Source organism: Mercenaria mercenaria, chromosome 3 (genome assembly GCF_021730395.1).
Source record: "Mercenaria mercenaria strain notata chromosome 3, MADL_Memer_1, whole genome shotgun sequence".
NCBI lineage: Eukaryota > Metazoa > Mollusca > Bivalvia > Venerida > Veneridae > Mercenaria > Mercenaria mercenaria.
The window spans coordinates 26,221,014-26,365,192 of NC_069363.1; the positions used below are offsets into that span (position 1 = coordinate 26,221,014).

The 144,179-nt window shown below is 36.1% G+C and overlaps 1 protein-coding gene across 1 annotated transcript; it reads left to right on the top strand.

Annotated features, from left to right (window-relative positions):
• Positions 1-609: 609 nt before the first annotated feature.
• On the top strand, positions 610-94,294 carry LOC123525229 (voltage-dependent calcium channel subunit alpha-2/delta-3-like). Its single transcript, XM_045304099.2, has 22 exons — positions 610-695; positions 7,571-7,750; positions 8,142-8,291; positions 10,004-10,152; positions 10,747-10,899; positions 17,600-17,764; positions 26,209-26,337; positions 36,703-36,831; positions 44,662-44,783; positions 47,688-47,791; positions 53,187-53,440; positions 54,632-54,776; positions 56,886-57,038; positions 58,726-58,794; positions 63,626-63,966; positions 68,167-68,322; positions 70,680-70,894; positions 72,969-73,170; positions 84,024-84,234; positions 88,614-88,752; positions 89,480-89,642; positions 91,255-94,294. Exons 1-22 carry the CDS (start codon positions 693-695, stop codon positions 91,454-91,456), a joined length of 3,534 nt encoding a protein of 1,177 aa, XP_045160034.1. The 5' UTR covers positions 610-692; the 3' UTR covers positions 91,457-94,294.
• The last annotated feature ends 49,885 nt before the right edge of the window (positions 94,295-144,179 follow it).

Sequence of the window (144,179 nt, forward strand, 5' to 3'; positions counted from 1 at the left end):
AAGAAATCAAAGAGCAGAAGAGAAAGCAGTTTTTGTCTGACATCACGTTGAAAATTCCTTGCATTTTTAGCTTTTGTAAATTGCATGGCGCAAATAACCAATTTGCAATTAGCTCATCGATTGGTAAATAATGGTTTTGATAACATCATAGCTAAGTTTGAAGCCCAGTCATTTCGGATCAACAAATACGTCACAAGACTAAATTGAAGAACAACCTTGTGTACACAATACATGTACATTTCATTCCATATACCAAAACTTAGAATAATTTATCAAGGTCAACTTCGCATATTATAGGTCATGATCAGTCAATAAAAAGTAGGTCACTAATACAACCATAAAAATCCTGCTCACACTACAAAAGCAATGTTTTTTTAGTTTCTCCAAAATTCAAGAACCCCCATCAGACTGTCTACAACCAAGAAACCAGCATCGTTATATCACCAACAATTTTCGTACTTTTATTAAAATGCTTTTAGGATAGCTTTATGGACCCTGCTAACACTCTGCTGATGACACTTTCATACTGTGTATATTGGCTATTGACTGCGCTTTGCTCAAGCGTGACCGTTCCGTAAATACACGGAGATCGACCGGCTTACGGAAACGCTCGATCAATAATGTTGCAGAAGCTGAGAGCAGTCAATAATTCTTTTGAAAATGATGGAACAGCATAGGCATATGGCATTTTTATGGTAGGATTTAATTTTGTGTTGATAGGCGATGGTATGTCCAAAATTTCTCGTTTGCATCTTTCATATACACTCCATTATTTTAATAATATTGCTTAATTTATTGTTTGTGTTGTGATAAAAATCTACTCGGAAAAGTTATCCCACACGAGATTTTTCGATGGAAGCTGTCAATACATGAATTTGTAGTCAAAATAATAGTGTCATTTCAATGTAATGACATTTGGTGTTAACATCTAAGGGTAATCTAAGCTATTGGGGCCAGCATTATTTTACCCATACATTTCCCTAAGTAAATCGCGAGTATAATCTACTGGTACTGATGATAAACCCAAACAGAAAATGAGGTTTTTTACCTGTAACTTTTTTATTTCTGCAAATTGTAATCAACGGTCGGTATCAAAATAAAGCTTAACCTTTGCTGAAAACTTTACATAATTCAAATTTATATTTAGTAAACAAACTCACACGAAGTGAGGCCCTGAAATGGGTATGTAAAAAGGGGGACTGTATGAACGTTGACTGATGATAAATTCGAACACTTTGTCATTTACAAAATTTTCTTGGTATTATTATATTGAAACTTTCCCCAAAAAGCTGCAACAGTCATTCCTGATCAAGTAATGAAAAGTTACCAAATGTCAGGCCTTCATGTTTCGACAGTGAGCAAAAAAACACCCTCTTCCCCAGTAATTTTGGATAAATATTTTTTATACAAATTTATGTAAGTCATTTATTTGTACAGAATACTTACCAATTTTGTTTTTGTTTACACCAGTTGGTGTTGTAAGTGGAAACTTTTAGATGGTGTGTTCAATTTTACAAATAACCGATTGCAGTCGAATATTTCCAAGGTGGTCATCAGTACCAGTACACAGAGTGAGGCGATCACTGAAGATGATGATGATGATAATGAAATGGTCAGAAACTTGGCTTCTGAAATTTAATGAACAAAAATGCAAAACAATACATTTTGGTTTTAACAACCCAAGGAAGTCATACTTTTTAAATAATGTTGAAATATCTACATCTACATCGGTACAACCAACAATCAATTTCCGATTATGACTGGTCGGCGCTGTCAGAGAAACAGTTGTTAGAGAATTTTAGTATATTACAGTATTAAAAGTAAAAGATAAAAGGACAGTATGCTACAGTTAAAATAGGACAGAATGGAAGAATTACATAGTGACCGCCGCCAGCCTCTATGTAAAGATACTGAGGCTCGGGCTAGCTTTGACTGATGTGGGGAGGGTGTTCCAGAGACGGATGGTTCTAGGGAAATAAAAGTTAGCAAAGTATTGAGTGCTGGAATAAGGGATCAAGTAGTTAAGATTTCTAATGGGGGTCAAGTAACCTTGGTCAATAGCAACGGTCTGGGTCCTTACTTTGTAAAACAAAAGTAATGAACAGTTTAATCTACGGTACTGGAGAGTTTTCCATTCTAAGGATTTCAACATTTCAGTTACACTGCTTGTATAGTTGTAATCATTCATAACATACCTAGCTGCTGACCTTTGGACTCGTTCAGGTTTATGGGTGAGGGTTTTCTGCCAGGGATGCCACACAGTTGAACAGTATTCTAGCTGTGGGCGGACATAGGTGGTGTATGCAGCTTCTTTGACCTTTAAGTTATCTGTCTTGACATTTCTCTGAATAAATCGAAGGGAAGAGGTTGCCTTAGAAGTTATATCTTCTTCTGAAAAAGAATCTGATCTTGGGGTTATGATAACTGAAGACGGTTAACCAAGTGAACAATGTGCAAAAGTTGCCAAGCAAGCATTAAGACCATTAGGTTTACTTAGACAGATTTTCAAACATATTGATGTGAACAGTTTTAAGGTCATTTATCCAACATATGTTAGACTATTAATGGAATATGCTGTACAATCATGGAATCCCTACTTTGTGAAAGATATTGAATGTCTTGAGAGAGTACAGAAATATGCAACAAGGTTAGTGCCCGAGTTGGCGGACTTAAATTATGAAGAAGGTTTAGATCTTTTGAATATGTACAGTTTGAAAGAGAGGCGTTTAAGAGGTGACTTGATTGAAACCTATAAGTTTTTGACTGGTATTTTAATACAATTCTTATCCTGACAAGTTTTTCAAGTTATTAGATATTTCATCTACCAGAGGACATTCACTCAAGCTCTATAAACCAACTCTTTAAGAAAGGACTCCTTCCTCGGAAATTTTTTTTCTCCATCAGAATAGTAAATGCATGGAATGGATTGCCCAAAAGGGTTGTAAGTACTCAAACAGTTGAAACATTCAAAAAAAGATTAGACCACCACTGGAATGTAACTAAGAGACATGGGACACAAGAGGCTTTGCCTAAACCTTAAACTCCCATCAAAACTGTAAATGTAACTAGTACTAGTAGGAACACCAGTGACAGTGTCCATGACTAGAATCTACTCAACAGTGCCATAATATAATGGCAGTGGCAAGGGTCTGTTAACTGGACCTCTAGACCCAGAGTCTGTCTAGACTGTAAGGTTGTCTTGAAGTTAGGTAATGAATACGAATACTGAAAATGACAGAGAGGAGACTGTAATTTATCAAACAAAAGATAGAGATGATTTGGAATATTTGCTCGGATTACCGTACCTGGGTGTTTCTCGAGACTGAAGGGTTAAAATAAAAAAGAATTATTCTTTTGTTTAGTAATTTAGACTTGGACTATGCAAATAAACAGTTCAATCCCTTTTTCTTCTTGTGTAAATAGTGGTGACTAATGATTATATCACTGTTAAAGTTTCATATTCAATATGTTTCCAACCTGAATGACATCTACCTATAAAAAAATTACAAAAAAAAAAAAATAGATGTAATAACACAACTTTAAATATATAGAACATAATAGTAGATATATTTATAATATATATATTTAATCTATACAAACAAATCTCCACTACAATTCAACAGACCACTTACAGCAAAGTGCCCACTGCCTAGCAGTATAGACAAGAACAAATCCATCAAGTCATTGATGTTGGTTTCTGTCCTGTTTTATATATTACATGAGTGAGAAAATTAAGTAAAACCATCAACAAAATACCTTTAAAACATTGGATTCCAAATGATACAAGAACTTGAAAAATAGTTTTAGAGTATGACAAAATTTATGTTCAAATAGTATCAAATGTTTAAACATAAACCCCAGCATTTTTGGCTTTTAAAAATAGTCTTTTCCAAGGGTAGTATAAAATCGAAACAATAATGACGTATTTCCTGTCTGTATCCTTCAATACACAGTGCATATAAATACTATATATCTGATAGGTTAACATTTAGATATTAAATTTGCTTGGTGCAAAACAGCTCTATATGACTGTATCTGGCAATTTTTCACAAAATTACTTTTTTTGTGTACCGGTATTTGGATTAAGCGTGATAAGACACACATTTAAAAAAAAAAGAATAATGACTGAAATCTTACTATGTAATTATGTAATTTCTAATTAGTAAATAGGTCTGTCTGAATTTCATCCTTTTTGTGATGCAAAATAACTATGTCCCTTTTTGGTCCGCCTAACCAAAGGTTTGCTACAACAGAGTTCGCTATATGATACATCCGTTGTTTCATAAGGATCGAAAAAGGACATAACCCTTACAGAAGCAAGCCTCTGTGGCTTACATGCTGCGTATTTGCTGTGTATATGCCGCGAACACAGTAGTACGCTAGAGGAGTACATTTTACATACACCGCATGCCGCGTACTATTTCGACGAGTACACAGCATGTACGCAGGAGGTCACTAGTACACTTCAAGTACGCAGCACAGACTCTGAAAATTTAAGGAGTACACTGCATGTACGCAGGAGGGACTTGTACAAGAAAATAGTACACTGCATGTACACCGCAGATACTTTGAAATTTGTGCAGTACACTTCATATACGGGGGAAAGACTTGTACAATTTCTTTTGGCATTTATACTTAGTTTTTTTTTATAAGTTAAAGTCTGAAGTAAACTTCATATACGCGGGAGGGACTTGTTCATTTTCTTTTGGTGTTTATACTTTGAATTTTTTTAGGTAAAAGTCTGAAGTACACTTCATGCAGGAAGGATTTGTACATTTTTTTTTTTTGGAAGCAAGAACTTGATTTCCGAGTAACTTTTATCTTAATAGCATAGAACAGTTCAGATTACCGGTATTCTGAACAATGAAAATTTGCAAAACTATTTGCAATGTTCATTTGTGAAGCTTCCCAGTAGGCATTTGACGTCGGTTAGACGTCATATAGACGTCGGACCCGACGTCGGATTAACATTGGATTTTGGTTGGATTTGCAAACTGTTTAGACGTCGGATCCTGACGTTGGCTAGACGTCGCAATCCGACCATTTTCGAACATAAATCTAACCACTTTTCAACCAAAATCTGACCAAATTTTCAACGTAATTTGCAATCAAACAAGTAATCAACACATGTATTTTATCATCTTTATTTCATATTATGGCGACGTAAGTCTAATACAATAAGTCCAAAAAAGTAATGCAGTAATTAAAACTTTCAAGTTTCGTCATTTTTGTATGATTCTTCAACTCCGCCAACATTTCCACCTGAAATGTATGAAATTTGACAGTTTCATTATTTAACTTAAAAAAATATACTAGTGCTATTACTAAGAGCATAATTAATACGTGCCAAACAAATATGTAATATTTTAAATTCTATGAAAAAAATATTCTGTAATTAACTTCATAAAATGTAATTAAATGAAATTGCTTTTTAAAGAAACAAACAAAAATAAGTCAAATTTAAAAAAAAACAACATGGAATATAAATCAGTATAACTTTTAAAATAAGTATAATTTTAAAAAATCTGTTACTCACGTTGCGGATCCTTCCATTTGTGTAAAGTATTTATAAACTTGCTCTATCTTATCCCAATAAATATCAAATTACAGGAAGACTGTGTAAACCGATGCAGGCTTATCTCGCGAATGTGTGACTAATAGACAACATGTGTAGAAGAGAAGATCTATGTGAATTTAGAATAATTTATACATGTGTATAGAATGCATTTTTTATCTTGAACAGTTTAAAGTTCGTGAAAAAATCCGCCTCCGAAAATAGACAATCTCATGCGATATTGTAACATAATTAATATAATGTTTGTTGTGAGAATGAACTATTATTAATAAGCGCATGTCCAGGCCTTTATGAAAACAAGTAAGTATCTTTAAACTATACTAGCAAAATTATACCAGTTAGTTTTATAACTAAAAACATTTATCAGACTTTCTATCCAACCTAATTCCAACGTCTTCTAGACGTCTAAGTCTGACGTCTATTAGATGTCGTGGATATGACGTTGGTTAGACGTTGGATTCAGGTCGCCAACGTCGCGACCAAAATCCAACGTCTAACCAACGTCTGTACAACGTCAGGTGTTTACTGGGTTACATCTTCGTGATTTCTGAGCTGCACCTTGCATGCAGTGTAAAAATATATTCTTTTTCGTTTTGAATTAATCCTGGAGCTTTCTAACTTGGATAATTCAAAACTTCAAAAGCCTTATTTGAACTTCGTTGCATTACATTTTGTAATACATGAAATAATTACCAAGATAATGCCTCAACAGCGCCCGAATAAGAAGAATTAATAGCTCTCACTGTTATTTGAATACTCTTAAGCAAAACACCATTCTATCATGTTTTATAAAGGCTTTAATGCTCATTATGTTAACTCATTAAGGCCTCACCAAATTATAAAGTTGTTCATCGGATTTGCCGCTCGTATATTTTCAGAACCATTTGGCTAATTGCACTCGCCCCATTGGAAAAAATCAATCCAAAATTTTTTGGTGCACTACTTTTTACGGACGTAAAAGTGTATAAATGCTTATATAAGTCCAGTCCTAGATTGTTCTCAGATGGACTGTAATCAAAATAAATACATACTACGCACACATCGTCTATAATAAATCATAACACTTATATTTAGTTGCATTAAAGTTGTTTCCCCTTGATGCAGTTACGCCATTTTCTTCAAATGTTTACCAAATTACATGCTACAAAAATTGATTTATTTCATTGAAAAGTGGATGAAGAAAAGCATACTAATTTATTTGATAACATCAATCTACATTATTTTGGTAAGGGTATTAATGCTTATTGATGCATGTCACTTATCTTTTTTCTGTTTTTTTCTGTCCAAATGATCAGCATTTGCATACGAAAGTTGGTGGGGTAAGGAATTTACATTATCACAGCAGTTTCGCCACAAGAGTACACAGCATGTATGCAGCAGGAGTACACAGCATGTACGCAGCAGGACTCGGGCCAGGAGTACACGGCATGTACGCCGCAGGAGAACACAGCATGTACGCCGCAGGCTCATTTGCATGTGAAAAGTGTATGTGCAGCGTACTATTTCCCCCATACTAAATTCCTCCAGCGTACATCCTGTGTACTATGTAGTCCACAGCATGTACGCAGCAAGTAGTACGCGGCAGAGCTCATTTGCATGTCAAAAGTGTACTACAAACGTACTATCGGTGTATGTGCGGTGTATATCCTGCGTACTATTTAAAGCCCTTGATTTCAGTACACATCATGTACGCATCATATACGCTGTATGTACACAGCAAGAGTACGCAGCAGGCCTTTTTCTTCTGTAAGGGAATTCAGGGATTTTCACTGTGTTTGCTTTATTCAGGTTTTCATTATAAAGCTGAGTTTGCTGTATTAGGAGTTTAACTGGATGAAAGATGGATTTTATTGTCATGAGTGAAGTCACTGGAAATGCCAGTCCTTTTTGCAGTTTTTTTTTCCTTTTAAGGTTATTTTGATTTGTACAAAGACAGAATTAGTTACCCTTGTACGCCATGAAGAATGTTCATCTCTTTATTACTATTTTTTTTAGTGCATGACCTGGAATGGCACAATGATGGCGATGTTGACAAGACTCAGTATTGTTATGTTAGTTGGTGTATCAGTACATACTGCACAAGGAAAATATCCGGGAGAGGAACACCATGAAGTAGGAACACTAGAAGGGGATGTCCAGAACTGGGCAGTCCTAATAGAAAACTATATACTTCAGGTATTAAACATGTACATATAGAGGCTATTTTTATACCCCCAGTGTCAAAAACATGGCAGGCATATAATGTTTGAACTGCCCATCTGTCTATGACAGTACTGTTTTTTGGATACTGAAGACAAACCACAAAATGTTTTGCCCATGGAATTGCATAATTTTACAATATACCATTGCTTTTTCTCTGTCAGAAGTTTACAGCTTTGTACAGTATCAAAATGCAAGATGTTTTGTCTTTAGTTGAGTTATCACAGAGAACATTTTCCTCCTGAGGTCATTTTCTTGACCTCTACATAGAAAATGCATGTGCTGTTTTTAGAGTTATGTTTTCACAGATTTTGAATTCATTTTTGTCCCAATTATGTCCTAATATATATTTTGTTTTTGTTTACAGCTTGCCTATGATGGTATAAATCAACACTACACACAGGGTTATCTTGATCAGGCCATGTATCTCTCTGATACAAAAAATGGAGAAGATATTGTTAAACTTGTCAAAGATAATCTTGCTGACTACTTTGAACAAAAGAAAAAGGCTGCTGAGGTGAAGAAGTTGTTTTTATAGTTTACTGTCACATTTCTTTTTCAATAGGTGCTGCGATATACCGATACGGGTTTAAGAAACAAAAGTTTGATTAGGTGTTGGTATTGATCTAGTCGTACATACTGATTATTACCGATCAACTGTTGTTGATAAGTGAGGAGTAAGCAAATAAAATGCACCAAAAAGGGACTTCTGCTTATGTTTTGTGTCTCTCAGCAGTATATGTTTCTGAAAATTAATTTAGTTAAAAACTATATCATTATAAAGCTTGATCAGTTTTCTTTCAAAATCTGAATATTAGCTTGACTGCTTGAAGAGCTATGACAGCTTCTAGTGTTCTACTTATCCGGGCATTGTCACTGGCGTCAGACCTTGGTGAAAGTTTTGCATTGAATATATAGGGTTGAAACTTCACACAAAATTTACTTGTCACCACATCATTCTACTGAATTGATCAAATTAGATTGCTCTTGGTTGAATAGAATACAGATTATGGCCCATTGTTATTTAAAAATTTAGCTTTAAAGTTTTGCATGCAGCTATCGAGCTGTATCTCAGTAATGCCTATAAAGAGAACTCTTGCCTGCTTTTGATGCAAAGTATGGCCACTTTTTGACTGTGTAAAATTTTGTGATATTTTGGCATGCTACTAAATATCAAGCTGTTTTTATGCCCCTGAAGGGAGTCATATAGTTTTTGAACCGTCTGTCGGTCTGTCCGCAATTTTTGTGTCCAGTCCATATCTTTGTCATCCATGGATGGATTTTAAATAACTTGGCATGAATGTGTACCACAGTAGGACGACGTGTCGCGCGCAAGACCCAGGTCCGTAGCTCAAAGGTCAAGGTCACACTTAGATGTTAAAGGTCATTTTTCATGATAGTGCATTGATGGGCGTGTCCGGTCCATATCTTTGTCATTCATGGATGGATTTTCAAGTAACTATGCATAAATGTGTGGCACAGTAAGACGACGTATCACGCGCAAGACCCAGGTCTGTAGCTCAAAGGTCAAGGTCACACTTAGACGTTAAAAGTCATATTTCATGATAGTGCATTGATGGGCGTGTCCGGTCCATATCTTTGTCATTCATGCATGGATTTTAAAATTATTGGGCATGAATGTGTACCACAGTAAGACGACGTGTCGCGCACAAGACCCAGGTCCGTAGCTCAAAAGTCAATGTCACACTTAGACGTTAAAGGTCATATTTCATGATAGTGCAATGATGGGCATGTCCGGTCCATATCTTTGTCATTCATGCATGGATTTTAAAATAACTACGCATGAATGTGTGGCACAGTAAGACGACGTGTCGCGAGCAAAGCCCATGTCTGTAGGTCAAAGGTCCTAAACTCTAACATCGGCCATAACTGTTCATTCAAAGTGCCATCGGGGGCATGTGTCATCCTATGGAAACAGCTCTTGTTCATTAATGCATGTATGTATGGAATTGAAACTTTACACAATGTTTTCCAGTTGACAGACATAATGAAATAAGTTGAATAGCTTTTGACTGGGTTTGACGTAAGTTATGGCCCTGTTTCAACTGTTTGAAGTAAAGGTTATTGAGTTAAAACTGTCTCTAAAACTGTATATATTTAATTTAGTGCTTATAACTATATTGAATTGCATGATACAGCTGCTATTTGTTATGGTGATGCATGATTAAACAATAGATCTATAAAATGTATGTTTGCTAACAATTTCAGAGTTTGGTTGAGAACATAACAAAACTGCATGATGAGTTTCTGTTGTCAAATGGTAGTGCCAACGTGAGCAAACTGTCCATGTTACCCCAGGAGGTCTATGCTGACTCTGATATCCCAGAGAGACTGCCGGAACATAGAAATTTTAACCCGTTAGTATTAGTTAGTGCATCAGTACAGACTTATTCTAGCTCTGGTTTGAAGAAGGCTCCTACAGGAGTCCTTGCCCTGGAAATATTAGTACAGGTGTCATATCAGGAGTCACAGGCATGACCCCAGTATTGCTTGAGCCTGTTTATGATGTAGGGATATCTTACTTAACATTTTAGCTGGTTTGTAAGGTCGAAATATGTATTATCTAGTATGCTTCACGTAATCCTCTCCTGCACATATCTGCATCCTGTTCTTTCATCTAATTCTGTTGCCTTAATTATTGAATGCCTAAAACACTATGTTACTTTTAATATATTTCTGTTGTGGTATTGTAAAAATATCCAGAATATACTCTTTAAAAGAAATGCTGTGAAATTAATATTCATTAAGGACAGATTTTCTCAGATTATGGTTGCATCAAACCACAAGAATAAATCTTGACAAATATTGAAATAAACAAAATTTTCATTTATTTTATTTTCAAAATATGAAGTCCACATCCTTGATCCATGAACTAGATTTTTTTTTCCAAAACCAGGAAACTTTATGCCCACAAAATTAAGTGATATCCCAGTATTTGATCTGTCATTTAGGTACTTCAAGCAGCAAGTGAGTTGGGACCAGTCTACTGTTAAGATTGCTGATGAAGTACCACGAGATGATATAAGTACTATCAACACTGTCCACTTCACTGCAAAACTTGACAAACTATTCAAGGAAAATCATGACATTGACCCTACCCTAAGGTAAACATTGCTTTATGTTCTTGAGGTTCTGAGTTCATAATAATCCTTCAGTCTTTGAACTATTCAGCAGCTTATGAACTGTAGATATTTACTTTTGTAGCTCAGCTGAATACAAACTGCTTGGGCTGAGCTATTGTGATCACTGATCATCTGACGTCTGTCCATTAACCATTATTCTAACATGACCAGCAAATAACCTACATACATAAAGAGCAAAATCTATCTTGGGTTATTCTCCAATAAACCACTCGCGTGCATTGACATCATCCGATCCAGACGCGTAGCACTGTCGTAAAAAGTAGTTACCATTTTTTCTATTGATACTAGTTTGTCGTGTTAGAATCGAAATAATAAGTTCCCAAGTGTGATTTATTGTAGAATAACCTGGGTTTTTCGTTCTTGTGCGAAACATTATTTCACCCAGGCCTACGGCCTTCGTGATATATTCTTACGCATAAGAACTCAAAACTCGGGTTATTCTATGATAAACCACGTTTGGGAACTTATTATTTCTTAATTTAACTCACCTTAGCATAAAATGCTCCAGGATGAGCTTTTATGATCTTTGGATGTCTATTGTCTTTCTGTCTGTTGTCAACAATTTCTTTAAAGAATTAGTCAGAGGGGACTGAACAGCACTGTCCTAAACTGTCTTTGTGTGGCCTTCTGTTTGACTGTATAGCATTTTTCCAAAGCAATTCTTTCAGTAACAGCCATACTAGAAGCTTGAGAGAAAATTAATTCAGTCAATAATTGGTATGGAAATGCTGTATTTATTCTAGTCCAGAATAAATTGATTTTATACACTGTATGGAATATTGTTTGTATTTCTTTCCATGACTATACTCCTTTCATTATTTGCTTTCTTAATTGGATAATAAATTATTCATATTAAGTACTTTAATATGATTACTAATACATATTTTATAATGCTGTAATATCATGTTTAGAAGTTTAAACCCTTCTACATAAAGCTGGTGTGGTGGGGAAAAATATTGTCATACAGATTTCCCGTGCACAATCTGTGGAAATGTTTTCATTTATAAATTGGTTTGAAAAATAAAAACAAATTGACCTGAAACCAAGAAACTGGCAATTTTCAAAGCTCTGAAACTGAAACTGATTAATTTGATTAAACGCCTATTTCTATACAATGACATATTCAGTTGCGTTGTACATTTAATTAACAAACCTTAAAAATATAAATGATGAAATGTAAAACTCAATTTAAAAACTAACACCTGCCATTATCGCATATGAAACAATTATTAAAAAATTTAAAACAATGGCATGAAGTCTGTAAAATACAGTGTCTTAAGATTTTTTTTGTATGTATCAAGTGATATACTTTTGCATAATTCTTACTGCAGTTCATTCCACAGTTTTGGACCAATAGTACAGTAAATTCTATCATTAAAATGTTTCGCACTTGTTGTATGGTACAACATAACGACATTCAGAATTTTCTGAAATCTCAAACCTTGTCTGCTTATATGACAGCAGCGGTGAGCTCTATACATGAAAGAAAGTATCTTAAACTCAATCCTTGTTTTAACTGGCAGCCAATGTAAGTTATACAATGCTTGTTTGGAACTGTCAAATTTCCTCCTGTTAAGGACAAGTTTTGCGCACATGTTTTGAATATGTTGCATTTTACGCACCTGACCGTTAGCTACACCATACAGAATGACATTGCAATAATCCAGATTTGAAATAACTAGAGACAAACTAAAATTTCAGTGGCTGCTTTTGTTAATTTTTTTTCGGATGTTCTTAATTCGTATGTAAATCAACATGGCTGTACGACATTTTGCGATTTACATGATCTTTAAAGTTGAAAGTTTCGTCAAGAAATGCACCAAGATATCTAATTGTGCTTTCACATTTGATATCATCACCAGCAGTGTTAATCCAATTTGTAAAACATTTGTTCAATTGAGGTCTGCTACCAAACATAATAAATTCAGTTTTTGAAGTGTTCATTTTCAGTTTGTTTCTATTCATGCAGTCATTGATTATAACTGCACACCGTTCGAGGTCTCCCACAGCTTGTGATTCTGCGGAAGCAGATGTGGGACAAAAGGTTTTATTTGCTATGTGATCATCAGCAAAACCATAGACTGATACGGATTTTAGAATGACATCAAAAAGAGTTCCAGCATAGGTGAGATACAGCCGCGGATCAAGGCAACTGCCCTGGGGCACACTGCATTCAAGATGGCGGTCTGATCAATATGCACAAGTATGAGGCCTTAAGTAGGAGTCTACCCATTGAAGAGCTGTTTCACAGACATCATACTGTGCTTTTACGACAGTTATCAGAATGTCGTGGTTGATAGTGTCAAATGCCGCACTTAAGTCATTTGCAATAAGGGCTGTGACTTCCTGTTTCTCCATACCACTTAGATGATCATTAACCAGCATAAGCAGCACAGATCCACTGGAGTGATATTTCCTATATGCAGACTGGTTCTTAGGCAAAAGACTGTTTTGATTTACATGTTTGTTTAATCTGTAAAGAACAGCTTTCTCAATAAGTTTTGACAGAAATGATAAATTACTCACAGGAGGATAGTTGGAAAGCTCTAATTCAAGACCTGCTTTTTTTAACAATGGTCTAACAACTGCTTGTTTGTATTTCACAGAAAAAATACCTTGTTGTAAGGAGAGATTCCCCAATTTAGTGATAATAGGGAGAAAATATCTAGTTCTGATGACGTAGTATTCAAATCACTGATGAGTTTTTTTCACTTCATCTTGAGTCAGTTCAGTAAATTTGTCTAAATTTTGTACATCCCTTACTTGAGGTTCAAAGTTTTGGTATTCACTTGGGGATTGCCGTACTTTTGAGATTTTTGACATGAAAAAGTCAGCAAATTTTTCGGCCAATGAATTATAAGACTCTCCTTGAGGCAGTTGGTTTTCAGATTTGGTACCAGTTAGTTCAGATACTAATCCATACAGAGTCTTGGAATCACCTTTAGTGTTCTCTATTTTTTCACCAAGTGTGTTTCTCTTATGACGTTTGATTTCAAAATTGTATTTGTTTCTTACTGCTTTATATGACTCAAACTGATCTGTTTTCCCGTACTGCTTCCATGTACAGTCAGACTTTCTAACTTGTTGTTTTAAATGTTGCAAATTTTCATTGAACCATGGTTTGGGTGTACTCTGAATTATAGTTTTCTCTTTTAGAAGAGAGCGCTTATTCAGGACATCCTCTATTTCCGATTCAAACTCATTCACAAACTTGTTGATATTCTGCGAATCAACGTTTATTGCACTTTAACTTGGATCACTGGAAAATTCTGATTCGTTCGAATTTTTGAAGTTTCTGAATGATACACTCCTACAAAGCTCTGCTAATATCTGTTGTAATTAACACATTCTAAACATGTTTTAAAAATATCAGTCCCCCACAGCTTCAGGTACTGTCAGTGTCTTAGACTCATGTTCATGGTACATGTGAAAAGAGAGTGAGATGTCAGACAGATTTCACATTGTATTTGAATTGCCTCACCAAAGTAATTGCTTAGGTATTATGGTCTAAGTTATGAGTGACTTTACAAAGCTAGTCCAGGTAAAGGGAGATAGTTAGAAGTACCCTATCAAACTTTCTGTAGATCAAATATTCAGATTTATTTAAAAAATTAAGAAATAATATACAGAAATATGGCTTTGAATCTTTGACCACTTGTTTACCATCATAGTTTACATGTGTAGGCAAGAGTACATAACTTAAGGACAAGGACTGTAGCTCAGTTATGGCCCTTTTTTGACATAGAAATAAGTTAAGTTCCGCATACCATTCCATATTTAGTCTAAACTGTTTGATATATGGCTTTGAAACTTTGAACACTTGCTTACCATCATGGTCACACATTGCCATGTAGTGCAAGACTTATCCAAATCCACAAAATTTAATACAGGTACATTGTTTGTCTTATCTATTTTTCTTCTTTTGTCCCCATACTTCCATCAATTCTTCGAATAGTCGAGCGCGCTGTCAACAGACAGCTCTTGTAAACTTAAGAAATAATATATAGAAAATTGTTTTTTAACATTATTAATGCACGAAAAAGAGGTTATATATCCATGGAATAAATTCACGAGGGCGAAACAAGACCAGTCTTGGGAGACAGAAAATGGTCCTTGTGAACAAGTGATGTATTTAAACCATTAAAATGGTACTTTATATAAATAAAAAGGTAACCTTTCAAGATATGTTATACAGGCGTAATAATTGATTTAATTGTAACATAAAAGAAACTGAATACAGGTTGTCACCAAGTCTCATATTTTATATCTATGTTATCTGACTCATTGTATACAACTGTATTATGCTTTTTTAAAGATAAAACATTGCATATGGATTAATGAAAAATATGAAATATTAACTAAATTATGTTTGGTACATCAAAAAACCAGGGAAATAAGGTATCTTTTAAGTTCAGTGTGTGACTGCGGTGAACAAGACTGTAGGTCAAACTGATATTTCAAAAAAATGTACTTATACAGTATTTAATAGAAATATTTAAATACTGTATCATAAATGGTACAGTGTTTGCATCACAAATAATATGTGAATGCTTGGTGGATGAAAAAGTATGAATTCAGTTTGTCTAGAGAAGTTACTGTCAAATGATTGACTAACAGGGGTTGACACTAAGTTTAATTTTATTTGCTATTTCTGAAGGGGGGCATATATAACAAAGTTATATATATGGCCATATATTGCCTTAGTAAGTGATTGACCTGTAGGGCATACTCCAGGTGACAGAAATTGGTGTTGGGGAGGGATGGTGGTTAGTGAGTTAGGCAGTTGCAGCAGAAAGACTGAATGCATTGCTAGAATACTGCTTGTTATAAATGTAAACCAGTGAGTCATACAAAGGTACCAGACAGAGTGTTTCATACACAGTTAACCCCTAAAAGGTATATAGCATAACTGTTGTTAAACTCTTTAAAACTTGATTAAATCCAATAATATTTAATCACCACACTAAAATTAATGTGTTTTTTCTCTCCTTGGCATTGTATATACATATGCACATATTTAGTGTGTACAGGATAGCTTTGGCCATTTTTCAACAAATAGTTATAAAAACCACACTGAAGCAAACTTCTTCTCTGGATCTTTTTACTATAAATCAGAATAATAATGTAATCTTTTTTCAAAAACATTCAGCTTTTTAAATTTCTATCAGATACTTTCCATTTACTATGTTTTTTACATACACACTGTTTAGTCTGTACAGGATAGCTTTGATTTTCATATGATGACATGCAAAAAACAACACAAGTAAAAATATTTAGAATGTATGTAGCTAGTAGAAGAATGAGATGAAAATATATTAAATGATAGAAGTCTAAATGCAATATTTATCCACTTATCCTCTGTATGCTAAAATCTGCTATTACCTAAAGCACTGTATTATTGTTAGCTTGACTATTATAAAACTAGGTGATAGCATCAGGTCCCATAACTCTGGCATTTTTTTAAGCCACATTATGCCCCATTTTGGACTTAGAAAAGCATGGTTAAAGTTTTGAATGCAAGTACATACAGCTTTTATTTAAAGGCATATAGCTTTGAAACTTATTTTTTTTTCTAAGGTCAATAACCAACCTTACAAGATCTAGTCCCATAACTCTGAAATGTATTTTGATTTTGTAATGAAGATATCGATTTGAAACTTCACTATAGGGTTATAAAACTAGGTGATAGCATCAAGTCCAATAACTCTGATATGTATTTTGGCCAAATTATGCCCCCTTTTGGACTTAGAAAATCCTTGTTAAAGTTTTGCATGCAAGTTACTATCTCCAAAACTAATACAGATACTGGATTGAAACTCTATAGATATTTTAACATTTAGGGTAATATTCCTGCTTCTGGGACAACTATTCGAATAGTCTAGCATTGGCTGTCTTATGGACAGCTCTTGTTTTTATTATATCCCCATCAGAGATGAGTGAATATATTGTTTTACATATTGTCTTTCCCTCTGTCTATCAGTAGGCAATTTGGTTTCAAATCAGTCCTAGAGAATGCTTGGTCTTACAATGGTCAATTGCCTGTGGTCTATTGTTTTAAGGGTCAGAAAAAAATGGTCAAGCTCACAGTGAGCTTGAGTCTGAAATTTGTTTCTGCTTAATTTGTAAAGAACTATTTGATCTACAGTTGTCAAACTGCATAGGATGCTTGTTTTTCGTCAGTAGATGACCTGTATTGTTTTGGAATTCAGTAGATCAAACATCAAGTCACAGAGGCCACACAACTGAAAATGGTTTCAACTTAATTACTTAAGAACCCTTTGGCATACTGCCTTCAAACATAAGATAATTGCCTGTGGTCAGTAGATGACCTCTATTGTTTGAATGGTCAATAGGTCCAAGGTCAAGGATACTGTGACCTTGAGACTGAAAAAGGTTCTTGCTGAATGATTTAAGAATGCTTGGGTTTACAGTCACAAACTTAATAGAATAATTGCCTGTGGTCAGTAGATGAGCCCTGTTGTGTGGAGGCTCAGTAGGTCAAAGGTCAAGGTCATTGTGATCTTGGGACTGAAAATTGAACAAGTTATCATGGGGGATGAGACAAACTTGTTTTACAAATGGTTATTGTTAAATAAGGCATGCATGTAACTTCAGAATGCCATTTTTGCTGAAATTCACTTTCTTTTTCTAACATTTACAGATGGCAATATTTTGGATCCACAGCAGGTATTGTAAGGATTTTTCCTGGCAGAGAGTGGTCAACAAATTTTGCAGGTTTCTATAATGATTATGATCCGAGAGTGAGACCATGGTACATTGCAGCCACAAGTGGTCCCAAAGATGTCATTATCATTTTGGATTGCAGGTAATGCTTGATAAAGATAAAAAGGATAAAGATAAGCTTATACAACATCATATATGATCAACAGTTAAATTAAGCATCAAAGCTCTTGTGCAACATACAATGTTTCAGTCATTTTACCTTATTTTGCAAATTAGAATAGGTGGATGATACTGTATGAGTTGCAACCTCCACAGTTTAACTCTAAACACGCCAGAGGTTATAACTTTGACCCAATCTTAAAAGCACTTGAGCAGTGTGGTTGTTTCAATAAAGTCTTGAATGATTTTGATACTGATTATGACATTAGGGTCAAAAACTAGATCACTAGATCAAATCATTGAAATAGCTTAACACAGAGGCCACACCCTGTACAGGACCTTTATGAAACTTGGTCAGAATGTCTGTCTTTATGAAATCTAAGTTAATTTTGAGATGAAAGACTAGGTCTCTGATCATATATAAAAAAATTGTGTTAAAACTGCAGAGGCCACATTTTCTACCTCATCTACATGAAACCTAGTCAGAAAATTTGTGTTTATAAAATGTAGGTCAAGTTTTAGATAGGGTCATCGTGGATATAAAACTAGTTCACTGTATCAAAGCCTAGAATAACCTTGTTAATAGTCTCGTGGTTACATTTTGTCTTATCTACCTGAAACCTAGTCAGAATGTTTGTCTTTGTATAGTTTGAGCAGAACCAGAAACTGGGTCATCTAGGATCCAAAATTAGCTCACTAGGTCAAATTATAAAACAACCATGTTATCACTATTAAGTTGCAATATTTTCTACCTGATCAATTTGAAACTTGGTTAGAATTTTTTTCACTGTATAAATCATGATATAAGCCATGTTCAAAAAATTTTCTTGGGTTAAAAACAAGGTCACACAGTCAAATTATATGAATATAACTTATAAATTCTGAGACTAAAGTTTTGATTTTTAGCTCACCTGTCACAAAGTGACAAGGTGAGCTTTTGTGATCACGCGGTGTCCGTCAGCCGTCGTCCGTCCGTGCGTCCGTAAACTTTTGCTTGTGACCACTCTAGAGGTCACATTTTTCATGGGATCTTTATGAAAGTTGGTCAGAATGTTCATCTTGATGATATCTAGGTCAAGTTCGAAACTGGGTCACGTACCATCAAAAACTAGGTCAGTAGGTCTAAAAATAGAAAAACCTTGTGACCTGTCTAGAGGCCATATATTTCTCAAGATCTTCATGAAAATTGGTCAGAATGTTCACCTTGATGATATCTAGGTCAAGTTCGAAACTGGGTCATGTGGGGTCAAAAACTAGGTCAGTAGGTCTAAAAATAGAAAAACCTTTTGACCTCTCTAGTGGCCATATTTCTCAATGGATCTTCACGAAAATTGGTCAGAATGTTCACCTTGATGATATCTAGGTCAAGTTCAAAACTGGGTCATGTGCGGTCAAAAACTAGGTCAGTAGGTCTAAAAATAGGAAAACCTTGTGACCTCTCTAGAGGCGATATTTTTCAATGGATCTTCATGAAAATTGGTCAGAATGTTTACCTTGAAGATATCTAGGTCAAGTTCGAAACTGGGTCACGTGGGGTTAAAAACTAGCTCAGTAGATCTAAAAATAGAAAAACCTTGTGACCTCTCTAGAGGCCATATTTTTCATGAGATCTTCATGAATATTGGTCAGAATGTTCATCTTGATGATATCTAAGTCAGATTCCAAACTGGGTCACGTGGGTTCAAAAACTAGGTCAGTAGGTCTAAAAATAGAAAAAACCTTGTGACCTCTCTTGAGGCCATATTTCTCAATGGATCTTCATGAAAATTGGTGAGAATGTTCAGCTTGATGATATCTAGGTCAGGTTCGTAACTGGGTCATGTGCGGTCAAAAACTAGGTCAGTAGGTCGAAAAATAGAAAAACCTTGTGACCTCTCTAGAGGCCATATTTTTCACGAGATCTTCATGAAAATTGGTGAGAATGTTCACCTTGATGATATCTAGGTCAAGTTTAAAAGTGGGTCACGTGCCTTCAAAAACTAGGTCATTAGGTCAAATAATAGAAAAATCTTGTGACCTCTCTAGAGGCCATATTTTTCAATGGATCTTCATGAAAATTGGTCAGAATTTTTTATCTTGATGATATCTAGGCCACATGTGCTCAAAAACTAGGTCACTATGTCAAATAATAGAAATAACGATGTCATACTCAGTTGAACACTGGGTCATGTGGAGATAGGTGAGCAATTCAGGACCATCATGGTCCTCTTGTTTTTTCAAGGGATGGGCACTTAGATTTGTCCTTGTCCATATGTCTATCTGCCATTCAACAGAATTTAGAAATACAGTACGTGTGTCACAATACTCTAGGTCAAAATGGTCATGATCAGGTGAGCAACTCCGAATGTTTATGGCCCTCTTGTTTAGCTACTAGTACAGCCTTTAAAAGTGTGCCAAATAAGGGAACTTCACGGTTTTCATGCATTTGATATAATCTGTCAGGATTGAACGGTCAATCCTCCCTCACCCAAAGCCAACACTTTACCATTGAGTTGTTGATTGCTTTTTTGATGATTGATTTTTAGCTCACCTGTCACAAAGTGACAAGGTGAGCTTTTGTGATCGCGTGGTGTCCGTCGTCCGTCGTCCGTGCGTCAGTGCGTGCGTGCGTAAACTTTTGCTTGTGACCACTCTAGAGGTCACATTTTTCACGGGAACTTCATGAAAGTTGGTCAGAATGTTCATCTTGATGATATCTAGTTCAAGTTCGAAACTGGGTCACGTGCGATCAAAAACTAGGTCAGTAGATCTAAAAATAGAAAAACCTTGTGACCTCTTTAGAGGCCATATTTTTCATGTGATCTTCATGAAAATTTGTCAGAATGTTCAGCTTGATGATATCTAGGTAAAGTTCGAAACTGGATCACGTGGGGTCAAAAACTAGGTCAGTAGGTTTAAAAATAGAAAAACCTTGTGACCTCTCTAGAGGCCATATTTCTCAATGGATCTTCATGAAAATTGGTGAGAACGTTCACCTTGATGATATCTAGGTAAAGTTCGAAACTGGGTCACGTGGGGTCAAAAACTAGGTCAGAAGATCTAAAAATAGAAAAACCTTGTGACCTCTCTAGGGGCCATATTTTTCATAAGATCTTCATGAAAATTGGTCAGAATGTTCAACTTGATGATATCTAGGTCAAGTTCGAAACTTGGTCACGTGGGGTCAAAAACTAGGTCAGTAGGTCTAAAAATAGAAAAACCTTGTGACCTCTCTAGAGGCCATATTTCTCAATGGATCTTCATGAAAATTGGTCAGAATGTTCACCTTGATGATATCTAGGTCAAGTTCGAAACTGGGTCACGTGGGGTCAAAAACTAGGTCAGTAGATCTAAAAATAGAAAAACCTTGTGACCTCTCTAGAGGCCATATTTTTCATGAGATCTTCATGAAAATTGGTCAGAATGTTTACCTTGATGATATCTAGGTCAAGTTCGAAACTGGGCCACGTGGGGTCATAAACTAGGTCAGTAGGTCTAAAAATAGAAAAACCTTGTGACCTCTCTAGAGGCCATATTTCTCAATGGATCTTCATGAAAATTGGTGAGAATGTTCACCTTGATGATATCTAGGTCAAGTTTGAAACTGGGTCACATGCGGTCAAAAACTAAGTCAGTAGGTCTGAAAATAGAAAAACTTTGTGACCTCTTTAGAGGCCATATTTTTCATAGGATCTTTATGAAAATTGGTCAGAATGTTCACCTTGATGATATCTAGGTCAGGTTCGAAACTTGGTCACGTGCGGTCAATAACTAGGTCAGTAGATCTAAAAATAGAAAAACCTTGTGACCTCTCTAGAGGCCATATTTTTCAAGAGATCTTGATGAAGATTGGTCAGAATGTTCATCTTGATGATATCTAGGTCAAATTCAAAACTGGGTCACGTGCGGTCAGAAACTAGGTCAGTAGGTCAAAAAATAGAAAATTCTTGTGATGTCTCTAGAGGCCATATTTCTCACTGGATCTTCATGAAAGTTGGTGCAAATGTTCAGCTTGATGATATCTAGATCAAGTTCATAACTGGGACATGTGCGGTCAAAAACTAGGTCAGTAGGTCGAAAAATAGAAAAACCTTGTGACCTCTCTAGAGGCCATATTTTTCACGAGATCTTCATGAAAATTAGTGAGAATGTTCACCTTGATGATATCTAGGTCAAGTTTAAAAGTGGGTCACGTGCCTTCAAAAACTAGGTCATTAGGTCAAATAATAGAAAAACCTTGTGACCTCTCTAGAGGTCATATTTTTCAATGGATCTTCATGAAAATTGGTCAGAATTTTTTATCTTGATGATATCTAGGTCACATATGCTCAAAAACTAGGTCACTTTGTCAAATAATAGAAATAACGACGTCATACTCAGTTCAACACTGGGTCATGTGGGGATAGGTGAGCGATTCAGGACCATCATGGTCCTCTTGTTTGGGTTTGATGCCAGTTTACAATAGGATTTCAGTATTTTCTAATCCTAACGTTCGGTGTTAAGTACCTACTTCCTCTCTGTATATAAGTGACAATTTCCTTTCATTGATATGAGGTGGAGGAAAAATCATTTCAGATGTAATGTCATCTATGAAATTGTAGCAAAGATCACTCGCCTTGCTGCAGGATTAAGTATGATTATTTGGCATAACTTAGACCAGTCTGATGGTAGCACTTTGGTTTCTGATCAGTTATTTGGGATTTAGTTGGCCTATGTTGGTCAGACTATATAGGATGATTGCGTATAGTTAGTAGATGAAACTTATTGTTATAGGGTTCACTAGGTCAAGTTTCTGTGACCTTGAGAATGAAATTCTTTCTGATTATAAACTGAAGAATGCTTGAGCCTTAAGGTGTCATACTTCATAGAATGATTGTGTACTGCCACTAGACAACCCCTATTTCAGTAGGTCAAAGATAAAGGTCACAGTGACCTTGAGATTGAAAATGGTTTCCAATCTATGAATGAAGAATGTGTTGGTCAAGGAATACTAAATTCGATAGGATGATTGCATGTGGTCAGCCTTTAAGATTTAATGCTCATAAGGTCACAGTCACATTGAGATTAAAAACTACACAATGTCCAACAGGTCAACATTGGGGGCAAATTTATTTTACAAACAGCTCTTGTTAAAAAGTTTGTTTACTGGCTGCAAATAGAATATGTACATATATGTAATGTAATTTCACATTTTTATGCCCCTTGGTAGAAAAATTGGGTATGTTGTTAATCCCCCGCCGTGGTGGAGGGATTATAGGAATGGTCTGCGTCCGTCCGTCCTTCCGTCCGTCCGTAACAAAACCGTGTCCGGTCCATATCTCCTAAACCCCTTGAAGGATTTTCATAAAACTTGGGTCAAATGATCACCTCATCAAGACGATGTGCAGAACCCATGAGTCAGCCTTGTAAGTTCAAGGTCAAGGTCACAACTCAAGGTCAAAGGTTTGAGCCTGCCATTTTGTGTCCGCTCTGTATCTCCTAAACCCTATGAAGGAATTTTATAAAACTTGGGTCAAATGTTCACCTCATCAAGACGATGTGCAGAACCCATGAGTCAAGCCATGCCGGCTCTAGTCAAGGTAACAACTCAAGGTCAAAGTTTAGCCTTCCATTTTGTGTCCGCTTTATATCTCTTAAACCCCTGAAGGAATTTTATAAAACTTGGGTCAAATGATCACCTCATCAAGACGATGTGCAGAACCCATGAGTCAGTCATGGCCGGCTCAAGGTCAAGGTCACAACTTAGGTCAAGGGTTGAGCCTTCCATTTGTGTCCGCTCTATATCTCTTAAACCCTTGAAGGAATTTTATAAAACTTGGGTCAAATGATAACCTCATCAGAACAATGTGCAGAACTTATGAGTCAACCATGCCAGCTCAAGGTCAAGGTCACAACTAAGGGTCGAAGGTTTGAGCCTTCCATTTGGTGTCCACTCTGTATCTCTTTAACCCCTTGAAGGATTTTCATCAAACTTTGGTCAAATGATCACCTCATCAAGAACTCATGAGTCAGCCATGTCAACTCAAGGTCAAGGTCACAACTGAAGGTCAAAGGTTTCAGCTCTGTATCTCCTAAACCCCTTGAAGGATTTTCATGAAACTTTGGTCAAATGATCACCTCATCAAGACGTTGTGCAGAATTCATGAGTCAGCCATGTCAGTTCAAGGTCAAGGTCACAGCTTAAATCAAAGGTTTACCCTTTCACTATCCATAGCAGTGGCGGGGGATTTAGCTGTCTTTCAGACTGCCTTGTTTTACTGGCATCAGTCTGGCTGTTGGTCTATTTTAATAACTTGAGAATGCTTTGGCCTACAGTGATCAAACTTCATAAGGAGATTTCTTTGGTCATTAAACAAATCCTTTGTTTTGGGGGTCAGTAGGTCAAAGATCAAGGTCACAGTGATCTTGAAAATGAACAGGGTTTCTAATCAGTAACTTGAGAACACTTTGACCCACTATGCTAAAGCAGTATGGCAATGGTCAGTTTCACAGTGACCTCAAAACTGGAAACAGTTTCCAATCAACTACTGAAGAATACTTTGGCCCAGGACTGTCAAACTTCTTAGTATGATTGCCTGTCAGCATGATTTTAAAAGGCCAGTAGTCTATACTGTTTTTGGGGTCAGGAGATCAAAGCTATGTAATGGTATTTATGAGACTGAAAACAGTTACTGATCAATAACTGGAGCAGACTTCATAGGATGATTACCAGTGGAGAGTAGATAATTCCTAATGTTTAAGGGGTCAGAAGGTTAATAGTCATGGTCACAGCATACTTCAGACTAAAAAGCCTTTCTTATCAATGGCTGTAAAATGCTTGGGCATGTGACCATTATAGACTTAAGCAGCTGTAAAATTCCTAAAAAATCCTCCCAAGTTCATAGGTAGGGATGGCAACAATATCAAATATTCAGTCAACCTTTGAACAAATATTTAAATATTTGGACATAAACTGATCTATAAAATTGTTTATCATACTCGAATGAGATTCTGTTTTACTTTTCATTGGTTTTAGTTCAGACACTGACAAAACTAAGATGGACATATCGTTCTTGTAGCTTGTTAAACTAAAGTAATTATCATGTTTGTAATTTGAGGTCAGTAGATGACCCCTATTGTGTTTAGGGTCAATAGGTCAAAGATCTCCATTCATCTTGGACTGGCCATTATGGGAGTATGTCTCGATTTGTGTTTTACAATAATTATTAGCACTTGTTTTACAAATATAAAAGGCACTGGTGAGTCTTAACTCCAGAACTCCTCTAGTGGTCCTTAGTTTTCTGAGTTAAAAAATGCTTTACCTGTGTATTGGGTCAATGTGGTTGAGTCACTGGCACCAGACCAGAAAGAAAATGCCACCGTACATGTTATACCCTACCCCTAGGTATACTATAAGAACCATGGTCATGAACGGGGAAATGCACTATCCCGTTTCAGTCTTTCATTTCTCGCCTAAAACAGAATATCAGGCTGGCTTTTGAAACTAGAATTTAGTTCTACCAAGCAGCCCACTCACTCATGAAAATAATTATGTGGTGTTGGTCGGGAAGTGTTGATTTGGAATGGAAGGAGTCAATCCCAAACAGTAAACAAAATTTTCATACCACTGATTATTTTTATTGTCTGTAAGTATTAACCTGGCACTTATTAATAATCGACAATATATTTGTGCATTTTCGTAATGTTACATGATATTTGTTACCTGAAAATACCTACATCAATATAATTAACCAATGGCAGTGGCATAGTGGTCAGCGCTCCAACTTCTACTTATGTTAATTCGGTGTTATGTAGATCTAATACTTTTATTTGTACAATATTTTATCTCTTTATGACATCATATATTCATGACGTTGTTTATTTCCTATTTATTTACTTCCTGATGAAGACAAAATAAATTGTCGAAACGTTGAAAAAACTTGTAGTTCTCCCATTCTTACAATATTTTATGAAACACATCAGTTTTCTTGTGAACTGACGCCAATTCCTCGAATTGTCTGTTGAATGAATGAACACTTGTCCGGTCCTGAAGATTTTAGTCAACATATAATTGAATGGTTAACTGACACATTAGTAGAAGAATATTGAGTAGTAAGGTTTTGTTTTTTCAATAAATGAACAATAAATCATGGTTAAGTGTGACAATTTTCCTGTCTGTTAAGTTTACAGATGAAATAAGAAATATCACAGAGATTGGTAGCTGAATGCTTTGTCCGCACGGCTTTGTCTGCACATGTAACTTGATGACTTAATCAAAAAATGTATATCATTAGTTTTACAATAGTTACATGTATATTGTTATTTAGGTTCAGACACCGAAAATTTATTAAATTTTACGGAAATATATGGAACATTCATGAGCCCCAGGTTGATACAGACAATATTATGTGTGGGAATAATATGTAAACATTAGCACTAAAGTAAATGCTGTCCTGTATATATTTACAGCTATTCAATGAGAGGGGAAAAATTCAGTATTGCCAAAGGTGTTGCAAAAACAGTGATTAACACATTAACAAAACAGGACTACGTTAATGTGATCTGTGCGCGTGCTAGTTACTGGGATGAAGTTGGCAAGTAAGTGCATTATTAAAACTTCTCAACACCTACTCACTGCCTGATTCTACTTATGTTGCAGCATTTTAACAATATAAACTTATGAAAGAAGTCTGAATTACACAACATTTTAAAGGCTGCCATTAGTGGTAGTATAAGTTCTTGCTTCTTGAAGTTATCTTTATTAATTTTGATGTCTTTAGTTTATAGCTTTAGAATATCCACGTGTAGTTCATACTGTTTTATGTTACCTAACATAATGAATATGAATAAGTCCAACGATATAACATTTCACCTTTTTAAGCAAAATTCGGTCATAGATTTCATATTTTTCTGTGACCATGTAACAAAAAACTACCATAGAATGTCCCAGTGCATTAAGTGTGGCAACATTTTCACTGTGTAATATATGAAATGTTTGTTGAGTCGGCTAAACGCTGTCAAGCGTTTGACGAGTCCTTGCTATCGCCCGATTTCTCATTCTTAAATGGCCTCCCAACACAGCGAAGTGATGTAGTTCCATTAGATTGTCTCTAATTTCAAAGAGTTATTATCTTATTAGACTTATTGATCGAATGAAGTTCATTTATGTCAATCCTATTTGCTATGACCAATATACGATGTAATCTGTCATATTTATGACTTGTAATTGTGCAATACCCTTACAGAAGCAAGCCTCTGTGGCGTACATGCTGCGTATTTGCTGTGTATATGCCGCGAACACAGTAGTACGCCAGAGGAGTACATTTTACATACACGGCATGCCGCGTACATGCCGCGTACTATTTCGACGAGTACACAGCATGTACGCAGGAGGTCACTAGTACACTTCAAGTACGCAGCACAGACTCTGAAAATTTTAGGAGTACACTGCATGTACGCAGGAGGGACTTGTACAAGAAAATAGTACACTGCATGTACACCGCAGATACTTTGAAATTTGTGCAGTACACTTCATATACGCGGGAGGGACTTGTTCATTTTCTTTTGGTGTTTAGTTGCATTAAAGTTGTTTCCCCTTGATGCAGTTACACCATTTTCTTCAAATGTTTACCAAATCACATGCTACAAAAATTGATTTATTTTCATTGAAAAGTGGATGAAGAAAAGCATACTAATTTATTTGATAACATCAATCTACATTATTTTGGTAAGGGTAAATACTTATTGATGCATGTCACTTATCTTTTTCCTGTTTTTTTCTGTCCAAATGATCAGCATTTGCATAGGAAAGTTGTTAAGGGGTAAGGAATTTACATTATCACCGCAGTTTCGCCACAAGAGTACACAGCATGTATGCAGCAGGAGTACACAGCATGTACGCTGCAGGACTCGGGCCAGGAGTACACAGCATGTACGCCACAGGAGTACACAGCATGTACGCCGCAGGAGTACACAGCATGTACGCCGCAGGGGTAGTACACCGCAGGCTCATTTGCATGTGAAAAGTGTATGTGCCGCGTACATGCTGCGTACTATTTCCCGCATACTAAATTCCTCCAGCGTACATCCTGTGTACTATGTAGTCCACAGCATGTACGCAGCAAGTAGTACGCGGCAGAGCTCATTTGCATGTCAAAAGTGTACTACAAACGTACTGTCGGTGTATGTGCGGTGTATATCCTGCGTACTATTTAAAGCCCTTGATTTCAGTACACATCATGTACGCATCATATATGCTGTATGTACACAGCAAGAGTACGCAGCAGGCCTTTTTCTTCTGTAAGGGTACTCGAATAAAGCCACGTATTTTCTTCCGCGGTAACTCATTAAGCATAAACACGCATAACGATTCTGGGGGATTTGGTAATACATTTGCGCATATGATTATGGTGACGAATTTTATGCCCTTTTGTCACAATATAGCAAATATGATGTTCACAAATTCAAATAAAAACTGCATATTAACTTATTAGCCAAATTATCCATTTGTTACCCTGTCCGTTTCAAAAAATAATCTTTAAAATCATTGCGCAAATAACAAATTTATTGCGCTGTGCATTTTATGAATTGCGCAGGCTTACAAAGCTTGCGTAACATCCAGCGAAAGACAAAATATAGTTCCAGAACATACTGCTAGTATTTTATTAGCTCACCTGTCACATAGTGACAAGGTGAGCTTTTGTGATCACCCTTTGTCCGTCGTCCGTCCGTGCGTGCGTCCGTTAACAATTTCTTGTCTGCACAATAGTGGTTTCATTTATGATTTTATTTTAACCAAACTTGCACACAACTTGTATCACCATAAGATCACGGTTCCTTTCTTGAACTGGCCAGATCCCATTATGGGTTCCAGAGTTATGGCTCCTGAAGGGGCCAAAATTAGCTATTTTGACCTTGTCTGCACAATAGCAGCTTTATTTATGATTTGATTTTTACCAAACTTGCACACAACTTGTATCACCATAAGATCTCGGTTCCTTTCTTGAACTGGCCAGATCCCGTTATGGGTTCCAGAGTTATGGCCCCTGATAGAGCCAAAAGTTGCTATTTTGACCTTGTCTGCACAATAGCAGCTTCATTTATGATTTGAATTTAATCAAACTTGCACAAAACTTGTGTCACCATAAGATTTCGGTTCCTTTCTTGAACCGGCCAGATCCCTTAATGGGTTCCAGAGTTATGGCCCCTGAAAGGGCCAAAATTAGCTATTTTGACCTTGTCTGCACAATAGCAGCTTCATTTATGATTTGATTTTAACCAAACTTACACACAACTTGTATCACTACAAGATCTTGGTTCCTTTCTTCCACTGGCCAGATTCCATCATGGGTTCCAGAGTTATGGCCCCTTAAAGGTCCAAAATTGGCTATTTTGGCTTTTGCAGCCATACAGAGACTTTATTTATGGTTTTATTTGATACAAACTTCCAAAATATCTTCAACAACAATAAATCTTGGATTCCATGATAAATCAGATCCAATCATGGTTTCCAGTTATTTTATATCTGATTACCTCCCCTGATTGTAATCAAAATGGATTTTAATTATGATTTATATCAGTAAGTACTTACAGGACTTAGTTGAAATTTCATTATTGTTATTAGTTGGACTGAGACAATCAGGGTAGATAACTATGGACTGATTTTATGTCAAATTACCTCCCTTTATTTCAAATTAAAATTGTTATATCTCCATAACTAATGAAGATACTGATCTGAAATTTCATTTATGTCAACAGATTTATTTGGTAGATCCTTCTTTTGTCCACTTACAATATTTTTTTTTTATTACTTCCCTTTTACGTTACTATAAAAAACTTATTTTTAGTAACTTTTTTATTATTGGCCGTAGGGAAAACACGAGACCAGTTGTCTGTGGTGCAACATGGATGGTACCTCCAATTTTTAGGTGTATTTTTACATATCTATACCTTGTAAGATTTTTCTTTTTTGGTTAAATTTCTTCCCTTTGTTGTTCCTGTCCTTTGGACTTAGATATTTTTTCTGAGGACCTTCTTGTCCTCAAGTGCAATGATAACAGGTGAGCGATATAGGGCAATCATGGCCCTCTTGTTGAGTGGGTACCTCTGAAAGCATTTGAATGTCTCTTATCAAAGAGTTTACCACATCGACGAAATTCAATTATGACAGCTTCATTTTAAATGACCCAAATAAGATATGTACAGTACGTTAATTCTTCCGCGAGACTTCGCGGATGAATCCTAACTACATTCTGGACACTTGTCGGCGAACACGCGTGACCTGTTTATAACAACGCTTCTACGACTTTGCGTGGGTTGAATTTTGCAGTCAGTAAACGGAAAAATTACCGGAAGAAGAAGCTCTTACTCAGGTTTGTTTAGTTACTACTGATATTAAAAATGATTTTATTTCTTATTTTTCGAGAAATAAACAAATCGGCGAAACATTAAATTGTATTTTCTTGTAGTTTTTGAAATCGAAAGTAGATCGTCTATGTTTGGCTGCTTTGACGAAACGAAACAACGTTTTTATGAAAAGATTTAAATAAGAGGTAATTTAACCGTAAACTTCAATGTCAGATACTGCCAATTGCTGCTAAATGTCTTCGTATCATCACAATTTGTAAAATATATTGTTGAAACTGGAGAAAAGTGTAATCGTATCCGTGTTATGAAATTTTAACATTCAAGTAACATACATGAAAGATATTATTGTAACAGAAATGATTCTAGAATTTATTTTTATTACACCTACATATAATCTATATCAGACTCATATTCTAGTCCTGAGGCATGATCTGAAAGTAAAAAGATGAAGTGACAGTCATACTTTGGATATTGTAATACTAGATAGAATCTAAGTAATATTTAGAAATTGAAACAGAAGATTTTCAGTTAAAATCGCACCAAAGGCTGTATCAAGGGTCTACATATTATAAAATTTCTTGTGGTAATACCCCAAACCCTACTTGCAGGAGGGGGTATCCTCCCACACCCTTCCCCCATATTGCCACTTTACAGTTTGATACATTTGCCCTTTTACCACCTGCCGCAATGCCCATTTCAAGATCTGACTGCAATTTAAAGCGGAAAGAAACACCCCTCCCCACACCCACCCTGCTACCGACCACGTAAAAATGGCTCAAACATTTTTCTGCCCAGTCAGGGCCTGTCTGTCTACATGAATCAAAATGGATAATTGAAAGTGGATGGACTTCGGGATAACAGACATGCTTTTTAAGGGGTTAACAAGTCTGAAATAGAACAAATGATAGTTTTAACTAAAAAAGAACTGCATTTATTAATATCGGTTACAATATATATTGACACTCAGCAACATTTACATGCATGTATCTCTAAACGCAAAAGTAAGTATACTTTAAATTGTCATCACTTATAATATGATTGAACAAAACCTAACATATGACAAGGCTATCGCCAGGCCCATTATAATATCTGTAAAATATCAGTTCTTTCATCCATCCGTTACAAATTGTATGTGGCAATCCGCGCTGTAAAATCTTAATATTATAAATTGTCATATTCAAATTTTATCATGTGCGAATATATACCAGCCGATAATTGCCTCTTTTGGCAATGCCGGAGGCAAATGTTTACTGGAAAAATATATAAAGTCATGGGCAGTATCTTAGTGTCAGCCGTCAAATTGTAGTTAGTACTTTCAACATTTTTATTTCTGCGAACCACTCTTCAATTTTAGAGAAATATATTGGGTTTAAATACTTGTATAATGTCAATCAAAGTTTTACTAGGCATCGACCGAATGTTCATTTCATTTATTGTAACAAAATCTCTCTTTAGTTGGGGAAAAAACTAAAAACAAACTGAAACTGGTAGACTATACTGTCAGTACATCAATCATTAGCCGACTCAGGCCCTCCAGGCCTTTGATTTCTTTTTATGCCCCCACTTTTGGGGGTGGGGGTGGGGGGGGGTAGGCATATAGATTTGCCCATGTCCATCCGTTCGTCCTTCCGAGCTCACATTTGCATACTTAGGTGGCTATAGGAACAATAGGTAACTGTACTTTTTCTTTGATGTCATTCATTCCGTAAGGCCTTTATGTGGCTATTTTTCTCTTATGTGGCTAAAAGAACAATAGAGAGAACAAAAAAGTAGCTACATAAGTATCCATATGTAGGAAAGTCCGTCCGTCCTCCGTCCGTTCGTCCTTCTGAGAATGTTATGTCGCGCGTAGCTCCAAAAGTATTTGACGTAGAGTCACATAACTTTACAGGAATGTTGGTCAGCATGTGTAGTTGTGCACCTGGGGTTTTGCATCCGGATACGTTCAGTCGTGTAGGAGTTATGGCCCCTGACTTTGTAAAAATTGGTCATTTTAATGTTGTGTCGCACCTAGCTCCAAAAGTATTTGACCTAGAGTCACAAAACTTTACAGGAATGTTGGTCAGCATGTGTAGTTGTGCACTGAGGTTTTGCATCCGGATTCATTCAGTTATGTAGTTGTTATGGCCCCTGACTTAGTTAAAAATTGGTCATTTTAATGTAGTGTCATGCGTAGCTCCAAAAGTATTTGATCTAGAGTCACCAAAGTTTACAGGAATGTTGGTCAGCATGTGCAGTTGTGCACCTGGGGTTTGCGTCCGGATTCACTCAGTCGTGTAGGAGTTATGGCCCCTGACTTAGTTAAAAATTGATCATTTTAATGTTGTGTCGCGCGTAGCTCCAAAAGTATTTGACCTAGAGTCACCAAAGTTTACAGGAATGTTGGTCAGCATGTGCAGTTGTGCACCTGGTGTTTCGCATCCGGATTCATTCAGTCGTGTAGGAGTTATGGCCCCTGACTTAGTTAAAAATTGGTCATTTTAATGTTGTGTCGCGCATAGCTCCAAAAGTATTTCACCCAGAGTCACCAGAGTTTAAAGGAATGTTGGTCAGCATTTGCGGTTGCCCTTACAGAAGCAAGCCTCTGTGGGGTACATGCTGCGTATTTGCTGTGTATATGCCGCAAACACAGTAGTACGCCAGAGGAGTACATTTTACATACACCGCATGCCACGTACATGCCGTGTACTATTTCGACGAGTACACAGCATGTACGCAGGAGGTCACTAGTACACTTCAAGTACGCAGCACAGACTCTGAAAATTTAAGGAGTACACTGCATGTACGCAGGAGGGACTTGTACAAGAAAATAGTACACTGCATGTACACCGCAGATACTTTGAAATTTGTGCAGTACACTTCATATACGCGGGAAAGACTTGTACAATTTCTTTTGGCATTTATACTTAGTTTTTTTTTTATAAGTTAAAGTCTGAAGTAAACTTCATATACGCGGGAGGGACTTGTTCATTTTCTTTTGGTGTTTATACTTTGAATTTTTTTAGGTAAAAGTCTGAAGTACACTTCATGCAGGAAGGATTTGTACATTTTTTTTTTTTTTTGGAAGCAAGAACTTGATTTCCGAGTAACTTTTATCTTAATAGCATAGAATAGTTCAGATTACCGGTATTCTGAACAATGAAAATTTGCCAAACTATTTGAAATGTTCATTTGTGAATTAAGCTTACATCTTAGTGATTTCTGAGCTGCACCTTGCATGCAGTGTAAAAATATATTCTTATTCATTTTGAATTAAACCTGGAGCTTTCTAACATGGATAATTGAAAAGCCTTATTTGAACTTCGTTGTATTACATTTTGTAATACATGAAATAATTACCAAGATAATGCCTCAACAGCGCCGGAATGAGAAGAATTAATAGCTCTCACTGTTATTTGAATACTCTTAAGCAAAACACCATTCTATCATGTTTTATTAGCCCACCATCATCAGATGGTGGGCCTTTCAAATCACTCTGCGTCCGTGGTCCGTCGTCCTTCCGTCCGTCCGTCCGTCAGTCCTTCCGTTAACAATTTCTCGTTATCGCATTTCCTCAGAAACTACCAGGGGGATTTTGACCAAACTTTTGTCAGAATGATGTATTGGTACCTTAGTTGTGTCCCCCTGAAAATCAGACTGGTTCAACAATTTTTTAGTGAGTTATGGCCCTTTGTTTATTTCTATAATTTACATAGATTTATATAGGGAAAAACTTTGAAAATCTTCTTGTCCAAAACCACAGAGCCTAGGGCTTTGATATTTGGTATGATGCATCATCTAGTGGTCCTCTACCAAGATGATTCAAATTATTTCCCTGGGGTTTAATATGGCCCCGCCCTGGGGGTCACATGGTTTATATAGACTTATATAGGGAAAAACTTTGAAAAACCTCTTGTTCAAAACCACAGGGCTTTGATATTTTGTATGTGACATCATCTAGTGGTCTTCTACTAAGATTGTTCAAATTATCCCCCTAGGGTCAAATATGGCCCCGCCCCGGGGGTCACATGGTTTACATAGACCTATATAGGGAAAATCTTTGAAAATTTTGTCCAAACCACAAAGCCTAGGGCTTTGGCATTTGTAATGTAGCATCATCTAGTGGTTCTCTACCAAGTTTGTCCCTAGGGTCAAATATGGCCCCGCCCTGGGGGTCACATGGTTCATACAGACTTATATAGGGAAAAGCTTTTAAAATCTTTTTGTCAATAACCTACAACATTCAAATTCGGACCACATGTATGGGTTTGAGTGGCAAGATGAACCTTGACATGAGTTGACCTTGATTTTGACCTAGTGACCTACTTTCACATTTCTGTAGCTACAGCCTTCAAATTTGAACCACATGCACAGTTTTGTGCACTGAAAAGAACTTTGATCTTGACATTGACCTAGTGACCTACTTTCACATTTTTGAAGGTACAGGCTTCATATTTGGACCACATGCATAGTTTCATGTTCCGAAATGAAATTTGACCTTGAATTTGACCTAGTGACCTACTTTCACATTTCTCAAGCTACAGCCTTCAAATTTGGACCACATGCATAGTTTTATGTACCGAAACAAACTTTGACCTGTACATTGACCTAGTGACCTACTTTCACATTTTTGAAGGTACAGGCTTCAAATTTGGACCACATGTATAGTTCTGTGTTCCGAAATAAAATTTGACCTCGATTTTGACCTAGTGACCTACTTTCACATTTCTCGAGCTACAGCCTTCAAATTTGGACCACTTGCATAGTTTTGTTTACCGAAATGAACTTTGACCTTAAGATTGACCTAGTGACCTACTTTCACATTTCTGTACTACAGGCTTCAGATTTAGACCACATGCATAGGATTGTTTACCGAAAAAGCTTTGACCTTGACATTGACCTACTTTCACATTTTTGAAGGTACAGGCTTCAAATTTGGACCACATGCATAGATTTGTGTTCTGAAGTGTAATTTGACCTTGATTTTGACCTAGTGACCTACTTTCACATTTCTCAAGCTACAGCCTTCAAATTTGGACCACATGCATAGTTTTGTGTACCGAAATAAACTTTGACCTTAAGATTGACCTAGTGACCTACTTTCAAATTTCTCAAACTACAGCCTTCAAACTTGATGCACATGCATAGTTTTGTGTACAAAGAACTTTGTCCTTGAAATTGATCTAGTGACCTACTTTCACATTTCTCAAGCTACGGCTTTCGAATTTGGACCACATGCACAGTGTTGTGTACGGAAATGAAATTTGACCTTGAGCTAGTCAATAAGTCTTGAAATTTGGAACACTCAAAAATGGCACATTGGTGGGCGCCAGATCACTCTGTGATCTCTTGTAAAGGCTTTAATGCTCATTATGTTAACTCATTATGGCCTCACCAAATTAAAAAGTTGTTCATCGGATTTGCCGCTCGTATATTTTCAGAACGTTTTTGGCTAATTGCGCTCGCCCCATTGGAAAAAATCAATCCAAAATTTTTTGGTGCGCTACTTTTTACGGACGTAAAAGTGTATAAATGCTTATATAATTCCAGTCCTTAGATTGTTCTCAGATGGATTTTAATAAAAATAAATACATACTACGCATACATCGTCTATAATAAATCATAACACTTATATTTAGTTGCATTAAAGTTGTTTCCCCTTGATGCAGTTACGCCATTTTCTTCAAATGTTTACCAAATTACATGCTACAAAAACTGATTTATTTCATTGAAAAGTGGATGAAGAAAAGCATACTAATTTATTTGATAACATCAATCTACATTATTTTGGTGAGGGTAAATACTTATTGAGGCATGTCACTTATCTTTTTTCTGTTTTTTTTTTCTGTCCAAATGATCAGCATTTGCATATGAAAGTTGGTGGGGTAACGAATTTACATTATCACAGCAGTTTCGCCACAAGAGTACACAGCATGTACGCAGCAGGAGTACACAGCATGTACGCCGCAGGTATAGTACACCGCAGGATCATTTGCATGTGAAAAGTGTATGTGCCGCGTACATGCTGCGTACTATTTCCCGCATACTAAATTCCTCCAGCGTACATCCTGTGTACTATGTAGTCCACAGCATGTACGCAGCAAGTAGTGCACATGTCAAAAGTGTACTACAAACGTACTATCGGTGTATGTGCGGTGTATATCCTGCGTACTATTTAAAGCCCTTGATTTCAGTACACATCATGAACGCATCATATATGCTGTATGTACACAGCAAGAGTATGCAGCAGGCGTTTTTCTTCTGTAAGGGTATGCACCTGGGGTTTCGCGTCCGGATTCATTCAGTATTGTAGGAGTTATGGCCCTGACCTAGGAAAAAATTTGTGTTCTTTGTCATGTAGTGGGGGCATCTGTGTCCCATGGACACATTTCTAGTTTGTTTTTCTACTGATAATGTTGCCTTGTTCTCAATCTTTTTGCAATTGATTAGTGCTTTACAGGGGCAGTATAAAATGTTTATCAGGAAGCTAGTACTTTAAATGTCCGTTTGTCAAAATACTGTTTTGACAATCTAAAGTTAGTATCATATTCCAGCCAGAAAATTGTGTACAGGTGTCTTGAAGACGACAACTTCGTTAAAAAATAAGATGCATTTCAGGTGGCATTTTTATGAGACTACAGTATTGAGTTGTCAAGCAGAACGCATGGTACCAGCCACTATTGCACATAGAAAAGACCTTATCAAAAATGTGGAAAATCTTAGACCAGGGGGAACCAGTGAACTGGAGTAAGTGACTTTCTATTCTCAGCTAAAAATTAAATTTTCCATGAAAATACGAATCATCTGCTTTTATATGTAAGATAACTTTGTTCCATGTTTGTAGATATTAATTTTATCTGGTATTGACTTATGTTTTTTATAACTAATGAGTAATAATTCTGTAAGGCCTTACTTGTCTAGATATTTTTTAATCTTAGCTGAGCTATTCTACTCACCCTGGCATTGGTGTCGGCTTCACACCTTAGTTAAAGTTTTGCATGCAAGTACATATAGCCATCATTTAATGGCATATAGCTTTGAAACTTATTTTTTCTTTTTCTAGGTCAATTACCAACCTCACTGGGTCAAGTCCCATAACTCTGACTTGTATTTTGTCCAAGTTATGCCCCCTTTTGGACTGTTGATCCTAGTTTAAGTTTTGCATGCAATTTACTATCTCCAAAACTAATGCTGATACTGGATTGAAACTCTATAGATATTTCAACATTTAGGGTAATATTCTTGCTTTTGGGACAATGATTCAAATAGTTGAGCATTGGTCGTCTTATGTACAGCTCATGTTTATTCCTTAGCTCAACTGGGTTCAAAGTGCTCAAGAGTAGATATTATGATACCCCTGTGCCTGTCATCCATCATGGAACTATCTTAATAACTTGGTCATAATGCTTGTCTTAATAAAGTGTCGCGCAAATTCAAAGCTTGGTCATCTGAGGTAAAATACTATAGTCTGTCCCACCTAATTTTGGACCTCAACTTTGGGCTGATATGAAGAAATGAAACGGGATCAAAGAACATAAAACATATTTTTGTGAATAAAAAAAAAGTCACCCTTGAGACTTTCAAGGATTTTTGAAACAATCGTCTGGTTTTCCCGTGCGACTAAATTTCAGTTTCCCTATGGGAATTCGCTGTTGTTTATTTCTGGTCGCCATTGCCAAATATTCTCTATTTTGGAGATTTTCGGGAAATTTCACGTGTTATTCCGTGGGGACGTTTCACACTTATTTTTTACACTTAGCTATTTTTCCTCCCGTAAGAAACAGATTGGGTTTGACATAGAATTTACAATTTAGTTTTAGATCTAGTATACAAACGAAATTTTGAAAAAATGTAAAAATGAAAAATAGAAAAAGAACTTACTTTGCACGGAAGAATCCGGCCATTAAGTAATGTATTCAGTTATAAATTCCTTTAATCATTATTCCATTTATCCTTAAATCCTTCCAAACGATGTCCAGTTCAATGCACAATTTTCAGTCAGAAGTTTTACACTGAAAATCCATCATCCGAAAATTGATCCAGTCAATCTGCGGCAGTCTTTCGAAGAATTTCAGGCAAATATCTGAACTATGCATTTGAAACAATATCTTTAATCACAGTATTTTCCAAATGCATAATCCAGGAAGAACCTGTACGATACAAAGACGTCAGCTGCTTCAGCCTCCTTAGAATATAACCTACACATTTAACAAGCTCGCCATAACACAATAACTTTTCAAACGCTAAATTCCAATTATGTCATACAATATATGACGTCACTAAATATCTCAAGGGATCAAGTGCATAGGCCGCACATGTCGGCTCTCTTACGCATAGCTACCCCAACAATAATTAATTAAGTAAATATTAAAGCTAACTGAGTCCCGAATTTCAAGAGGATAAAGCAAATTAGCTGTCGACTGTGCCAGTGTGACTACGTGGATAAAATTTAAATCAAAGGCGGGAATGATTCAGTTTGCTTTAAGTTTGAGCCCAGACCTAGATCTAAATCTTAGAAAAATAGTTAATTTGTTTCTTTTATAACATATCGATACAGCTACTTTAAAAGAAAACGTGTAAAAAGGGATTTTTCTATCACCGACAAAAACAAACAACCTTGACGTTACTGGTTACAGAAGGTGCGCAGGCCCGGATCCCGTGACCCTCTCTGTCTCCCCCCCCCCCCCCCCCCCCCCCCCCCGTTGGCTAAGAAGTGACCTATACTCATCAAACAGCCTAGTGACCCTACTACTATTATTTTGGCAAAGGAATAATTATTTCTTTAGATCCAGAGACGTATCAGAGGTCACCATTTCTTACCTGTAGCCCTATATCAAACTAAAATGAGGGGAGTACACCCACTAATAAATGCACCAGAGTACACCATTTCATACCCCCAAAAGAAAACAGAAATAAATATGTTAAGGGGGTATGTGTGCGAACAGGCTCATAATGTATTCAAATTAAAAAACATCCTAGATAATGTAGATTCCTATGAAAAAGTCAACAAAATGAATCTGGCCATTGAATTACTGGATAGGCGTATTAGTAATTGTAACAGAGAATTATTAGCATGTAAATTGTCGAATAATGGTATAGTACACAACTTCACAAATTTATATATTGATAACAACTTAACTAAAATAAAATTCATTTGGCATGTGACTATATCACGGCTTATACATGACCGCAGTGATATTCCGTGTAGATTTATAATGTTGCATTAGTTACAAGTTGTGGCAATTGATACCGTCATGACTGAATATCTATATAAAGTTTGAATTGCTACAAATCATTTTTTAAGGAATAACTGTTTTTTTGGTGTTATTTTTTTTTGTTGTTGTTGTTTTGTGTCAATGTGTTTTGGTTGAATTTTCGATATAGCTATGTACTGCTCCATTTGTAACAGACGTAAATGTTTCGTATACATACTTCTTGGTGAAAAACCACACACAAAAAACAGGTGTTTTATATCATCGAAAATGAAAGTAACTGACGCGCTTGAACATGCTTCTTTTATCTAGCTGAAGAACAAAATACCCCTTCAAAAGGTCATATGAGCCGCGCCATGAGAAAACCAACATAGTGCATTTGCGACCAGCATCCGCGCAATCGTGTCAGGATCCATGCTGTTCGCTAACGGTTTCTCTAATTGCAGTAGGCAGTTGACCAGATAGCGCGGATGCTGGTCACAAATGCACTATGTGGGATTTCTCATGGCGCGGCTCATATTTTTATTTTGTCTATAGGTCTACCATGCCTATCAATAGCACAAAAATATTTTAATGCCACTTTGGATTTCACTGAACGGCCGAGCATGAGAAATAAAGACGCGAGGATGGAATTGAAAAACTGGTATTATGTTATTATAAAGAATAAAGGCAATTATTAATTTGTTTAACGTAGTCCCTTATATAGGCGGTTGTCTCAAATTGAAATATGTATATTTTAAATCATTAATTGCATTGAGGAATAATGTTTTACCTTGATCGAACGGTCACAAACTGAAATAGTGAGCACCAGTCAGTACACAAACATGTATTCATGCTATTTAAAAACAACCTTTTAACAGACGGTTATCATCCAAACCTTTGATACGATTATAAACAACAGTAACCATAATGAAAATGAGTTAAATGGGTTGCGTGCATCTCCGCTGTCCTCACCTCTATTATGATATCTATGGCTGAAACAATGTTACGCACTTGACTTGAGACGTATTTATTTTACGTCAACGCTAACGGGTAAGTACAAACACATTTTCAGAAAAAAAGCTGAAAACCTGAAATGGGAATAACTGTTTAATTTGAAGTAAAATTCAGGGTCTTGCGTACAAGAAAATACTACAAGTTTTGGACAAAGTTTGTTTTAATATTCCATGTATGTTATTCAACAATAAAAATATCTGACGTCGCTAACTGTGAGCAAACCCCCAAATGACATTTGTATGGACGCCGCCATCTTGAAATGGACGTCGCGTCATTTTACAATGCAAGTCTATGGGGAAAAACATAAAATCTTGATTTTTAACTTCATTTTACATTTTTTCAAAAAAAATGAAAAAGGTGCCTAGAGATATTAACCATCTGATATTAACGATGTCATTTTTGACAATTTTGTATACAGTATAAATTAATTATCGGAGGTCCAAAATTAGGTGGGACAGACTATAGGTAAACTCATAGAAATACCATGTTAACAGTGTAGAGGCCATATTTTCGTTCTGATTTGTATATGAAATTTGCTCAAAAAGTTTTATGTAATACTTGAGGCCAGGAATGAAGCTAGGACATCTGGGATCAAAAACTAGGTCATTCTGTCAAACATCAGAATGACCTTGTTAAGACTCTAGAGGCTCCAATTTCTCCATGATCTTCATAAAATGTTATTGGAATGTTTGTCTTTCTGAAATCTAGCTCAAATTCCAAACTGGGTCATCTGAGGTCAAAAGTAAGGTCACATGGTCAATTCATAGAAAAACATAGTTATCACTCTAGGAGCCATACTTTGTCCTCTGTCCCAGATCTATATGAAACCTGCTCAAAAGTTTGCCTTTAGGATAGTATATAAGATTTGGAGCTTTAAGAATTCTTTATTGGCCATAGTGTCTATCTGAGCTATATAAAAACCTGGTCAAAGTGTGTGTCTGTATGAAATCTAGGCCAGGTTTGCAATTGGGTCACCTGGGATCATAACTAGGTCAAATTATAGAAAAACCTTACCAGCTCTTTAAAGGCCATAATTATATTCTTCCTGAACTATATGAAACCTGGTCAGATTGTTTAACTTTTTGAAGTCTAGGTCAGGTTTGAAACTGTCATATTGGGACAAAAACTAGGTCACTAGGTTAAATCATAGAAAAGCCTTGTTAATACTCCAGAGGCCACAATTTCAACCTAATCTTCATGAAACCTTATGAGAATGTTTGTCTTTAGTTGGAAACTCCAAAAGTAGGTCACTAGGTTAAATCATACAAAAACTTGTTAATATTTTATAGGCCACATTTTTTTATCTGATCTTATGAAACTTTTTCATAATACTTGTTGTTGTGCAATCTACATCAAGTTTGAAAGTAGACAGTCTGAGGTAAAACCCCAGGTGACTATGTCAAATGAACCTTGTTAACAGTTCAGTGACCACAATTTCTACCCTACCTTTATGAATAGTTGCCTTTCTGAAAGCTTGATCAAGTCTTAAAAGGCAAGAAATAGGACAGGTGAGAGATACAGGGCCCTCTTGTATATGGACAATGTATATTTATGTCTCCCCACCCTCTGGGGGAGACATATTGTTCTTGCCCTGTCCGTCCGTACGTCACACTTCATTTCCGAGCAATAACTGGAGAACCATTTGACCTAGAACCTTCAAACTTCATAGGTTGGTAGGGCTTATGGAGGAGACGACCCCAATTGTTTTTGGGGTCACTCCGTCAAAGGTCAAGGTCACAGGGGCCTGAATATGGAAAACCATTTCCGATCAATAACTCGAGAACGACTTGACCCAGAATGTTGAAACTTCATAGGATGATTGGTCATGCACAGTAGATGACCCTATTGATTTTGGGGTCACTCCGTCAAAGGTCAAGGTCACAGGGGCCTGAACATGGAAAGCCATTTCCGATCAATAACTCGAGAACGACTTGACCCAGAATGTTGAAACTTCATAGGATGATTGATCATGCACAGTAGATGACCCCTATTGATTTTGGGGTCACTCCGTTGAGGGTCAAGGTCACAGGGGCCTGAATATGGAAAACCATTTCCGATCAATAACTTGAGAACGACTTGACCCAGAATGTTGAAACTTCATAGGATGATTGATCATGCACAGTTGATGACCCCTATTGATTTTGAGGTCACTCTGTTGAAGGGCAAGGTCACAGGGGCCTGAACATTGAAAACCATTTCCGGTCAGTAACTTGAGAACCACTTGACCCAAAATGTTGAAACTTAATAGGATGATTGGTCATGCAGAGTAGATGACCCCTATCGATTTTGGGGTCACTCTGTTAAAGGTCAAGGTCACAGGGGCCTGAACATCGAAAACCGTTTCTGATCAATAACTTGAGAAACTTCATAGGATGATTGTTCCTGCAGAGTAAATGACCCCTATTTGTTTTTGGGGTCACTCCATTAAAGGTCAAGGTCACAGGGGCAGTGTTCATTCCAGGATTTTTTTAAGTGGGGTCAAAGGGCCCCATGATGGCAAAAAATTGGGGACATTTGAAAAAAATAGGGGCCATGAAAGAAAAACTGATTTACATGAAAGGAAAGGCTGTATTTCTAACAATTTTCTTACATGGATTTCAAGGTATTATTTTCGCGGTTTGTAAAACATAATTACAAAGAGAAAAGTGGACACTTCACAGGTCGCTCAACACGACAAAAACGAAACAATTCATAATATTTTGACCGTTACCGAAACTTAACCATGGAAAGTCCGACATCCATGAATGAGGATTTACTACGGAATGAATGTTTGTCGCCTGATTTTGGCTAAGCGGTTACGCTATTGAGCGGTCTAGCGGTCTCGAACATGTCATCTTTCTTTGGAAATTTGTTCTCCGTCGTCTGCTTTTTTCGACGTTTAGAGAAAAACGTAAAATTGGATTTCTTTTTTCTCCGATTCGCGACTGTTTTTTTTTGTCTGCCATTGCATAGCAACATTGAAAACTGTATGTTGTTAGGCGACCGGAGACTGGCTACTATTTTAACATCGACCAATGAAAATGCGCATTACCTCATCGGAAGAGACGTATTCGATTCACAACTTCTGGAAGTTGGCTCATTGTAAACGGACTGCTTTCTGAAAAAGTGTGCGCCCGATGGGCGCTATAGGGCAAACGTTTATGCGCCAATACGGTAAAATACGCGCCTATGGCCCCATGGCGCGGCCTGGAATGAACACTGCAGGGGCCTGAACATTGATAACCATTTCCGATCAATAACTTGAGAACCTCTTGACCCAGAATGTTGAAACTTCATAGGATGATTGAACATGCAGAGTAGATGACCCCTATCGATTTTGGGGTCACTCTGTTAAAGGTCTAGGCCACAGGAGCCTGAACATTGAAAACAATTTCCAATCAATAACTTGAGAACCACTTTACCCAGAATGTTGAAACTTCATAGGATGATTGAACATGCGAGTAGATGACCCCTATTGATTTTTGGGTCAGTCTATTAAAGGTCAAGGTCACAGGGGCCTGGTCATGTAAAATCATTTCCGGAAAATAACTTGAGAACCACTTGACCTAGAATGTTTAAACTTAATAGGATGATTGGACATGCAGAGTAGATGACCCCTATTAATTTTGGGGTCACTTGATCAAAGGTCAAGGTCACAGGAGCCTGAACAGTGAATTGAGAACCACTAGGCCAAGAGTGTTGAAACTTAGCGGGATGACTGGACATGCCAAGTAGATGATCCCTATTGCAGCCAACTATCAGTGTCTCTTTGACTTTCGCTCCTGACCTCTATTAATTTCTTGCCTATAGGACTTTTCATTTGCGGAGACATGCGCTTTTTTACAAAAGCAATTTCTAGGTTCTCTCTTTTATTCATTTTTGTTGAGCCCCTTTGTGTAAGCGAAGACATAGTCGTCCGAAGGGCTGTTAGGTGTATGTGCATGCATGCGTGCACCCATCTGGATTTGTTTGTCTGGACCATAACTTTGACATGCATGGAGCAATCTTCTTTATATTTGGCATGAATGTTAACCTCAGTGAGACAGTGTCATGTGCAAACCCCAGATTCCTATCTCAAAGGTCAAGGTCACAGTTGGAGGTCAAAGGTCATGTCAGATCTTGACAGCTGGCAGGCTTGACATGTTGCCCATGTGCATCTAGTGTTAACAAGGTTATGTATACTTAGAGGGCCAATTATTAGAAGTCCTATTTCATACCATAAATATAATTCTAACATTCATCAAGAGATTTTAAAATGATTTAGCCAAAGATTTACCATAACATGATAACATTTAAGGAATCAAGGTTGGTAGTTATCATTATGATAAAGTTAATAACATTGAGTGATGTTTACTCTTTTTTAAACATTTCATTGTTGTTTATGATACAGGAGTGGCTTTGAGAAGGCATTTAGCTTGTTGAATAGTAATCCACGAACAGGTTGCCAGTCTGTGATTATTTTTGCTACTGATGGAAAAGATACTGATGGAGAAAATGTTAGATGTGGTCCAGGTAATGTGATTGGATTAGGGGTGTGGTTACCTTGTCACCAGGGTAGTTTCAGATTTATTGAAACATAGCAATTCATAGCATTTTGTGTAATCCAATGTTTAAGCAGCTTAAAACTTGTATTTGCTGCAACATTTTGGTCATTATTCAAAAGGGAATAGTTCTGAAAAATATTTCAACAAATAAAGAATATTGAAAGGTACCTCACAGAAAAGTGATTTTGTGCATAGTATATAAAACTCTGAAATTTTGCCTGGCAACTGACCTAACAGCATGATGTTTATGAAGTCATTTATAGACATATTGATTTGTAGTGATTCTGCTGTAATTTATTCATTATTTCAATGTAATTTCATCATTTAGCATCAAAATGGAGACAAGTTAATAAAATTGAGTGAAAGGATGAATATAGAAGGTACTGCTAGCATTGGTCCAGTAGTAAAACTGTCTGACTACAATTTCAGCGGTTTTGAGTTCAAGCCCTTGTTGTTCCAGCTTAAGTTAGAAATTAACTAACATTGGAATAAAAGAGTCCCTAGTATGGGTAGACATTGTTTGCTAAAGAACAAAGGAAACTTCTAGAATTGGAGCATCTTCTATATAATACACTCTCTTCTAACTAAAATAACAACTGGCTTCTGGGTTACTTGCAATGACTATAATTAAGCTTGCATGTACATAAAACCATGCGCACACACACAAATTTTCCATTTTCATTTGAAAAACAGGCCAGAATTAGAAAATTCTAGAAACAGAAATCCTGGCTATATACTGGAAAGGCTTTTGCCCTTTAGTCTGTCCCATTGGGGTTACAACCACATGTCATGGGACAAAAGTACTTTTTTGTATTTTTAGCTCACCTGTCACAAAGTGACAAGGTGAGCTTTTGTGATTGCGCAGCGTCCGTCGTCCGTCCGTGCGTGTGTAAACTTTTCCTTGTGACATCTCTAGAGGTCACAGTTTTCATAGGATCTTTACGAAAATGGGTCAGAATTTTCTTCTTGGTAAATTCTAGGTCATGTTCGAAACTGGGTCACGTGCCATTGAAAATAGGTCAGTAGGTCTAAAAATAGAAAAACCTTGTGACCTCTCTAGAGGCCATAATTTTCAATGGATCTTCATGAAAATTGGTCAGATTGTTCACCTTGATGATATCTAGGTCAAGTTTGAAACTTGGTTACGTGCCTTCAAAAACTAGGTCAGTAGGTCTAAAAATAGAAAAACCTTGTGACCTCTCTAGAGGCCATATATTTCACAAGATCTTCATGAAAGTTGGTCAGAACGTCCACCTTGATGATATCTAGGTAAAGTTCGAAACTGTGTCACGTGCCATCAAAAACTAGGTCAGTAGGTCAAATAATAGAAAAACCTGTTGACCTCTCTAAAGGCCATATTTTTCATGGGATCTGTATGAAAGCTGGTCTGAATGTTCATCTAGGTCAAGTTCCAAACTGGGTCACGTGAGGTCAAAAACTAGGTCAGTAGGTCTAAAAATAGAAAAACGTTGTGACCTTTCTAGAGGCCATATATTTCATGAAATCTTCATGAAAATTGGTCAGAATGTTCACCTTGATATCTAAATCAAGTTTGAAAGTGGGTCACGTGCCGTCAAAAACTAGGTCAGTAGGTCAGATAATAGAAAAACCTTGTGACCTCTCTAGAGGCCATATTTTCCATGGGATCTGTATAAAAGTTGGTCTGATCTTGATGATATCTAGGTCAAGTTCGAAAGTTGGTCACGTGCCATCAAAAACTAGGTCAGTAGGTCTAAAAATAAAAAAATCTTGTGACCTCTCTAGAGGCCGTACTTTTCAATGGATCTTCATGGAAATTGGTCAGAATGTTCAACTTGATGATATCTAGGTCAAGTTCGAAACTGGGTCACGTGCGGTCAAAAACTAGGACAGTAGGTATAAAAATAGAAAAACCTTGTGACCTCTCTAGATGCCATATTTTTCATGAGATCTTCATGAAAATTAGCGAGAATGTTCACCTTGATGATATCTAGGTAAAGTTCAAAACAGGGTCACGTACCTTCGAAAACTAGGTCAATAGATCAAATAATAAAAAAACCTTGTGACCTCTCTAGAGACCATATTTTTCAATGGATCTTCATTAAAATTGGTCAGAATTTTTATCTTGATAATATCTAGGCCAAGTTCAAAACTGGGTCACATGAGCTCAGAAACTAGGTCACTATGTCAAATAATAGAAAAAACGACGTCATACTCAAAACTGGGTCATGTGGGAAGAGGTGAGCGATTCAGGACCATCATGGTCCTCTTGTTTTTTTGTTGGAAGACAAACTTTATTGTATTTTAAATAACCCTCAAGATTTCTTGGACTTATGTATATTAGTAGAAACTTAACAGCAAGGATTAGAATTTGATCAGATATTGCCTGGAAATTTGTTATTTGATATGGGAAGGTACTTAATGGACAACTTAGAGACTGATTGAGAGGAATGATAAAAACATTGATAATAAGTAATAAAATCTTTTTTTAATGATGGTAACGTACAAAGTGTTCATATCATAGAAATGAAGTGTATATATATATTTTCAAAATGGTCTTTAACTAACAGTGCTTCACAAAAAAATTATACATGTCTTCAGGCATTCAGAATTTCACAAATCATTTGCACTATAAAAAACAATTAAAAAAAAAAACAATTGTAAAACAGTGTTTTAAAAAACAGAAAAACAACAACAACAAAATGGCTGTAGTGTCATCACATAATGCAAGTGGAATGAAAAAATCATGATTAAAAGCAATGAAAAAACAGAAAAACTTAGATACTTTCCTTTTAAATATACTGTATACTAAACTGTAACATGAATAAATATTGTTTGAATTTTTTTTTTAGTGTTTGTTCTAAGTTGATTTATTAGATTGTGTGTGTTATAGGGTACTATACAAGAAGTGGATATGTGCCTGGTCCTGTTTGTAAATATAACTGGACCAAAGTTTGGACTGTAGCAGATGGTAAAAACTCCTACACAAAACCACATGTAAGTAACTTTTCTGAAAAGGTTTCTTTTCTCACAGCTTCGTTTTCTCATTTGGTTCTGATTTACACATTTTGTACCTCACATTTTAGGTATTTCCATTTTTAGCTCACCTGTCACATAGTGACAAGGTGAGCTTTTGTGATCACCCTTCGTCCGTCGTCAGTCCGTGCGTCCGTCCGTCCGTCTGTGCGTGCATCAACAATTTCTTGTCTGCACGATAGTGGATTCATTTATGATTTTATTTTAACCAAACTTGCACACAACTTGTATCACCATAAGATCTTGGTTCGTTTGTTGAACTGGCCAGATCCTATTATGGGTTCCAGAGTTATGGCCCCTGAAAGGGCCAAAATTAGCTATTTTGACCTTGTCTGCACAATAGCACCTTTATTTATAACTTGATTTTTACCAAACTGGCACACAACTTGTATCACCATAAGATCTTGGTTTCTTTCTTGAACTGGCGAGATTCCAATATGGGTTCCAGAGTTATGGTGCCTGAAAGGGCCAGAATTAGCTATTTTGACCTTGTCTGCACAATAGCAGCTTCATTTGATTTTATTTTAACCAAACTTGCACACAACTTGTATCACCATAAGATCTTGGTTTCTTTCTTCAACTGGCGAAATTCCATTATGGGTTCCAGAGTTATGGCCCCTGAAAGGGCCAGAATTAGCTATTTTGACCTTGTCTGCACAATAGCAGCTTCATTTATGATTTGAATTTAATCAAACTTGCACAAAACTTGTGTCACCATAAGATCTCGGTACCTTTTTTAAACTGGCCAGATCCCTTAATGGGTTCCAGAGTTATGACCCCTGAAAGGGCCAAAATGAGCTATTTTGACCTTGTCTGCATAATAGCAGCTTCATTTGTGATTTGATTTTAACCAAACTTGCACACAACTTGTATTACCACAAGATCTTGGTTCCTTTCTTGACCTGGCCAGATTCCATCATGGGTTCCAGAGTTATGGCCTCTTAAAGGTCCAAAATTGGCTATTTTGGCTTTTGCAGCCATATAGATACTTCATTTATGGTTTTATTTGATACAAACTTCCAAAATATCTTCAACAACAATAAATCTTGGATTCCATGACAAATCAGATCCAATCGTAGGTTCCAGAGTTATATCTGATTACCTCCCCTGATTGTAATCAAAATGGATTTATATCAGTAAGTACTTATAGGACTTATTTGAAATTTCATTATTGTCATTAGTTGGACTGACCCAATCAGGGTAGATAACTATGGACTGATTTTATGTCTAATTACCTCCCTTTATTTCCAGTTAAAATGGGTATATCTCTGTAACTAATGAAGATACTGATCTGAAATTTCATTTATGTCAACAGATTTATTTGGCAGATCCTTCTTTTGTTCACTTACAATAATTTTTTTTTAATTACATCCCTTTTTGATTACTATAAATAGCTTATTTTTAGTAATTTTTTTATTATTGGCCGTAGGGAAAAACCAAGACCACTTTTCTGTGGTACAACATGGATGGTACCTCCAATTTTGTGTATCTGCTACTTGGACGAGTTCGATATTGGGTCATCCGGGGTCTAAAACTAGGTCACCAGGTCAAATCAAAGGAAAAGCTTGTTAACACTCTAGAGGTCACAATTTTGGCCCAATCGTAATGAAACTTGGTCAGAATGTTGCCCTTAATAAAATCTTGGACGATTTTGATATTGGGTCATCTGGGGTCAAAAACTAGGTCACCAGGTCAAATCAAAGGAAAAGCTTGTTAACACTGTAGAGGCCACATTTATGACTGTATCTTCATGAAATTTGGTCAGAATGTTAATCTTGATGATCTCAAGGTCCAGTTTGAATCTGGGTCATGTAGGGTCAAAAACTAGGTCATTAGGTCAAATCAAAGGAAAAGCTAGTTAACATACTTGAGGCCACATTTATAACCATATCTTAATGAAACTTGGTCAGAATGTTAATCTTGATGATCTTTAGGTCAAGATCGAATCTGGGTCTTATGGGGTCAAAAACTAGGTCACCAGGTCAAATCAAAGGAAAAGCTTGTTAGCACTCTAGAGGTCACAATTTTGGCCCAATCTTAATGAAACTTGGTCAGAATGTTACCTTAAATAAAATCTTGGACGAGTTCGATATTGGGTCTTCTGGGGTCAAAAACTAGGTCACCAGGTCAAATCAAAGGAAAAGCTTGTTAACACTGTAGAGGCCACATTTATGACTGTATCTTCATGAAACTTGGTCAGAATTTTAATCTTGATGATCTCAAGGTCCAGTTTGAATCTAGGTCATGTAGGGTCAGAAACTAGGTCACCAGGTCAAATCAAAGAAAAAGCTAGTTAACATTCTAGAGGCCACATTTATGAGCATATCTTAATGAAATTTGGTCAAAATGTTAATCTTGGTGAATCCTAGGTCAGGTGAGCGATACAGGGCCTTCATGGCCCTCTTGTTTACTTGATTGTCTTGAAGCTTTATCGGAATGTTCTTAGCAAAGTTCAGAATTTGGTTACCTGAGGTCAAAACATTTGAAATGTGATTATCTAGGTCATAAAATAGGTCACAGGGTCAAATCATAGAAAGACTATGTTAACTCTCTAGAAGCCATATTTTCTATCTATCAGATGGCAAAAACTCTTTAAACAAAAACACATGACTGTAAGGTTTCTGAAAAGGTTACTTGGTTCACTGTTTGGTTGGCTCATTCTGTGATTTACACATTTTATACCCCACGTATTTCCAGTTTTGTTTTCTCTTTCAATCTAAATGATTTAATTCTCACATTTTTACGCTCCTAATGTCAAAGACCCAGGAGACATATTGATGCCACAGAAAGAAAAGATTGTATGTGAATAACTGGAAAAACTATTTTTTGTTCGAAATTTTGCAATCAAACAGTTCATACTCAAACTCTTAGCAAAAGATTTTAAATACTGACAGTAGTTGTCGTATATATTTATGGAGCTGATGATATTTAAGAAATTGCATATACGTTTTTTTTACAGTCAACTATAATGAAAGGTGGTGTCTGCTACTTTTTTACCTGATCGTCTTAAAGCTTTATCGGAATGTTTATCTCTATGAAATCTTAGCAAAGTTCAAAATTTGATTACCTGAAGTCAAAAAGTTTGAAATGTGATTATCTAGGTAAAAAACTAGGTCACAAGGTCAGATCATAGAAAGACTATGTTAACTCTCTAGAGGCAACATTTTCTATCTATCAGATGGCAAAAACTCTTAAACAAAAACACGTGTAAGTAAGATTTCTGAAAAGGTTACTTCATTCACAGTTTGGTTGTCTCATTTTGTATTGATTTGCAATTTTATACCCCACGTATTTCCAATTTTGTTTCCTCTTTCAACCTAAACGATTCACACATAATTACGCTCCTAATGTCAAAGACCCAGGAGGCATATTGATGTCACAGAAAGAAAAGGTTGTATGTGAATATTACTGCACGTTTGAGAAAACTGAAAAAAAAAATGCACTATTTTTTGTTTGAGATTTTGCACTCAAACAGTTCATACTCATGGCGAAAGATTTTAAATACTGATAGTACTTGTCATATATTTATGGAGCTGATGATATTTAAGAAATTGTATATGCTTTTTTACAGTTGTCTGTAATGAAAGGTTGTATCTGCTACTTGCAACCTATAAATGTTTTATGTAGAAAGTCACAATATGCAATCTTATAAGGTTGTAAGTGGCAGAATTATGACCTTCTTCTTCTGTTGATATTTTTAAAACTGATCAAACATGGGTTGTAATTGTGAGAATGTTTGTCCGTGTGAAAATTGAGATCCCTTTCAAAACTGGGTTAGCTAAGGTCTTAAACTAGGCCACTAGGTAAAATCATTGAAAAAGTTTATTAATACCCTAGAGACCACATTTTCTACTTAATCATTATAACTCTTTGTCAGAATGTTTGTCTCTGTTAAATCTAGGTCAAGTTCAAAACTGCGTACCTGAGATATTAAACTAGGTCTTAGAAAAAATTTATTAGCATATACTACTTGATCTTCATAAAACTTTGTCAGAATGTTTGTCTCTGTAAAATCTTAGCCAAGTTCAAAATTGGATGGCCTGAGGTCAAAACCAAGGTCACTAAGTTCAATAAAAATATCTTGTTAACACTCTGAAGTCACTAGGTCAAATCATAGAAAGACCATGTTAACTCTCTTGGGGCCATATTTGAGGGAATTGGTCAGAATGATTGTCTGTTTAAAATCAGGATTTTTTTTTTAGCTTGGTTATTATGCCCCCACTTTGAGGGGGCGGGGGTGCATATAGATTTGCACTTTTCTGTCCGTCCTTCCGAGAATGTTGTGTCGTGCCTAGCTCCAAAAGTATTTGATGTAGAGTCACAAAACTTTACAGGAATGTTGGTCAGCATGTGTAGTTGTGCACCTGTGATTTTGCGTCCGGATTCATTCAGTCATGTGTAGTGGCTGTAAAAATTGGTCATTTTAGTGTTGTGTTGCGCGTAGCTCCAAAAGTATTTGACCTAGAGCCACCAAAGTTTACAGGAATGTTGGCCAGCATGTGCAGTTGTGCACCTGGGGTTTCGCCTCCAGATTCATTCAGTCATGTAGGAGTTATGGCCCTGGACTTAGTTAAAAATTGGTCATTTTAATGTTGTGTCGCGCGTAGCTCCAAAAGTATTTGACCTAGAGTCACCAAAGTTTACAGGAATGTTGGTCAGCATGTGCAGTTATGCACCTGGGGTTTCGCGTCCGGATTCATTCAGTATTGTAGGAGTTATGGCCCCTGACCTGGGAAAAAATTGTCATTTTAATGTATGTGGTGATGGACAGGTATCTAAAAATCACAAGAAAGCATATATGTTAATATGTACATTATGTATGGTTAGTTTTTGCATTTTTTTTTTAAATAGCAACATATTGTTTTCCCAAAGTTGATCTGTGTCCTTTGTCATGTAGTGGGGGCATCTGTGTCCCATGGACACATTTCTAGTTTGGGTAAGAAATAGGTCACTAGGTTAAATAATTGTAAAACTTGAGTAATGGTCTACCTGATTTACATAAAACTTGGTCAGTATGTTTGTTCCAAGTCTAGTTTAAATAATCTCGCAGGCATATTCCTCCGATGCTTCTGTACCAAGTTTGTTCAAATTAGTACAGTTTGTCAAGAACTTGGCCATCAGAATAATTATACTTACCTTTTCATATACATATATAGTACTTCCATGGCCCTCAATTACACCCCCTCCAGCCCGAATCCCCTTACATTTCTCACATTTACTTATGTCATATGATAATAATATCTAGATAAGAAGTTTTTTAATAGTCCTTCAAACAGCTCTTATTCAGCAATATTTTCACTTTGAAATTCATCATTGATAAGTCTCTTTATACAAACCTTTTTTTCCTGCATTTAAGGCCAGGGTGTTCAGTTACTTAATAAAAGAAGATGCTGAAATGTTTCCTGGGAAACTGGCATGTGGTCATGGTGGTAGTATGCTCAAACTGAACACAGGAGAGAACCTCATATCCCAGATGAGTAACTACTTCGAATTTCTATCTTCCAATGCCAAGACAACAAAGGCTCTGTGGACGTCTCCATACCTCGATGCTTGGGGTCTTGGCATCATGGTCACCCATGCTATACCTGTTATCAGTAAAGTTACCAAAAGGTTGGTCACTTTTTAACATAAAAAGTTTTGTTTCTGGATTAATGCAGTGTCTTTATAATGGTTTTAACTGGATTTGTTTGATACACACTCTGCCTTCTTATTTAAGGTTTAAAATAGGCCATGAGTGGAAACTGTATAAAAATGAAGCATAAGATTGATAAACAGTCAAACCTGTGTTAAAGGCCACCTATGAATAAAGGCCACTAGTATAAAACCAGCTAAAATGGCCACTATTTTCTCTTTCCATTTAACCATAATTTTTATTATATGCCCGAAGGGATGTATTATATTATACCCCCGGTGTCCGTCTGTCTGTCTGTTAGCAATTCCGTGTCCACTCTTTAACTCTTGAACCCCTTAAAGGATTTCAAAGAAACTTGACAGATATGTTCACCACATCGGGACGACATGCAGAGCGCATGTTCTGGATGGCTCGCTTCAAGGTCAAGGTCATACTTGGGGGGGGGGGGGTCAAAGGTCATATGAATGTGTTTCATGTCCACTACTCTTGACCCCCTTGAAGTATTTCAAAGAAACTTGACACAAATGTTCACCACATTTAGACGACGTGCAGAGCGCATGTTCTGGGTGGTGCGCTTCAAGGTCAAGGTCACACTTAGGAGTCAATAGTCATATGAGTGACAATGACAATGACAGATTTTATTTGCTCTAAGGCCACCGGCCCATGCAAAACATATAACAACAAATATTTTCAAATTGCATAGCATAGTGTGTTTTGTGTCCGCTCTGTAACTCTTGAACTGCTTGAAGGATTGAAAAGAAACTTGGCAGAAATGTTCACCACATACAACATGCAGAGCGCATGTTTTGGATGTCTTACTTCTAGGTCAAGGTCACACTTAGGGGTCAAAGGTCATTGCTCTGTAACTCTTGAATCGCTTGAAGGATTTCACAGAAACGACACAAATGGTCACCACATCGAGACGAGCACATGTTCTGGATGGCTACTACAAGGTCAAGGTCAAACTTAGGGGTCAAAGGTCATACCTTCGGGTGTATATTGCTCTGCATTGCGGTGCTGTTGTTTACAATTGTTGAGAGACCACCTGTAAACGGAATGATTTTTTTCCTTTCTCAAAGATGGTATTTACAGACAGGTTTGACTGTGTGTATATCTAACATAAAAATGTGAAGTTCTAATACATTTCATATGCATGTCAATTTTTCCAGAACTATAGGAGTTGTGGGCATTGATGCAACACTAGATAAGATAGAGAATTTCCTCACCAAACACCAGTGGGGAACTGTCTACTCTTTTCTAATCAACAACCAAGGGGAGACAATATTTCATCCCAAACTTAAACCTAGTACAAATGTAAGTATTTAGGCTATTTATACTGTTTCCATACTTAGACTTTATTTTTATCTTTGCGTGTTAATCATAAATTTGCTGATTTGTAATGAAACTTCACACAAATGTGTCTCGTACAGCTAAAGACAGCTTGACAGTAACTCAGCAGTATTAATATTTATTACAATAGTATAAGATATTTTTTCTTGTATTAAGCATATGTCATTTATCAAAATCAGATAAGCATTTTACCTGTCTACCATCCATTCCTTATGTTACCTAATACTGCCCCTGTGTCAGTGACAGAAAGTTATACAATACTTTACTGGTCTTTGATCCATTCCTTGTGTTACCTAGTACCGTCCTGTGTCAATGGCAGATGTCAGGTTAATATGCAGTACTTTACTGGTCCTCGATTCATTCAGTGTGTTTCCTATTACTGCCCCTGTGTCAGTGACAGATATCAGGTTATACAGTACTGTACTTGTCTTCCATCCATTCATTGTGTTACCTAATACCGCCCCTGTGTCAGTGACAGATATTAGGTTATACAGTACTGTACTTGTCTTCCATCCATTCCTTGTGTCACCAAATACTGCTGCTGTGTCAGTGACAGATGTCAGGTAATGCAGTTGTTGAGATGATTAGTTTCCTTCAGGTAGGGGACTCTGTAATGCATAGCAATACCTCATTTTATTTGAACACTTTTACTGGTGTTAATGTGTAATTGGTTCCTTTCACATTTTTGGCACGACTATTCAAAGAATAGTCCAAGCTATTCAACTTGCCCTGGTGTCAGCGTCGGCATCACACCATGGTTAAAGTTTTGCATGCAAGTACGTATAGCTATCATTTCAAAGGCATGTAGCTTTGAAACGTTTTTCCTTTTTCCTCACTGGGTTAAGTCCCATAACTCTGACATGTATTTGGCCAAATTATGTCCCCTTTCGGACTTAGAAAATCCTGGTTAAAGTTTTGCATGCAAGTTACTATCTCCAAAACTAATGCAGGTATTGATTTGAAACTTTACCTGTGTCTTCAGGGTATTAAAACTAGGTGATAGCATCAAGTCCAATAACTTTGACATTCAAGTATATATAGCTGTTATTTAAAGGCATAGAGCTTTGAAACTTATTTTTTCTTTTTTTAGGTCAATAACCAACCTCACAGGATCAAATCCCGTAACTCTGACATTTATTTTGGCCTAATTATGCCACATTTTAGACTTACAAAGTCTTGGTTAAAGTTTTGCATGCAAGGTACTATCTCCAAAACTAATGCAGATATTGATTTGAAACTTTACCTGTGTCTTCAGGGTTATAAAAGTAGGCATCAAGTCCCATAACTCTGACATTTATTTTGGCCAAATTATGTTCCATTTTTGACTTAGAAAATCCTGAAGCAAGTAACTGTCTCAAAAACTAATGCAAATATTGAATTGAAAATTCACACATTTCTTCAGGTTTATAAAACTAGGTCATAGCATCAAGTCCCATAACTCTGACATGTAAAGTTATGTCCCCTTTTGAGCTTAAAAACTTCTGGGTAAAGTGCATGCAAGTTACTATCTCCAAAACTAATGCAGATACTGAATTGAATCTCTATAGATATTTCAACATTTAGGGTAGTATTCCTGCTTCTGGGACAACAATTTGAATAGTCAAGCATTGACTGTCTTACAGACAGCTCTTGTAACTTTGAAAAGTTTTAGGTAAATTGTAGTCTATAAAAAGTAATTTTAATTTGAAAAATCTAATGTTCAAATGTCTTTGTTACTTCTCACTGGTCATCAAGACATCAAGATATACTTGCCAAATAAACATGTGATTTCCTATATGTGTGATGTTTTAGGGGTAAATTATGAAAGATTTGATTTTGATTATTGGAAAAAATATAATGTATGTGGTACCTTTCCTTGTTTTACATGTAAGATGAAGCTACTATTCAATCCCGAAGCCTAAGATTATAAATTTTCAATCTTGACTGTGCCACTCATGAAAGTAGTGTATCTGGTTTTCATTGTAGGAAAGAAATTTTGATCTTACACTGATTTAACCAAACATACTTTATATTTAACAAAAATGTGCATGAAAGGTTATTTCCATTTGATCTTGATGAGTGATGATTTTTCAGTTACTTGAAGACCCTATATTTATTCCAATACAACAACTAGAGAAGAACACAGAAACAAATGAGCCTGAAGAATTCTCAGAGATTGAACGAAACATGACATTAGGCAAGGAAGGTTCTCTCAGAATTGAAAAAGCAAAAGATGGAAAACCTCGGGTAAATGTTTGCTCGTTTGCCTTTTCTCTCAATAATCTAATTCCACCACTTACAGGGAAATGAATCATACTAGATATTGTTATAGTAATGTAATGAACTAAGAATTTGATGAGAATTGAATGAACATGGGTGCATAGTGCTATATGAACAAAAAAAGAAATTTGAATATTGTACTTATTTAAGTTAAACGGAAATAGTTTATACTCACAATACTAAATACTTACAAGAGCTACTGTCACAGTGATATGGTAGTTGCAACATGCAGTATTTCTGTCAGATTCCTGTCTCAGAAATCTTTGCAGTTTGCTTAGTTCTTTGGAGAAATATTGGATATAGAATAATTATGTCTCCCACCACACAGTGGTATGGGAGACATATTGATTTACTCCAGTCTGTCTGTCTGTGTGTGTGTCTGTCACAAAGCTTGTCCGCACTCTAAGTCCAACATTTCTCATCCAATTTTCACCAAACTTAAACAAAATGTGTTTGACCATAAGACCTCTGCCAAGTTCGATAACTAGCCAAATCGGTCCATGTATTTTGGAGTTATGGCCCTTGAATTACCAAAAATCGGCCTTTTTACTCTTGTCCGCACTCTAAGTCGAACATTTCTCATCCGATCTTCACCAAACTTGAAAACAAAATGTGTTTGACCATGAGACCTTGGCCAAGTTCGATAACTAGCCAAATCGGTCCAGGCATTTTGGAGTTATGGCCCTTGAATTACTGAAAAATCTGCCTTTTTACTCTTGTCCGCACTCTAAGTCAAACATTTCTCATCCGATCTTCACCAAACTTGAACAAAATGTGTTTGACCATAAGACCTTAGCCAAGTTCGATAACTAGCCAAATCGGCCCAGGCACTTTTGAATTATGGTCCTTAAATTACTGATTGGATCCACTCGTCCAGACCATCTAATTGGATCCACTCGTCTAAACCACCTAGAGAAACTAGACATTTTTCATAGGGGCAGTTGTGGGAGACATGCACTTTTCTCAAAAGCGTCTCTAGTTATAAACTTGGTTAACTTCACCATAGAGAGTAAACATCTTTCTATTAAGCAGTTTTATAGTAAGGACAGAATTCTTACTAAATTAACACCAACATAGCAACAACTTCTATTTCATTTGAAGATTTTAGTCTTCCAAGTGGTGTTTGCTTCAGAGAGGTTGCACTGTACAAAAAATTTCAGATTCTTTTCATTTTAACAAGTTTACCATATACATGTAGTTGCAAGTGAAAAAACAAATTCAGTTAGACACAAGTTAAACATAGTTATTACACGCATGCAAAATGACTTAAAAAGTACTAGAAAAACAAGACTTAAATTAGTGCACTTTTACATTCATATCTGGGAAACAAGGCTGTGGTGTAAGGTAGGTAACTGATAATTAAAATATAGGACTGTTGATGGCGTATTGATCTCCCCTTTCAGCTTAGACCTCATTTTACACAATGAAAATAATGGTAAATGGATAGTCACTGTGGTGCTTACTTAACTAATGTTAATTACTGTATATTTTGCTCTGAAAATAGGAAGCTTTCTTATACAGCTTGTAAAATATATTTGTGAATTATATTTTTTTCAATTTAAGCAGCCTAGTTCTCAGTACGTTGTCTTTAAGTTGCATGTAATTGCAATAAAAGAAAGGTTTTTTAAAAAGTTGATTGATTTTTATATTTCAGACATATTATTATGCAGGGCTGAACAATTCAGAATACTCATTTGCATACAGTATTGCCGATACTGATATGGTAAGTATTAGATCATCAGACATCTTATGTAACAGTATATAAATATCATATGGCAGCTTGTGTGACATTGATATTGTCAACCAGAGGGCAGAATGTCACCCGAGGCGAAAGCCAAGAGGGTTGACAATATCAATGTCACACACGCTGCCATATGATATTTATTTTATTATACCAAACAAAATTAAGCACATAATTTTTTTTAAAAAATGTGTTTAATTCATTTAATTAAACAGTTTCATCTTAAGCGCGGTAATCGCATGTGTACACATTTAATATAGTGACGTCATTACTATATGACATTGTGTACAAGGGAGGCAGTCATTTGACTAAAAACCTGAAGCAGTTATTTGCCCTTATATGACATTCAAAATATCAGTGTGCCCTTACAGAAGAAAAAGGCCTGCTGCATACTCTTGCTGTGTACATACAGCTTATATGATGCGTACATGATGTGTACTGAAATCAAGGGCTTTAAATAGTACGCAGGATATACACCGCACATACACCGATAGTTTGTATGAAGTGTACTTCAGACTTTTACCTAAAAAAATTCAAAGTATAAACACCAAAAGAAAATGAACAAGTCCCTCCCGTGTATATGAAGTTTACTTCAGACTTTAACTTATAAAAAAAAAACTAAGTATAAATGCCAAAAGAAATTGTACAAGTCTTTCCCGCGTATATGAAGTGTACTGCACAAATTTCAAAGTATCTGCGGTGTACATGCAGTGAATTATTTTCTTGTACAAGTCCCTCCTGCGTGCATGCAGTGTACTCCTTAAATTTTCAGAGTCTGTGCTGCGTACTTGAAGTGTACTAGTGACCTCCTGCGTACATGCTGTGTACTCGTCGAAATAGTATGCGGCATGTACGCGGCATGTGGTGTATGTAAAATGTACTCCTCTGGCGTACTACTGTGTTTGCGGCATATACACAGCAAATACGCAGCATGTACGCCACAGAGGCTTGCTTCGGTAAGGGTGGTCACATGACCTGACAGTCACTCCAGCTTGGTCACATGTTAAAAATGTTGAGAATGTTTCTGATAGTCAAAATATCTCTTTTTCTGGTAATGGGATTTTACCATTGTAGATAAAATTGAGGTATAATAATATATAAATATCATATGGCAGCTTGTGTGACATTGATATTGTCAACCCGAGGGCAGAATGTCACCTGAGGCGAAAGCTAAGTGGTGACATTCTGTTTCTAGGGTTGACAATATCAGTGTCACACATGCTGCCATATAATATTTATTTTATTATAACGAACAAAATTTAGTACATAAAAATGTTTTTAATTCATTTAATTTAATAGTTTCATCTTTAGCGGGGTAATCTCCTGTGTACACATTGAACAGTGATGTCACTTCTATATGTGTACAAGGGAGGCAGTCATATGGCTAAAAGATTGAAGCAGTTAATATATGACATTCAAAATATCAGCGCAGTCACATGACCTGACAGCCACTTTCGCTTGGTCGTGTGTCAAAAAGGTTGAAAATGTTTTTGATAGTCAAAATATCTCCTTCTCGGGTAATGGGATTTTATCATTGTAGACAAAAGAGAGGTATAATAATCAAAACTGTCTCTCTGGGACTGTTAAGGACCATGCATATTACTTGATTGTAGCTTGACCTTGTAGATACATTAAGGGGACGCATATTGCTACATTCAAAGTTCATACAGCAATGCGGAAGGGGTGCATATTCAAGAAATCGATGGTGGGAAAATAAAAAACATATTCCTAAACTGATATAATACTGATGGACACCTGTAATATTCAGTATTTTGTGGATAAGGATGTGGTACTATGAATGTAATAGGAAGACAGAGGTGTTTGTGAAAGTACATTCAACACAAAATATTAAGCTTTTGTATAAGGAAAAAACAGGTTTTTTACAATAACAGTGTTCCAAATAATGTTGAAGGGATGAGATTTTCTTTCTAACACACCAGGTTTGCTTAAACATGTAAAAATTTAACGCCACGTCAGTTCATATCGGGATGGACGCCATATTTCTCATTGACAAAAAATGTAAACAAAAAAATCAGAGTGGAATTAACATTGCAAGGACATAACATGACATTCTACACAATGAATACCTTAGAACAGATATCTAAGATGCTACACAGGTCAGGCGGGTTAAATGCATAATGTCGATCACTTGAAATTCATCTTGAAAAGGTGGTTAATTTTAGTTTGTTTACATGGTTTTTAATTTTCCCACGACTTCTCGGCGATTCACTGCAAATGTATTACTGTGCCGGACGAAAGGTAACTCTAATAAACAACGGGAGACAACTTAGGTGTCAGCACGTGTACGATTTTTAAAAAAACATGTCGATGATTATAATTTGTTATCAAATAATGAATCCTATTCAGATATTCGTCTTTAATATTAGAAAATTATTAATTTCTGTGGACATTTGTCAAAAAATATTACTTACAGTGGACTACTTTGCGCATCAAACTGGTTTCCGCTTCAGCTGTGAGGCACTTCCGTTATACTTTTGACAACAATAACAAAACACAAAATGAATCAATAAAGTCACTTATAAACCGACTGCTACTGAAATCAGTGTAGGTAAAGTTGTTGTTACAACATTATACATGTTCGTTACGTTATGAGATAAAGTTTATCTTGAACTGCATAATCCATTAACTACGTTTACATGATATTGCATTTACAACTTATTTGACCCCATTTTTTTACGTGAATGACAGCATTCTCGTGCAACTCGTGCAAACAGAGTTATGAAAAGTATGGTGGAGAATTCAAGGACAAATTATAAATGACATTAAAGTGAGGATAACTGTATATTCGTCCAGTTTTGATCATTCATTGACATTCCTGCTGTGTATTAAGTAACTTTTGTGAACAAGATTAGAATGTTGCTTTTGCACATATACACATTGATTGGACCTCTCAACCAAATTTCATACCTTATTTTAGGGATTTTTAAGACAGTAGATTTTCAAAAGTTTGTTGAATGTGTTTTGATATTTAAGTGCATTGCAGTTCATGAATACCAAGTTAAAAATTAATAATGGCAACATTTCTAGGCCTTTATTGTAAGCCACTAGACTTCTGTAATGATAAATGTTTAATGTATTAAGGGGAATATACTCTTTTAGTTTTGTAATGTGGCATTCCTTGACCACCGTATCTTTTCTTATGCACTACTTTGTAAACAAACTAAATAATGTGTTTTAGCTCACATATGCCAAATGAAAAGCAAGACAGTGAACTTATTTCACATTCTTTCTTTAAATTAGAATCTGTAGGACATTGATAAATGTTTGGACAAAGTGAAGCACTATTATTTTCGCACCAAAAAGTCTTAATTGTTGACTTTGAATGTACACAAGAAGTCTTATGTAATTCAACAATAACTTTCTTGTTTCAGTTTTTCTCATTTTTATTTTAGTGAGCAATCCTTTGTGTACTTATAACAGTTGAAACAGTATTCATTTCATTTACCAAAACCGTGTACTTTTTTGCAGATAAATTTTATAATACCCCACCCACTTTTTTTCTAATTTCAAAGTATGCGTCCCCTTAATTTCTTTTTTGCCATATCAAAGTTAAAATCAAATGTTGGACAAAATTTTTACTGAAAAAAATCTCTTAAAATATTTTTAATTCGTCTCACCCTTTTTAATTAAAAAGGTATAAAATTTTGTCTGCCAGTTGAAATGGGTTTTTAGCTCGACTATTCAAAGAATAGGTAGAGCTATTGGACTCACCCATGCGTCGGCGTCCGCGTCCCAATTTGGTTAAGTTTTTGTATGTAAGCTGGTATCTCAGTAACCACTCGTGGGAATGGATTGAAACTTCACATACTTATTCACTGTGATAAACTGACTTACATTGCACAGGTTCCATAACTCTATTTGCTTTTTTACAAACTTATGGCCCTTTTTCGACTTAGAAATTTTTGGTTAAGGTTTTATATGTAAGCTGGTATCTCAGTATCTACTTATGGGAATGGATTGAAACTTCACACACTTGTTCACTGTGATGATCTGACATGCATTGCACAGGTTCCATAACTCTACTTTGCATTTTTACAAAATTATGCCCCTTTCTCGACTTAGTAGTTTTTGGTTAAGTTAATGTATGTAAGCTAGTATCTCAGTACCCACAGTTGGGAATGGATTGAAACTTCACATACTTGTTCACTGTAATGATCTGACATACATTGCACAGGTTTCTTAACTCTGTTTTGCTTTTTTACAAAATTATGCCACTTTTTCGACTTCGGTTAAGGTTTTGTATGTAAGCTGGTATCGCAGTACAGGTTTTGTATGTAAGCTGGTATCTCAGTACACACTAATGGCAATGGATTGAAACTTCATACACTTGTTCACTGTGATGATCTGACATACATTGCACAGGTTCCATAACTCTGCTTTGCATTTTTACAAAATTATGCCCCTTTTTAGACTTAGAAATTTTTGGTTAAGTTTTTGTATGTAAACTGGTATCTCAGTACCCACTAATAGGAATGAATTGAAATTCAACAACTGCCTATTGTCATGAGCTGATATGCATTGTACAGGTTTCTTAACCCTGTGTTGCAGTTTTACAAACTTATGCCCCTTTTTGGACTTTAATATTCATTCAGTTGACAAGGCTGTTGAATAGTCGAGCACAGCTCTTGTTTATGCTAGCTTCTGTTCAGATGCCATAGAGCTGTGCAGTCACTTCTACCACCAACAGAGTAGAACAATATGTAATGTAGGTGATTATTGTTAGGATTTCAGAAAGACAAAGTTCTACAACATTTCTTAGTCTGCATGTCCTCATACCTCTACTTTGTTGTAGGAATTTCTCAGATCTCAGGAACCTTTAAACAGGGCCGACTACACCACAAGTTATTACAACCTGCTCAAGCATTATAATAGTACCCTAGCAAAAGAGTCTCTACCTCCTGGTACGTTAGAAGAGATTGAAATAAAGGAGAACGAAGAGAAATACCCTGGTCTCCGTGTCACATACAAATACTCGACTATATTCCTTGCTCCCATGTCTCACTGTGATCCAATAGAATATATTTATGATGATGACTTGGATAAGAAAACTGTGGCTGCACACAAATGGATTAATAGTTTTGAACCAGATCTTGGGTGTGAAAAAGGAAAGCAAAAATTTGAAAAAGGTGTCAGGTAAGATATTTGATGAAAGTAATTTTGATGAGAAGATTTATCGATTTTTTCCAGTCTGCCTGATCTGTCTGATTTGTCTGTCTGTCTGTTTGTCACAAAAGTTTGTATAGGTTACTTCCCTGATGAACTTCTGATGTGTTTTCAAACAGACAATGTTGAAAGGTTTAGTAACGAAGCTAGTTTTTCTTTTTTGGTTGATTGATTTATGGCCTCTTAAAGGTCAGTTTTTGACAAAGTTTGTCTAGACTACTTCTTTAGTCCTACTGATGTCATCTGAATGAAATTTTACAGGATTGATCATTACCAAAGCTAGTTGCATTTGTTTTACAGGTTTATTTTTTGAGTTAGTTTTTGTGGAGCTATGGGCTTTAGAAATAAAACAAAATGCTATATTTCACTATGTTTGCAGTCTAGCACCATCACGTATTCACTTATCCTATTCATGTTTACTCAGAATATGTATATCTATAAGATCCCTTACAGAAGAAAAAGGCCTGCTGCGTACTCTTGCTGTGTACATACAGCGTATATGATGCGTACATGATGTGTACTGAAATCAAGGGCTTTAAATAGTACGCAGGATATACACCGCACATACACCGACAGTACGTTTGTAGTACACTTTTGACATGCAAATGAGCTCTGCCGCGTACTACTTGCTGCGTACATGCTGTGGACTACATAGTACACAGGATGTACGCTGGAGGAATTTAGTATGCGGGAAATAGTACGCAGCATGTACGCGGCACATACACTTTTCACATGCAAATGAGCCTGCGGTGTACTACCCCTGCGGCGTACATGCTGTGTACTCCTGCGGCGTACATGCTGTGTACTCCTGTGGCGTACATGCTGTGTACTCCTGGCCCGAGTCCTGCAGCGTACATGCTGTGTACTCCTGCTGCATACATGCTGTGTACTCTTGTGGCGAAACTGCGGTGATAATGTAAATTCCTTACCCCTTAACAACTTTCCTATGCAAATGCTGATCATTTGGACAGAAAAAAACAGGAAAAAGATAAGTGACATGCATCAATAAGTATTTACCCTTACCAAAATAATGTAGATTGATGTTATCAAATAAATTAGTATGCTTTTCTTCATCCACTTTTCAATGAAAATAAATCAATTTTTGTAGCATGTGATTTGGTAAACATTTGAAGAAAATGGTGTAACTGCATCAAGGGGAAACAACTTTAATGCAACTAAACACCAAAAGAAAATGAACAAGTCCCTCCCGCGTATATGAAGTGTACTGCACAAATTTCAAAGTATCTGCGGTGTACATGCAGTGTACTATTTTCTTGTACAAGTCCCTCCTGCGTACATGCAGTGTACTCCTAAAATTTTCAGAGTCTGTGCTGCGTACTTGAAGTGTACTAGTGACCTCCTGCGTACATGCTGTGTACTCGTCGAAATAGTACGCGGCATGTACGCGGCATGCCGTGTATGTAAAATGTACTCCTCTGGCGTACTACTGTGTTCGCGGCATATACACAGCAAATACACAGCATGTACGCCACAGAGGCTTGCTTCTGTAAGGGATCTTGTTTAAGAACAAAAATTGGCCAGGTTAGAGAAATAAGTTCAGAGTTATGTGCCTTTGATTGATTAAAACAGCCATTTTTATACACCCGTCTCTGAAAGTGCAGGGCGTATTATGTGAACACCCATGGCAGGCGGGAGGGAGGCAAGCGGGCGGCGTCCAAAAGCATGTCCGCTCTACATTTTTCATCCGATCTTCACCAAACTTGCTGACAAAGTTTGTGGGCATGATATCTCAGCCAAGTTCGATAACCAGCCAAATCTCCCCAGGCACTCTTGGATTATGACCCTTGAATTACTAAAAAAACTGCGAATTTAGCCTTGTCCACCCTCTAAGTCAAACAGTTTTCATCCAATCTTCACTAAACTTGATGACAATGTTTGTAGGCATAATATCTCGGCCAGGTTGTATAACCACCCAAATTGCCCCACTCCGGGCACTCTTGGATTATGGTCCTTGAATTACTCGAAATCTATGAAATTAGCCATGTACATTTAAAGAGTTTTGATCTGATTGTCAATTTTATCCCACATGGAACCTTACAAATACCTTGATTCCTTCTTACTTTTTTGGGGGATTAATATACAACATCAACATTATTACCTTTATGATACGTAACTGAATATTTAGATGGGCGTATTTTGTGACAGTCTGGCACTCTTGTTCATTTTGCTTACACTTGAGCACCTTCATTTCTTTACCAATCCTATTCATATTTACATGAAATGTGTATACCAATGAGATCTCTTTAAAGTTGGATTATGGGCCAGTTCAGGTAAGCCGTTGAAAATTGTGTGCCCTTGAATTACCAAAAAAATGACCTATTCCACTGTTTCTTATCATATTTACACAGAATGTATATAATTATAAAATCAATTTCATATGTATGCTTTAAAAAGGTTACTTGTCAGACTTATCAGTTGCTTGGTTATGTGCTACTGATTTAGTAATAATATCCATATTCTAACATTATATGCTGTGTAATTCTTATATTACTACATATACATATACCAAACTTGGTATGTGAATGAATTCATGTATGTTTTGTACTTAGGTTGATCTTTTCTTGCTTTTGTTGATTAGTTATGGTTGCATACAATATGTATAACCAGGCTAGGCACTGATAAGTCCTGTAAAGTTTGATGGAAATCTGTCCAGTGGTGTAAGAGTAGTTGCAAAACTATTATATAAAATTTGACAAATAAAGGACCATAACTCCAGTGAAAATCACTGAAGCGGAACATGTTGACAAATGCTGATTATACCTAATAAGACTTGGCACTGATCACTTCTGTAAGATTTATTGAAAATCCGCCCAATAAAATAAAACATATGGCCAAAACATCATAAAATTTGATGAATCAAGGGCCATAACTGCTAAAAATCATCGAACTGGAAAATGTTGACAATATGCACAACTAAGCTCAGCAATGATCACTTTTATGAAGATTGGTATAATTCTTCCTGGTGGTATTGGAGCAGTATGTCTCCCCCCCCCCCCCGTCATGTGGGAGACAATTATTTATTTTTGAAAGTTTTCTAAGTAAACACATATATTCATAGCATACTAATAGCTGATACTACATCAAAACTAGAAATTGCTTTTTTGTGCTCCGCCCCCACCCCCACAAAAAAAAAGGGGGAGTGGGGGGGGCACTTAGAGTTACTCTTGTCCGTCGGTCAGTCCGTCCATCCCAATTTGTGTCATTCATATCTCAAAAAGTATTTAACCCAGAGTCATCAAACCTCACAGGATTGTTATTCAGCATGAGAAGCAGTGCACCAGGGGTTTTAATTTAAACCTCACACAGTCAGATGAGAGTTAGTCAAAAATAGGCATAAAACGGGCCTAAGATTATGTCGTATGTATCTCAAAAAGAATTTGACCCAGTATTATATCACATTACAGGAATATTATTCAGCATGTGAAGTTTTGTATCTGGGGTTTTGTCAGAGATATCACTCATTCAGATGAGAGTTATGGCCCTTGACCTAGTAAAAAATATGCATAAAAAGGCATAAAAGTTGTGCTGCACATACATCAAAAAATATATGACTTAGGGTCATGAAACATCATAGGAATATTATTCAGCATAAGAAGTTGTGCACATGGGATTTTGTTCTGGATTTTAATCAGTCAGTCAGAGTTATGGCCCTTGATTGTCAAAAATATGTATAAATGGAATACAATTTTGTGTCACATGTATCTCAAAAGGTATTTGACTTGGACTCATGAAACATTAGGTAATTGTTATATAGCATGTGAAGTTGCACACCTGGTGTTCTGTTTTAGATTTCACTCTGCCAGATTGGTGTTATGGTGCTTGCCACAGTGAAAACTACACATAAAGTGTTTGTGTTGCATATATCTTAAAAGTAATTCACATAGATTCATAAAATAATGTAGGACTATTATCCATAATGTGAATTTGTGCACCTGGTGGATGGGGGTGGGGGGGAGTGGGGGCACCTGTGTCTTAGGGACACACATATAGTTTAAAAATTGTTCCATATGTTAAAAGGTCAAGTGTCAAGTTCAGAGTGTTTTTAGAGCAAATTACATACTCGGTTAACTCTGACAGGCAGTCATGAGTAGGAGGGCATGTATGTTTTGCAAACAGCATTTGTTTTACTTTATAAATATGTATTTTCAGAGCAGATGTATTGATCACACAGCCAATAGAGGAAATATGGAAGGCCAGTTTATTCGAATCTTTCAGCAATGTCAAATGGTTCAATGTTGGTCTGAGAAGTGGGGTGTTTAGGGCCTACCCAGGGCACAGATCCAGGAGAACTTATGATCCTACCAAGTAAATTGAATGAATAAATAAGTTTTGAATAACCAGTTCATAATTAAATACTATGCAATGACTGCAGAACAAGCACAAATAAGAGACCATTTTTTGTGTGTTTTGAACAGAGGTTACTGCTCTTAGGAAAAGATTGTTATACCCCCAGATATAAAGTACATGTATAAATGGGCTATAAGTACATGTATAAATGGGCTATATTGCATTGATGCATGTCCATCCATTGGGCCATTGGTCTGTCAGTCCCTCCGACCATCCGTTGTGTAAACTCTGTATCTTCTTAGAAGATTTTCATAAAACTAGCACCAAGTACACATCTTATCAGAAGGATGCGCAAAGTGCACAACCAGGGTCATTAGGTCCAAGGTCACAGTTGGAGGTAAAAAAATCAGCTTAAATTTGTGTCCACGCAAAGTTTTCTTAACCAGTAAAATGATTTTCATAAAGCTGACATTAATTGTAAGCCTCATCAAGACGATGTGCAGGCTGATAACCCAGGTCACTACGTTCAAGGTCATGATCACACTTACAGGTCGAAGATCAAATAGCTCAAATTTGTGTCCTCTCCATATCTTCTGAACAATTGGAAGGTTTTTTGTAAAATTAGCACCAATTGTTCACCTCATCAAAACAACATGCAGAGTGCACAGCCCAGGTCATTAGGTTCAAGGTCAAAGTCACATTTGAAGGCCAAAGGTCATGATCAAACTTACCCTGTATCAAAGTGACATCTTGAGGTATTGATCACCTTTAATGATAGCTCTAATTGTACAAGAATCTGATCTTGTTAAACAGAGTATATAGGACAGTGCTACTAAAACAGAACAAATATTTTTGGTTAATAACTTTGCTAGGAATGGGCTATAAAACTTTGCACTAAACTTGGTACTACGGTATCTTGCTTAAAGACAAAGGTCCTTGTTACATGTGTACTTAAAATATGAATTGTTTTATTCAATAACTTCTGTTAGGAATTAGGTACTTTAACTAAAGATATATTTATAAGCTGTGTCATATAAATAGCTTGAGTAAGGAATGAGACATTTGGACTAAACTAGCATCTGTTTTGAAAATATAAGTGCTTTTTCAAGGGTGAAACATTTACATAGCTTGAAGTGACAGTGAAATAATGTTATGTACATACTGTGAAATCATTATTATTCGTGGGGGATTAATTTTCGTGGATTTCATGGTTGAGCTCAACCATGAATTTAAGTCCCAACGAACAAATTGTGCCACAATAATTTTTAATTGTACGCAAAGTCGCCAAAAAAAAAAGACACCATAGCCGTTCCATGCGGTAGTACTAACCTGCAGCTTTCTTGTCGTTTATGGAGGCTCCATTAACAATAAACATAGGTATGCGTGAAAAAAAAAAAACGACTATTTTATTTAGAAATGTACCCGTGGTTTGTTTATGACATGCTTGTCAAAGTAAAAGTAGATACTAAAAATAGAAGTTTGACGTAGCGCCACGTGCCAACCGCACTATAATACGGCTGTTATTTGATTTTTTCTGCCCCGCTATGCGATGTTTATACACTAGCCTTTATTTTTACTGACATGTAGTAAAATACTACAACTTTGGAACTATTAAATATTATAAATTAATTGCTAGATTTGCGTCCAATGCATTAATACCTAATTCACATTACACGTTTCTCGGCAGGAAATAACACATGCACAAGTTCAACACCTTGTAATTTTAGCTGCAGACATGCATTCATTTTGAAAAAAAAGTTGGGCTAGTTTATAATAATTATTGTAAGGATTTCTATGGTTATATTAGTACTGCGGAATAAAAACATCATTTAAACATATAATAGTTTGTTTTAATTTGCAGTACAATAACTAGTTCTTGTTTAAAACACGATCAAAAGATCAATGATCAACTTTATATTTGTTTTGATTATGAATGCTAATTGTGCAAGGTGCTACGGTTTTGACACTTTTTAATTGGCGCCGACTTTTCTTATTGAATATTTCACAGTTTTAAAAAGTTTTGCAAATTAGGGGTCAAATAATTATAGATAACGCGGTCATTAATTGGCATATGATCACTCGCTAATCTCCCGGGCGTAGACTGCAAATTCGGTAACCATGGTAGCGCTGTTAGACACGTGTAGGGTTCACATGTAAGGACAGAAGTAATAGTAGATCTATTCCTGTGGAAATTATGATAATTTTTTTTTTCAAAAATTGAAAATCCATGAGTTTACATCCCCACGAAACAGCCGTTTTGGCCAAAACCACGAAATTTCATGCGGACGAAGTTAAATGATTTCACAGTATCCGTCTTTGTTAAGATAAAAGGTTTTTGCTACTGGCAATGTTATTACTATGTTGTTTGTCAACAGGAGACCATGGTACAAGAGAACTAGTGCTGCACCTCATCAGATATCAATATCAACACCATATATGGATGCTGCCGGTGTCGGCAAGATTAATACAATATCACAGGCAGTATTTGAAGGCATGAAAGTGAAGACAGAGGAAGAGTGTCGGAACTTCTCAAAAACTGGTCCGTGGCCAGGGGGATGTAAATGTAATGTTGATAATGACTGTATAATCAGTAAGTCATGCTTGTTATCAGTTCTATAAAATGGTTTAAGGATGACTACCCGTAACAGGCCTCAATTTCACCAAAAGCGTACATACAACTTGATAATGTAAGCTTTGAAAATGTCAAACGATAGAAATAAGGTGCATATTAACAAGTTATATAGTGACACAAGTTCTCAAAAATTTCCTTTAGATTACCTCCCCTGATAATTTTGGTTTTCATGAGTTATCTCCCCTGAAAACTAGAAAAAAATAATTTTCTCCTTTTCCCTACGGGGAATTTTAGCTTTCTTTTTGGTATTTGTATCAGAATCATGTAATGCAGCTTTCTACTGCAAAATTTTCTCGAAACTCGAGCTCAGATTCTCATAAAGAAATTATATATTTCCCATAGGCATCAATGTTAACTTCAATACCGGTTATCTCCCCAAAAAATGACAAAATTCGAAAAATCTCTCGGTGAAACGTTTTTAATTTTGAATGTCTTTAAAGTGACCAAATTTCATTTAAATATTACCATCCAGTTACAAGATATGAAATATGGCTATTACACCATGTTATCCTTAAATAATGTTTGGCTTAGTTATGTCTCTCACCATGTGGGAGACATATTGATTTACTCCTGTCTATGTGTGTGTCTGTCACAAATCTTGTCCGCGCTCTAAGTCGAACATTTCTCATCTGATCTTCACAAAATTTGAACAAAATGTGTTTGACCATAAGTCCTCGGCCTAGTTCAGTAACTAGCCAAATCAACCCAGGCACTTCTGAATTATGGCCCTTGAATTACCAAAAGTTGGCCTTTTTACTCTTGTCTGCGCTCTAAGTCGAACAGTTCTCATTTGATCTTCACCAAACTTGAACCAAATGTTTTTGACCATAACTCCTCAGCCAAGGTCATTTACTAGCCATAAGCCCCAGGCACTTAAGAACTATGGCCCTTGAATTACCCAAAATCAGCGTTTTTACTCTTCAATGGTACATGTATATTTGTAGAGAGTAAACAGTATATAAAGACTGACCTACTATTAAGATGATTAGGCAGTTGTGGGAGACATGCGCTTTTCTCAAAAGCAGCTCTAGTTCATACTCATCCCAGCAGTGCGATAAAGTTTAAAGTTCATATAAGTCACTCTCAGGAAAAGCTAGAAATGTTGTATTAAGAGATGTTGTCATTATTCCAATAGATGTCTGAAACACAGATACTGCCTCACCACATCTGTGTATTATTTCTTGTATAACCTTAGGACGGCCAGCACATATTTATGCAATCTTGCAAGGCATATATATGTTTTTGACAACACAGAAAATGACGTCACTCGTCCTTCAGCTATTACCGGAAGTAAATAAAATGAAAGTAGAAATGCTAAACTTGAAAACGAAAGCCGCATTTTGATTCGTAGATAGTCAGGGGTCACGCGCAGGGGTCACCCCGTCTAAATGAATGCGCGTGGACTTCTTTTTTTTTTTTTTTTTTTATTTTGTTTTTGCTATTGGGGAGCCAATTTTCAATCATTTTTTTACGAATTGAAATTACCTGGGCTTTAGTACAGCATGTCAGCTTTTAATCTATGAAAAAATATTTGAGCTCTGGATAAACAGAAATCCCACAGGGGTCCGTAACGGACCAAGGGTACATTGATAATTTTGGAACTTCATCAAATCGCTCAAAATGTCATTTTTGATGTTGTCTGAGAGTGTCAGTATATGCCTCAGATGTAAGATATAACCGTATTTGAGAGCTGCAGACCTAGACATTTCAGAAATATTTTCAAAATAAGTTTCGTGTAATAAATGTTGTTTCTACGGAAGCGTGAAAGGGCCATCAGACGCTAATACGATTTAGTACGTTAAGGCTGCGGAAAGGATATAGGTCAGTACCATTATATATTTCTCATCAGACTGGTCAGTCTTTATTTCTTGTAGATAAAAAATGTTGCATGACAACAAATAAGCTGTCATCTCAAATAACTCATTAATAGAGCAATATAACTTAATGTAATGCCTTAAAAACAAGCCAGTTAAAAATGTTGATTAAATATTAAGTCTTAAATAACGCTTGACAATTTTGATTATGTTTGTAGAGGTATGTTATCTAAGTAAGAGTCCTGAGGCAAGTGATCACCGTCGTTGTGCTACTGAGCGAGTTGAAGCAGTAACAGGTCTAGATATTCTGTATGATGACTTCCAGAACAAGACAATGGACAGTATGGAAGCTAGCGACTTCAAGAAATCATGTGGTCAGTTGTACGATTGTCCAGACAATGAGCCTGGATGCTCTACAAGGTATTGTTGTACTGAACATCTTGTATTGTTACAATGCAGCATAATGCTATTTTATAGCTCACCTGAGCCAAAGGCTCATGGTGAGCTTTTGTGACCGCTCATTGTCCTTCGTCAGTCATCCGTGGTGCGGCGTGCGCCCGTCAGCAATTTCTTAAAAAATCTTCTTGAAAACCACTGGACAGAATTACACCAAACTTCACAGGAATAATCTTTGGATGGTCCCCTTTCAGAATTGTTCAAAGAATTGAATTCCATGCAGAACTCTGGTTGCCATTGCAACCGAAAGGAAAAAACTTATAGAGCCTTGATATTTGGCATGTGACATCATCTATTGGTCCTCTATGAAGATTGTTCAAATTATGCCCCTGGGGTGAAAAGAGACCCTGCCCCGGGGCTCACAAGTTTTACATAGACTAATATAGGAAAAACTTTGAAAATCTTCTTGTCTAAAACCACAAGACCTAGACCTTGATATTTGTTATGAAGCATTGTCTTGTGGTCCTTTACCAAAATTGTTCAAATTATAACTGTGGGGTGAAAAGAGGCCCTGTCCTGCGGTGTGGGGGAGGAGTCTCAAGTTTTACATAGACTTATATAGGAAAAAGCTTTAAAAATCTTCTTGCCTGAAACTGCAAAGCCTAGGCTTTTGATATTTAGTATGTTGCATTGCCTTGTGGTCCTCTACCAATATTATTCAAATTATGCCCCTGGGGTGAATAGAGGCCCTGCCCTGGGGGTCCCAAATTTAACTTAGACTTATATAGGAGAAAAAAATAAGAATCTTCTTGTCTGAAAGTTCAAGGCCTTGGCCTTTGTTATTTGTTATATAGCATTGCCTAGTGGATCTCAAACAAGATTGTTCAAATTACGCCCCTGGGGTGAAAAGGGGCCCTGCCTTGGGGTTCACTTGTTATATGAGTTATATAGGAATATATACTTCAAAAATTATCAGATCATTTTTCCTAGACTGTTTAATTATAATTACCTGACGACCCCAAGCGATTAGGGGTCACTTGACTGGCCTTGACCTACTGACCTACTTTCTTGTTTTTAGCTCACCTGATGCTCAGGTGAGTTATTGTGATCGCTGGATGTCCATGTAGCTTGTGTATGCGATAGAGGCTGTATTTTTCAATTGATCTTCATGAAATTTGGTCAGAATGATTGCTTTGATGAATTTTAGGTCGAGTTCGAATATGAGTCATCTGGGGTCGAAAACTAGGTCACTAGGTCAAATCAAAGAAAAACCTTGTGTATGCGATAGGGGCTGCATTTTACACTGGATCTTCATGAAATTTGATCAGAATGATTGCCTTGATGAAATCTAGGTCAATTTTGAACATGGGTCATCTGCGGTCAAAAACTAGGTCACTAGGTCAAATCAAAGAAAAACCTTGTGTATGCAATAGGGGCTGCATTTTACACTGGATCTTCATGAAATTTGATCAGAACGTTTGTCTGGATGAAATCTAGGTCGAGTTTGAATATGAGTCATCTAGGGTCAAAAACTAGGCCACTCGGTCAAATTAAAGAAAAACCTTGAGTATGCAATAGGGGCTGCATTTTACACTGGATATTCATAGAATTTAGTCAGAATGATTGCCTTGATGAAATCTAGGTCAAGTTAGAATATGGGTCATCTTCGTCAAAAAGTAGGTCACTGGGTCAAATCAGAGAAAAACCTTGTGTATGCAATAGGGACTGTATTTTACACTGGATCTTCATGAAATTAAGTCAGAATGATTGCCTTGATGAAACCTAAGTCATGTACGAACATGGGTCATCTGGGCTCAAAATCTCAGTCACTAGGTCATATCAAAGAAAAACATTGTGTATGCAACAAGAACTGCATTTTACACCGGATCTTGAGGAAATTTGATTTAAATGTTTGTCTGGATGAAATCTAGGTCAAGTTCAAATATAGGTCATCTGGGGTCAAAAACTAGGTCACCCGGTCAAATCAAAGAAAAATCTTTTGTACGCAATAGGGGCTGCATTTTAATATGGGAAACCTGGGGTCAAAAACTAGGTCACTAGGTCAAATCAAAGAAAATACTTGTTTACACTTAAAAAGACCACATTTTTTGTCCAATCTTAATGAAAATTGGTCAGAATATTTGTTTCCATGAAATCAATAGGCCAAATATGTTTACACTGTTATGGTGTGTTTCTCAGGTGAGCGACCTAGGGCCATCTTGGCCCTCTTGATTAAGATACAGCCTTGAAATTTGGATGACAAGTACAGTTTTGCACACCAATCTTAAAACTGACTTTCAGTGACCATGAGTTTGACCTACTGACCTACTTTCTAATATTTTAGCATCAGTGTGCAATTTTAAACATGTGGCTCATAATACTCAGGGGAGCGATTCAGGGTCATCATGACCCTCTTGTTTTATCTATTGGGAGCATAAAAACAACTCTCTTTAATCCTTTATTGAATTCAATCAGTTACAACCATTGTTATACCTCCACTGTTTATAATGTTACTCTTGTCCATGTTTTTATATCTGTCTGTGCATACATCCATCCAAATGTATGTTTGGTAAACTTGTGTCTGCTTGTGAACTTTGTCAGGCATGTTCAAGCTTAAAAAAATCTTCGCACGAATGACCAGCATAATAAAATGCATTTTCTGCTGCAAGACCCAGACTACTAGCTCAGTGGTATAGGTCACACTTAGATGTCAAAGATTGAAGGACTTTTTTCTTGTCAGATCTTTAAACTTATGGATGGATAGATATTGAAATAGTTTGACACAGTCACCATTATAAAACCATATGTAACATGCAAGACCCAGACTTTGAAGTTAAATGTTATGGTCACACTTTAAGGTCAAATATTTAGAGTCATTTTTTATATCTGGTCCATAACTTCTGCAGATGGATATTCCAGTAACTTAAGCAAACACTGGCCATAATCAGAGAGAAAGTGTCATGTTCATGACTCAGAGCTTAGGTCAAAGGACACTGTCATTATTAGACATCAAATATTTAAGTAAATATGCTCCTGAAAATATTTTCATAAGTGGACAGGACACAAATGTTATCTGGCTTGAGTTTTGAGTTGCAGCCCTTTGAAATTTTGCAGAATACAGTATATTGCCTGAGATAATATAAATCTTGTCCAGATGACTTCTCTTATTGTTTTATGTGGGGGCATATAGTGTTGCTGCTGTCTGTATGTATGCACGTATGTCTGTCCATATGTCCCGAAATCTTGTGTTTCCAACTCTTCCTACACTATTTGCCGGATTTGGTTCAAAATTTCACAGATGAACAGCTTTGATATGCAGATGACCATAAAGGAAGGAATTTTTTCTGTGACATTTTTACCGCAGTTATGGCCTTTTGATAGTTTTGCTATATAGAATATAGAGTAAAATCTTGTGAGTCCAACTCCGCCCACACTATTAGCTGGATTTGCTTCAAACTTTCACAGATGAACAACCTTGATGTGCAGATGACCATAAAGGACGGAATTTTTTCTGTGACTATTTTTCTGCAGTTATGGCCCTTTGATAGTTTTGCTATATAGAAAATAGAGAAAAATTATGTGTATCAAACAACTGATTTGCTTCCAACTTTCACTGATGAACAAGCTTAATGTGCACATGGCCATAAAGGAAGGAATTTTTTCTGTGATTATTTTTACTGCAGTTGTGGCCCTCTGATAGTTTTGCTATATAGAATATAGAGAAAATTCTTGTATGTCCAACTCTGAAAATGCTATTGAAAGGATATGCTTGAAAGTTTCACAGTTGAGACCTTCATGTGAAGATAACCATAAATAATAGACTTTTTTCTGTGGGTATGTTTTCTAGAATTATGGCCCTTTCTTAATTAAAACTTTGCTATTTAGAGGATTGCACAGTATGTGGGGACATCCGTGTCCTATGGACACAATTCTAGTTAGCATCAATATTTTGGGACAGTTTTGCATGTAAAAATGTTTCTCTGAAAATATTTTAACAAATGTTTTCAGTTCTCCACAAATGTTTGATATCATAAGATTACCTCACTTGGCAAGTTTCCTAACTCTGGCTTACATTTTAGCAAAATAATGCTAAAGGTTTTCTTTATAAGCTTTTTTGGGTGGAAGGGCTTTATGCAGTCGAGCATGCTGTCATTAGACAGTTGTTGTTAATTCTATGAATGTCTTCCATTAAATAGCTAACTGCCTGGGGCAGTCAGCAGATTTCACTCTCATATGCATATTTTGACCCTAGTTAAAAGTCAGTGGACACGTTTCTCAGTCAATTATTGGCCTAGTATTTGATTATAATCATCTAATTGATCAATTAGATGAGCAATTTGTAGTCACCAGTAGATGTGCTAAATACTAATTGGGGGACAAAAGATTTCTCTGGAGAAAAACCTTACTGCAATGACCATAAGAAAAGATCACGTCGTTGACAACATTTAGTATCATTAATTGTGATAACTGACAATTTAATCGCTTTACAAAATGCTGATACCCAGTAATATTGTCAAAATTAAAACCAAATATGTACACGAGCAGAAAATGGCAACATGTAGAACTACCTAAAAACTGTTTAATGAAAACTATTGGACAATAAACTTATACAAGAAGAATTGCAGGCGGACAATAAACTTGTACAATAAGAATTGCAGGCGGACAAAAAACTTGTACTATAAGAATTGCAGGCAAACAATAAACTTGTACCATAAGGATTGCAGACAGACAATAAACTTGTACTATAAGAATTGCAGGCGGACAATAAACTTGTACAATAAGAATTGCAGTCGGACAATAAACTTGTACCATAAGAATTGCAGGCGAACAATAAACTTGTACAATAAGAATTGCAGTCGGACAATAAACTTGTACAATAAGAATTGCAGGCTGACAATAAACTTTTACCATAAGAATTGCAGGCGGACAATAAACTTGTACCATAAGAATTGCAGGCGGACAATAAACTTGTACAATAAGAATTGCAGTTGGACAATAAACTTGTACCATAAGAATTGCAGGCGGACAATAAACATGTACCATAAGAATTGCAGGCGGACAATAGACTTGTACAATAAGAATTGCAGGCGGACAATAGACTTGTACAATAAGAATTGCAGGCGGACAATAGACTTGTACAATAAGAATTGCAGCGGACAAAGATTGTACAATAAAATTGCACGGACATAACTTGTACCATAAGAATTGCAGTCGGACAATAAACTTGTACAATAAGAATTGCAGTCGGACAATAAACTTGTACCATAAGAATTGCAGGCGGACAATAAACTTGTACAATAAGAATTGCAGGCTGACAATAAACTTGTACAATAAGAATTGCAGGCGGACAATAAACTTGTACAATAAGAATTGCAGGCGGACAATAGACTTGTACCATAAGAATTGCAGGCGGACAATAAACTTGTACAATAAGAATTGCAGGCGGACAATAGACTTGTACAATAAGAATTGCAGGTGGACAATAAACTAGTACCATAAGAATTGCAGGCGGACAATAAACTTGTACAATAATAATTGCAGTCGGACAATAAACTTGTACAATAAGAAGGCGGACAATAAACTTGTACAATAAGAATTGCAGGCGGACAATAAACTTGTACCATAAGAATTGCAGGAGGACAATAAACTTGTACAAAAAGAATTGCAGGTGGACAATAAACTTGTACAATAAGAATTGCAGGTGGACAATAAACTTGTACAATAAGAATTGCAGGCGGACAATAAACTTTTACCATAAGAATTGCAGGCAGACAATAAACTTGTACCATAAGAAAAGCAGGAGGACAATAAACTTGTACAAAAAGAATTGCAGGAGGACAATAAACTTTCTGGATAAATTGTCTAATATAAATGATATTTTTGCATCTATTTAGCTCACTTGAGCACAAAGTGTTCATGGTAAGCTTTAGGATCATTGAATATTCATTGACTGTATGTCATCCACAATTTCTTTGAAGAACCTCTTCTTCTCAAATACAAGGCCAGTTTCAACTATTTTTTCAGGAATGTTCCTCTGATAGTCTCCTTTCAAATTCTTTCAAATCTAGGTCATTCATGCAAAATTCTGGTTGCTTTGGTAACTGAAGGGAATCTTAGAAAATCTTCCTCTCAAAATTTCCTGTCCTGATTTCAAACTAATTTCAAAACAGTGTTTTGGGTGACCCTGTACCAGATTCCTTCAAGTCATGTTGATTTGTAAAAACATGGCCACCTTGGGGATGACTAAAACTTTAAAAATATTCTCTTATAAAACAGCAAGCCTGGTTTTAAAATAACCTCATACAAATGCTCTACCATTAATACCTTCAAGCCATGTTGATTTGTACAAAATATGGCCTCCAGGAGTTAGTTTTCTCTTATGGATATATGGAAAACTTAAAGAAAAATCCTCTTAAGAAGCTGCTGGTCTGATTTCAAAATAATGTTACAGCAAGTTCTTTTGGTGACCTTGTACAAACTCATTATAAAACTGTTTTTATTTGTCAGAAAACATAGCTGCTATGTGGCAGAGCTAGTTTTCAGTATACTGCTATTTTTTCCCAATAATAGAATTTCCTCAAACTTCAGATATTGAAGGACAGTCATCTAAGAAACAAAAATATGCAATAAAAATCATAGGTCACCGTATCGAAAAAGAGTTATCTGCCCTTGAAAACGGCATTTTTTGGCAGATAAATAATTGTCCTTCAATATCCAAAGTTTGAAGAAATTCTATTTATTGGGAAAAATTTTGCCCCGAATTCTAGCGTACGTCCTTAAATATGGCCGTAGTGCAAACTTCTGAGAATCTTCATGTAAGCAGCTGCAAGCTTGATTTCATAATAATTTTATGCAAATATTTCTTAGTTGACACTCTTATCAAAAGTTTTCAACCATTTTGTGAATCTCAGATGGGAGACCGAGGGCAGTCATGACCCTCTTGTTTGGTATTGTTTGGGCAGTATTCCATAATAGAAGCTTTAAATCTATATGGAATAAACAAAAAACATGCATATTTATTGGAGAAAAAAGGTTGTTTATATTGGAATTCTTGCATCTGTCACTTATTTTTTACTTGTTAGTAGTTATTTTTCATCTTACTTTGCCAGTGTTTTTCAGTTGTATTCAGTTTAAACTTCTAAATGAGGTTTGATTTACAAATTTTCTGTTATATAGTCAGAATATTGTTCAAATTCAGTGTTTTGAATTTTGACATCTTTGATTATACCCCCACCAAACATGTTTGAGGGGGGTATATAGGAGTCAGTTTTGTCACGTCCCGTCGCGTCCCAAAATCTATTATCTCAGTTATTACCAAATGGATTTGATTCAAACTTAAAATACATGTTCCACCTTATCACCCACATCATGTGACACAAGGTGCATAACTCTTGACACCAAGTTTTCATGAATTATGCCCCCTTTTACTTAGAATTTAAGGTTAATTTTGTTGTATTTTCACTATATCTCAGTTATTACTAAATGGATTTGATTCAAACTTAAAATAGGTGTTCCACCTCATCACCCACATCATGTGACATAAGGTGCATAACTCTGACACCATTTTTTTTTTTTATGAACTATGCCCCTTTTTACTTAGAATTTAAGGTTGATTTTGATGTATTTTCACTTTATCTCAGTTACTACTGAATGGATTTGATTCAAACTTAAAATAGATGTTCCACGTCATCACCCACATCATGTGCCCACATCATGTGACACAAGGTGCATAACTCTGACACCAAGTTTTCATGAATTATGTCCCCTTTTACTTAGAATTTAAGGTTAATTTTGTTGTATTTTCACTATATCTCAGTTATTAATCCCCCGCCGTGGTGGAGGGATTATAGGAATGGTCTGCGTCCGTCCTTCCGTCCGTAACAAATTCGTGTCCGGTCCATATCTCCTAAACCCCTTGAAGGATTTTCATGAAACTTGGGTCAAATGATCACCTCATCAAGACGATGTGCAGAACCCACGAGTCAGCCTTGTCGGTTCAAGGTCAAGGTCACAACTCAAGGTCAAAGGTTTGAGCCTGCCATTTTGTGTCCGCTCTATATCTCCTAAACCCCTTGAAGGAATTTTATAAAACTTGGGTCAAATGATCACCTCATCAAGACGATGTGCAGAACCCATGAGTCAGCCATGCCGGCTCAAGGTCAAGGTCACAACTCAAGGTCAAAGGTTTGAGCCTTCCATTTTGTGTCCGCTCTATATCTCTTAAACCCCTTGAAGGAATTTTATAAAACTTGGGTCAAATGATCAACTCATCAAGACGATGTGCAGAACCCATGAGTCAGTAATGCCGGCTCAAGGTCAAGGTCACAACTTAGGGTCAAACGTTTGAACCTTCCATTTTGTGTCCACTCTATATCTCCTAAACCCCTTGAAGGATTTTCATCAAACTTGGGTCAAACGATCACCTCATCAAGGCGATATGCAGAACTTATGAGTCAGCCATGTCAGCTCAAGGTCAAGGTCACAACTGAAGGTCAAAGGTTTGAGCCTTCCATTTCGTGTCCACTCTATATCTCCTAAACCCCTTGAAGGAATTTTATAAAACCTGGGTCAAATGATTACCTCATCAAGACGATGTGCAGAAATTATGAGTCAACCATGCCAGCTCAAGGTCAAGGTCACAACTAAGTGTCGAAGGTTTGAGCCTTCCATTTGGTGTCCACTCTGTATCTCCTTAACCCCTTGAAGGGTTTTCATCAAACTTTGGTCAGATCACCTCATCAAGAACTCATGAGTCAGCCATGTCAACTCAAGGTCAAGGTCACAACTGAAGGTCAAAGGTTTCAGCTCTGTATCTCCTAAACCCCTTGAAGGATTTTCATGAAACTTTGGTCAAATGATCACCTCATCAAGAGGTTGTGCAGAATTCATGAGTCAGCCGTGTCAGTTCAAGGTCAAGGTCACAGCTAAAATCAAAGGTTTTACCCTTTCACTATCCATAGCAGTGGCGGGGGATTTAGCTGTCTTTCAGACTGCCTTGTTACTAAATGGATTTGATTCAAACTTAAAATAGTTGTTCCACCTGACATCACCCAGATGATGTGACATAAGGTGCTTAACTCTGACATAATTTTTTTATGAATTATGTCCCCTTTTACTTTAAATTTAAGGTTGATTTTGATGTATTTTCACTATATCTCAATTATTACAAAATGGATTTGATTCAAACTTAAAATAGATGTTCCACCTCATCACCCACATCATGTGACACAAGGTGCATAACTCTGACACCAATTTTTCATGAATTATGCCCCATTTTACTTAGAATTTAAGGTTAATTTTGATGTATTTTCACTATATCTCAATTACTACTGAATGTATTTGATTCAGACTTAGAATTTAAGGTTAATTTTGATGTATTTTCACTATATCTCAATTACTACTGAATGGATTTGATTCAGACTTAAAATAGATGTTCCACCTCATCACCCACATCATGTGACACAAGGTGCATAACTCTGACACTATTTTTCTTGAATTCTGTCCCCTTTTACCTAGAATTTAAGGTTAATTTTGATGTATTTTCACTATATCTCATTCTGATTGGCTTAGAGCCAAAGGGAAGTAACCTTTTTTTAACCTTTGTACTGAGTTTTTTCCCCTTAAATTCCAGGAATTAGTCTATTTTTAGAAATCCTATTTTTAGATTTTCAATATTTTAGGTATTTTTCTAACTTTTTTTATTATAAGTCCTATTTAAAAAGTAAAAACATTTTTCCGTGGTAACATGGGTCGGTAAGACACTTTTTTATGCCCCCGAAGGGAGGCATATAGTTTTTGAACCATCTGTCAGTCTGTCAGTCTGTCGGTCTGTCAGTCTGTCCGCAATTTTCGTGTCCGGTCCATATCTTTGTCATCGATGGATGGATTTTCAAATAACTTGGCATGAATGTGTACCACACTAAGACGACGTGTCGCGCGAAAGACCCAGGTCCGTAGCTCAAAGGTCAAGGTCACACTTAGACGTTAAAGGTCATTTTTCATGATAGTTGGGCGTGTCCGGTCCATATCTTTGTCATCCATGGATGGATTTTCAAATAACTTGGCATGAATGTGTACCACAGTAAGACGACGTGTCGCGTGCAAGACCCAGGTCCGTAGCTCAAAGGTCAAGGTCACACTTAGACATTAAAGGTCATTTTTCATGATAGTGCATTCGTGTCCGGTCCATATCTTTGTCATCCATGGATGGATTTTCAAATAACTTGGCATAAATGTGTACCACAGTAAGACGACGTGTCGTGCGCAAGACCCAGGTCCGTAGCTCAAAGTTCAAGGTCACACTTAGACGTTAAAGGTCATATTTCAACATAGTGCATTGATGGGCGTGTCCGGTCCATATCTTTGTCATTCATGCTTGGATTTTAAAAATATTGGGCATGGATGTGTACCACAGTAAGACGACGTGTCGCGCGCAAGACCCAGGTCTGTAGGTCAAAGGTCCTAAACTCTAACATTGGCCATAACTATTCATTCAAAGTGCCATCGGGGGCATGTGTCATCCTATGGAGACAGCTCTTGTTGTATTCACTTTTAGTGTATCTCTAATATTAGAGATTTAATATATTTACTAGTATTACTATACTAGTATTATACTAGTATTACTTATATGTGGAAGCCCAGGATGAAGTACTCCAAAGTATTTTTAAGATTCCTTATGGTTGCCATTCTTCTGTGACAAGACCATATGGTGGGGGTATGAGTCACTTCTGTGACAGTTCTAGTTCTTATTGTAATGCTGATAATATCAGCGACATGAATATATAATAATGGTACTTTTACACTTACCAGTATTTCTGCAGTTATAACTTTTCATTCTCTATATGGAATTGAGAATTTTGTAAACATTTTCATTTCAGATGTTACCTTTTTGATTCAAATGCATTTCTGATAATGGATCCAGACTTCTTACTTGCAAGTGACCTGGATGAGAGTAAATATGAGAGAGTACAGCTGGGAGAAAAAGAGGGGGAGGTGATGAAAGATCTGGTCTACAAACATGCATTTATACGTAGGACAGAGAAAGTAGATTTCCAAGGGTCATGTAGAATTACACCAGAGGAGCCAAAGGTTTGTGCAGTTTTATTTCTTTTTGTGACCCTCCCCCACCAAACCCACCCCACACTTTTAAAATATTACATTAGCACTTAGATTTGCCATTGCCCATATGTACATCTAGATGTGTGCCCATCTGTGCATCCATCTGAATCTTTGTCATGCATACCTCTGAAGTATTTTACCTTGAGTCATTGGCATCATCGGATTGTTGCTCAGCGTAAGAAATAGAACACAGTCCTGGGCTTTTGTTTTGGGATTTTACTTAGTATGATCAGAGTTATGGCCATTGTCAGTCAAACATAGGCATAAAGGCCTTAGAAGTTTGTGTTGCATGTATCTCAAAATTTATTTGGCCTAGAGTCATGAAACGTTACAGGATTGTTGTTTAGCATGTGAAGTTTTACAGCTTGGGTTTTATTTGGGATTTTATAATATGCATAAAAGGCTTAAACTTTTGTGTCGCACATATATCAAAAAGTATTTGACCTAGAGTCAAAAAACCATATAGGAATATTATTCAGCATTATAATATTGTGAAAACATTTTAGCCATTTCAAGATGAATACTATCAGTATTTCGAGGTACCGCAACCCAGTTTTGAGACTCAGAATCATGTAATGAATAATTATTATATTGTTAGAATAGTTAGAAAAAAATTAAAATAATGCTTTTCTACATATAATTAACCAGATTAGTTTAACATGAATTGAACAATTCAAACTGAACAGTCAGAGGGCTTTGTTTTCAAGTACCTGCCAATTCCTGTTGGTATGTGTTTGGGGGAGGGGGAGGGGGGAGGGGTGGGTACTGTATGTGCGGGAGATGAAGATTTACAATGAACATTCAGTTACTTTAACAGTAAATATCTCTTTTATTGAGGTCATATTCACTTTTTAACCACACAGAGAGGATGTTTCAGACAAGAATGCAATATTCATTTGACTCAATACTTTGTTAGTCCCCTACTGGTTGAAAACCAGTTTCGGGGACTATAGGAATGCACTTTTCCGTCATTCCGTCTGTCCGTCTGTCCGTCCGAGCTCACATTTGCATACTTAGGTGGCTATAGGAACAATAGGTAACTGTACTTTTTCTTTGATGTCATTCATTCCGTAAGGCTTTTATGTGGCTATTTTTCTCTTACGTGGCTAAAAGAACAATAGAGAGAACAAAAGAGTAGCCACATAAGTATCCATATGTAGGAACGTCCGTCCGTCCATCCGCAATTTCGTGTCTGGTCCATAACTCTGTCATCCATGAAGTGATTTTTATACGCCCGTTTGAAAATACGGGACGTATTATGGGAACGCCCCTGGCGGGCGGATGGGCGGGCGGGCGGGCGGCGTCCACAGACCTTGTCCGGAGCATATCTTCGACATGCATGGAGGGATTTTGATGAAACTTGGCACAGTTGTTCACCATCATGAGACGGAGTGTCATGCGCAAGAACCAGGTCCCTAGGTCTAAGGTCAAGGTCACACTTAGAGGTCAAAGGTCAAATTCAAGTATGACTTTGTCCGGAGCATATCTTCTTCATGCATAGAGAGATTTTGATGAAAGTTGGCACAATTGTTTATCATCATGAGACGGAGTGTCATGCGCAAGAACAAGGTCCTTAGGTCTAAGGTCAAGGTCACACTTAGAGGTCAAAGGATACAAGAATGAAAACTTTGTCCGGAGCATATCTTCTTCATGCATAGAGGGATTTTGATGAAAGTTGGCACAATTGTTCATCATCATGAGACGGAGTGTCATGCACAAGAACCAGGTCCCAAGGTCTAAGGTCAAGGTCACACTTAGAGGTCAAAGGATACAAGAATGAAAACTTTGTCCGGAGCATTTCTTCTTCATGCATGGAGGGATTTTGATATAACTTGGCACAAATGTTCACCACCACAAGACGGAGTGTCATGCGCAAGAACCAGGTCCCTAGGTCTAAGGTCAAGGTCACACTTAGAGGCCAAAGGTCAGATACAAAAATGACTGTCCAAAGCATTTCTTCTTCATGCATAGAGGGATTTTGATGTAACTTGGCACAATTATACACCATCATGAGACGAAGTGTCATGCGCAGTTCCCTTCTTTAGAATTACTTCCCTTTGTTGTTACTATAAATAGCTTATATTGTAACTTTTTCATTACTAGACGTAGGGAAAAATCGAGACCACTTTTCTGTAGTACAACATGCATGTTACATCCAATTTTGAGGTGTATTTTGACCAATCTCTACCTGGTAAGGATTTTTGTGTGGACTTACAATTATTTTTTTTTGGAACATTTTTTTTTTTTTTAAAGATTAACTTCCCTTAGTTGTTACTATAAATAACTTATATTGTAACTTTTCTATAATTGACTGTAGGGAAAAACCAAGACCACTTTTCTGTGGTACAACATAGTTGTTACTTTCTAATTTTAGGTGTATTTTAAGGTATCTCTACCTGGTAAGGAGTTTTTTTTGTGGACTTAGAAAAACAAAAGAATTACAATGATTACTAAACAACCACAAAATTAAAATTACATCTGCAAATACAGGTGCTAGAGTAAAGAAATTTGCTGTGACGGGCGTATATTGTGACATTCTGGCACTCTTGTAATATTACTGGGCACAAATGTTCCCCATGATGAGACGATGTGTCATGCGCAAAACCCGGACCCCTAGCTCAAAGGTCAAGGTCACAATTTGAGGTCAAAGGTCAACAGGGCTTTTTTCCTATCCGGTCCACAACTCTCCCATCCTTGAAGGGATTTTAGTATTACTTGGCACAAATGTTCCCCATGATGAGATGACGTGTCATGTGCAAATCCCGGACCCCAAGCTCAAAGGTCAAGGTCACAATTGGAGGTCAAAGGTCAACAGGGCTTTTTTCCTGTCCGGTCCATAACTCTCCCATCCATGAAGAGATTTTAATATTACTCGGCACAAATGTTCCCCATGAGGAGACGACGTGTCATGCGCAAAACCTGGACCCCTAGCTTAAAGGTCAAGGTCACAATTGGAGGTCAAAGGTCAACAAGGCTTTTTTCCTGTCCGATCCATAACTCTCCCATCCGTGAAGGGATTTTAATATTACTTGGCACAAATGTACCTCATAATAAGACGATGTGTCATGCAGAACTTTCAGACCCCTAGCTCAGAGGTCAAGGTCACATGTTAACATAGCATGAACAGGGTCTGTTTCGTGTCCGGTCCATAACTCTGACATTCATTAAGGGATTTTAATATCACTTAGCACAAGTGTTCCCCATGATGAGATGACTTGTCATGCGCAAATCCCGGACCCTAGCTTAAAGGTCAAGGTCACAATTGGGGGTCAAAGGTCAACAGAGTTCTTTTCCTGTCCCGTCCATAACTCTGCCATCCATGAAGGGATTTTTATATTACTTGGCACAAATGTTCCCCGTGATGAGACAACATGTCATGCGCAAAGCCCAGACCCTTAGCTCAAAGGTCAAGGTCACAGTTGGAGATCAAAGGTCAATAAGGTTTTTTCCCTGTCCGATCCAGAACTCTGTCATCCATCAAGGGATTACAATATTACTTGGCGTAAATGTTCCCCATGATGAGACGTGTCATGCGCAACACCCAGTACCCTAGCTTAAAGGTCAAGGTCACACTTTGAGATCAAAGGTCAAGAGGATTTTTTTCCTGTCCGGTCTATAACTTTGTCATGCAAAGCAGGATTTAGATATCAGTTGGCACAAATATTCCCTTGGATGAGACAACATGTCATGTGCAAGAACCAGGTCCCTAGGTCTAAGGTCAAGGTCATATTTAGAGGTCAAAGGTCAAATTCAAGAATGACTTTGTACGGAACATTTCTTCTTCATGCATGGAGGGATTTTGATGTAACTTGGACCAAATGTTCACCACCATGAGGCACCCTTGTTTCTAGAATTACGTCCCTTTGTTTTACTATAAATAGATTTTTTTGTAACTTTTTTATTACTGGTGTAGAGAAAAATCGAGACCACTTTTCTGTGGTACAGCATGCATGTTACATCCAATTTTTAGGTGTATTTTGACCTATCTCTACCTGGTAAAGAGTTTCTTGTGGACTTATATTATATAGATTTTTTTTTTTTTTTTTTTTTAAAGATTAATTTCCCTTTGTTGTTACTATAAATAAAATACATGATAACATTTTTATAATCAGCCAAAAAAATTCAATATGAAAACAATTGTGGGTTTTTATATATGCACATTTTAATCCAAGTGTGTTGTTATAACATATTGTATATGTAGTACAATATTGTTTATACATCATTGACAGATATCAGTTCATTATGTTATACTGCAGTAGAGAAAATTAGGTGCCTTCCAGTAGGGGACTTTGTATTGCATGGCAATACTTCATTCACTTGTTTTTTTATGCCCTCCTTCAAAAATACAGGAAACATTAGCTGGTATTCCAAAGAACCCTGAGGAACAAGATGATTATATCAGGAACAAAGGTCCTATTCCGAAATTTAACAACGAGTTTGGATGCATTCAAGATGTGGTGGGATATTCTGTCAATGAAACAGCATTAGGTATGTGTATTTTAAGAAATTACATTTTGTTTACATTGCATTTACATTGCAGCTTTTACTAAATGCAGAAATGGTAGTTAGCAATGCTTTTACTAAAAGATATAAACTGTAACAAAAATGTCACAGTGTCATTTATAAGAAGTATTACACTTTTAAAAGTTATTCCTTGCTCATTATCCCCATACTGAAAGGGGAAGAGGATACAGTAATGATCTCTGTCTGTTTGTGTGTCTGTCACTTTCTGTTCAGAGTGTAACACCAAAGCTTTTATAGGGATTTTGATTAAACTTCACATAGTGACAGAGGCTATTGAGAGGTAGTATAGTGTGCAGTAACCACTACTCTACCTTGCTTATTTATTGTTTTGTCAGTTATACTCCAAGATACACAGAATATGAGAGCTATATTCAAGTAACCCTTGTCCACCAGTCTGTCCATCCATCATATCAGCTCCATATTTTCTGAGCTGCATATAGAACTAGACTCTATTGTTACCTTCATCAAGATAATGTGCAGAGTGCACAATCCAGATCAATATGTATAACGACAAGCTCACTGGAGGTCAAAGGTAAAAAGAGCTTAACTTTGTGTCCGCTCCATTTTGTCTACTGACATTAGAATATGGTGACCAGCTGTAGATATTGAGAATTATTACTTTTAGTTCTCGTACATATTTGAAACATTTTTAAAAACCCATTATAAACAAATAAGCTGATGACTATTTCAGGTCCCAGCAGGATGGTGACTGGTAATGTATCAGGTCCTTGTATGTCTGGGTTCTATTATGTGACAACTTTACCGAAGACCAATCTGTACCTGCTGGTTATAGAGAACTGGAAACAATACAGAGAATCTCTCTTCTATAACTTCAATTGTAAAATTACTAGAAGGTATGTGATAAAAACTAATTGCCTGCAAAAAAGACAATTACCAATGCTGTGAATTTTAATAGATTTCATGGTTGTATCAGTTCACAAAATTTAATCCCAACAAACAAACTGTTAGGTGGGGGAGACATATTGTTTTTGCCTTTGCCGTCTGTCCGTCCATCCGCATTAAGCTTGTCCGGCTTTCTCAGGTCAAACTGCTGGCCAGATTTCGACAAAACTTCACAGGAGTGATCAGTACCAAGCCTAGTTGAGCATATTGCCAGCATGTTCCACTTGGTTGCACAAAATGGCTGCCAGAGCTAAAAATAGAAAAATCTTGTCCGGCTTTCACAGGTCAAACTGCTGGCGGGATTTCGACGAAACTTCACAGGAGTGATCGATACCAAGCCTAGTTTTGCATTTTGCTGGCACATTCCGCTTCGCTGCACAAAATGGCCACCAGAGCTAAAAATAGAAAAATCTTGTCTGGCTTGTCAAACTGCTGGACAGATTTCGATGAAACTCCACAGGAGTGATCAGTACCAAGTCTAGTTGTGCATATCGCCAACACATTCTGCTTCGCTGCACAAAATGGCCGCCAGAGCTAAAGACATACATAGGGGGGAGACATATGTTTTTGTGACAAAAACACCTTCTAGTTTTCACATTTGTGTAACCTTCAGTTGTTGAAATCTATGAAATCATCTCCCCACAGATAAGCTGTTTTGGCCAAAGCAACGAAATTTCATACCCTTGAAATTAAATGATTTCACATTATATGCAGTAAGTATGGTACTCAATATTATGTAGTGGTTGTCTGTTCATAGGTTGCTAATATTCTGTCATTCCTTTTGCATGAACTCTGAAAAGTACATTCATTTGTTATATATACATTATATTTCCTTTCCATTTGTTAAAAAGTTCTTTTTATAATTTGCACATATTTTGTTGTATTTAATATTAGAATCTGCTTCCCAGTGATTCTGTTCAGACAAAACAACTACAGTGTCATCTTAGGAATGTTGGGTGTCTTAGTGTAAGTGAAAGATTTTCACATGTGTGAATGGTAGCATATATTTTGGTGATAATACAGAGGATACTCATTTGTTTCAGTGTTACAGTTAGCAAACTTCATATGATAATTGTCTGTCATCAGCTGATGACCCCTGTTGTTCCTGTATTCAGTAGTTGACCTTATCATTTTGGGGTTCAGTAGGTCTAAAGTCTAGGAAAAAGTAACTTCTAGACTGAAAATGGTTTGGTCTAAATAATTAAAGAATGCTTTGGCTGACATCTTCTTAGGATAACTGCCAGTAGTCATTACTCATTAGTTAACACTGATGTTCTTAAGGTTACAGTATACAAAATTACATTCCAACATCCCTCCAACAGGCCATCCTGTGGGAAAACTGTACCTCTTAAGATCAACTTGTACGTTACATTTATCATGCCTGTTTATGAATATAAACAGAATGCTCAGAATGGAATATTGATTGCCATATTTGTACTCTTTTATTATGAAAATAAATGTGTAAACAGTTTTATTTCCCGTGATACTATAAGTACATGAATATTACATAATGTTGCTTTTCCAAAAACACTATATTAATACAATTTGAATGTGTTATTTCAGCATTGTAAATTCTGGAGCCTACAGAATAATCAATGGAACATGTGCTCATGAAGATACAGCATCAGTCACATTAGCGGGACAGAATAAATGTCCAGCTCTGCGAGACCTCAAGCTGCCATGTACATATACAACAGGGGCAGTACATACTGCTTCAATAGGAGCACTGTGTATACTGTTCATTGTCTCTTTAGTTCTACATTAGATTCAAAATGTGATACTCAACAGCAGCAGGGTTGTTTTGACTGCAGAGTTGAAAATGCAAATTTGTCTCGGGCCAGTTTCAGTATTTTTGTCCAGAAACTACATATCAGATCATGAAATTTTTAACTAGTATCCAAAGGCATCTTTATTGGTAGATAGATTTCTTGCAAAACAACAGGACTCAGATATTTCATATTCTATATAAAAATAGGTATGTTGTTAGAATAAATTATTTAAACAAGAATTTGAACATAGTAATTGCATAATCATTTGAGAATATATAGAAATACTTTACACTGTTTAAACAGTTACTAGTGTGTTATTATTGTTATTGTTCAGTAGTTTGGAAAATTAAGGAGTTGTCCTCTTTTGAGATTGAGGTTAGATTTTTGAAATGCAAAAAACAAGGGAAGAAAATTTACAAATTGCTACTATTCCTTTATTTAATGGAACAAAATTTTCAATTTTTATACTGTTTATTTTATGCACCTATGTGTTTACTAGTGGGATTGATCTCTCTTTTTTTATATTTAGTTATGATGCTCATAGATCTTTATTGAATTTACACTTACAATGATAGTAACACTTATAATGTAAGTATTTTGTTTTCCTTTCTGTGCACAATGTTTTTTTGACTGTACATGTAGTTATTATGTTTATTGATTAAGATATGCTACATTGCATTAGCATTTGCTTAGTTTAGTTTTGCGTGTTTGATAATCTGAAAATCATGACATAACAGCATTTATCGAGAAAAAACCTGGACCTGTCAAACAGAGAGGAAATATTAAATAAAAACAGCAATATTATTTTTGGGATGCATGTACACGTATTTCATAAAGTATTTGAGTCAACACAGTATAGGAATGTTGGGATTATGTTTAAGATTTCACTGGGCAAAACAAGATATATGGACGTTGACTGTGTAAAAAGGACCTAAAAGTTTTGTGTTCAAAAAAGTGTTTGACCTGAAACTTTATAGGAATGTTGTTCAGCCTTTTTAGCTCACCTGAGCACGAAGTGCTCAAAGGTGAGCTTTAGTGATCACCCTGTGTCCGGCGTCCGTCGTCGTCCGTCGTCCGTCCGTCCGTCCGTCCGTCCGTCGTCAACAATTTGACTGTTAACACTCTAGAGGTCACATTTTTGACCCAATCTTAATGAAACTTGGTCTGAATGTTACCCTCAATAAAATCTTGGACAAGTTCGATATTGGGTCATCTGGGATCAAAAACTAGGTCATCAGGTCAAATCAAAGGAAAAGCTTGTTAACACTCTAGAGGTCACATTTTTGGCCCAATCTTAATGAAACTTGGTCAGAATGTTACCCTCAATAAAATCTTGGACGAGTTCGATATTGGGTCATCTGGGGTCAAAAACTAGGTCATCAGGTCAAATCAAAGGAAAAGCTTGTTAACACTCTAGAGGTCACAATTTTGGCCCAATCTTAATGAAACTTGGTCAGGATGTTACCCTCAATAAAATCTTGGACGAGTTCGATATTGGGTCATCTGGGGTCAAAAACTAGGTCACCAGGTCAAATCAAAGAAAAAGCTTGTTAACACTCTAGAGGTCACATTTTTGGCCCAATCTTAATGAAACTTGGTCAGAATGTTACCCTTAATAAAATCTTGGACGAGTTCGATATTTGGTTATCTGGGTTCATAAACTAGGTCACCAGGTCAAATCAAAGGAAAAGCTTGTTACGCTGTAGAAGCCGCATTTATGACTGGATCTTCATGAAACTTGGTCAGATTGTTAATATTGATGATCTCAAGGTCCAGTTTGAATCTGGGTCATGTAGGATAAAAAACTAGGTCACCAAGCCAAATCAAATGAAAAGCTAGTTTACACTGTAGAGGCCACATTTATGACCATACCTTAATGAAACTTGGTCAAAATGTTAATCTTGATGATCTATAGCTCAAGTTCAAATCTGGGTTAGGTGGGGTCAAAAACTAGGTCACCAGGTCATATCAAAGGAAAAGCTTGTTAACACTCTAGAGGCCACATTTATGACTATATCTTCATGAAACTTGGTCAGAATGTTAAACTTGATGATTTTTAGGGCAATTTGAATCTGGGTCATGTCGGGTCAAAAACTAGGTCACCAGGTCAAATCAAAGGAAAAGCTAATTAACACTGTAGAGGCCACATTTATGACCATATCTTAATGAAACTTGGTCAGAATGTTAATCTTGATGATCTTTAGGTCAAGTTTAAATCTGGGTCAGATGGAGTCAAAAACTAGGTCACTATGTCATATCAAATGAAAAGCTTGTTAACACTTTAGAGGCCACATTTATGACTATATCTTCATGAAACTTAGTCAGAATGTTAAACTTGATGGTCTTTAGGTCAAGTTCGAATCTGGGTCATGTCGGGTCAAAAACTAGGTCACGGGGGTCAAATAAAAGGAATAGCTAGTTAACACTTTAGAGGCCACATTTATGACCATATCTTAATGAAACTTGGTCAGAAAGTTAATCATGATGATCTATAGGTCAAGTTTAAATCTGGGTCAGGTGTGTTAAAAAACTAGGTCACTAGGTCAAATCAAAGGAAAAGCTTGTTAAGACTCTAGAGGCCAGATTTATGACTGTATCTTCATGAAACTTAATCAGAATGTTAATCTTGATGATATTTAGGTCAAGTTTGAATCTGGGTGATGTGGGGGCAAAAACTAGGTCACCGGGTCAAATCAAAGGAAAAGCTAGTTAACACTTTAGAGGCTACATTTATGACCATATCTTAATGAAACTTGGTCAGAATGTTGATCTTGATGATCTTTAGGTCAATAGGTCAGGTGAGCGATACAGGGCCTTCATGGCCCTCTTGTTTGGTTTTGTCTTGGATTTTCTGCCCCCATCCCCCCCCCCCCCCCCCCACCACTCACACACACACATAAAAAAGCAATCATTCTCTTTCACAGTTCCTTTTATCTGTTGTTTCATGGTGATGATGTTTCATGTAATCCTTGCCGCCTCCCTTGGCACCCTGCCCCAAGTAATTTGTATGCCCCCAGTATCCAGGAATGTTTGAACTGACTATCCATCATACTGTCATTCCATCCTTCCAACTTGCTTTCTTTTGAACTCGTTACAGTTTCCATCCAATGCAAATGAAACTTGGTATACATCATCAACATGTAGTGGTCAGACACCTTTTATAGGACTTACATGTTAAATTATTTTTTCTCGAGTTATGTTTTCCTCTTTTGGACTTTTTTGTTGTTATATTTTCTGGTCCTTTGGGATCATGGAGTCCATTCAATAGATGTGTAATAGAGTTCCGCTTAAGCCGGTGCTAGGGGGCGTGAGAGGTGTTGCACATTTTATTACCTCTCATGAACAGACTCAATCAAACCGTATGCTTTCAAGGGATCTTTTTACAGATTTTATTAACAATATAACAAATACTTGTGTTCTCAAATCAGGCAGCTTCCATGCAGTTCAGATGAAATTTGGTTTACATCATCAACTTGAAGTTGAAATGAGCATATTTTCAGAACTTTTAGGTCCCAGTTATTTATTTGTAGAGTTATGCCCCATTTTTAGCTCGACTATTCATAGAATAGTAGATCTATTGGACTCGCCCGTGCGTCCGCGTCAATGTCCCGATTTGGTTAAGTTTTTGTATGTAAGCTGGTATCTCAGTAACCACTAATGGGAATGGATTGAAACTTCACACACTTACTCACTGTGATAAAATGACTTACATTGCCCAGGTTCCATAACTCTATTTTGCTTTTTTTTACAAAATTATGCCCCTTTTTCGACTTAGACATTTTTGGTTAAGGTTTTGTATGTAAGCTGGTATCTCAGTAACTTCATACACTTGTTCACTGTCATAATCTGACATGCACTGTGCAGGTCCCATAACTCTACTTTGCATTTTTACAAAATTATGCCCCTTTTTCGACCTGTATTTATTCAATCGACAAGGCTGTTGAATAGTTGAGCGTTGCTGTCCTCCAACAGCTCTTGTTAGACTTCACAATATTATAGTCACATTTGAACTTTGTGTACAGAAATCCTACAGTTCCATCCTGTTCAAGTGAAATTCAGTAACCATTGTTGACATATAATTTTTTACTTAAGCCCATTGTTAGACTTATAGTATTACAAGTATATTGTACTTTGTTTACTCAACTCCACCTGTAGTTTTCACTCAGTTTGAATTAAACTTGATGTGCATTATGAACACGGAGCGGACATAATGCATATTTTCAGGACTTATATTTATGTCTCCCCCAGGAGACATATTGTTTTTGCCCTGTCCATCCGTCCGTCCGTACGTCACACTTCATTTCCGAGCAATAACTGGAGAACCATTTGACCTAGAACCTTCAAACTTCATAGGGTTGTAGGGCTGCTGGAGGAGACGACCCCTATTGTTTTTGGGGTCACTCCGTAAAAGGTCAAGGTCACAGGGGCCTGAACATTGAAAACCATTTCCGATCAATAACTAGAGAACCACTTGACACAGAATGTTGAAACTTCATAGGATGATTGGTCATGAAGAGTAGATGACCCCTATTGATTTTGGGGTCACTCCGTCAAAGGTCAAGGTCACAGGGGCCTGAACATTGAAAACCATTTCCGATCAATAACTAGAGAACCACTTGACACAGAATGTTGAAACTTCATAGGATGATTGGTCATGAAGAGTAGATGACCCCTATTGATTTTGGGGTCACTCTGTCAAAGGTCAAGGTCACAGGGGCTTGAACATTGAAAACCATTTCCGATCAATAACTAGAGAACCACTTGACCCAGAATGTTGAAACTTCATAGGATGATTGGTCATGAAGAGTAGATGACCCCTGTTGATTTTGGGGTCACTCCTTCAAAAGTCAAGGTCACAGGGGCCTGAACATTGAAAACCATTTCCGATCAATAACTAGAGAACCACTTGACCCAGAATGTTGAAACTTGATAGGATGATTGGTCATGAAGAGTAGATGACCCCTATTGATTTTGGGGTCACTCCATCAAAGGTCAAGGACACAGGGGCCTGAACATTGAAAACCATTTCTGATCAATAACTAGAGAACCACTTGACCCAGAATGTTGAAACTTCATAGGATGATTGTACATGCAAAGTAGATGACCCCTATCGATTTTGGGGTCACTCCATTAAAGGTCAAGGTCACAGGGGCCTGAACATTGAAAACCATTTCTGGTCAGTAACTTGAGAACCACTTGACCCAGAATGTTAAAACTTAATAGGAAGATTGGTCATGAAGAGTAGATGACCCCTAACGATTTTGGGGTCACTCTGTGAAAGGTCAAGGTCACAGGGGCCCGCACATTGAAAACCATTTCCGGTCAGTAACTTGAGAACCACTTGACCCAGAATGATGAAACTTCGTAGGATGATTGGTCATGCAGAGTAGATGAACCGTAACGATTTTAGGGTCACTCTGTTAAAGGTCAAGGCCACAGGGGCCTGAACATGGAAAACCATTTCCAATCAATTACTTGAGAACCTCTCAACCCAGAATGTTGAAACTTCATAGGATGATTGTTCATGCAGAGTAAATGACCCTTATTGTTTTTGGGGTCACTCCGTTAAAGGTCAAGGTCACAGGGGCCTTAACATTGATAACCAGTTCCGACCAATAACTTGAGAACCACTTGACCCAGAATGTTGAAACTTCATAGGATGATTCAACATGCAGAGTAGATGACCCCTATTGATTTTGGGGTCAGTCTATTAAAGGTCAAGGTCACAGGGGCCTGTTCATGTAAAATCATTTTTTTGGAAATTACTTGAGAACCACTTGACCTACAATGTTGAAACTTAATAGGATGATTGGACATGCAGAGTACATGACCCCTATTTATTTTGAGGTCACTTGATCAAAGGTCAGGGTCACAGGAGCCTGAACAGTGACTTGAGAACCACTAGGCCACGAGTGTTGAAATTTAGCGAGATGACTGGACATGCCAAGTAGATGATCCCTATTGCAGCCAACCATCAGTGTCATTTTGACTTTCGCTCCTGACCCCTATTGACTTCTTGCCTATAGGACTTTGCATTGGGGGAGACATGCGCTTTTTTACAAAAGCATTTTCTAGTTTCAACTATATTTTCGTGTTATGCCACTTTTTTAGCTCACCAGAGCCAAAAGCTCAGGGTGAGCTATTCTGATCACTCACAGTCCGGCGTCCGTTGTCCGTCCGTAAACTTTTACTTTAAACGACATCTCCTCATAAACCGCTAGGCCAATTTCATCCAAACTTCACAGGAATGTTCCTTGGGTGAAGCTCTACAAAAATTGTTCAAAGAATTTAATTCCATGCAGAACTCTTGTTGCCATGGCAACCGAAAGGAAAAACTTTAAAAATCTTCTTCTCAAAAACCGGAAGCCCTAGAACTTAGATATTTGGTGTGAAGCAATGCCTAGTGGACTTCTACCAAATTTGTTCAAATCATGACCCCATGGTCAAAATTGACCCCGCCCCAGGGGTCACTTGATTTTACATAGGAAAATGTTCAAAAATCTATCTTCTTCTCAAAAACCAGAAGCCCTAGAGCTTAGATATTTGACATGTAGCATTGCCTAGTAGACCTCTACTAAAATTGTTCAAATCGTGACCCTGGGGTCAAAATTGACCCCGCCCCAGGGGTCACTTGATTTTACATAGGAAAATCTTCAAAAAATTTCTAAAAATAAACCAGAAGGCCTAGAGCTTAGATATTTCGCATGTAGCATTGCCCAGTGAACCTCTACAAAATTTGTTCAAATCATGATTCCTCCCCCCCCCCCCCCCTCAGGGGTCACTTGATTTTACATAGGAAAATCTTCAACAATTTTCTAAAAATAAACCAGAAGGCCTAGACCTTAGATATTTGACATGTAGCATTGCCTAGTGGACCTCTACAAAATTTGTTCAAATCATGACCCCCGGGGTGAAAATTGGCCCCACCCAAGGGGTCACTTGATTTTACATAGGAAAATCTTCAAATATTCTCTAAAAATAAACCAGAAGGCCTAGAGCTTAGGTATTTCACATGTAGCATTGCCTAGTGGACCTCTACAAAATTTGTTCAAATCATGATCTCCGGGGTCACAGGGGTCACTTGATTTTACATAGGAAAATCTTCAAAATTTTTCTAAAAATAAACCAGAAGGCCTAGATCTTAAGATATTTGACATGTAGCATTGCCTAGTAGACTTCTACAAAATTTGTTCAAATCATGACCCCGCCTCATGGGGTTACTTGATTGAACATAGAAAAATCTTCAAAATTTTTAAAAATAAACCAGAAGGCCTAGAGCTTAGATGTTTGACCTGTAGCATTGCCTAGTGGACCTCTACAAAATTTGTACAAATCTTGACCCCCCGAGGGTCAAATTGACCCCCGCCCCAGGGGTTACTTGATTGTACAAAGGAAAATCTTCATAAATTTGCTAAAAATAAACCAGAAGGCCTAAATCTTAGGTATTTGATATGTAACATTGCCTTGTAGACTTCTACAAACTTTGTTCAAATCATGACCCCGAGGTAAAATTGGCCCTGCCCCAGGGGTTACTTGATTGTACATCGGAAAATCTTCCAAAAAATTTCTAAAAATCATCAGTTTGACATTTGAAACATGTAGCTCATATTACTCAGGTGAGCGATCCAGGGTCATCATGACCCTCTTGTTTGAATTTTATAATATTCTATGAAGCAGTTTCAGGGGGCATGTGTCATACAGTGTTGATATTATTCTTTTTTTTATATACTATCATGCTCCTTGCTGCCAATATCGTCTAGACATAACTGTTGTGGTATTGATTTCTTAACAAAGATAATAAGAAAGATTATTAGTCTTGCATGGTGGAAAAGTAAAGTATGACTGTAGAAACTGCAGAATGACAGTAAGTGGGGGCATCTTAAGAGTCGGTCTGAAAAAAATTATAATAGCATGTCACTGGATGTAGATGCAGATAAGAAAATCCAGTTCAAGAGTAACTGTTGTCGGGGAACAGCTTTAAGCTTTAATGTTATCTAATATCCGATGTTAAATAAAGTTTCTTGTATCTTGTAACTGTTTTATTGGTAATGACGCTTTATCTAGCCACAACCTGTGAACCAGATATTCCCATCTTCATCTGCAATCTGTGGTGCATACGATACTTTACAAATTATAGAATAAGTAAAGCAAAACAAAATGCTTTCTTTGTAGCATTCTTTGTGACAGAAGCTTATTTAAGGCAGTTCTGCACATTTGGATTGAAATATTTTCTACAGTGTAGAATTTTGTTAGACGCTGATTTTTCAAAACTTCAGAATATACCTAGAAAATTCAGCAAATAAAAAAGATAGGGTCGTGTGCTTGATTTTGTGCGAGACTTATCTGAAAAAATGTGGACCTCACACAATATTTCATAATGGGAGTCTATGGGAAAAACATAACTTTCATAACATTTTAGCGAATATATTTTTTTCTACAATGTAGATTTTGATGAAACTTTTCACAGTTGTAAATAAACACATGGCCTATAATATAGTGAAATAAAATTTATATGTCCCTGTCTTTATTTTTGAGATATTTGACCATGGTTAAAGTTAACTGGGCATTTCACGCTAATTTTAAGACATTATTTTGAATTATTATAGTGCCATTGTAATAAATTTACTCACAGGATGCCATTAATTTATAAAATGATTTTCATTTCCGTACGCCGAATCCAGGCTTTATTCTACGTTTTCCGGATAAATTACATTACGCCATCACTTCCGGTTCATCAAACGTGCAGAACTACCTTAAACAGAGCATAGAAAATTAGTGTTTGGTAACAGAAATGACAATAAGAATGTAAAAAAAAATCTGTCCATGTTTTTGGAGTCTAGAAATAGATTTACACTTTAAAGAAAAGAGAGTAACTGTCAAAGGATTTAATGTTGTTCCAATTTTACATAAACAATATATAGTCAATGTATGGATCATTAGGTGTCATTTACAGAGTAGAGTGATTTAGCATAGGGTGTTGGGATGGGTTTAGCCGTCCTGAGTAAAATCTCCACATAGTCAGTAGGGGTGTAACGATACATCGAACTATCGATGCATTGCGATACTAAGTGTCCCGATAGCATGCATCGATAGAAAAGTCACGATCCAATAACAATCGCCGATAGTTCCTTCAACAATCGATAGTTTTGAAATTTTAGTAAATACAGAAATAATTTATAATTTATAAACCAAGAAACAGAGCCAGCTTTCATTTGCGCCTCAGAAAATGTTTACGTCTCCATTACAATAATTACCCTCACGGAATTAAACTACCATAAAGGACTGAGAAGTCTGGGAAATAATAAATTTAGTTTCTTAGAAACTTTGATTAAATATGTTTAAATAACCTGTTAATTTTAGATGAGAAAATGTACTGTGGACATGTAGAAAGAAGGCTATTTGTATTATACAGCAAACTGTTTGGTAGGGCCCTTCATTTAGTGCTGGTACACCTTAATCCGATCTGTTCATTTTCGTCTTTTTCGATGCTTTGGGTTATTAAACATGTTGACATTCGTAACAAAATGGCTGATTTGTTTGAGTATACCTTGCATAGGTTTATTGTTTTACTTATTGTTCCAAAGCCATGGAAGGCAAGAAATATTTAACGTTAGAATTATTTCTGTCCGTTTCAGTTATACAAACATCTCAATGTGTGTTAACAACAATTATAAACAGTGCGGTCTGTTACACTGTGTAACAATGCCAGTTGGTAGCTTTACTGTATAAAATATGATGGCCGATAACTATTGCAATAGTATCGCAATAGTAACCTGCAATAGAATAGTATCGCAATAGTTTTTAAGCAATATCAATAGTATTGCAATAGTCAAAATTGGCCTCAATAGTCACCCCTAATAGTCAGGTGTGCAAGAAAGTCTTTCCCATTGACCTTTAATCATTAGAAAAGTATGTGTGCAGTTACATACATTATCAGAGGTATGAATTAGAAGATCAGAATTAGTCAACTCTGAGGATTTCTTGACCTTTAGTGATATATACTAGGAAAGAAGAAATCCTGTAGAAATTATCGTCGCCATCCTTGCTGATTTGAGTATTAAAATCATACTATGACTTTTATATAGATTTTTTACATATGTTACATTTCACAAGATATCTTGGTACAAAAATATAACTGATTTTTTTAAAAAATAGAAGTTACAGACATTTAAAATGGGTCCTGATGTGTGCTGTGGCCATTGGAAATATGTCAGTTTTATACAGAATAAAGAAGAACAGCTATTTAGTGTATTTTAACCTGTAGCGAGGAGCAAAGAGTTGTCATTGAAGCTTCTTCCATCCATTAGAACTTTGTCAAAAACATAACGCCAAATATTCTGAAGAGAATTGAATGTACATAGAATTGGGTAAAAGGCAATTGAGAGGAACAAGTACAGGTTGCAAAAGCAGTAACTATATCAAAAATTCATAAATACTGAAGAGATTTCAGTATATTTGGCTGTATTTGTGTTCATATATGTTGTGTCAACCCATGGTCATATTGTATCCGTATATAATTGGTCCCTCATCATATGGAAGCAGTATGTATACTCTCAAGCCATGCTTAAATGGCAGCAGTGTGGTATGGTTGCTCAGTCAGTTATAGGGAAACAGCGTTCAAGTTCAAATATAGGGTAGAATGTTTGTACAAGAACTTTGTTTTTATGGACAGTCATACTTTATATCACCATTCTAAATCATATGATAAAGATGCAATGAATATCTATCAGTATGCTGTTGAAAGGTGGTGTACATAATTTTTTTAAGTGGCATTTGCAGTTCAGTTTATTCCATTTTCCTGTTTGTTCAATTTGTATGTATAAGAAGACTAAAAAGTTTTGAATTAAGTATTTTTTTCACTTGGACCAACATACTTTAATCAGTCCTAATAAAAAACTTGGGTTTTCATTAGTCTGCCAAGAACATCATGACTGATGCTGTTGGTAACTAATTAATCTTTTTTTGTACCAGATCTGTCTTGAGCTATTCATAAAATCCAGTGATCATAACCAGACTATAACCAGTTTTCCGAGGGCTAATTTGATTACTTTTTAGCTCACTTGAGCCAAAGGCTCAGGGTGAGCTATTGTGATCGCTCACCGTCCGTTGTCCGTCCATCCACACTTTCCTTTAAACAACATCTCCTCCTAAACCATCAGGCCAATTTTGATGAAACTTCACAGGGATATTCCTTGGATAGTCTTCTTTAAAAACTATTCAAAGAATTGAATTTCATACAGAACTCTGGTTGCCATGGCAACCAAAAGGAAAAACTTTTAAAATCTTCTTGTCCAAAACCACAGGTCATAGGGTTTTAATATTTGGCATGTAGCATTATCTAGTGGTCCTCTACCAAGATTGTTCAAATTATCCCCCTATGGTCAAATATGGCCCCGCCCTGGGGGTCACATGGTTTACATTGACTTATATAGGGAAAACTTTGAAAATCTTCTTGTCCAAAACCACAAAGCCTAGAGCCTCAATATTTGGCATTTGACATCATCTAATGGTCCTCTATAAAGATTATTCAAATTATGCCCCTGGGGTGAAAAGAGGTCCCGCCCCAAGTTTTACATAGACATATAGGGGGGGGGGGAAATCTTCTTGTCTGCAACTGCAAGGCCTAGGCTTTTGATATTTGGTATGTTGCATTGCCTAGAGGTCCTCTACCAAGATTGTTCAAATTATGCCTCTGGGGTAAAAAGAGGCCTAGCCCTAGGGGTCCCAAGTTTTACATAGACTTATTTTGGAAAAAAACTTTTTAAAATTTTCTTTACTGAAAGTTCAAGGCCTAGGCTTTTGATATTTGGTATGTAGCATTGCCTAGTGGTTCTCTAACAAGATTGTTCAAATTATGCCCCTGGGGTGAAAAGAGGACCTGCCCAGTGGGTCACTTAGTTTTTATATCAGTTATATAGGAAAAAATACTTCAAATATTATCTGATTATATTTCCTAGACTGTTTAATTATAATTACCTGATGACCCCAAGTAATTAGGGGTCACTTGACTGTGACCTTGACCTACTTTCTTGTTTTTTAAGATACAGCCTTGGAATTTGAATTCCTTATTCAGTTTTGCACACCGATCTTAAAACTGACTTTCAGTGACCATGAATGTGACCTACTTACCTACTTTCTTAATACATGTATTTTAGTATCAGTTTGACATTTGAAATATGTAGCTCATATTACTCAGGTGAGCCATCCAGGGTCATCATTTTGTTTTGTTGTAAGCTTAATATCAGTGTCAAAATCACTTGACCCTCATCGTTGTGGGTTTGAGCCTCACTCGGGGTGTTGAATTCTTCATGTGAGGAAGCTGGCTAACGGAAGGTCGGTGGTTCTACCCAGGTTCCCGCTCGTGATGAAATAGCACACGGAGGGGCACCTGGGGTCTTCCTCCACCATCAAAGCTGGAAAGTCACCATATGACCTATAATTGTGTCGGTGCAACGTTAAACCCAACAAAATAAAAATAAATAAATAATATCAGTGTGCATTACATGTGTCAGTTTTACATTCCAGAAAACATTCCTTTTAAAATAGTTTAGTGCTGAACGAAAAAATGCTAAATGTCACTCAGCCTTAAGAAGAAAGTGGGATACTTCGCCATTAAGACCAGTATTTTATATGAAAGTTATGCTGTCAAAATATTTGAGATGGAGTTTTAAACATGAATATTTATATAGCTCAAAATGTGGTTACAGACACGTTTGTGTTCTTCCGTGTGAGGTCGGTCAAAGATCTAAACAAATACTGGTAGTGCTAATTTTTTTAAGTACCTATACCGTCTTGTATTGAAAGGTGGTTTATGTAAGCTGTTTTTGTTGTGAGATGAAAGTTCATATACTTGATAGTCTTCACCAGTTTAACAAACAGATTTACAAGTACTGTCTTAAACTATTTAAACACGCATCTGTTTGTAATGTATGTTTAGGTGTTAGTAAGTCTCTGTTCATGCAGCTACTAATATGTTTTCACCAAGAAACATACAATCATTTTCAGTATGTTAATAAGTTTTATATTACATGTACATGTACTTTTTTAGCTCACCTGTCACATAGTGACAAGGTGAGCTTTTGTGATCGCGCAGCGTCCGTCGTCCGTCGTTCGTCTGTGCGTGCGTGCGTGCGTGCGTCCGTAAACTTTTGCTTGTGACCACTCTAGAGGTCACATTTTTTACGGGATCTTTATGAAAGTTGGTCAGAATGTTCATCTTGATGATATCCAGGTCAAGTTCGAAACTGGGTGACGTGCCTTCAAAAACTAGGTCAGTAGGTCTAAAAATAGAAAAACCTTGTGACCTCTCTAGAGGCCATATATTTCATGAGATCTTCATGAAAATTGGTCAGAATGTTCACCTTGATGATATCTAGGTCAAGTTTGAAACTGGGTCACATCCCATCAAAAACTAGGTCAGTAGGTCTAAAAATAGAAAAACCTTGTGACCTCTCTAGAGGCCATATATTTCACAAGATCTTCATGAAAATTGGTCAGAACGTTCACCTTGATGATATCTAGGTCAAGTTCGAAACTGGGTCATGTGTGGTCAAAAACTAGGTCAGTAGGTCAAATAATAGAAAAACCTTGTGACCTCTCCAAAGGCCATATATTTCATGAGATCTTCATGAAAATTTGTCAGAACGTTCACCTTGATGATATCTAGGTCAGGTTCGAAACTGGGTCACGTGCGGTCAAAAACTAGGCCAGTAGGTATAAAAATAGAAAAACCTTTTGACCTCTCTAGAGGCCATATTTTTCATGAAATCTTCATGAAAATTAGTGAGAATGTTCACCTGGATGATATCTAGGTAAAGTTCAAAACAGGGTCACGTACCTTCGAAAACTAGGTCAATAGGTCAAATAATAGAAAAACCTTGTGACCTCTCTAGAGACCATATTTTTCAATGGATCTTCATGAAAATTGGTCAGAATTTTTATCTTGATAATATCTAGGTCAAATTCAAAACTGGGTCACATGAGCTCAAAAACTAGGTCACTATGTCAAATAATAGAAAAATCGACATCATACTCAAAACTGGGTCATGTGGGAAGAGGTGAGCGATTCAGGACCATCATGGTCCTCTTGTAGTTGTTATTATGTCTCCCCCAGGAGACATATTGTTTTTGCCCTGTCCGTCCGTACGTCACACTTCATTTCCGAGCAATAACTGGGGAACCATTTGACCTAGAACCTTCAAGCTTCATAGGGTTGAAGGGCTGCTGGAGTAGACGACCCCTATTGTTTTTGGGGTCACTCCATCAAAGGTCAAGGTCACAGGGACCTGAACATTGAAAACCATTTCCAATCAATAACTAGAGAACCACCTGACCCAGAATGTTGAAACTTGATAGGATGATTGGTCACAAAGAGTAGATGACCCTTATTGATTATGGGATCACTCCGTCAAAGGTCAAGGTCACAGGGGCCTGAACATTGAAAACCATTTCTGATCAATAACTAGAGAACCACTTGACCCAGAATGTTGAAACTTCATAGGATGCTTGTACATGCAAAGTAGATGACCCCTATCAATTTTGGGGTCACTCCATTAAAGGTCAAGGTCACAGGGGCCTGAACATTGAAAACCATTTCCGGTCAGTAACTTGAGAACCACTTGACCCAGAATGTTGAAACTTAATAGGAAGATTGGTCATAAAGAGTAGATCACCCCTAACGATTTTGGGGTCACTCTGAAAGGTCAAGGTCACAGGGGCCCGAACATTGAAAACCATTTCCGGTCAGTAACTTGAGAACCACTTGACCCAGAATGATGAAACTTCGTAGGATGATTGGTCATGCAGAGTAGATGAACCCTAACGATTTTAGGGTCACTGTTAAAGGTCAAGGCCACAGGGGCCTGAACATGGAAAACCATTTCCAGTCAATAACTTGAGAACCTCTCGACCCGGAATGTTGAAACTTTATAGGATGATTGTTCATGCAGAGTAAATGGCCCTTATTGTTTTTGGGGTCACTCCGTTAAAGGTCAAGGTCACAGGGGCCTGAACATTGATAACCAGTTCCGATCAATAACTTGAGAACCACTTGACCCAAAATGTTGAAACTTCATAGGATGATTCAACATGCAGAGTAGATGACCCCTATTGATTTTGGGGTCAGTCTATTAAAGGTCAAGGTCACAGTGGCCTGTTCATGTAAAATCATTTTTTTGGAAATAACTTGAGAACCACTTGACCTACAATGTTGAAACTTAATAGGATGATTGGACATGCAGAGTAGATGACCCCTATTTATTTTGAGGTCACTTGATCAAAGGTCAAGGTCACAGGAGCCTGAACAGTGACTTGAGAACCACTAGGCCACGAGTGTTGAAATTTAGCGAGATGACTGGACATGCCAAGTAGATGATCCCTATTGCAGCCAACCATCAGTGTCTCTTTGACTTTCGCTCCTGACCCCTATTGACTTCTTGCCTATAGGACTTTGCATTGGGGGAGACATGCGCTTTTTTACAAAAGCATTTTCTAGTTTTAATTCTCTAGTCACCAAGTTTGTGATATTTTATGTTTATTTCTTTATGTTATTTATATCCGTTTAGATAATTCATAATAAAAGTGTTAAAACTAGATACTGACTCATTTTTAGTTGATAGGTTCTTAATTCAGTAGATTTGTTTTGATATGAAAATGTAGCATGTACGTATGAGTTTTGAGAATTGTCCTGCTCTCTGGACCTGTAAAGGTATTCAGTGTGACATGTCAGATGTCCAGTATCATACTGACTGCGAGAAAATCCACGTCTGCTTTCCTCACAGACTTGCAAAATCAAACGAGTTTGTGTATGGAATTGCATCTAAGTGAAGACATAAGTATCACATTCACTGAGTTCATTGCGAGAGTTAGGTTAAACTCCCGTGAAACACCTTATTCTTTTAAAACCTAAATTTTACATGCCCGAAATTCAATAGTCAGCTGAGTAATAAATGCATACTGCAATCATAAACAAAGGCTAATCAAATGTGTGGGCTGTCTCCAGTGATCTCAATTTTTTGAAAGATTGAATGAGATACTACCAGCCCATACACTGACTTAAACGTCCAACGGACAATAGAGATATGAACCAAGACATCTTAAATGCACACATGATATTGTTGATGTCAAAGTAAACAATTCTGCTAAGCCTCGGAAGATCTAACTTTGCTTCTAAAGTTGAACAGTAACTTGATAGTTTGACAATATTCAATCTTATGAACTGAATAATTATGGAAGAAATTCTTGTTCACAAATAAGTATCGGACAATTTCATTCCATCAAAATTATCTTCCATTGGCAACAACCTGTTCTGGGTAAACAAAACGGAAGTCGAGATGGAATTAATGTCTTATTGATTTGTAAGTCTTTCTTGAACATAAAAGAAAGAAAATTAAGGTGGCTAACCAAAAATATCTCGATATTCAAAGTATAGACCAGACTGATGACAATAAAACTATTGCGACATACTTCAAGCATTATACACACGACTGTACATCCCTACCGCACTTGGAATATCGAAAGAAACTATTAACTGAAGAAACATCTAAAGTCACAATTAAATGAACAGTTTTAAACTGCATTTAGCATAAAATGCCTATTATACCTTGCATCCTACTGCAAGATGAAATAAAGTCTATAACTATCAGGTCCAATACATGCTCGACCTTTTATTTAAAAAAAAACAAAAACAAAAACGATCAAACTAAATATTTATTTAAATTTCATTGGTTTAGAAAAAATACTACCTATGCGTAACCCACAGAAGGTATATGGGTCACCGGTAAGGTCAGGTGATATAGAACCTAAGCTTTTCAAAGATAGAAGCAGGTTAGACAAAGCCAAAATAATTTCTAAGTCCTTTAAATAACCAACTATTTTACAAGAATCTGAATTTTTTATACCTGTGTTCACAAAGAATGGCAACTCTTGATTCCGGTTGGTATTTATATCGACAGGTCAGAACTAGCCAACGAAAGGACCATATTCCTTACATGAGTACTTTGCCAAGCCATGAAGCATATATCTCGTAGCTCATGTAGAGTAGAAGCCCGAACATCCTTAGATGTTAAGAGTTGTCGCTTCTTAGGCCCATTTGAATTTGTTTTCACATTTTGGTATGAATCAGTTATTATTATTATTATGAATGTCCTTACATTAATTCTATTCCATTTTGTCATATTATTGGTATGTACATTCTGACACATATTTATATTATCATTATTTACATTTAAAGATACAATTTTTTTTTAAATTAAAATCATTATTTCTTAGCACAGTCTACACACTCTATAATTGCATATGTACTATTATTTACTAGTAGGGGCAATAGCACCTTTGCTTGAGTTTTGACTGGCATGACATTAAAAAAAAACAAATGTTAAAAAGGAACATAATTTACTTTCACAGTCATCACACTCTATAATCATATGTGTACTGTAATTTGCTTGTAGGGACTATAGCACATATGCTTGAGTTTTGACTGGCCTGACATTTAAAGATACCAAATTATAAAAAGGAACATTGTTCCCTAGCACAGTCTTCTCACTCTTAATGTCATATAAACTGTAACTTACTGGTAGGGGCTATAGCACCTAATGCTATGAATTTTGACTGGCCTGACCAGTGTATATTCAGCCTAGTCTTGAAACTGTTGAGAGTTGGTGCTTCAACTGTACTTGTGGGGAGTGTATTCCATGTGTCAACAACCCTATGACTGAATGCATTTTTTCTTGTATTTGCTTTGGCTCTAGGCTTGAATAGTTTTTTGTGTTCCCCCTTGTATTTAATATCGTGCATATTAAACATGAAATACTCTGTAACTGTCAGCATGCTTTTCGAGAAATAGATTTGTGATTTTGACCTGATCTCTTTAGATTTAACAACAGCATTATATTTTGTCAAGTAAGCACTGAAGTAAGGAAAACGTCGCAGAGTCTTTCGGTTATATTTGTAATCAACAGCTTCTTGTACAATCGACTTCAGTTTGAAACAAAGGACCTCCGTGGCCGAGTGCATAAGGTTTCTGATCTCGATTCACTCGCTCCTGGCCACGGCGAAATCGAAACCTCGCTGGTGATTAAGAATTCTTTCATTTAAGGAAGTCAAGCAGCTGACTAAAGAAAGGGCGTTGGCCCTATAAAGGTTCCAGCCTTTTCCTTATGAACTACCCGGTGAAACCTCATCCACCACTATAATTGTGTCACCCAACAAAAAATTAAAACCGGAAACCCTGAAAGGTACGAGTTCAGAACCTAAATGAGTGTTCTGGAATTCCAAAGAGGTTCGTGCTTGAACCCTTGCTCACAGTTGCGTACATAAATGACCTCCAACAGGAAGTAATTCTGAAGAACACTAACCTGCAGACGTACATAATGCTTTAGTAACTTTTACTACAGATCGTCGGAACTGTTAGAAAAATACAATACGAACCCAAAAGCACTTCTAAAACTTGGACTTACACACCCGGAATAATATGGAGATGTAGTTTATAAAATTCGGAAAATTAAACATAGCCCTTATTTTAATCAAATATTTGTAAAATGGGTTAAAAAGTTTATCAAAAGAGGATACGATGCGAAAATCGTGAAGCACGGTGATGTTTAGTTATTGACCCCTCTACAGTTAATTGCTACGCTTTCCTATTTGATGGTGCAATGACTAATAAAGTGTAAGACTCCATGATGCTTTTCTCCTAAATCCTTCATACAACGGACGGTGAGAGCTGATTTTTGTCTTACAGTTTTCTTAAAAGTTAGGCTTTTGTTGCTCTGACTTCAGACAAGTTGTTGAGTACTTTTGTGTAAATATACTTTAGATTTACCTTAATTTTATGTTTTGCTTTATTTATCTGTTATTTTTGCACTAATGTTAGAGCCTTTCTCAGCGGGGATTTTATTTACATTGTGTTGTCTAACTTGTTGAAAATAGGGTAAGTGCGAGGTTGGCATGCCCTAAACGCGTTTAATACCCCAGTATCCTTTATATAGGTTACTGACCGTTCCAAGGCGGTGCCCCTATTTTCAACTGCTTTTGTCTTTCTTGTATTTTCTGTTGCGTATATTTTCTTGTTTGTTGTAAGTGTTTTTTTCCTCCTAATTCAACCTATCCCTTGCATTTACGCTACTTTTGCATCTCCTCCCCCTTTACTTTGAGTAAGTTTTCGTTGACTCCCCTTTGTTTTGGCAGCCGGAATCCTAAGACGGTACACTATTTTGGTTTTTTTTTCTTGTGTGGGTGCGTTTGTTTGCTTGTGAGTCTATAACGGTGCCCTACTGTTTCCTTATGTGTTGCTTGTTCGTTTTTCTGTTACTCAGTTAGTCGTGGTTGTATGTTTATCTTTGGTACACGAGTGTCTGCGCCACCTTGGTGTACGTTGTAGTGTGATTGTTATTAAGGAACGTGGCATTCCCTTTGTATATTCGTCTACCCTTACTTCTTATCTTTTCAAGCATCTGTTAACCAATTAGATACTTTCAGACTTCACCATATAGCATTAGCAAAATGTTGGACCGTGATGTTGATTTCAATCCCTCAGTGCCGACGAAAATGAAATTTGTCTGCTCACAATATTCCCTGCGTAATTTGAATCATTTACCTCTAACGCGTTTTTTTTTCTAATGCTTTCTCTGGGGATGCCAACACAAAAAAGTAAAAAGGCAAATCAGACTCAGTTTGATATTTCTGGGCCTTTTGGATCTTCGAGCTGATTCAGTATAATTTTAAAAAGGAGTTCTGCTTAGGCCGTGAGGAATGTTGCAGATTACATTTCCTCTCAAGAACAAACTTAATGGTACAGAGTCTATAGTTCTGCATAAGATTATCATTTTAAAAATCTTTTGTAACATATTTATCTAATGATTTGCCCAGAATGTACAATGAAGCATTTAAGAAATTTTGAGAAACGATTTAAGTGCATATCAGGCCTATTGATTAACTGAACTGTCCTATTATAAGCTCGAGTATTCGAAGAATAGGTAGAACTATTGGACACATCCATGCCTCGGTGTCCGTGTCGGCGTCGGCGTCCCGATAAGTTTTTGTGTTGAAGCTGGTATCTCAGTATGGATTGAAACGTGAGGTCGTGGGTTCGATCCCCGGCCGCGTCATACCAAAGACGTAAAAAAAGGTACTAGTAGCTTCCCCGCTTGGCGCTCAGCATTGAGAGGATTGTGCTAGGACTGGTCAGCCCGGTGTCAGTATAATGTGACTGGGTGGGGTATCATGCCACGTGTCTACGGCGTGATATTCCAGTGAGGCAGCACTATAAAGTTGGGCATTGTGCTAACTGCTACAAGCAGGCACCGTCGTTTATATGATTGAAAATTGTTGACAAAGACGTTAAACCCGAACACACACACACTGTGATAAACTAACTTACATTGCATAGGTTTTATAACTAGTTTGCTTATGTACAAAGTATGCCCCTTTTTCAACTTGGCAAATGTTTGTGATGTTTTTGAATGTAAGCTGGTATATCAGTACACTATGATGAGAATGGATTGGAACTTCACACACTTGATCACTGTGATGATGTGACATGCTTTACACAGGGTTCATAACTCTACTTTGCATTTTTATACAAACTTATGCCCCTTTTTCGACTTAGCAATTTTTGGTTTAGTTTTTGTATACATGTAAGCACTAATGAGAACGGATTGAAACTACACACACTTGTTCACTGTGATGAGCTGACATGCAATGTCTGTTTTGCCTTTTTACAAAATTGTGCCCCCTTTTCGACTTTAATATTAAATTGACAAGGCTGTTGAAAAGTCGAGCGTTGCTGTCGTCCGATAGCTCTTGTTTTAGTGATTTATTAGTATTATTACTGAAAGAAGTGTTCCCAGGTTAATATGTAGATTCTGTATGTATGTTTTATATAATACAGTATGACTGTCCATCTGTGATTATTATTCGTTTTCGTTTTCGACTATCTGGACTGGGAGCTGACTCTGTTGGCCAGTTTCTTGACACCAGCATTCGAGTTTTTTTCTGTCTTTTTTGCATTTTTAAAATTGACCAATAGCCATCTTGCACCTAGAGACAGATACTCTTACTGACTTTTATACCGTAGTAGCAATGGTCAATGATTCTAACTGGGAACTACATATCACGCATCAACATTTCAGCAGACTGCATTATGTGTATGTAATTGCGTTTAACATGCAAATATTAAGAGGGTTGATCAATACTTTCAGCTTAGCTAATTGAAAAGGCTGCGACTGCTTGCTCCTTCTTTATTCAGCAATTCAGCCTATATCAAGTAATATAATGTATGATGAATAAAGAAGCACATAACATCTGTTTGCATTCTGTCTTTGACTTCCGTACTCTGATCTTTTAAAGAGGAAGATGTTTCATGACCTTTAAATATAAAACATCATGTCTTGACGTCTACCAAGACGAAAAAGATGGAAGCGTAATCACAATATTCTACTACGTCTTATTATATATATTTGGGAACATATGTAACATATGTATGAGTTCCGAAAATTTCGTACTTAAACTCAGTTTTGTCGTCATATTTTCTGTTCCTTTAGAATCATGTAATACACGTTCAATTTATCTATTTGGTAGGGCTCCGCTTTGACCTTTGTTAGAAGGCCTTAGGTGCGTTACTTTGCTCATTGCCTTTCACAGACAGACTCACTAAAATCATGTCTGCTACTTCGTATGTTGTTTGATTATTCATTTGGTTGCTTTTATTATATACTTTAGCTGTATATTTCACAGATTTTTCTTTCAAAGTTAAAGTAAATAGTCTAAAGAATTACTAAAATGGTACATGTAAGTTTTCAACCAGTATATGTAGTGAAAAACGTTTAGCCATATGTAATTGAAGCGAAGGTCATTTAAGGATGTAGGAACGAATTTTTTCTAAAGTTAAGAATTTTTTCATACTCTATGAGCTTGAAGAACATTGGTTTCCAAGACAAACAAGAGAAGACAAAATACAGGTCACCGAACTCGTTTTAATTTTATAGGACATTTTCTTCACCTACTGTTTAAACATTTCTGAAATTCTGTAAAATTGAAAAAAAATGGTGGTGCTTTATAAAACATATAAAACATATAATATCCCATTTAATGTTATAGAGATTTCATGTCTTAGGTTAATATGAATACAAGGTGATGTCAGTATTATATAAGCATAAATGTCATTAACAAATCTCTTTCATTTTTACATGTTGACATAATTACCCCACCCACTTCATTTTCAATGGAAAAATGGATCTACAAAAAAAATTCTGACGGTAAGATTTTAAAAATATTTTGCAGCTTTAATGACACACAAAAATACTTCAAAATGGAAAGAAAAAAGTTGGGATCACCGTGCATCTAAGAGATTTATTAAGAGAAAACTGTCAAAAACTGGTGAATTTTGATATTTTTGTTCTTTTTGTTTTAATTCATATTTTCTAGATAAAATAAAGTGCTATCTTGAAAATGTTTATTTCAATTATAGCTTATCATTATATGTATCAGTCAGGAAAATATCAAAACCAAACCTGATCTACTTTGAAAATTCATAGATATTTGAAATTACCTACCCCTATCCCGTTGTAAAACTTACCGTTAATTTTAGGCAAATACCAGCCAAAAATAAGGATGAAATTATGTTTTTCGCAAAAGCAGAATCTATTTGGTTAAATGGTACATTATTAGCCATATTTTAATTATTTAGCATTAATTTTTGGCAAAACTTTTGTTAGAAAGCAATATTCAAAGAAACATTTTTCAAAATTGCGGATATCCTGAAAAAAACAACGCTCGTACATCCTTAAAAAGAATACCAGTGATTTCACACACAAAAATCACGTTGTTTGCAGTCAGTATCAGTTTTTCAAATTAGAGCATTGTCAGTGGAATATGCGTGAACACTTTATAAATCCCTCGAAGTCTTGAAAATACTCTATATCAAATAGGAGGAAAGAAACATGTAGCTAACAAGAACTTAATCTAATTGTGTCTGCAGCATTTCTATACAGTGCTCGGATCGATATTTGTCCACTAGCAAATGTATACGTGACTGGATTTTTTTTCTGCAACACGAAACATCAGTTGATTGATAAATCTACAGCGTTCGGACGTAGCATTTAATTTTCTTCATGTAAGAATGTGTTGGAAGCTTTCCTTCTGATATTTTTGCTGTTTGTCGTGAGACTGATACCTTCGTTAGAGTGGTTGTATATGTGCATGAATGGGTGCAATATTATCCAGCACAATTATGGCTTACATTTAGCTGTTTTGAAATTATTTTGCGCCTCTGTTTGCCTCTGTAAGACAGTATTTGGTACTAGATCCAGACCCAATACCGTAGAAATCTATTTCGAAGTTAAATGTTAAAAGTTAATGACTGCTACAAAAACAGTGATCATGAGAGCACAATTTACCATGCTTAATGGTGAAAGCATTTCTTGGATGTTATCGTTTATGGAATCTTTACTCTTGTCTGGCAAACGTTGGTCAGTTCTAAAATGACTAAAATATTGTTTGTCTTAATAAAACTATACTTGTTACGTGTAAGAACGAAGTCAATGTTATGCATTTAGGTCACATGGTTGCATACTAGAAGAGAACAATGTACCTCGCCCAAACCAAGATTTGCAGCTGGAAATTGAATGTTACACTTTGATATCAAAGCTTTATAATGTTTTCAGTCGTTTCGCAGACATATCAAAATTGCTTGGAGAAGGTTTCAAATTTCTTGGTTTAATGTGGCTTCCAAAATTGTGGTCACACTTTGTGGTCTCAATTGAATGGTGTAGTTTGTGTCCGGTTGACTATCTGGGTTTTGAAATATCTAAAATACATAGCTCAAAGTTCGTACTACTTAATAAAAAATATACCCCCATAGCGTGTTTCGCAAACAATTTTTATATTGATTTTATTTACGTTTTTTCCGGACTTAACTGTTACACACAGTACATAACAGGGTATGCAATTAATTAATTATGCTTATTAGTCCCCTACTGGTTGATAACCAGTTTCGGGGACTATAGGAATGCACTTTTCCGTCATTCCGTCCGTCCGTCTGTCCGTCCGTCCGCAATTTCGTGTCCGGTCCATAACTCTGGCATCCATGAAGGGATTTTAATATTACTTGGCACAAATGTTCCCCATGATGAGACGACGTGTCATGCGCAAAACCCAGACCCCTAGCTCAAAGGTCAAGGTCACAATTGGAGGTCAAAGGTCAACAGGGCTTTTTTCCTGTCCGGTCAACAACTCTCCCATCCTTGAAGGGATTTTAGTATTACTTTGCACAAATGTTCCCCATGATAAGATGATGTGTCATGCGCAAATCCCGAACCCCTAGCTCAAAGGTCAAGGTCACAATTGGAGGTCAAAGGTCAACAGGGCTTTTTTCCTGTCCGGTCCACAACTCTACCATCCTTGAAGGGATTTTAATATTACTTGGCACAAATGTTCCCCATGATGAGATGATGTGTCATGCGCAAATCCCGGACCCCTAGCTCAAAGGTCAAGGTCACAATTGGAGGTCAAAGGTCAACAGGGCTTTTTTCCTGTCCGGTTCACAACTCTCCCATCCTTGAAGGGATTTTAATATTACTTGGCACAAATGTTCCCCATGATGAGATGATGTGTCATGCGCAAATCCCGGACCCCTAGCTCAAAGGTCAAGGTCACAATTGGAGGTCAAAAGTCAACAGGGCTTTTTTTCCTGTCCGGTCCATAACTCTCCCCATAATGAAAAGATTTAATATTACTTGGCACTAATGTTCCCGATGAGGAGACGACGTGTCATGCGCAAAGCCTGGACACCTAGCTTAAAGGTCAAGGTCACAATTGGAGGTCAAAGGTCAACAAGGCTTTTTTCTTGTCCGGTCCATAACTCTCCCATCTATGAAGGGATTTTAATATTACTTGGCACAAATGTACCTCATAATAAGACGATGTGTCATGCACAACTTTCAGATCCCTAGCTCCAAGGTCAAGGTCACACTTAGCAGTCAAATGTTAACATAGCATGAACAGGGTCTGTTTCATGTCCGGTCCATAACTCTAACATTCATTAAGGGATTTTAATATCACTTAGCACAAGTGTTCCCCATGATGAGACGACGTGTCGTACGCAAATCCCGGACTCCTAGCTCAAAGGTCAAGGTCACAATTGGGGGGTCAAAGGTCAACAGAGTTTTTTTCCTGTCCCGTCCATAACTCTGCCAGCCATGAAGGGATTATAATATTACTTGGCACAAATGTTCCCCATGATGAGACAACATGTCATGCGCAAAGCCCAGACCCTTAGCTCAAAGGTCAAGGTCACAATTGGAGGTCAAAGGTCAATAAGGTTTTTTCCCTGTCCGATCCAGAACTCTGTCATCCATCAAGGGATTACAAAATTACTTGGCATAAATGTTTCCCATGATGAGACGACGTGTCGTGCGCAACACCCAGTACCCTTGCTTAAAGGTCAAGGTCACACTTTGAGATCAAAGGTCAAGAGGATTTTTTTCCTGTCCGGTCTATAACTTTGTCATGCAAAGCAGAATTTAGATATCAGTTGGCACAAATATTCCCCTGGATGAGGCAACATGTCATGCGCAAGAACCAGGTCCCTAGGTCTAAGGTCAAGGTCATATTTAGAGGTCAAAGGTCAAATTCAAGAATGACTTTGTACGGAACATTTCTTCTTCATGCATGGAGGGATTTTGATGTAACTTGGACCAAATGTTCACCACCATGAGGCACCCTTGTTTTTAGAATTACGTCCCTTTGTTATTGCTATAAATAGATTTTATTGTAACGTTTTTATTACTGGCGGTAGAGAAAAATCGAGACCACTTTTCTGTGGTACAGCATGCATGTTACATCCAATTTTTAGGTGTATTTTGACCTATCTCTACCTGGTAAAGAGTTTCTTGTGGACTTATATTATATAGATTTTTTTTTAAAGATTTATTTCCCTTTGTTGTTACTATAAATAACTTACATGATAACATTTTTATAATCAGCCGAAAAAATTCAATATAAAAACAACTGTGGGTTTTTATATATGCACATTTTAATCCAAGTGTGTTGTTATAACATATTGTATATGTAGTACAATATTGTTTATACATCATTGACAGATATCAGTTCATTATGTTATACTGCAGTAGAGAAAATTAGGTGCCTTCCAGTAGAGGACTTTGTATTGCATGGCAATACTTCATTCACTTGTTTTCCAAGGATTATGTTATACATTTTTTATATGGGATTTGGTTACGGATGATAGAAATCGTATCTTCATACGATTTCTTTGAGAACAGAGCGTTGCAACTTGTTATGAATTGATAGGAGAGTTGATCTTCATGTATAATCTTACGTAGTGTTGCAATTCATAAACGAAACAACAGACTGCTGCTCGAATGCTCAGCAAATACAGACATAAAACAACAGAAGATGATTAATAATACAATTAATTTATATATAAATAAACGAGACATGTATTCAACACAAACTCAGTTGTCATAATAATGCGTAAAACGTCTTCATAGTTTAATTCTTGCGTTCCTATGCTCTGAACTAAGGTTATCTATATGACGATATATAATGTACATACAAAAGCTCTGAAATATAAAGTTTCAAAAAGAAGCAGTACGTTGCGTGGACAGTCTGAGGGCAATATAGAAATATGCATTTTCAGTTACTTTATTAATTCTTAAACATTGTGCTTTTGTACATATGTAAGATAAAAATCTTTAGATTGCAACATCATTCCATATGTTTCAAATTGTGCATAATATGTTTTTTTTTAAAGATATTGCCTGTTTGTTACTGTGCGAAAGGCAATTATTGAAACATGATCTAGTTAATTCATAAATTTTATTTAATATGACAGAATTCAGTCGCTACAAGAATGTCTTATAATTGCAGTCTTTAAATTTTCTACTATCCCAAAGCAAAAATAGACGTTAAGTCACGTTATTGTGCCCTGCAAAGATTCCAACAAAAATCAATGTAATTGTTTAGACAATTAAATGTAAACCTACCGCTCTTGTTATTTTCCCTGTATAGAGCACTAGTGTGCTGTCTGAAACTGGTTTCGCTAATTATCCAAGAACAGAGACAAGAAACGTTTGTCATGGCAATGCGAAGTAGTAATAGTATATACATTTATTTTATTTTTATTATATAATTAATTTAGACATGCATATATGGTATTAATACTACATTGTACTTTATATTTCTGTTTTCTTCTCATTTTTTTTTGTTGTTGTTTTTGTTTTGCAATGGTTAAAGTTCGCATTGTTTTGAAGACGTATGTTGAAGTTAGTGACAAGGTTCCTTAAGTAAGGAAGGCTATACAAATGCCATATAAAATGCAAACCACATCACAATATTTTACCAATTTCGGAATTTCTAGTCCATTGTACATGTCATAAAACTTTTGTTTGCGGGATAGGGGAAGGGGGAGTGGGAAAGGCATAATTATAATTATCATTTGTTCGCATGTACATAAAAGGTTTACAATAAATCTGTTGAATATTCCACAGCATGAACCCTCGTTAACCCGAGTTATGTAAGAAATCCTAGAAAATGTGTTTAATTTTACTCTCTATGCCAGATTTCTAGCTGCGTAGACATGTGAAGTAAAGGAAACTGTTATACATGTTGTGGTAAACCAGGGTTTTGGCAAAGAAATATTTTGCTTTTTGTAAATATCTAAGTAAACAGTTTAAGTTACCATGTTCTTTTACCATACATTAAAGAATACAATATGACGGAGCTTTGCTGAAAATTTGAACCTTATTGAATAAATATTGTTCGAGTTATTCCCAAAAATATACCTAAAAACTCCCGACTTCGAGAATGTTTATTAGCAGAAACCATTAAATGCTCCTAAATACATATTTTATATTTTGCCATGGTATTTCCACTTTCAATATATTGTAAATACATGTCTTAACATTTTTGTAAAGTTTGAGAACATGACACTATGAAGCTTTTGAGTAATCTTGGAAAATATTCCGTTGTTTACATTTTTGCTAGTCAATTTCTTCTGTGACTAGAGCTGACCAATGAAAATATTTATTAAAAATATTTAGAGATATTGTTCAGGTCTGAAACTTTACTGTCATGTCAAGGATATTAATTTTTAGTTATATGAAATTTTGTAGATTTTTTAGAAGCCTTGTTCTGTTGTAATCCTTTAAAAATGGCCCTTAGATGTGAAGACTGATTTTGGCAGCCATATTGGATATATTTGGGAGAATTTGTGTGTCAGTTCTTTGACACTTGATTAAAGTACTTTTAAATCATTATTTGTAATTTGAAATAAACTGATAATGTGTAGTTCTTCTTCTAGTTTGTGTTTATGTAATTGGTTTTTGATGACGTTTATTCTAATTGTTGCATTTGGTGAGAAAAGTTTTACATATTTGGGAAAATGTCATTGACCAATCAGATTGCAGCATCTTTGGTGCGACATTGTGTCTGAAATCATTAGTCCTCCATCTCTGATTCATTTGGGGAAGTTGGCAGTTACTTGCGGAGAACAGGTTTGTACTGGTACAGAATCCAGGAAAACTGGTTAGGTTAACTGCCCGCCGTTACATGACTGAAATACTGTTGAAAAACGGCGTTAAACCCAAAACAAACAAATTTCTTGGCACTTCTAGTTTACACTATTGGATTAAACACTTCTCTTAGTTAGGAAAACATTGGAAATTTGGAGTCAGTTTTAGGAACTTTGGACTTTATTTTTATTGGGGGATAGTTTAATTTATTTGCTGAAGGAAATTACTGAAATTTATGTGCATTTTGTTTGGAATAGTTGTGGAATTTTCTGATAATATTGACATATATTTCAGTATTTTAATGGTGTATATATTAATTGTAGTTCTAAGTTTATTTGTAGACATAATTTAGATCTTTGTAATTGTGAATGTGTGGTTATGAGAGGACCTTTGAATTAATAGATTTATAAAACTAGACGTACTCTTGTGTTTTCATTTAACATTTCACACAGTTATATGTTGATTATTTCCAATTTATAATCTAAATGGTGTAATAATAATTAAACTTATCATTACAGCACTTGGCATTATAATAGCTATGAAATAGCCCAGAAAGTGGCTTTATAAGGAATCTGGCTTTTCCTTGAATTAATTAAGCCAGTGGTGTCGGCCATCCTGAACATTTACCCCCAAAACTGGAGTAATAAGAACATTGCCAACAACCACAATTTAGGTTCTCGTTGAACATTTTCACCCCAGTTCCCGAGCGATGTAGGACCTGGTTGAACAGTGTAACCCGGGGACTGGGGTTTACGACAATGTGAGAGATCTAGATTTAACAAAAACTCGGTCTACTAGCTATAAACTGTAAGTAGAAGTTTTTGAATATTTTTTTATAAAGTTGTGGAATCTTATAGAGAATTTCTTTTTATATCCTGTATGCATGTAATATCCATGCGACTTGAATATATGTTAAATACTTCTATCTAAAACTGGCGGATGGCACTTGTGGCGAGTATTTAATTCTGTAAATAAAATAACTCATATTCTCGTTAATTTTAACATATTTTCCTCGGTTAAATACAGACAAAAATAAATTTCATACATTTTACGCAAGTTTATGTCCAGAGATTTATGTAGATGTCTGTAGTTATTGTTATTAATGTGACGTAGAAAGTTAAAAAACGTTATGATTTTTTGTTTTTTACAGGATGCTGTACAAGAGAGTAATAATGGAGTACCTAGCACTGTGGTGCACAGGGAAAAAAGAAAAAATAGAAAGCTGCAACTTCAGTAAGAAAAGAAAACAATCAGACAGAACTTCAACTCATTTAGATTTGAAGATTGAAGACTGCTTAAGCCGGTGTTAGGGGGCGTGAGAGGTGTTGCACATTTCATTACCTCTCATGAATAGACTCAATCAAACCGAGTCTGCAATTTTCACTGTTTGCCTTGTTCTCGGTGCTTCCGAGGGATCTACTTTCCAGATTTTATTGCATATATAATGAGTTAAAATACAGACTGTAATTCATTTTAGTAGGATTTAATCAGTGAGTGAAAAAAGAAAAATAGTTAGATTTACAAAAGGCTGGAATCAATATTTGAAATGTTGTAGTGATGAAATATTCTGTTATATTTCTTCAGAAAAATTGAAAACAAACTTTAAATTAATGTTAGATTTCTTCTTGTTAAATGTTAAACAAAATCACAACTACTTGAAAATAAAATATATACTAAATAACGTTAGTTTTAGTTTTGTTTTCAATTTCGTAATCATTGGGATAGCGTTGACATCCAATCTTTGAACAACAAAGAAATAGAGTTGGCCTAACTTTGGACCAACCATGCTAGACGAAAAATGTTGTTGGCCCAATGGAAGGCCAACGATAAGTGTAGGGTAGCAGTTGTTGGCCCAATGGAGGGCCAACGATAAGTGTAGGATACCAGTTCGGGCCAACGGTGTACCAACCGTTTGGCCAACGTTGTGCCAATTAGCAAAATGACGTTGGGCCAACGAAGAGAGAGTCTGCAGTTGGCCCAACGTTGGGCCAACGCATGTCTGCTATCCTGGTGATTAAGTCTTATTAATTTTATTTTTTATTTATTTTTATTTATTGAAAGATATTGGACAAGCAGACTAAAACGCAAGTTAATTCATATGTACTAACTAAAAAAAACGTGTTTTTTTCTACTGAGACCAATATTACTTAAATCAGACCTGATGAAAAAAACTTTAGTTTTCATTAGTGTCCCGAGAACATCCTGACTGATGGTATTGGTAACTCATTAATCTTTTTTGTACCAGATCCGTCTTGAGTTATTCGTAAAAATCCAATGAGTATAACCAGATCATAACCAGTTCTCCGAAGTCTTGTTTGATTACTTTTTCTGCGATAAGCTTAATATCAATGTGTATTAGATGTGTCAGTTTTGTATTCTAGGAATAATTCATTTTAAATTCGGTTAGTGCCATATGTCATTGAACTTTCATAGTATGGTTCGCCATTAAACCTTTATTATCTCAAATAAGTTATACTGTCATAGTTATGAGCAAGATTAACAGAAATAGGCACACAAAAAAATACAGTCATAAACACATTCGTGTTATATCATTTGAGGCCCAAGAGAAATTTTATATAGCAGATCTATCATAAAATCAAGTGAATTTTATCTAAAACGCCAGTTATATTAACAGTCTACAAGTCCGTTTTGTATTGAATGGTAGGTTCTGAAAAGTATGTTTGATGTGAAAATGTGTATATGCATTTAAAGTAAGTACAACTGCTGTAATAAATAAGTCTGCAAGTTGAGCCAACATAAATGTACTAGTACAGTGATATATTGTGTAATGCAATAAGTGGCGTGATACAAAAGGTTTTTTTCCCCGTCTCCTCAAAAAAATTATAACGACTGTTAAAACGGCATTGAGGCCAGTCAAAAAAAAAGAAGATGATTTTTTTTTTGGATGATATCAGATCAACATTACGTCCCTAGTGGGGTGAACCAAACTGTGAATATATTATAAAAGATATATATCCATATGATTTATTATCTTAACGACTGAAACACCAACGGTATTTAATTCTGTTTTCTGTTTACAAATATGTATGATTTTACTGCACTTAACTCATTTGCACATGAAAATACGTAATTGTACAGTAAGAGGGCTATATCCATAGTCGTTACTCAAACTCACACTTGACTCAAACTTGGGTAAGTATCACTCAAGGGGGCCTCGAGTATACCTTGCGGGAGTGTGAATGGAGTTCGAATGTCGTATTCATAAGCTCAAGTAATGGTTTCTTTGTACAAAATGGGTTTAGCGGAATATAATGGTTTATATGGCAATAACATCAAAGATATGCAAAAGTGATGATCGTTATTAGTCTGAAGTTGTCATCTTATTGCTTGTCTGTATGCTTATCCGTCCGCCCGTACATTTGTTTTATAACACGTCCTTCCGTCCGTCCATCTGTCCGTTAGTCTACTGATCTGTATTAGTAGAACGAAATTTATACTTAAAAATACAAGAGTTTATATTTTTCGCTGAAGTTGAAATTTATTATTACAACTAAATTATACTCGTGCCATTAATTGTTGGTGTTTTTATTACAAATATATCATTTATAAAATAAATGTTTTACGATGTTATATAGGTTTTCATTATGACATTAAATTTGAAGGAATGTTTATTTTATTCAGTTTGAATTAACCGATATCTAGGCTTGTGAAGTGTAAATATTTGTTACAACGGTGTGTGTCTCTGGGAGCGACTGATGAGCTAGGCTAGGTTTCATAGATATATATTTAATTTCCTATATCTATTTTTAATCGTTTGCATCAACGTTTATTAATTTGTTGTGTTTTTTTTTTCTTTCGTAACAAAATGTATTCAAAAAGATCATAATATATTCTTTCGCTTTAAATACATACACGACACTGTTATCTTACCTTCGAATGAATTAAACATTGTAATGTTATCATACATTCATTCACTTTTTATGAATACAAATCGAATCTTTCCTGAGTAAAATGAATAAAAACAAAACAGTGGACATGCCTCTCAGATAGTCTGTAGATAAGTCCATGTCAGTGAAATGATTTATTTGAACGCCGCAACGTCTCAGCACGTTACGCTGTCTATGTAGCCTCTATTAGGTAAACACTACATTTATACAGTTGTGGTATTTCGTACTAAAACTGCTTCTCATCGGTTGCAGATGGTTTTTCAGTTTCGATCATTTTATTGTTTAGAACAACTACACATGTGGAACGACATTCTACCGGCGATATCAATTTGTATCAATCAATGCTTCTTCGAATACATGAAACATTAAATAAAATCATGAAAATTGGCACACTGTGAAATCTACTGTTCTTGTTTGATAATTGACAAAGCAATCAAACATTGTTCGTATTTCAACAGTTTAAACATAATACAAATTGAATATATAAATGCATTTTTTGTCATGTAAATTTCCTAAAAAGGGCTTAAAGTTATATAGGTTTCATTTATGGCAGTTAAAACCAAATAATTTTGACTGGTCACAATGTCTTTTTAAACATAACTATAATGTTACAAATATGATACTGATACTTTTTTGTATCACTTTGGTAGTACTTCTCGCTCCTATAAGATGGCTGTGATATGCATTTATTTATTTCGAAATAGCACACGGTATATTAACAATGCAGCTATATTCACATTTAAATTTCGTCTAACCTTAAAACAGTATTTAGAGCTATTCCTTACAATCAATAACGCACTGGTCAATTATATAAACACGACGCTGAGGTCAAAGCAAACGCTTTCACAAAATATCTCGTTTTTTATGTAAACTAAATTTCTGTACACTAAAATACAAACCTTAAATGTTTTGTATGTAGTATTTTATATTCAGGACAAAGTGTATGTAATAGTTTGCCTGTATAAATCAGCTCTTCACCCTCATTACCGTGTTTCAAAACAGACCGATGGATGAATAGTTATATTGATTACAACATGATAAAAATGATGAAGATTTATTTGAATATAAAATCTTCTGTTTATGCATGTATTATTTCTTTTGCTTACGTTATATATTTGTAACTGTGTGTAAAAAAACTTATTAAGAGAATCCCATGGAATGTTTTGTCTAACTTAATCGGTTACCCTTTATACATAAATAAGTTGCTTACCTACTTACTTACTTACTTACTTACTTACTTAGGCTACTTATTTCATGTTAAAGAAGAATATTCCACTTTGGCTTGTCAACTGGAGATCTATGGGAGAACATGTTATCCACATTAAACAATCTACGAGAAATTACATTCCATTTAAGTTGCCTTCCTTTTCAACCGCCTTCCCTGGGTAAAGAAATATCTGAGGAGAATCGTCCGAATTTGAGACATAAAACTTAGGTCTAATCGTAAACATATCTCGGACCTCAAATATGTAGTTCGAAAGAAAGTAAGGAGCAAAAGTATGCTTGGTGCTTGTCGAAGGATGTTAATTGTTTTGACGACAGTTCGTCACGGAAATAAACCCATTTTAACAAAAAGGAATTATGTCTTTTTTGAGCGATGTACTACCACGGTCAAATCCTTATATTGATTCTGTAAAAGACGTTATATGGCAAAACACACTTTGTTTTCACGCTGTTGGTTCGTACCCCTATATCTACCAAAGATTACTATTCTTATTTTTATTTCTAGTATGACTTACAAGCGTTTTATTTCTTCAGTTCTACAGGCTCTCGCAATGCCACAAACTGCCTCCAAAATCATTTCATTATGTAATATGCAGTATTTTCAGAAATACCGCCATGGGTGGTTCTCGTATAGAAAACATTATAGGGTGCCTAAGACCCTACCTTGCGATGTTAAACAAATACCATTTGTTTGTGTTTGTACTCCGTATCATTCTTTAAAGGGGATAAGCACCACTCAATTGTGAGAAAGCATGGCACTATAAGTTATGTATCTTGACCGATAAAATATAAAATATCCACATACCGGCAAATTAAAATGCAAACCTCAAACAATATTTTACAACTAAAAAGTATCTCGAAATATCTAGTTCATTGTACATGTCATTAAAATGTTTAGCCATGTGTTGCTGAAGACAAAAGTCATATAAAGGCATGTTATAAAAATATTTACTTTATATTCACTTCGGTACCCGTACTTGTTTTGGAAACATTAGATTAAAAGGTAGCAAATATAAATAGTACATAAACACTGTTGATATTCTTGTCCTCTTTGTTAAACAGGGGAAAGTAAAATGTAATGGAGAAGAACTTAATCTGATTGTGTCTGGAACAGGATCGATATTTGTCCACTAGCAACAGTTACTGCATACGTGACTAGACTTTTTCTACATTTATCAGAACCGATAGAATAGTCTACAGCATTCTGATGTAGTGCTTAATTTTCGGCATGTCGGAACTTGTTGGAATCATTTCTTCGGGCACATTTACAGCGAGCTTGATTTAAGTTGCTGCGTGAATGTGCACGATATTGTCAAGCGGTGTTTTGATTTGCATTGAGCAGTTTCGACATTGGTGCACATACTCTTGCCTATATATGCAGCGCTAAAACCGGATCAGTGCCATACAGTTTCATCTGAAAATCAAGGTGTCGATAAATGCATCACTTCAATGAGGTCAATTGTTTAAGGATTATTCTTACATAGATCGATCATTTGAAAATGATTGAATATTAATCAGACGATGTGCTACGTAGAGGAACAAGGTCAATGTGATGCATTTTAGTCACATTTTTGTAAAAAACTATTTTTGTCTGGTATGTGACCCTGTCATATTTCAATGCCATACTACAGTAAGCCTATACCCAATCAAGATTTATAGCTTTTCAGTTATGCAGCCTTTAGCTTTTACTTGGGTTGAGCGATTTTGTTCAATAAGGCGTTGTGTACAAAGACCTAGAAGATCAAATCAAAAGTTATGGCAACACTTTTATTTCAGTTGTATGGTCTTTTTTTGTTCGGAATATCACTTTGCTTTCCATTAGTGGATTTCATAATAATGTGAAAAAATAAATATTAACAGAACTTTGCTGATAATATAAAATGAAGTTGAAGGTCAGCGTCACTTTTAGATGGTCAAATATTCAAGTTATAGTCTCATATCATGTTGAAATAAGTTCATATTTATGTTGAAATTCCAACACTTGGATTAAAAAAAACCCCGGAAACTCTCCAACCCTGTTACTAATTGATATGCGTTGTACTCATTCTCTCCCTCTTTCCCCTATTTTATTGACGTTTTAAACCTCCAATATTATCTCCTTAGGGGTAAACCTGCTACTAGAATCTAACGAAATCAAAAGATAATTTTCAACCTTTGGTTATCGGAAACAACATTTCTGAAAACACTTTCGGAGGTAATACGATGAATTCTTGGGAAACATTCACAGGAGCGGAAGGAAAAAAGGCGTCGCAGATGTTTCCTAATAATGCTAATTATAGACCAACTTAGACGGATTCTCATTTCATGGGGTTGGCTTCAGGAGAAGAATCACATTACGCTACAGTTCTGTCAATACGTTATTAATTTGATTTTTGTCACACCCTGTAAGCAGGGTGAATGTAATAAAACTCAGAGAGAAATAGAGAACTATTTGTTATTCTGGCTCTAAGATAACCAAGATTCAAGATTCAAGATTTTATTTCATATAAACCAGAAGGTCATAGACCCATGTGGCAAAATACAACATTTATAAGTATATGGTGACTGCAAACGAAAGTTAACAATATAGACAGTAATGATATCAAATGTGACGTAAAGTTTATAAATACAGCTGATTGTAGCAATATAGACATTGGTCATATCAAATATGATGTCAAGTATAACGTTAGACAATTGACTGTAGTATTGAAGTGTAGAGTGAAATTTAATAAGTCGCCACGGAGAGAGACACTGAATTTGGAAATGACAATAATCGGTTGTGATATATTCTGTACTTGTGTACCTGAATGAGAGCACTAATAATATAATAGTATCTACTACTTCCATTACATAGTGTCTGTATACTGCATAATAAAACTGATATAATTATTTCTATAAATAAATTTTGACTGAATAATCCTTTTGTATTTTCATAATTGGGGTACTAATACACTGCCTATAAAGGAGTTGCTTTAAGGGCAGTCTGTCCAAATATAAAAGACAGGATACCAACGAACTACAATCATAGTTTACCAATTATTTTCATATATGTGGCTGGATAACACCTACGTAGGCATTTCGTGAAGATGCAACTTTTATGTGTTATATGTGAAGTATAAGATAAAAGTAGTTCACTGATGCCGGTAGTCACAATCCTAAGGTCAATTTAAGGTCAAGAAATAAGGTCAAAGGTCATAAAGTGCAATTGTTTACAAATTTCACTTATATGGCATCATATCTTCGCCATTTGATGAAATAGGTGAGCAAAAGTGGCATTTAATTGAAGCCAATGTATTTATCTATGAAATAGAATCATTATATGCAAATTAGCTCATTTGCATATCAATTAATATTAATGAAAGCGGCAAAATCGTACAAAATAACGATAAAATTGGCATGTATGTACAGCTGTACAATATTTATTGTCTTATATATATAATTTTCAAGATTTGGAAAACAGAAAGGTAACAAATGATATGTGGGATACTTATCTATTGATAAATGCAGCTGTTTATATCGCCATCATATGTGTTTTATGTGTAGTAACTGCTTGAAGTGGGTGGGGTGAGTTGACTTCTGACCAACAGTTATTTTTAGCACAATTGTGTTTTTTTTTTTTTCACAAAAGCAAGGCATTTCTTTTGTATTAGGTATTACCTGCCGGCTATTTCAAAATGTGAACCTATGTCATACAGCCAATATGGCTGCCATTTTTTTTCAAAATGGCGACCAAGATGACCACCAAAGGTAAGTACGTTGTATATGTTCAAAAGTATCCATATATATGAGCGTTTACATATGTTTTAATGTAATTTATTGCAGTATTAAGATTGATAAATACAATTGATAAAAGACCATACGCAATGTAGGCAACCTCCGATAACCAATATGGCGCACATTTTTCAAAATGGCTGCCAAAAGTCAATATGTTAAGGTTTCTTTGCATACATTATAGAGTTTACATAGTTGTTTTAAGCAGTTTAGTTTAGTATTGTGATTGAAAAAATATTTCTATTTTAAATCAGGTTGACACCATCTCAGACAACCAATAAGACAGCAATTTTTCACTATGGCCGTCAAGAAGTCAGTGTGTTCAGTTTCTCTAATATACTGGAGAATGTACAAAAGGTTTTATGTAAGGTTTCGCAGTATTTTGACGGTTAATTAAACGATATACTACATAAAACATATACTGGGTTTACAGACAGGATAGCCTAAATTGGTATCAATAGTATACTAGTATACTAAAGGTATAGATGTATCTAGATGTATAGAGAAGGCAATTATGGATATCTTCAGTATATCGGCAGGCAAACTTGGCTTTTCATACAGGCTACTATGGATATTCTTAGGATACAGACACTCAAACTGTGTATCAGTGATATAGAGTCAAGCAATTTTTGGTATCATTTGTTTACAGACACGCCATCCGGGCAAAATATTGATGCCATTATCGGTATCGAGGGTATACAGACATGCCACTCTGGGTATCCTGTGTATACAGACTGGCCCTTCTTGCTATACATACAGACATCTAGGGAAAACCTGACTATACATATAGGCAACAATAGGTAGCCTGGATATAGAGACAGATAAAATGGGTGTCTCCTAGTTATACAGGAAAATTATCCTGGATATGCATACATGTACATACCACTATGGGTATCATAGTTCTACAATCATTCACTCTGCGTGTTTTGTGCATACATGCATAGCTACCCTGGATATACATACAGTCCACTATGGGTACCTTGGCTATACACACAGGTCACTAAGGGCATCATGGGTATACAGAAAGGCCTGTCTGGTTATTCTGTGCATACAGACAGGTCACATTGGCTACACATGTATACATACTGGCAAATACTGGTATACTGAATATACAGACAGGGAATTCTGGGTATTCTGGACATACAGAACGGCCAACAGAGTTTCCTTGCAACTCTGGATATTCTGGGTATACAGGCATGCATTCCTGGCTATACAGTTTTTATATATAGGCTACTAAGTGTATTTCGATTTACATACACACCATTCTTGGGTATATAGACATGCCATCATGGCTATACATTCAGGCAACTTTGGATGGCATTGGTATACAGACAGGTTACCTATGTATACAAGGTATAGAGTCATGCCACTCTGTGTAGCCTGGATATACAAACATGACCGTGGTCATATATACTGGCTATTATGGATATCCCGGTTTTACATATAAGCCTTTCTGGGTAAAAAAAAACCTGGGTATACAGGCAGACCATCGTTGCTATACACTAGGCCAGTATATGCGTTGAGTATGCTTGGTATATAGACAGGTCACCTGAGTGCATCCTAGGTAGGCCACCTTGAGTATCCTTGGTATACAAACAGGCCATCCTGACCGTTTACTTAATGTCACCACTATGAATATCCTGGGTATAAATACATGCCACCGGTGTACCCTAAGGTATAGAGGCAGGTCTGTCTGGGTATCCTTGGTATACTGTCAGGTCTTCTTGGCTATTCTGGGACGATCTATGTATGAAGAGAATTGGAACCACTGCCTTACCCTTGCATGATCGTAAGAGGCGACTAATAGGGTCTTAATACTTGGTTTTGCTGTAACTCTGTGATTCCAGCAGGTATGCAAATTTTGATTCCATACCTCATGTTTTTATTTCGATGTAAATGAGATGTGAAACCAAAATTTGTAGTCCTGTTTGGCGCCATATAACCTATACTGTGCTGGTGCTCCGTAAAACCCCAAAAAATAAATAAAATAAATACAGGCCACTATTGGATCCTGGGTACCGCTATTTGTAAACTTGCTTTTTATAAAGACCACTCTGGGTATACTGGGTATATAGGTCTTTCTGGTTATATATACAGAAAACTCTTGGTACCCTAGGTGTACAAACAGGCCTCTCGTGGTATCCATTGTATACATACAGGCTATCGGGGCTATATATGTATGCCAATGCGGATATCCTTGGTATACAGAAAAACCTCCAATGTGTCCAAGGTATACAGGTCACTCTGGGTATCATGGATATACATACAGGTCAGGTTAGTGATACATACAGATACACTATGATTGTCCGTGGCATACAAAGAGGCAGCTATCGGTACCTTAGGTATAGATGCTGGCTATTTTGGGTATTAGGGTTATACAGACTGACCACATGTGTATCATGTGTATATAGACAGACCATAATAGCTATACATATATGCCAGTTTGGACATATACTAATTACGCTTCACAGTTTTGCATTGATAGCGTAAAATAATGGATCTAAGTTTGCATGCATACAAAGGATACCACGGGTGACATGTATGACTGTATTCCTATAATACCCGGAGTAACATTATCATATACTAATGTGGATTGCAAGGCGAAATGTGGCAGTTCAATGTACAAATGCTACCGATCCAACCAGGTTTGCATGTTTGAATGTGCATGCGAGGCTATTTATATACCAACTGTAGAAATGTACATGGCAACGAGGACAATAAAGTTGTGACATTTTTAAAACAATATCCTATCCCCTGGTATTATGTATAGAGATAAGACTATGAGCAAGATTGAACTGAGTGACCTACGTTGTGCAGTATTTGAAGAAGTGTTACATACTAATCATATTCTTAATGCATGGAATATTTACAAGCTTTACTTGGATATTTATAAAACTGATTAGATTCTTATCAATGGTTAAGAACAGATATATGTGTACTAAATAAACGCTTTAAATGCATATTTGATACATTTTAATTAATAATCATGAGTATGCAAATGAGCTGAAAAACTCTTAATTAATATTTATGAAGAACATTATTCCAAGATCAAAACATCTTACTATCTCAAAATATGGTTTATATGTGAGATATGTAAATATTGTCAGTTTTTTTTAATATTTGTTTTTTAATGATTTATATACCCCACCCACTTTTGACAGTATTTACTCTTGCAAACAATAAATAATGCTACAAATAGATATATATTTATATAAAGAAATGTTTCAAATGTAATATTGCTTATTTTAGTCCATTTATAAACCCAAATAGTGAAGATCTGATCTTTGAATTATTTGAAAATAACATTTTTTAAGTTTTCATGAATATTTATAAGTATGCAAATGAGAATTTTTTTAATTAAGTGTTTGTAAATACATGTACAAAGTCCTGGCTTTATTTTGATACCATTGTTGTTATTCTACACCGATAAATGACCAAGATACAAGGTATTTTTTGTGACACACGTGAAAATATGCACCAAATGACCTTTGACCTCGTTTATTTCACTATAAAGGGCCTATCAAGGGTGACTACCGGGCAAGTCTTTATTGTGGCACCTAGTAGATAACGTTTAACATGGTAGTCATCCATCTTCAGAGAATGCCTACGCAAGTCACAATTTTGAAAACTCTAGGCATGCTATCATGGCAACGTGGCCTTGCAACATCTTTCAAAAAACAAAAATGAAAACAAGGATAAATATCCAACAGGGAATGACATGTCTCCCCAAATCGCAACTCACAGCACGCAGATGTGCACGCTACCAACGCACATACACATACACACACGCACATGCACACACATAAAGCAAACACACTTCGTCGGTTGAAAACCAGAAGGTGGTATCTATCAAATTTTCTGAAATTTGGGTTTTCATATTTCCTGTGTTTGACATCGCGAATACGTACTGTCTCAAAATTTGAGCGCTAGATCTTTATTATTATTCAAGTTATTGATCAGAGATCAAATGTCTATCTCAAAATATAGATCTTTTCTTCAGCCAGAGCCAAGAAGATATAAATACTATGAATGTTTACAGTTTATGTGGCAAAATATCATGCCAGATTGTATCATTTACCCATACAATGTTTTGGCTTTTATTAACATCTAAGTGTATGGTACATACATTTTAATTAGAACATATCATTTGGTAGTAATATCCTATGGCATTCACCCGAAAGGATCATATTTGTTTTCTCAGTATGCCAGAACCTAGCATCTGGAAATGCAAAATGTTTACTAGTAAAATATTGTTACATTTTATCTGCCAAACTGTGATATCTAGTGCTAATTGTTTTGGTTTTGGGAGATAAATGACAATATCTGCAATTTTTAAATGCCAGATTGTCTCAATTACCAACGATATATTTTAAAAACTGTCTTTTGAACTTAGACGGTGCAAATTGGTGTTGATAACATGGTATATCAGATTTCAGGGGTGTGTCTTTTGTTTTCAAAAATGACATTATCTTAGTCATTTTGTGGTTAATGCGGGAGCAAAATATTATATAAATATCATATGGCAACGTGTGTGACATTGATATTGTCAACCCGAGGGCAGAATGTCACCCGAGGCGAAAGCCGAGTGGTGACATTCTGTTTCGAGGGTTGACAATATCAATGTCACATACGCTGTCATATGATATTTATTTTATTATAACGAACAAAATTAAGCATATAATAATGTTTTAAAAATGTTTTTTAATTCATCTCATTCAACAGTTTCATCTTTAGCCCGGTAATCACCTGTGTACACATTAAATAGTGACGTCATTACAATATGACATTTTGTACAAGAGAGGCAATCATTTGGCCATAAAATTGAAGCAGTTATTTGCCCTTATATGACATTCAAAATATCAGCGCGGTCACATGACCTGACAGTCACTTTCGCTTGGTCACGTGTCAAAAAGGTTGAAAATGTTTCTGATAGTCAAAATATCTCTTTTTCGGGTAATGGGATTTTACCATTGTAGACAAAAGTGAGGTATAATAATGTAAAATATACCAGGGAAAAGAAAAAGTATGTTTTATATTTCTTATATTTATATTACAAATATACAAGTAAATACATACTGTAAATACAATACTAAAATAAATGTAATTCATATTTAAATAAATAGCACAATTTGTAGATGAAGAGATAGTAAATTTTATTAACAAAAATGTGCTATACAATTAGATCTTAAAAGACATTCACTTAATGCATTTACCGCTCTGTAAATGAGTTGTTTTTATTTTGTAATACTTAGACCATTATTAATAAAACATAACCTTATACATAGCATATAATATAGAAAAACTAAAATGTTTTATGCTTTATATTATCAGATGTGGGCAGATGATGATGATGAATTCCTCAGCTGTGCAACACAACTTGAGGTATTAATACCAGAAAATGTCTGTAACAGTGAAACGCCAGATATTTTGAGCAGGTGGCAATCATATAAAATGTGACAGAGAACGACATTCTGAATGTTGAAAAAAATAAATGCGACAGTGAACACCAGATCTTTTAAGTAAATATATAATGAAAGATTTTAACAGAGAAACCTGAACGGACAGTATGAGTGTTTCAGGTGCAATGACAACAAAGCAAACAGGAATTGAAACTATTAGGGAAATGGCCAGTAGGAAACGAAATAATCGAAAGCGTTAACTAACAAGAAAGAAGTTTATAACCAGTTTTGCTGAAGACATTCCACTAAATGTGTATGCTGGCTGATACTTTCAACACGATAACAACCACAGAGACAAGACCTATATGCCGAAACCGAAAGATTTAAATTCTAAAGACAGAGAATATTATTCCGAGTCGTCAGATTCAAACAAAAAAACGTTATAAAGGAAAATCTGGAGAAGAAAACATGGAATGAAACTGTGAAGAAATTAACGTCAAAGAAAGTGCCACACACAGCCAGGAAACAGCGCAAAGAAGTATCAAGTATTCAGCATAATTGTAACAGAGGCAGACGTAGAACACTTGAGAACCTTGAGCTATATTAAAGAAATAATGAGATAAACCTTAATAGCTGCAAACGAAGGACGTTTAGACCGATTCTTAAATGGTGAAGGACTTAAATGGGATAATGCTCCTGTCCATGGAAACTTTTATCCAAGCAGAATGCTACTCAAACCTTATATCAGAATCAGCTAAGAAACTCACTGTGTACCCACTTGGAAGAAAATACAGTTGAATATATGGGGTTTCTAATAGATAAGTATGGTCTCGAAAACAGAAGAAGAATTTGTTGCTGAATATCTCTCTGAAATTGAAAATATTAAGAATGATGGATACTGGCCAAGCAAAGTAGCGGATCTTACCATTGGTACTTACGAACTGTGATATGCATAAACGATATACACCGGCAAACCAGATCAACAAAAGATTATTGTTAAACCAACTTTAAAGGCAAATGACAATAATAATGACAAAGAATTAGCATATATTTCAATTATCCCAAATATTCTGGACCATTATGATGCACGTATTAGTGTTACTCATTGTGACTCGGAACAGTTTGTAGTTTGTACAGTTTGTAGTCTCACCATTGCCAGGTGCAAGTACTGGCGTACCTGATTCCAGTGTTTGCAGTGTTTCTGTGCATCAAACTCTATGACTTCAAATCAGCAAGAACAAAAGCAATTTCCAAGACTGTATACGGCAAAAAGCCAAGATGGAAACAAATTGAGTAAATACGTTTTGTCCAGTCTAAGACAGAGATGTGCTATTTCAAGTACAATTTTGATGAGGCAGGAGAATTTAAGAAAGTAAAGCTTCTTGGAAGGAAGCGTCCAAATGAGCATATTCATTCTTTATACAAAGGGAAGCTCTCAGTATCAAGTGCAAAGAAAAAGGACAAAGCAAGGTGTAATTCCTACTGAATTTCATGATTATTATAAAGGATTATCGGCTAGACAGATTGTTATGGAACGTCTGCCTGAACCAGATACTGAGGAAACGGTTGGTGGTACTGACATGGATTAAGATGAGCGTATGTTTATACATTTGTAACAGTGGTACCAAGTATAATTTACTTTGAAGGTGTACAAGTATCTTAATACTCACACAATATTTCATATCAGTACAGTAGACTTAAAATATTTACAAAATATTAACAGCTCTTGTGTTTTACATAATTACCTGGTTCTTTTAACGGCTACAATCTCTTTTTATAACAGTTATATATATATATTAAAACTGTTACTGAAATATTTTTTGTAGCAGAGCCGTCGCTGTTTGACATAAACAAGGTTGCCACTTACCTTGAAAAGTCAGGGAAAATTATTTTTTCAAGGTCTGTAAATTATCAGGAAAATCTTGACAATGATTAGTGAAAAATCAAATTTTAGAAAAAGCAAGGGGTCGATGTTTAAAATGTTCAGTGACTATGGCAGTCTTCAACCAGTATGTATAAGTATTTCCAAACACGTTTTGGTGTAATTGGGTATAAACATAGTTTAAATGTGTTTGAATCAATATGGTTAATGAAAGTTTGTTATATCTGAAACAAAATAAATTTTAAACGGTGGATTGAACAGCTGTAGGGGAGGAGGAGGCCGAACAATATGATGGTATTGGTCAGTGAAAAGTATGCTTTAGTCAGGGAAGTCAGGAAAATGTCAGCGGATTTCATTTTCTCAACTAAGTGGCAACCCTGATAAAACAAAACTCGGAAAAGGAAGCGTGTATTACTTTTTGAGGAGATCTACATGGTAACAGTTTATAACAACTGGTAATGCCAACAAGTATGATAAAAGATTATAAGATTCTTTCACTGGTTGTAGGTGCAGATGAGAATTTCCGGTCTCGAGGGTAACTGTTTAGGCGGTTACAAGGCTCCAGCCGAGTGACCGCGTAAACAGTTACCCGAGAGCCGGATATTCCCACCTGCACCTACAGCCAGATAACGAATCTTTTTCTTGCATACCACATTCAACAAAGAAGAGTAAAAAATAAATTCAAACAAATGATTTTCTTATAGCACTTTTTTCTTATAGTAGCGTATTAATAAAGCGTGGGAACTTTACGTCCGTAAACAGGAAGTACGTCATGACGTTACAGAGACGAAAACAACGTAAGAGTTCCGGTTTTGTTTTATCATCTGCAATGAAACGTTATGTTATTTTCTTAAAATAACGTTTTTTGAATCGAGAAATGTGTTATAAGGAACAAAGTGGAACTATCAAGGTATTTAATTTTTATCCCGCTTTACGAAAAACATTATTATTACTACACACATCTTCTGTACATATGTAGTTCGTTATACGTCATTTACAGTACGAGAGTCATCTTACACCCCGGGGGTGTAAGATGGAGTTTTCCAGCACCGGTGAAATTACCAGAAATCCTCGTCTGGTATGCAAGAAATTTCTGTATAATGATTATGGAGTACAAGGAGTATGAGATAACAGAAATTTATAATGACTACTGACTGCATAATGTATGAATTAAATATTATCTAGATATAGTATCTTTTAAATGATTATTGGCTGCGTGAATGCTATAAAATCTTCGATAGGTACCATTGTCGTAGAATGCAATTGTAACTTGTACAACAAAATGTATTACGTTTTGACGAGATCTACAAAAGCCAGTCTATTTTAGAGATTTTCACAGAGGAATGATGTTAAAATTATGATATTGGACATAGGATATAGACTGGCTCAGTTCACTACATTCAGTCATAAAACTAGTTCATGGTTTCACGAATGATGGATGCGACCTTACCAACACAAAATACATTTAATCTATAGTGTTTACAAAAGCGATAGTTCACACACTATTCCGTGCTAGGAACGGTGTTGGCCATAAATGATAAATGAGAAATTCCATGATTGTTGTATTTTATGACCAGTAATATAAAAGCATCTGCCGAAACAAATAAAATCCTGACATCGTCACAATTATTTATTCCTTATCAACTGTAATGTACAATTTTCTTTCTAACTTCACTATCAAACGATTTAAATGTGTGTGAAGGTCACATAGGCTGTAACAGGAAACACGAGAAATGGTTTGGTTCCGAGTAAAAAGCCGGTTTAAATCCACTACATTTCATGGTTTTTACTTTCTGTTACGGTAATGACAGCTGAGGAGAAATCTGTCAGTTAGGCAGTTTGTATATATTCTTATTAAAAGGGATTATAAAAGACAGTTATCAACTAGATCTAAACCTCACAAACATTTCTGGTACAGTCGTCCTTGAAAAACGCACACCTTTATTTAGCATTAAAATTAATTCATTTCAAAATATACCCATTCTCATAAAGATTTACACTGAATAAGACAATAATCACTAGTCATTGTCCTGATTAAAAAAACAAAACAATTGATATTTCCAGATACTTCAAGCTATTTCTGACGAATATCACATAACGTTTACTTATGTTTATATCTTGACACGTGCAGTTTTTGTTTTAAATGTTGTTTTCATCAAAACAATTATACTTTAGTTTGCACTATTACAAACTTTGATTTGAACCTGAACAAATATCTCAAAACAAGAAAATTAATGGCATTTTAGCCCCTATCTCCAGCTTAAGCGAAATTCTAAAGCGAAATTCTATTATAGTAAAAGAAAATATAATAACATTTAGTCCAAGTACGCGGAGATTTTTTACCCCGCCTCTAAGTACTTGTAATAGTTCATAAAGTCTATAAAAAGACCCTCTTAGTCATTTTACGAATCGGCATCTATGAAAATGCATTAAACATTACAACAATAACTTTAACCCCGATGTTCTGCAGCCCCGGTATGAAATATTGAATTTGTTCTTGATACCAGTGGTAATCTGCATAATTTTACTTATCTAATGAAATGTGTAGCTTGCACAAAACGCATGTCGCTGATCATAACATATACTTGCCGTTTTATCTCAATCACCAATGTCTTGAATTGTGTTATGCCGTCAGTGATTAGAGTCTTGACAAAGTTGAAATTTAGGTCTCTTTATTCTTTTTCATCAAAGAGAGTTACAAATTGTGGCTGTTAAAATGTCAGTGATACATAACGTAGATAATATATAATCAATATTTATTTCACGTACATTTTAAGGTGTCCCTGTCTCACTAGCACTTATGGAGCATACGTAATACAGTCTGTATGACTGTCGTCTTTTCAAATGATTGGAGGATACGGTCTATACATTGCAAATTATGCAATGAATTACCGACACTTGTAATGAAAAATCGATCGAATATCTCCAATTAAACGGATGGTATTGACAATAACTCCAAACATTTTATATATGTATTATTATGTTAAGGTTTCGATGGAGGCCTTGAGAAACAAAAATCAAACAACACCAAATCATAGAAAGAAAGAGTTGTTTGACATGAAAATTGAACAGCATGTAAAACATGTATATTACTTTACGAAACAAGTGTCAGTATACTGATATAAACATTGAATTCTGGAAAAGGGCTGCCGAAAGGGGCTCCACTTCCGGACAGTTAAACGCCTTTAAAAACTCACCATTTTCAAAGAACAGTTACACATGTTCGTTTTGATGCATTTGCAATAGCGTGCGAGTGGTGAAATTTCGCATAACAAGGTGGAACTCAGTTTTCAGCAATTGTTTATCTTTATTTATTTACAAATGGCATTCATTTTCAAAGGGAGACAACTGTTCCCGATTACTTTAAGTACAAATGACATTCATTTTCAAAGGGAAACAACTGTTCCCGATTACTTTAAGTACAAATGACATTCATTTTCAAAGGGAAACAAATTTTTCCGATTATTTTAAGTAATCTTTGAGAAAAAGTTGTCTCCCTTTGAAAATGAATGCCATTTGTAAAGAAAAAAAGATAAACAATTGCTGAAAACTATGTTCCACCTTGTTACGTGAAATTTCACCACTCGCACGCTATTGCAAATGCATCAAAACAAACATGTGTAACAGTTCTTTGAAAATGGTGAGTTTTGAAAGGCGTTTAACTGTCCGGAAGTGGAGCCCCTTTCGGCAACCCTTTTCCGGAATTCAATGTTTATATCAGTATACTGACACTTGTTTCGTAAAGTAATATACATGTTTCACATGCTGTTCAATTTTCATGTCAAACAACTCTTTCTTTCTATGATTTGGTGTTGTTTGATTTTTGTTTCTCAAGACCTCCATCGAAACCTTAAGCTTGCATTTAGAATAGTTTATTGTTCATACTTTTGTATATTCGTTTCATATAATATCTTAATTCACTTTTGTACCACGATATTATGTTAGGTTTGTTGATACTATCTTAACTGTATGTTATTGTTTATAAAATCTCACTTTGTTTGCAGTACAGTCTACAGGTGATTATTTTTAAACGTTTGTTGTAACAATACGTGAAAAACTTGAAATATACATTTTCTCGCATTCTAGTCCTCCATATTAAATAGGAGAAAGACAAGAATTTCGAATAAGAACTTATTACTAGCTGATTAGGTCTGAAGCAGGAATCTATATTTGTCCACTAGAAAATGCATACGTGAGAGGTAATCTGAACATTATCATTCAATGAATTAATCTGCAGCATTCAGTCGATGTTCTTAATTTTCCTCATGTCAGAAGTTGTTCGAATCATTTCCGTCTCATAATTTGTGGAGCCGTCTTGCTATTAACTAGATGTAAGTAGCCGTACCACTGACTGTTCAGCTTTGTTTGTGCGTGAATGCGTTTGAGATTGGCCATAATGGTTTACTTGCTCACAGCAGTTTGCCACAGTGACTGTAAGACCCTGGTAATCAAGAGGACCATTGCGCTTATCTGTGATTCAGAGCATGACCTTTGCCCTACAGACATCAATACCATAATTAATTAGTACGCACTGGGACAAATATATATTATAAAAATAAACACACCAAACGATATCTAAAACTTAGGTGAACATTTCCTTTTAAAACGAAATTCATATTGAAAATAGCTAAGATCTGCATCGTATCCAGGGCTTAAATTACTGTTATTATTTATTTACTTCAGGGGAATACATAATATATCTCCCTTATGTCAATATTCTGGAATATCTTTATATTCTTAAAATAATCGTTGCACTCGAGAAATATACTGTGCGCATAAATTAACAACAGTCAATTAATAGCATAATTAAAACAATAAACTTGAATTCCACAAAAATGTAGAGCTCATAGACTAACAACAGGTAAAGAATGTGAGTTAAGAACACCCACAACCCTGTCAGGAAAGTTCTCCTCTGTTAAATCTGATCACTGGAGCCAACATCCCACGTTGAATTTGTTACACAAAATCTTTAAATTATAAAAAAATAAACGTGAAAAAAAAAACACGATGATAATTATCAATTTGTATACGGAATAAATTGGACATTTGTATATAATTGAAATACAATAATCAACAGAAAATGTTTCCGGCATGGGGGACTTAGTAGGTGGGGGAATTTTGTACACCATATGGGATGAATCTGTAATCCCGATGAAACTGTAATTTATGTTTTTTTAAGATCCGTGAACGGAAATGCGTTGTAATTTCTGTCAGCTCTTTTAATGATCTGCTTTTAACGGATGGATTATATCATTTTTTATTAGCCTAAATCTGTCCAAATGAAAGAAAATATGGCTGAAGAATAGTTTATTGCCTGTTCAATATGAATCCTTTATTATTTTATCAGTTATAATGCACAAGACAGTTGTGGATGTGCAAAGGATTACATATATTTTTCTTTCTCTTACACTTGTAACATATTCTAATACTGACTAATAATAATAATAATAATAATAATAACTTTATTTAAAGAGGATAATATATTTGGCTATAGCCAGTCTAACATATGGTCCTCTAACATAATAATGTAAAACATCATTCTACGTACGTTTGAAGTGAAAGACATGAATCAAAATAACGTATTATGAACAAATTAGTTCTTAGTGGCAAGATATAAAAATTTGAACATTGCAAGGCTATTACACTTTGTGATAAGACATAAAGGGAGAATTATAAATAAATAAAAAAAAAACAAATAAGGAAGAAACAAATGTTGTGACAGAATTGTCATATGAATTATACATAACTATTAGATAAGAAGAGAATAAAATGAAAGCAATGCCACACAGCACCCTTTTCCCTGACGCTATCTTACCCCTATTGCCAGATACAGCCACCAAAAGTCCCTGAACATGTCCGCCGAGGGTGACATCATAATCATTATTCTAGCAGCATGTTTTTGAAGTTAAGGCAATTGTTTGGTCTTTATAATGGGTGTGTATCGTTGTGTCATCAGCAAACATATCTGTATCACAATTATTCATAACAAGTGGTAAGTCATTTATAAAAAGTAAGAAGAGCACAGGTTCTAAAACAGAGCCTTAATGAATTTACCGAATTACTTGAAATGCAATTAATTTTCACGGAATTTACATTCTGAAGCCAAGTCTTTTTTGCCAACCGAAGAGAGCGCATGCTCGGGATAACTGTAAATTCTTCTATATTCTGAACATATTCATATCTTAGTAGACGGCACGGAGACAAAAGTTTTTTTTCTCAGTGTGTTTGGATACTTTCACTGGCTGAAGGAATGGAGGTAACTGGTTAGGCTGTAACGCGGCTCTGTCGGGATAATGCAAATCAGTTACCCGAGAGCTAGAGATGTACATCCCCACCTTCAATTTGTGGTAGGTTCTTTTTCTTGAATACCGTATTCTTCAATGAATAGTAGAAATAAAATAAAACGATATTTTTTTTTCTTTTGAGTACTTAAACACAAAGTTATTTTGCGATGGACATACATTGTATATGTTTTTGCCAATTAAATATTTGACTTGACTTGACTTTGACTTTTCTACTATTCTACTACAGTAGCGTACGTAGTACTTTACGCATTCATTTATGAACAACAGCACGTGGCGTAAGATATTAATTTGCTACATACTGATTTGTTTGACATTTCCAAGGTAATACATACAATTTCTTTACAAAAATAAGAGATGATTGACGAGTTATATGTCTTTACCAGATATACGAGTTCTGTGAAATCCTTACGAATAACGCTGGACTCGCTAAGGGGTCGGCTTCTCAATTACTACTACTGTGCTGTACCAACGAGACTTGCTCGCCTGCACTTGATGACGTTTGTACAAAATACATGTTCTAGAAAACAAACAGCACTTCCGCTTGACTTTACTTAGTTATATAAATTCCTAGGAAACATTCTCAGGAGTGGCTTGGGGAAAACCATTGGAAACCATTTTCTAATACTACCAATTACAGAACAACTTAGACTGATTCTCATTTCTTGGCTGGCTTCCTGCCGACTAATTCCATTATGTGATAGTCCGATTCTACATTATTAGTTCTCTGATTTTGCCTGTTCTCCCAGTGCGGCAGTGTGATAATACTCGAATGAAATAAAAACACTTTTTTAGTACAGAGACAGAAATTGAACGCCACAAAAACAAGAATAAATATCTAACAGGAAAAGCCACTTGCTAACAACGCAGCCTCCTCACACCGCATTCATAGCATTAAAGATAGTCTTGCAAATCGGCTTTATTGATACTTCATTGCAACATTGAATTATATAATGACATTTAAATATCTAATACTCAAATGACATGTTTCAGTTGTCCCAGATCAAAATTAAAATTTTCAATCTTTGATTCCCTTTAAGGCTCATAATGCCTTTGTTTAAAATGTGGCTGCCTCAATTTTCCGTTACGAATATAAAATACATTAATTTCTTGTTGAATACTATTTCTGATTATTATTTTCTTTAACATTTGTCAAAGGTTTGAATATTACTGAATATATTAGAATGATTTATTGAATCTTTTGTTTTATTACATCCCTTTATGACGCTAACTATAACAGTTCATTTGCAATATTAAAATTAGTGCTTTTCTAACAATGTAAGTATTCATAACATCTATTTGGAAAGCTGTTTCATATGTTTTGAGATAAAAAAATAAGGCATTATGGACCTTTAAGTGTGTATCTCGTCGTGTATAACTGTACGAGCCACTGTTTTTTAATGCGATGGTATCAGTGATTGGTGTCTGAGAAAATTTTAAAAAAATGTCATTTTTACCCTTTTCAGGAATGTAAAGTTTACCGATGTGATCATGTATATTTTATATTTCAATGTTTATTTAAGGATTGAGTGTTGTTGTTTTTTGTGCATTTATACCGGGATAACAACCAAATAGCCTTCTGGCAAAACATTCAACTCTTAAATTTACATTTTTACAGTCACTTACTACAAAATATGAGTTTTTCCCTAAAATATAAGAAAACAAAAATAAATCTGCGACTATCGATCTCTACAATGAATAAATAGAACAACTGAAAAGACCCACCACGTT

What these genes read in the sequence shown, in the direction of transcription:
- LOC123525229 (XM_045304099.2), top strand. An exon ending in ACTCCTACACAAAACCACAT is followed by an intron (nt 47,792 to 53,186) that starts GTAAGTAACTTT and finishes CCTGCATTTAAG; the next exon opens with GCCAGGGTGTTCAGTTACTT. An exon ending in TGATAATGACTGTATAATCA is followed by an intron (nt 70,895 to 72,968) that starts GTAAGTCATGCT and finishes TTATGTTTGTAG; the next exon opens with AGGTATGTTATCTAAGTAAG.